Below are 144,179 nucleotides of genomic sequence, written 5' to 3'. Positions count from 1 at the left end.
CCATGTGAACTTAGTGATAGGTGCCTATGGAGAGGAAGCAAATTGACAGGGCAGGGGGAAATTGGGAAGGGAAAGCCAGCCCTGCTTTAGCTCCTACACCAAGCAATCAAATCAAATCAAATTTTATTAAACGGTCACAGACCAAATGTCAACGAAGCACACACAAGACAAACACATCGAAAAAACAGCATTTGAAATTAAGATCTTAATAAAATTAAACGTTTGCCTTTGCCTGCACATGTCAATGGATAGCTTATATTTCCTGCGTCTAATAGCAGAAACCGCAGAATTTGGCAACATTAATCGTAGTCTCGGGAGACCCTGTCTTCTACTAGGGCTCTCAAGGCGTGGGGATTCTGATTCATTTTAAACTTGTGAGAACTGGGGTAAATAAACAGTCTGTCGTAGATCCTCGTAGAAACTGCTAGTGCAGCAGTATATGCAGGTTTGTTTCCACCTCCAAGGAGCCACATGGGCAAACACGTGACTCATACGGTTTGCCTTCATACCTGACCTAGCAACAGGGCAGAGGGCAACAATTGAATCTGACCAAAGTGAAGGCATGTTCTATTACTTGGGTATTTGAGTTTGGTCAGATAGTCTGCGGGTGAAAACCCTCTCCCGAAGTCTCGTTATTGAGGTATGTTTTTCCATTTTGCTCATGTGACACTGCAGCTCCTGTGTCCCGATAATGGCGTTGGAGCACATTGACTTTTGGCTCTCTCATACCCGCTGCTATCAGAATCTGCGGCGGGAAAGTCCCAGGCCTTCTTATCTTGCCAAAAAGGGAAGCTTTCCAGTGGAATGAAAGGTGTCTACTAGTGTTAAAGGTGCCAACCCAGCCGGGAAAAAAGATGAGTTTTAACCAATAGTGTATCCTCATGATCCACATTCCGCGCATCAATAGGTAATTGTCCGACTTCAAGGCGGACAGCTGGCGTTAGATACACAGGGAGGGACTCCCAATAAAGAACGATAAAATTTTGTTTGGAATGCCTCCATAGGTGCGGGGATTTTTGAAACTGGCAGATCTGGGAGCCAGAAGTAAGTTGTGGCAGTATTTTTATGGGGCAAAAACCTGAGAGGCTGCCGGAACGTATTGGGCCCCCTTTCCCGTAGTAGAATCTTATTAGGGCTTTGTTAGTCCTACTGCGTTGGCAATGGCCATTATTCATCTGGTGAAGCCATGAGCCCCTTTCCTGAAAAGTTATTCCCAATATTTGAAAGTTGTTACTTGATCAATAGGTTGGTTGTCAAGCTCTCCAATTGTGTTTTCTTCTTCTTTTTGAAAACACAAGATTTTGGATTTGCTGTGATTTAATATAGTTGCGTTCGGCTTGACAGTAATTGAAAGTGATCTCAAAAGTTTCCTTAGGCCGACGCTGGAGAAGAGAGTAGAACGGCGTCGTCTGCATATAAAAGCACCGGGAGGGACACATCTGCCAATTTAGGTGGATGAGCATTTCTTCACCATATTTTCTACTAGAGAGTTAATGTAGAAATTAAATAAAGTTGGCGCGAGAACGCATCCTTGTTTGACTCCATTGCAAATATGAATTTCTTGGTAGATGACCTAATCTATCGCATCTACCCTGGCCCTAGTGTTTTAATATAGGCCACGAATAGAAGCATAATTTTTTATCTATATTTGTAGCGTTAGCTTTTCCCAGAGTCTTTCCCTTGGTATTAGGTCAAAAGCAGATTTGAAATCTATGAACGCTGCATATAAAGATCCTCCTTTTCTTGAGTATTTGTCCGCAGATGTTGGAGTATCAGAGCCTGGTCTATGTTGATCGGTTTGCTCTAAAACCAGCTTGTGCTTCTGACAGGATGCGTTCTCGATTCATCCACTCAACCAGTTTATCAATAAATGGGCAGCGTACAGTTTGCTAACAATACTTAATAGGTTAATTGGTCTATAATTAGCAGGCTCAGGTTCTGTTTCCTTTTTTAAATATAGGATAATGATTGCTAAACCCAATCCTCAGGAATAGTAGCTGCTTGGTCTATGCTGGTAAAGCAGGGCGGGCTAACACAGGAGCCCACCATTCAACGTTTGCCTTAAGAATTTCTGATGTGATGTTATCTGCACCCGGGGCTTTCCCAGATTTGAGTGATTGAATGCGACCAGTAACCTCTTCAATGGTTACGGGGGGGCCATTCGTCGCCGCCTTCAACCATAAGGTAGGGAGCACAGCCGGGGCCCCGTTGAGTGGTGGGGATAAAGAATGAAAATAAGCATCCCATGCTCCAGCGGAGATACAGTATTCAATTTCAATCGGGGCATCTTTCAGTTTTTTGCAATTACTTTCCAGAACGTAGCAGAATCTTTCCTTTGGGAAGCCTCTATTAAGCACTGCCATTCCTTCCTCTGGGCCTGGATCTTTTTCTTGTTGATCAAAGCTTTATAGCTGCGTTTTGTCACGAACCAGTCTATCGGCAGTGCGGGCAAGTTCGCTGTTCTATAATTCCTATATTTATCAATCAGGAGACGTTTCATAGCCACACATTCTTGGTACAACCATGGTTTAGACCTATTGCAGATGGGAATTGACGTGGGTTTTCTTGTGGGTCAGATAGGGTTGTAGGGACAATATCAGATCCGCGACATGTCCAATCTGGCCTCGGAAGATGGAGTATTAACGAGGTTGTCTTTTTAGCGAGAAAAGGTATCCGAAGTGGAGTCTTCGATATTTCGTCGCTCAGTTACTGGACCATTTGATACGTGAGTATCTTAGCTCTAAGTTTGTACACCTTGTGCTGCAAGTTTATCAAGGCAGAATAAATCTTTTTTTGCGTCCAGAATTAAGCAGAGCGGTAGGTGATCGCTATCCTGTCCTCTCTACCACTTTACATTCCCGGGCTCTATTTAAAAGATTAGGTGATGTTAGAACGTAATCAATGGTGGAGGCTCCCACATTTGATAGAAATGTAATTCCCCGCTAAGTTCACTGTTGACACGCCCGTTCATTACAATCAGGTCTAGTTTGTTGGAAAAACGTAGAAGGCATAGCCCTGCATAATTACATCTCTTATCCTTTGAAAGCCTGGGGGAATAGGGTGGATTTCTTCAGGTTTAGGGGGCGAGTCATGGAAATATGCATATAGTGCTTCATCTGATTGGCCAATTCTGGCGTTTAAATCCCCAGCCAGCAATACTGCTGCTGTAGGGACTTGATTTGTTAGCCCATCCACATATAGTTCTAGCCTATGCCAGAGGTTTTTGATTTGCTGCTTCTCTCTTTTGGGGGGGACATAAATATTAATCAATAAGAGGGTAAAATAGCTACATTTCATTAATAGTGCCATGGCTACATTGTTCAGGGGCTCCAGCTTGACAAAAGATGCTCTCAGCCTTGTAGATATTAAAATTCCGAGCCCGCCCTTAACTCGTCCCCCTTTGTTGCTTGGTGAGCCAGCAAGCGGGAATGAGACAAAACCATTTATATCTAAGGCCTCCGTTAACCACGTTTCTTGCAGAAAGACTATATCGTGCTCTAGAAGGAAGTTAACAAATGATTGGTCAGTCGCCTTGTTGCGCCAGCCAGCAATATTCCATGATAAGAATTTGAGGTTGGTGTTACCACAGTCAGAACTCAGTCATTTATTGGCTAGTGTACTTTTGGAATTTGTCAGTCGTCTGTCATCTTTGGGTAGCGGGCTGTCCAGGCTTTCTATGATTTCGATGGATGAGTGCAAAGTACTCACATTTGTGAACACCGGCCTTTTATTAAGGCTAACTTCCTTCTGTGGATGTTCTAACGGAGCTTGATTTTGGCCCATTTCCGCTTCCTCAAGGTACCTCATTTTATCCCAGGAATCTGGTGTGGTCACCTTAAGGGTTTTTTTTCCTTGGAGGGGGTGATGAAATAATCTCCTTGGAGGGAGGGATAATTTCCTTGGGAGGGAGATTAATCTCGGCTTTGACCTGGAAGTTACACTTCATGTTCTTTTTTTTTAATTTCATTTTTGGCTTCATTATTCGCAGCCCTTCGGCCAACGTATCTCTTAACCTGTCAAGTCTTTCCAAAATATCAGCTTGTATTGATGGAGGGAATGTCCAGAATTGATCGATTAAGATATTTTCTTCCAAAGAGAGGATATCCTCATCATTGGTCTTGAGATTTTTCGGATTCTGATTTTCAGGCCCGGCTTTTGGGGGTTGTTTCTCCTTATTATGGGATTCCTTTTTAAATTTTAAAATGGGGCTCAACGGTGCCTTGTTTCGAAGTACCTGCATGGTATTATCCGTGCCTTAGGAATGCAGTGCTTAGACTATATATATGCTTAGCCAGGTCTTGATCCCTAAAAGTGATCAAAGCTCTCACTGCGTGGCCATCATAATATAGATATTCCACCGAGGCAATATCGTTGGGTTTAACCCTTCCTGGTAGTATGTTGTTTAGAATGGATACAGAATTCATAATCCGGTGGTTCCTTGTAAGAAATCCCTTTGGTTTTGGGAAGTTCGTAAATACCAATTTTTGGGGATTTAACATTAAATTCCATCTTCTTTCCTGTCTAGAGGCTTGCCCAATTTGGTGGGAGGTGTCGTTTCCACTAGGTACCTCATCTCCCCCACTGTTCAAATCACTGGGTGTTTTGTTGCCCTCCTGAATATGGGTCTCTGATTCCCCGGCTGCTGGTTTGTTGAATGTTTATTATCCGAGGTCTGGGTGTTACGTTTCCCTTCTCATCTGAATCTGGACTCCGCCTTGATGGAACCTCCTTGGCCAGCTGCTGTATAGCTGTCTTTTTTTCTCTCTTTTTACCCTTCTTTTTACTGCCCCGCTTGGTCGATTTGTTAGAGTCCAGGGGAAGGAGTTTAAACAATTTCTGCCAGTATATATTTCGATTTCTGCAGGTGGACTTGGCTTTCTTCGTGGTTTTAATATTTTTGCTTTTCTTCACTTTTGCCTTTGAATTGTGTCTTTGGATGTTCTTTTTCTTTCTAGTTTATTCATCTCCACTGGTTCAATTATTCCTGCTCTTGTGGCATGTCATTTAAGTTTGTCTCTTTTTAATTGAGATGTAAAGTTTTCTACTAAGGTCAGCAGCAATCCATTTGTTATTGTTAAATAGCTTTTTATGTTGGCTAGCTCAGTGCTTATCACGAGGAAGTAATCCAAAAGTAGACCGCACTCGCTTCTGTTTGAGAGTGTTTGGAAGTGGGTGTCTGGTTTGATGAATTGGTGTGAGATCTTCCGTGAGTGACTGTTCTTTGGTAGTAGGAAATTTTCCTTCCTGGGTTTCCTCTGCTAAAGCTAGTTCTTGCGCTAGACTACATGGGGAGTTTATGTTACCGGTATGAGATGACCAATCAAGAACAGTACGGGAAAAGGGGATAGTTTCATCCAGGATTTGTTCTTTTGGTAAACTCTTGCGCTCAGCCCTCTTGGGGAAGTAATTGTAATTTTACTTTGTCTTTTGCCTGGGCCCAGAGGACTGATTGCCAAATCAGGCAATATGCCCAGCTCCTTATATGTCCTTCTAGTTAGAACCATGATATTAAAATATTAGCTTCCTTCCTCATCAACTGTGGCAAAAATAATGTTTCCAGTTAATTCATACCACGTACACGGTGGTAGTCGAGCAGGGGACTAATCAGTCTCGGGAGTTAGTTTGTGGTGGGAAAGTTTGTAGTGCAGTTTCCAACCGCTAGGGAGGGAGGGAGGATAGCAGCAAGAAGGGAGAAAAGCAGCCCTAGAGCCTGTTAATTTCTCTGTCTTTCTCTATATTCGGCAGGTCTTCTCCAGCCTGCCCTTCCCTCTGAGAGCCCAATCTCGTTAAAGCTGAAGATCTATTGGGTGGTCCCAGCATGGGGCTCAAAACGCAGCTCACAGCTCAAAGCCAGACTCGGTTTCTTTGCTGCACATTTGTATCTCTCCTTACCCTCCCTCTCCGAGTACCATTAGCCGATTCTCTCACCGCTCTCTGCACAGCGACACTCCCTTCTCTCTGATCCGATCATCTAGTACGAGAGGTAGGGGAGAGTTGGGGCCGGGTAGGGCCGAGCCGAGACACGCTGGGAAGGTGAAGTTTAACTCTTTCCTTCTTTCCTCTTTCCTTCTTCTTGGCAGCAAATGGGTCAGCCCAGGGCCTCTTCCCTTCCCTTTCCCTCACTCCAGCGATTTTACAGCTCCACAGCTCCGCAGGTCCAGATACTCAGTGGGGGAGGGAAGTACGGCCAGACGGCAAGGCTGAGGCTCAAACGGGTAGTAAAACGATAAAACAGTAAACACTAATTAAAAAAGCAGAGGCAGTGGAGATACTGCATCCCGTAAATCATTAAAATAAAAGGGGTAAAAGGCCAAAAGGGCTAACAAGCTTCTTAGAACTTAAAATTAAAGTTAAAATTATATAAGATTTAACTTGAGGGCAGACGAAGTTAACTGAGCAACTACCTTCGTCGCCATCTTGCTTCCTCTCCTACACAGCAATGGCAAATTAAAAGGCACAGGAGGAAAATTTGGCATCTAATCTTACTGATTTTACAAACTGGCCCTAGCAAAAGAGAAATGCCTGCCAGTGTAAAAAAAATTACGATAGTTAATTAGTTTAAATGAGCACTACTGTACATATTTTGAATAAATAATGCACGTGTCTTAGCTAGATGTAAGTTGCCAGAGGAAGTTGTGGTTTGACAGAAAGTTTAGATATGTGTCTCTAAGGAGCATATGTCAGGAGACAGGCCTGCTATCATAACAGGAACCAAAGCAACTCACTGTTTGCAAGTGTTGAAGCATGTTATGAGAGTGGTGGGGACACCGTGCAGGCAATACACCCCCTGACTAGAAAGCATCTTCAGTTATAATTTAGAGAGGAATTTTGGCTTCTGTTCTTAATGCATCTGACCTTCTGGATATGCTGATTTCTCCACAGATCAATGTGTTTAATTCAACAAAAGCTATTAAACATACCAGTCATTTGATAGGAACTGGATCTGATGATTGATTGATGTTAAAAGATGTGGTTCATTCATGGAAACCTTGCTACCTAATGTGGAGCTGCCCTGTCAATTCTCTGCTGTGTTGGAGAGATCTTGATGTGGCAGTCCTTTTGAGAGAGGAAGTTTGGTTAAACATGGCAGGAATAACAAAGCCCTGGTCAGTGCTTTTTCTGGGGCTATGCAGGGGTACACATACCCCTAAACATTTTGTGAATCTTTATACTTTTGTCCATTTACAGTATTTATTTTTCCCAATTTGAACTATAAAATGGTGATTTTCGTGAGTCCAAATTAGAGTTCCCCTAAAAGGTTTTTTTTAAAAAAATATTATTTAGTGGGGAAAGCACTGGCCCTGGTAATCTTTTTTTATACACTGATGAGTAAGGAACAGGTGAAGCTTTTTATACACTGATGAGTAAGGAACATGTGAAGTTTCTGAGAAGCTATGTCGTTTCATCATGTTTTAGTTTCACTTTCACTCGGCTCTCCGGGAAGATGTTTAACAAAGCACATGAAAAAAATTGCATGGAAAGTTAACATAGCAGGCTAGTCTAGTTGTTTTTCTAGCCCAGCATTTTCTATTCCAACTGACAGTGGTCTCAAAACTTTGAAACAGAAAAAAACACCCTGCACCATTACCTGATTCTCTTAATTAGTGCTGGCCCTTTGCTAAGCAATAAATGTTTTATTTTGTTCTCTCAAGTGGAGATGCCAAGCATTGACTCTGGCACCTTTTACCTACAAAAGTGCATGCACTCTCTTCTTGGTTATACTGTACTTCTTCCCTGTGTACCTTTACAGCTTCATTGTATTATCTTGGGCTGTGTACACATTGCCAATTTAAAATGAAGCCAGATCATTCTTTTTCTCCATTTGGATCAATGCTGGGTGGTTGTTGGTTTTTTTTTGGGGGGGATGCATCAAGACCCAGGTTTCTTTTATAAAAAATTACAGGATAGATACAGAATGGGTATGGATCGTGGCCAATGTTGTGTATACACTGCTTCTCAAACCAGCAGTTGACAGCACACTGGATGCAGAGCAAATGGGAGTGTGTATACCGCCACATAGCTATCCCCTCCCCATGGGGTTTATTGGCCTTTAAGCTGACATAACACACTGATTGGTGCTTCCATTGGTAGCATTGCAAGTGGAATGAGGAACCAGAGAGTGTAGCTCTAATCTTTCATTGGGGAAAGAACAGCGCAAGTCTTAAGAGTGATTGCTTCTTCCCACCACTGTGGCTTCCGAATGGTCCACTAGAGCTCACCAATGTGTTGCAGGAACCAGGGAACCAGGCAGAGGGCCTTCTCGGCAGTGGCACTCGCCCTGTGGAATGCCCTCCCATCAGAGGTTAAAGAGATAAACAACTACCTGACATTTAGAAAATACAGGTGATGCTCAAAAAATTAGCATATTGTGGAAAAGTTCATTTATTTCAGGAATTCAACTTAAAAGGTGAAACTAACATATGAAATAGACTCATGACATGCACAGCGAGAGATGTCAAGCCTTTATTTGTCATAATTGTGGTGATTGTGGTGTACAGCTGATGGAAAACCCCAAATTCACAATCTCAGAAAATTAGATTGTGGAAAGGTGCAGTAGCTACTCAATCCATAACACCTGGCAAAGGGTTCCTGAGCCTTTAAATGGTCTCCCAGTCTGGGTCAGTAGGAATCACAGTCATGGGGAAGGCTGCTGACCTGACAGCTGTGCAGAAAACCATCATTGAAACCCTCCATAAGGAGGGAAAGCCTCAAAAGGTAATTGTGGAAGAAGTTGGATGTATCAAAGCACATTAATGGAACGTTATGCGGAAGGGGAAAATGTGGAAGAAAAAGGTGCACAAGCAGCAGGGATGACCGCACCCTGGAGAGGATTGTCAGGAAAGGACCATTCAAACGTGTTGGGGACTTTCACAAGGCGTGGACTGAGGCTGGAGTTAGTGCATCCAGAGCCACCACACACAGACGGATCCTGGAGATGGGCTTCAGATGTCGTATTCCTCTTGTCAAGCCACTCCTGAACAAGAAACAACGTCAGAAGCATCTTACCTGGGCTACAGAAAAAAAGAACTGGTCTGTTGCTCAGTGGTCTCAAGTCCTCTTTTCTGATGACAGCAACTTTTGCATCTCATTTGGAAACCAAGGACCCAGAGTCTGGAGGAAGAATGGGGAGGCACACAATGCCAGATGCTTGAAGTCCAGTGTGAAGTTTCCAGTCTCTGTTGATTTGGGGAGCCATGTCATCTGCTGGTGTTGGTCCACTGTGCTTCATTAAGTCCAGGGTCAATGCAGCCATCTACCAGGAGATTTTGGAGCACTTCATGCTTCCTTCCGCAGACGAGCTTTATGAGGGTGCTGACTTCATTTACCAGCAGGACTTGGCACCCGCCCACACTGCCAAAAGTACCAAAACCTGGTTCAATGCCCATGGGATTACTGTGCTTGATTGGCCAGCAAACTCGCCTGACCTGAACCCGATAGAGAATCAATGGGGCATTGTCAAGAGAAAGATGAGAGATATGAGACCGAGCAATGCAGAAGAGCTGAAGGCTGTTATTGAAGCATCCTGGTCTTCCATAACACCTCAGCAGTGCCACAGGCTGATAGCATCCATGCCATGCAGCATTGCGGCAGTAATTGATGCAAAAGGGGCCCAAACAAAGTACTGAGTACATATGCATGCATGCTTCTACTTTTCAGAGGTCCACTATTGTTCTATTTGCAATCCTTGTTTTGATGATTTCATTTAATCTAATTTTCTGAGATTGTGAATTTGGGGTTTTCATCAGCTGTACGCCACAATCATCACAATTATGACAAATAAAGGCTTGGCAGATGGGCGGGTCTTCATTTTGGCAAGCAGCAACAATACAAAGAACAGTGGCTAGGAGTCCTTGAAAAAAAACAACATTATAATTAAACCCTTTCCAAGAGCACTCAGAAGAGGATCTTCATGTACCCCCTGCTGTGTTGAAGCATGTTATAAGAGTTGTTGGGACACCATGGAGTTTTACTGCAGGTGTTTCTCTCACACCTCTGCCTTCATCCACCCGGGGAAATACAAATGGCCTACCATGCAAGGTCACAAATGCCACAGAGAGAATAGATGTGAACACCTTAGGAACACCACCACATGAATGCTAAGTATTTATTTACATTTGGCCATTTGGTTCCTGCAAAGACCACTAAGTGAGCAACTGCTCCCCCATCACCCTCAGTTGTAAATGGTCTTTCGGAAATGCAATGCAACCAGACAGAAACGCATTCACATGGTCCGGCTCCCAGGAACTCCTGAGCCTTTTCCCACCCCCTTGCTTTGCAAATGAAGCGATGCAAAGAGAAAGTTCGTCGAAGGACAGGGAAATTCGAGTTTCTTCCCGCAGGCTATTTTTTGATGGCCTGACAGGCAAGAGGGGCTGCCTCGAGACAACGAAAGCGAAACCGAGTCCTGCTCGCTTTATATTCTGCTTCTGCTAGAGGCGTTTCTGTCAAAGCAGAGCGGGCTTGGTGGAAGCGGTCTTCCCGCCGAGCTGTGAAGGGGACCTACTTTTTCCTGAGGTGGGTAACGCACCAAGGGCGGGAGATTGGTCGCTGGAGGGAATTCGTTCGTTTCGCATCGTCTAACTACGATTGCTGCTCGCTGCTCCTCGGTTACGACGCTGGTCTTTTGGGTGGGCTCGAGGGTGGCTCTTGTCCTTCATCGCGCCAAACTCTTTGCAGGCTGTTGCTATGGAGCTCGGCTTTTTTTTCCTGGCCCTTTTTGTGGGAGCGGGGAGAACGACACCAGCAGGAGCTCCTCCAAGCGGAGGGGAGGTGGCGGGCTTTGCAATGCCGCTTACTTACGGGACAGGTAGTTGGGGTTGGGGAGTAAATTTTATTGAATTTTACAGTTTGATATTCATATAAACGAAAATAAAATAAAACAGACCTCCCCCATGACTTACCTCAAATCCCCCTTCTGGTTCTTTAACTGTTTGCTACTTCTGCTTAAATTTTGTATTATCTTCCATCTTTTGTCTTAAGTGCTCTTGTATTCTTACCGTATTTATACCAAGTTTTTTCTCTCAATTACATCTTACATTTAATTAATTTCCATATTGTTATTTCTTAACCTTTGCTCTTGTTTTCTTTGTTGTAAGTGTTTACTCAAACCCTGCTAGTGAGTCCATTTCTTTACAACGTTTCTGTAAATAAACCATAAACGATTCCCAGTCTTTCTTAAAGTCTCTATTGTCTTTATCTCTAAGTCTTCCCGTGAGTTTCGCCATTTCTGCATATTTCGTAAGTTTAACTTGCCATTCTTCTTTCGATGGTATCTTATCTTCTTTCCATTTTTTGGCTAGTAAAATCCTAGCCGCTGTTGTGACAAACACTGTACATAAATACTGTAGCTTCTTCTTTTGAAAGAGTTCTTGTGCGGTTGCTTTTCTGGGACCGGGAACTTTGTAAATAGGAATAAAGGAAGCCTCCTGATACCAAGACAGGTCATTCAATCTCAGTATATTGCCCAAACTGAGTGTCAGGCAGAGACATTCCTAGCCCTCCGCTTGGGATTGAACCTGGGATCTTCTGCCTGCAAAGCAGATACTCTGCCCCTGAGCTATGGCTGCCCCCCCCTCCAAATGGGGAAGATGGTTCCCTGTGCCGCTAGGCTTATGCTCATCCCTGCTGGGCTTATGCCACAGTAGCCCTTGGTCTTGGGAGCCAGGTGATATTGCTGAGCGCTTCAAAAACTGCATAGCATGCCCAAATTCATCAGGTGAAGCATTACCCGACCTGACATTGTGCTGGGAATGTGCCATCTGCTGACATGCTGCCTTACTGGGTGGAGAGGCTGCCTCTCTACTCATGGCAGAATTGTGAGGACTTTGCACATGAGATCAGACTTTAAAAAGAGATCTTTGGTATGAATGAATTGGTTTCTCCCTGATTAAGATAGGTATTCTCAGCTTCTCAAGAGCTGTGCATAGGCAGTGCCATAGCTGGAGGGGAGGGGAGGGGGGGGGAGAAGGGGAGCTAGCTGGGTTCTTTGCCCTGCGTGAAGCCTCCAGGGGGGCACCATTGAGGTTGCCAGCCTCTCTCTCTCTGCAAATGTGCATGCGGGGTGTGTGTGTGTGCGCGCCAAACTGGGTTTTTGACCCAGGTGAAATAAAACCTAGTTTCACCCCAAAACTTAGGTAGGTTTGTTAGAAATTACCCTAACTCAGGCATCCCCAACCTCAGCCCTCCAGATGTTTTGGGACTACAACTCCCATCATCCTTAGCTAACAGGACCAGTGGTCAGGGATGATGGGAGTTGTAATCCCAAAACATCTGGAGGGCCAAAGTTGCTGGGATATTCATTCCCTGTGTGCAGTCAGGGGGTATATTTTTTATCACATGACTGGGCATGTGTTTTGATTCCACAGAGTGGGAAGTGGGGTGTGACGTAGAGAGGATGTTTTGTCTTACCATGTTCCCTGAAGTGGGACTATTGTCCATTGCTCTTTCTCTCTGCAGACCCAGTGCCAGCGGGGCTGTTTTTGTTCCTTTTGGAGTCTCCAGTTCCAGTGTGAAGCCAGCCACCTGTTCTGAGACAAAAAGACAGCTGCTGCAGGAGGAGATTAGCTGCGCGAGTGGAGAGCCTTTGCCTGAAATCGAAAGTAAGATTTGGCACGCTGGAATGTTTATGCTTGCCAAGATGCTTGCACAGAGAGGCTGATGACTTATGACTGCTTCTGAGAAGTTCCTGGCTCAGAATAATCTCCGAAATAGAGATGAGCAGGCAGGGGCGTACCCAGGATCAAAACTAGGGGGGGGGGAGCCATGGTCGCTCAGGTCGTGACATTTCAGCACGGAAAAGGTGAATGAAACCAAAATTTTAAGAAAATTATATATAATTATAGCAGTGCTTTATTACGATAGTTATTACAATGATTTGCTTGGAAAAAAATTTTTATTCTAGTTACATGTCTTATACTAATATCATTTTTCTTGGGTTTGAAGAAAACTTGTTCAAAACTTTCATTTCAATCCAGTCCTGAGGGTAAAATCCCAACTTTACACAGCATTTAAATTGGTTTATTCCTACAGCCTTGACTGTAAAGCATGCTTAAATTCAAGTGTGCCAATTTACATGGAATATTTCTCCTTTATATAGAATTGCATTCTTCTATTTATACTGATCCAACCCCAGTGGATCAACCCCAAAATCTGATTACAAGTGACTTTAAGCCATGTGAAGGGGGGGAGATGTAAACAACATTAAGGATAGCATTGTGGTGGGTTGGACTAGATGACCCTTGGGGGTCCCTTTCAACTCTATGATTACATTCCTTTCTGCACTTTAAAGCCTATCTGCTACCCGTCTCCTTTCAACTTACTTTAGAAACAGGAGTTGTCTCCTTCAGAGAAATTCTTTACATGCAATGTGGAGATCTCTCCTCTCTCAAATAGCAAATTTAAAAACTGGAAGGTATGACGACATGGCTGCGATGTGAGCAGCCAGCTGCTCTCAGGACAGCATGAAATAGGGGGGGGGGAGTGTGCGAGGATCAATTATACGAGAGAATCTCCTAAATGGAAAGGTGGTGGCTTGCAGTGTTGGGGGGGGGGGGAGATTCCTTGCCGGCCTCGCAGTGTTAAGGAAGCGATTTGAAAAATAAAGGCGGGAGAGGAGGGCCCTGATTTTGACACCGAAGAGGACTCTTTAAAAATATTTTTAAAAATAGGGAGGGAGGGGACGCAGTTCAACTGGGGTGGGGAAGCCTGTGCCTGTGTCTGCAAGACGGGGATCCCCATGGCAAGGACTTGGGGGGGTGTCCCCCCGGGGGAAGGGTTCCCCCCCCCCCGGGTTGCCATGTGAGAGATCTCAAACTCTCTTAGAAACCAAGGCTGAGGGAGGGAAGGAGGCGGCAGCCGGCATGGCCAGGAAGCCAGCGCTGGGGGCGCTTCTTCCCCCAAGGCTGAGGCGAGCGGGTGAGACCTCCAGCAGCAGGTCTGCCGCTCTCCACCGACTCTGGTGGGGCTGAGGACTCTCTGCGCCCCCAGTGGCAGTTTCAGGAACTGCAGGGCTATTTCCTAGCTCTGTTCAGCTGTCGGCTCTTCCCTGGAGTCCCGGTCTACTCCAAACGGACGCCGATCATTTTTGCTTGTGGGGGGGTTAGCTTGCTTCTAGGGGGGGGCATCTGCCCCCCTGCCCCCCCTGCGTATGCCCATGTGAGCAGGAATAGAGTCCTTTTCCCTGAGCTTGCATGGAGGGAACTGGGAAGAGGAAGAAATCCCTTCCCCTGAGCTTTGGAAAAGGGGGAGATGCAGAATGGGAAGTCCCATTGCTTGAGACTTAGATAGTAAGTCTGTTGCTGTTATAAACAGCAGGTGCACTGAGGTGAGTTCCACTGATAACAGTGGAGGAAATGCGTCAGGTGCGCAGCTCAGGAGGAGCTACAAAGGGTGAAAGGCTCACCAGGTATGCTCAGGAGTTTACTAACACAGCTGTTGCAGATTTCGCTGTGGTTAGTGGCTTGACACAGGTCTTGAAACCCGGAGTCTTGAAAGGGGTACAGGGTTTGTCCATGAGGGTTGGGAAACCACGCCCAAAGGCTGTAGGGGTAGACACTAGGGTGATGACTTTTTTACAACCTCATTTCCCTGTATCTTAATTTGATGAGCTTTCATTAAAGATTAGATAAAATCTTACTTTCAAAGAGATTTGATAAAAAAACCTCACACACAAAATGATTTTAAAAAATTTATTTATCAGTTTTTTGACCATTTTTTGAAGTCACTGTAAGCAGGAGTCGTGCAAGTCTTGCATAACTTTGATCGCACGCTCACAGCACTGGTTGCTTCGGGCAATGCTGATTGGAGATTTATCTGTAACTTCTGGTTAGTTGTGAGAACAGTGTACAGTACTGGCCTAGGTGGGCAGGCCTCTTATGCTCAGGTGGATAAGGTCCCCAGCCTGCCCTGTCAAGCCTCATCTGAGCGTACCATTGCTTAGTAATTCATGCCCTGTTCTTTTACACGCAGGCTGAAAACATACAGGCAAGTAAAGAAGCGTGGTATTGCTGGTGCAGAGGCAGTTGATGCTTAGCTGAGGTTGGTTGCCTGATGTTGGAAGATAAAGTCCAGCACTGCAGAAGATGCTTCCTATTATTTATTTATTTATTTATTTTAATTTTTAGGCTGCTGACCACACAAGAATCTCTTCTACACATAGGAACCAGATTCCATCCTTTTATGAACTTCCTCAGTTTCTTTAGCACACCCTTTCCTGAAAGCGCAAGTCCTCCAAAGTTTGCATCATAAGGTCATGGTTATAGAATGCTCTTCCGCTTCTATGCACAGTGCTGCACCTATGTTGCTGCCCATAGCTCTGGAGAGAGTGTCAGAGAAAAAGGGCTAGATTTACTAGCATTGCCACCAGCGGCTGCTACAGGCTCAACAGCAGCTGCAGTGTTTGCTGTGACTGAGATAGCTTTGTCCATCTTTGTAAAACTAGGATTATGTGGCAGGAATTGCTTCACAGAGTAGCCATGGCTTTTTGTTTTTGTTTTGTTTATCATAATTATTTTTTAATAATATATGGTACTAGTAGAATGAAAGCATGGCACTTTACAAAGTAAAGGTAAAGGTAAAGGGACCTCTGACCGTTAAGTCCAGTCGCAGATGACTCTGGAGTTGTGGTGCTCATCTCGCTTTACTGGCTGAGGGAGCCGGCATTTGTCCGCAGACAGCTTCTGGGTCATGTGGCCAGCATGACTAAGCTGCTTCTGGCAAACCAGAGCAGCGCATGGAAATGCCGTTTACCTTCCCACTGGAGCAGTACCTATTTATCTACTTGCACTTTGACGTGCTTTCGAAGTGCTAGGTTGGCAGGAGCAGGGACCGAGCAACGGGAGCTCACCCCGTCGCAGGGATTTGAACCGCCGACCTTCTGATCGGCAAGCCCTAGGCTCTGTGGTTTAGACCACAGCGCCATCCGCGTCCCTATAACTTTAAAAGTAATATAGCTGAAATAGCAACCAGAGGAAGTGCTTTTCTGTGTCGGCACCCCGTTTATGGAATGGCTGGCCCACAGTGGCTTGCCTGGTGCCTTTTTGACCTACCCTTTTTTTTTTTGTCTTACCGTGTTCCCTGAAGTGGGACTATTGTCCTTTGCTCTTTCTCTTTGCTGCCTGATGCTAGTGAGAGAGGGAGCCATGTTGAAGTGCTCTGTGTGTATTATATGTAAATAAAGTTGGTTAGCCAACATGTTGAGTTGCTGTGGTCTGTCACGCAAGCTGGGCAAAACTCTGTGGATGCTAAGAGCGTGCTGATCACATCAGTCGCAGTGATGTTCGGGCTGAGGAAGGCTAAGAAGCTTCCAATGATCACCCAGGAAGGAGGGAACATGCCAGTTGGACATGTGTCTCTGCCAGGGTCCTATTTGTGAGTAGGCCATTTCCTGACAGAGATTGGGGATGCCTACGCTAACTGCTGTAATTAGGGATTGTAAGAAAATGCTCCTCCACCATAGTCCTGTTGGAGGGAACACGTGGATCAAACCCCAGCACTAGACTTGTCTCATAGGATTTTAAAGCATGGACTAAGGTGTCTCTGAGTTTTTTTGGCAGTCACCATTCTTGATCTGTGCAACTCAGGTGATAGTTTAAATTATGGCCTTTGCAGTCTTAGAGCCTACATACAATAATCCTGTGCTATCCTGACTATAGGATCTGTTCTAGTCACTTGAGCCCCTAAGTCTTTTAGTGTGCCTCACTGAGCCAGGCTTTTGGGCCATGAGTTGTGCACCATCTTGTGGTCAAGCAAGCCCAAGAGAGGAGATGGTCAAAGACAATATCCTTGCCTAGCCACAAGGAGGCGCATTTTCCTTTCATTTTTAATCAACCAAGGGGACTATTTGCATGCAAAGGAGCCTAAAGCAGGCAGGGAAATGTCTTAAACATTGACTCATGGGAGGATGCATTACTGTGTTACAGAAAGGAATCTTTAAAATGAAAAGAAAAAAAAAAGAAACTCTGAATGTGAAAAAAAGAAACCAGAAGCATTTGTTGTTGTTCAGTCGTTCAGTCGTGTCCGACTCTTCGTGACCCCATGGACCAGAGCACACCAGGCACCCCTATCCTCCACTGCCTCCCGCAGTTTGGCCAAACTCATGCCAGTCGCTTTGAGAACACTGTCCAACCATCTCGTCCTCTGTCGTCCCCTTCTCCTTGTGCCCTCCATCTTTCCCAACATCAGGGTCTTTTCCAGGGAGTCTTCTCTTCTCATGAGGTGGCCAAAGTATTGGAGCCTCAACTTCAGGATCAGCCCTTCCAGTGAGCACTCAGGGCTGATTTATTTAAGGATGGATATATTTGATCTTTTTGCAGTCCATGGGACTCTCAAGAGTCTCCTCCAGCACCATAATTCAAAAGCATCAATTCTTTGGCGATCAGCCTTCTTGATGGTCCAGCTCTCACTTCCGTACATTACTACTGGGAAAACCATAGCTTTAACTATACAGACCTTTGTCGGCAAGGTGATGTCTCTGCTTTTTAAGATGCTGTCTAGGTTTCTCATTGCTTTCCTTCCAAGAAGCAGGCGTCTTTTAATTTCTTGACTGCTGTCACCATCTGCAGTGATCATGGAGCCCAAGAAAGTAAAATCTCTCACTGCCTCCATTTCTTCCCCTTCTATTTGCCAGGAGGTGATAGGACCAGTGGCCATGATCTTAGTTTTTTTGATGTTGAGCTTCAGACCATATTTTGCGCTCTCCTCTTTCACCCTCATTAAAAGGTTCTTTAATTCCTCTTCACTTTCTGCCATCAAGGTTGTGTCATCTGCATATCTGAGGTTGTTGATATTTCTTCCAGCAATCTTAATTCCGGTTTGGGATTCATCCAGTCCAGCCTTTCGCATGATGAATAACCAGAAGCATACAAAGAAGCTTATGCAAAGGTATTACTCATGTAAATTTATCGAAGTAGTATTAAGTGTAATAAGAACTAATGAGTAGTGGTTTCATTTTCATTCTGGTCTGAAAGGGAAGGGAATCCACATTTGACCAAATGTAAAACTATCGAGAATGATCATATAAAATGTGTGATTTTGTGGTGTTCTTAAAGCATTCAAGTGCCACCAATATATATATAAATACAAACCCTAACATTTCCTTCCAAATTTTGCAGTGTTTAATAGTGCAATCCTGCACATGTCCTGTTCAGAACTTAGTCCCACTGAGTTCAGTGAGGTTTGCTTCTAAGTGAGTGAACATAGGAATGCAGCTTAAGGGCTAGATTCAACTATCCGATTTCACTAGCAGAAGCCAGTGCAACAAATCCCGCTAGTGCAACAGCGCTTCTTTCCATGCGCCCCCTCACACGCCCTGAAAATCTAGAAAAGAGCACAGGGGAGAAGAGGGGATATAATTTCATTAGGCAAGCAGAAATGTTTATGCTGATGGGGCAACAGCCTGAATTCTACCCTTAAGTATCAGAACGTACTTGCATCTGTCAAAACAAGCTAAGCTGACTTTTTCCTTACTGTTGCAGCCAAGTCAGTTATGAAGATGGTGTTACAGTATCTTTCCATGCCATACTGTCTAAGGACTTCAAAGGAAAGGCTGAGAAGCCTAGAGTCTTCATTAGGGCAGAAGGCATTTCTGGATATAATGATTGGGAAGACAATATCTGTGAGCTGGCTTGGACAAAGTAAGTACAGTTCTGTAGTGGCCAAAAAAAAGGGCAGCATCCACATACTGTGTTTTTAAAAATTAGGGAATTTTTTTTTTTTGTTTTGTTTCTACTGAAACTCTTAATATTTTTTATTCTGTGCCTCTATAGACTAGCATTCTAACTTCCTGTCTACCTTCTCAAAATTAAGGTTACTAAGACCGCGTGCAGATACATATAATATTTATTACGTATTAATACTGGCTTTTTATAATTTTTGGAAGGTGAGGAATATTCCTTTCCTTAAAAAATAAGATTGTATTAAAGCTTTTTTCATATTATAATAAGATAAAAGAAACTAATCTAAATAAAAACAAAAACAGTGAAAGAAAGATAAGAGAAAACAGAGTTCTCTCTCAAAGGTAGCTTGTCTCACCCAGAAAGTGGTGTACTCTTCCAGCTCTCACATGGGAGCTTTCCTTTCTCCTCCCAATCTTTCACCCTGAGAAGTCTTCCCATCCCTGCCTCTCACTCAGAGTTCTTTTACTAACCATCCACCATATTAATCTGTGTGTAATCCTGTGTGTAATGAGACAAGCTGATACATTTGATTTGAGAGAAACCTTTGCTGACATTTATTAATAACAATAATTCGAGAACCCTTTTTGGAATTTTTGTGTGAAAAGGAAAATTAATGAATTTGAAATATTTGGGTCTGAAGATTGGGAAAATATTGCTTAACAGTAGAACAGTTGGGTGTAATCTTAGAATGAATGTTTTGAGTAATTTATTTTATGAAACTGACATATAGATGCACTTTATATTAGCGATCAGCTGTCTTGTCTTCACTGCCTAAGATGTAGGGCAGAAATCTATGCCTGAATTTACTTTTTTAGCAAGGGAGTTGGAAGAAATGAGAGTGATGATCAAAAATTAACAGATCATCAGGTCTGGATTATATTTACTTGACAGTTCTTAAAGAATTCAAACATGAATTACTGACTTTCTAGCATAAATATATTACTTGGCCCTAATATTAACATCCATACCTAAGGATAGCCAAGGCAACAGCAATTTTAAAAAATGGATCCAGCTAATTATATGCCAGTTAGTTTAACTTCTGTTCTAGGTAAAATGGTGGAAAACATTATTACATATCAAATTACCAAGTTACTCACCAAATGTTTCCAAAAAAAATTAGCAGTCATGGAAAAAGTGGATAGGTCTTCTTATGGATTGGTAACTGGTAAAGGAAGATGAGGAGAAAGTAGGACTAAATGGACAGCTCTCGCAATGATAAGGGGGTCCCTTAAGTAGCTGTATTTTATTTCTAACTTGTTCATAAATGAACAGAAGAGAGGAGTGAATGAGGAGGAGGCAAAACATGGATATTATTCTGGATGATAAAAAGATTCCTGAGACAAGCATCTCCCATGCACTATTTGACAATATACATAGATGTTCCACACATTACTCAAGGGTTTGTGGCAGCTGTCATTTCAACCTTCAGATCCATCTCTCTTAGACTACTCTTTTGGAAAGTGGTGTCTCTAGTAGCCAATGTTTTAGCTAGGCATGTGTCAGAATTTTGTGCCTTGTGGGTGGCCCTAATGAAGATACTTCCTTTATACCTAGGATGCATTCCACTTTTCACAGATCCCAAGAATAGATCCTACCTTCTTTCTGCCCTCCCTCTACCCACCTAGTATTAAAACTATGACAAACCAATGTGTTGTGTGTGTTTTCCTTTTACTTCCTAAAGGTGATAAACATATGATCTGGAAGCACTATTTACTCCAGGAGATTATGCTTTGATGCAACAACTGATACTTTACATTTAGACCATTACTTTTCTGTTTGTTTGTTTTGTTGTTGAGAGAGCTTTTTTGTTTAGCTTAATATTTGTTGCTGGACCATGGATGTACTTTGCTTTTAATATAATCACAAACATGGTTTGTTTTAAAAACAGGGATGTTGGTAAACATGGACACCTATTCGAAGGTTCTGTCACCATTTCAATGGACAACACGGAAAAACAAATTGCCTATAAATATTATGTGGTATGTGGCAAGGAAGGAGAGTATGAAGTTATTCCCAAAGAGTCTCCAGAGGGAATCTATGTGAACCGCTGTTTGTTTATACAGTTAAAGTATTTAAGTGGTAGAGGTAAGGGACTGTTTCCTGTGTGTGTGTGTGCGCACGTGCGTGTGTGTGTGCACATGTGCATGTACTGGGTTTATAACACATATTTCCTCCAAGGAGCTCAAGGTGGCAGAGACGGTTCTCCTTTCTATATTTTATCTTCACAACAACCCTGTGAGGAAGGTTAGGGCGAGAGGCTGTGACAGGCCCAGGGTGACTGGTCCAAACTTCATGGAGGAATCTCAACTAAAACACCCATGACAGATGGCCATCCAACCTCTCCTTTAAATTTTGCAATGATCACCACCTACGGGAGTCTGTTCCACTGTCAAACAGCTCCTGCTGTCAGAAAATTCTTCCTGATGTTTAGTTGGAACCTCCTTTCTTGTAACTTGAAGCCATTGGTTTGAGTCCTACTCTCCAGAGCAGGAGAAAACAAGCTTGCTCAACTGTTTGTAATAAGATTTGGTTTCCAGGCCCTTCATCACCTTTGTTCAGAAATGGTATTTGCCCCCTGCTTTGCTTCTGTCTTTACCCAAAAGGAAAGCAATGCTAGGTGCATCAGGCCCTAGAGATTTGAATTCATTTAAAGAACTAGGTGTTCCCTTACCACCTCTAATCACTATGCCACATTGACTCCCACCATAGAACTGACTAGCATTCTGATTTAGCAGAGTACCTGATCCCTGCATGATGTTTTTGTGTATATGGGCTTGCTGCCATGATGGAAAACAGGAATTCCCATTTCCTAAAGGCATAATCGATATACATGGGAGAGGTGGGCCACAAAAAAAGACTTCAGGGGAAATTATTTTTTTGTTCACGTGAATGCATGCTTATATCTTTGAGACCTGAAAGTATATTATATTAAGCAACCGAGTTTCTAAAATTGAGGTCATCAGTATCTTTTTTTTGAGGGGTGGGGATAATGGCTTGTAGAATATTGAATAATGAAATTATATTACCCATATAGATAGGGGGGTGGAAAGGATTGTTTTGTATCATGAAAATTCCTTGTTGTTCAAAAAATAGGGAGAAACTTTTTTGTTTTTGTTTTATTAACAGATTGGCATCAGTTTGATGATATAATATGTAAAGAATCCTCTTCAAGCATCTGGAATTTTTTAACCAGTAAAATTGACAGTATTGTGGAAAAGAAGAAAAAGGCTTTACAAATAATGCTGGATAGTCTGTTCTCTATATTGCGTACTTGCAGTGTTGAGAACTTCTTCCAGCAATTTCAACAGTTTTACTTGGTGAATAGAAAGCTAATGGTATATGAGGGACAGCCAAAGGAATGGACAGATTTACCCTTTGATGAAAAGCAGGTATTGTAAAAGCAGGTTATCAGGAACTTGTCTTAAGGGGTCAGTGTTCATATTACTAAATTATCAGCAGCTTTTGCTTTTGATGTCCTATGTGACTGTGTTAAGCTGCTTGCTAATTTTATTGAATGAAAAGGCCTAAACTAGGTCAGATGATAGAGATTTTCAGCTATAATTGCTTTCCCTATCAACTGACATGGGATAAAATAGATGCTCTGGGACCATGTAAATGCATATTCTCATGCTTTTACATTACTCAGATTGGCTTACAGTCATTACAAGTAACAATCCATAATAAAACCCACAATACAAAACCAAACAGGAACATAATAGCAACATAAAAACTTCTACTCAGCAAAGCAAATGCTCACTGAAATATTAAAACTATTTCACTGGCTGGCAAAACATAAGCAAGCGGGCCAAGCAAATCTCATGAAGCAAGGCATCCCATAATCTGGTGGGTGCTGCTCCTGAAAAAGCTCCATCTCTTATCTTAACTAACTGGCTGATGAGCTGGATCATGACCTCCCCCACTCCTCATGGGCCTTTTTGACAGGTGATAGCTGACTGACATTGACCATGAGACCTGCCTTTTCTGTTTGCAGGCTCAGGTCAGGTTGGATTCAAGCTTGACTTGCAAACAGATTTTCTTCCTCTCTGGACCAGCAAAGTGATCTGCAAAATCAGTCTGCAGAGGAAAAATGTATTTTTGCCTGCAAACAATCAACACCAAAGGGGCTTGCTGTCAGCACCAATCACTGAGCCCCACTTGCCAAATGACAATCTGTAATGCACTTTAAGTTCCCCTCCTCCTCTACATGGTGATGATGGCAACACCTCCCCACCCCACCCCCATTACTTGTTGTTGTTCAGGTTTTTGCTGCTACTTTAGTGGCAGCTGCCACTCTCTGTACACACTCTCTGTATAAACACACTGCTTACATTTTTCATTTCTTGGTTGCTTTACCACTGGCAGTGTTGGCCAAGTACTTTCCCCCTCCTGACTTGCTCTAGGAAGGGAGAAGGTGGAGAGATTCAGCCGTTACCACTGGTTCCAAATGTGACACAGAACAGAATGGCTTCTAGAGAAAAACAGGTTATTTTTGGAGCTGAATTTATTATTATCTTTTATCTTCTTTTATTTAGGTTCAAAAGGTGATTCAAGATTACTTGAAAGATTACCAGAAGAGTGAAACTTGGGATACATCAGAATATAATAAACTAGACCTGACATTGACCATCTTTCTATTATCTGGAGATTTCTCTGTTATTCCACAGTCAAAACAAGAGTGTATCAGATTTTGCAGCCTTCTTTGCCTGAAGGAGCAACCACCGGCAAAGGCGATGTATAAAGAAGTCAAAGAAGTGTTTTCAAAGATTTCATGGTGTCCCCCAGGCTCTCAGAGTCTAGCCCATGAAAGGTATGAATGACTTCTACACTCTATATTTTTAAACAAGTTTTTAAAACCCACCTATTTTGAACATTCTTTTCTTACGTTTGCTTTTTTTGTTTCTTTGCTTGAGTGCCATCTTACAGAATATAGTTTTGCTAGTTTTCATATTAAATCTCTATTATCAATTATTAACTAGCTGTAATTGACATTTTCAATAACTGTTACTACCTTTGTCAGCTGTTTTGCTTATTTCTAGATTGTTTTTATGATACTGTGAATTGCCTTGGGATATGAAGAATTTTGTAGATAAAATAATCAATAATTTGGGGCTCAAAAGTAGAGGGATTGGTATTGAATAAGAAGTGTTGCATGATAATTGTGTTGCTACCTTTGTCCAAACAGAGGTGTGACTTTAGCAGCTGTGTGTTGGACAAAAATTAAATGGATTCAACCATCCCCATGCATAAAGCGGGGATTGGGAACCTGTGGCCTTCCAAATGTTGCTGGACTTCACCTCCCATAGTTCCTAATCAATGGCCATGCTGGTTGGGGCTGATGGGATCTGGGAGTCCACCAACATTTGGAAGGCTACAGCTTTCCCATCAATAAGATTTACATCTCTTGAATTCGCTAATAAGAGGCATATCTCCTGAATTTCTGCATGTGAGACTTTGTCAGAGAAAGGTCCCAATGTTCCTCTTCAAACATCTGATTGGCTTTTCTTTTTTTCTTTCAGGTTGGGGGAGTATTTGAAGTCGTTCTGCACTTCTTGTATTGGAGCGCAAATTTATCAGTGGCTGTGGACAATCCCAGTTCTTCATCTCTTTACTGATTTTGAATACGTCCAAGAGAATGCTCAACTTGAATCAGAACATGCATGGGCAAGGTTGAAAGGTCTTCGCTTTGTTCAATATAGGATTGATGAAGAAAAAAAAGATTATGAGAAGTAAGTTGGAATATGTTAGTTTTATTGCCTTTCTCTTGCAAAATATGATCTGTGGATTAAGCTGTCTAGAGTTCCTGTTTGATACATAGATACATACATTTCCCATATGCTACACTAGAAGAGATTTAACAGTGCATTACTATCCCTGTTAACTCAGAAATCAGTCCCACTGAGTAGAAAAGCTTGATTAGGATTGTAGCCTTTGAATGCAGTCCTAAGTCTCTGAGGTTTATGGCTGGAGAATGTTAAGATGATGCACTGTTACATCTCTGCTGGAAACTGTGCTTGCAGAAAGCCCTGAAGATGTGGTGGGGGCAACAGTAACTTTGGATTCACTGGATTCAAAACACCGCAGGTGCCCCGAAGGCCCCAATCCTTGAACTACTTGGCTGAACCAACATGGCGCAGGCATAATGCAGAAGTTAGAAGCACATTGCATTTCTCCTTTCCATCTTAGTCTGCACGAGCCAGCAGAGCTTGGGATGTTGTGGTAGATTTGCTGATCTGCTCATCCTGAACCCTACTTAGGATTGAAATTTCCATTTACAAATATTATTCCACTGTTCCTGACAATGTTCAGTTTCCTGAGAACATGGGATTCTTTTTGTATATTATATGAAGGCATTATGTATATTTAAGTTATTATTACTTGGTTTTGCAGATTCTTACTACCACAAATGAAAGAAAAGAAATATTTATTGAAAGAAAACAGAGCACTGTTCAGATCATGGTTTTCCTTGCTTCCTCAAAGAGCCTTGGCTGAATTTATCTCTGACTTTCCTGCTGAACCATTGGACTATCTTCTAGGAATTTTTCATAGACTGGAGAATATGGAAGCCACTTATCATACCTGTGAGGTATGCTTAGATTTTTTTTAAAGTAATATCCATCTAAAATGGGTGGGGAGTCTGTGGACTTCTAGATGCTGTTGGACTCCAACTCCCATCAGCCCCTACCAGCATGATCAGGGATGATGGGAGCTGTAGTCTAGCAACATCTGGAGAGCTACAAGTCCCCTATCCCTGACCTAAAAATGTAGCACAGCTTATGATAGTCAGTAAATGAGACAATTTAAAATAAAAAGTTCTACCCAACAGAATCCTGGTAGTCCGTTCTGAATTCATACAATTATTACATCTTGAAAAAGGAGGTGGTGATATGACTCCTGAAAAAGGCCGCCATGGTCTCCCTGGTATTGGATGGGGTCATAGTGTGGTGGTGCTCCTAGACTAATCACTTTCACTAAAAACCCAGGTGACCTCAGCACTGGTTAATAATACAGCTATGGCCATTTCTGAAATGTAATAGCCTGACTGCTGTTGCCCTTGCAGGGGCGTCGCTAGCCGCTGGGCTGCCGAGGGCGGCAAGCCAAGCGGCACCCCTGGGGGTGGGGCGTCGCTCCGTGCGCATGACGTCACGGAGCACAGCGGGTTTTTCTGCCGCTACGCTCACGGAGCGGAGCCGTCCCGGGGCATGGAGAAGGGTTGGGCCAGCGAGGGGGGTCCGCTCCGCCCCCTCCGCCCCTGTGCCCTTGCACTGGTAACATCCAGAGTGGACTACCATTTTGCATTGTGCGTTGCCTCCGAGATTAGCCTGGAAGCTATAGCTAGTGCAGAATGTAGCCACTGCTGAAAGAATTGCACCAAATAGCAACCAGGCTAATTTCAAGCGGCTGATATTGGTGAACAAAGCCCTGTGTAGGAACCAGGAAACCTAAACGATTGTCTTGGCCATCTGATCATTATACTCTGCAAGAAAGGACCTCTTACAGATACCATCTCATCATGAGCTCATTCTGTACAATGTAGGAACCAGATCTTTATTATGTAGTAGTAGTAGTAGTAGTAGTAATAATAATAATAATAATAATAATAATAATAATAATAATAGATTTGTATCCCACCCATCTGGCTGGGCCCCCCCAGCCACTCTGGGTGGCTTCCAACAAATATTAAAATACGTTAAAATATCACAAATTAAAAACTTCCCTAAACAGGGCTGCCTTCAGGTATTTTCTGAATGTCAGGTAGTTGTTTATCTCTTTGACCTCTGCTAGGAGGGCATTCCACAGGGTGGGCACCACTACCGAGAAGGCCCTCTGCCTGGTTCCCTGTAGCTTTGCTTCTCGCAGTGAGGGAACCGCCAGAAGGCCCTCGGCACTGGATCTCAGTGTCCGGGCTGAACGATGGGGTGGAGATGCTTCTTCAGGTATACAGGACTGAGGCCGTTTAGGGCTTTAAAGGTCAGCACCAACACTTTGAATTGTGCTCGGAAACATACTGGGAGCCAATGTAGATCTCTCAGGACTGGTGTTATGTGGTCCCAGCGGCCATTCCCAGTCACCAGTCTAGCTCCCGCATTCTGGATTAATTGCAGTTTCCATGTCACCTTCAAAGGTACTGCCCCTATTGCCCAACTTCCAGAACATGCACTCAGAAAACTCAGTCTTTCCAGTAGGACTCCTGGTGCAAACTAATGACTTCCTAAAAATCACTGCAATCCCCCCCCCCCGCCCGGATGGCCTGGGTTGCTGTGCGTAAGAGAAACCTGGTGGACAAGCAGCAGCAAGGACAGGCCCATCTGCTTCATCCAACCAAGTCTCTGTCACACATGCCAGGTCAAATCCTCCATCCACAATCAGGTCGTGGATGACAGTTGTTTTGTTCATCATTGACCTGGCATTACACAGCAACACTTTCAGGTCATGTGGGTATCCCTTGTTGATTCCAGTATCCGTCCGGTCAGGACCAGACCCGGAGGCAGGGATAGTCCTCAAACAATGACTAAGCCTGCCTCCTTGATAATAACATGGTCTGGTCTTAGCGTGACTCCTCCTCCTGCCCGTGATCACTGAGATTGGGTGTCCCAGTGCACCCCGCCCCGTGGAACTTGCCCCAGCCATTCTGTTGGCTGGGGCCCACTCCCAGGCAGCCCTGATCCCACCCCTTAAAACAAAACACAAACTATACAACAACCAAAACAAAAAACAAAAATAACAGAACAGTTATACTAAAATTAATCCCCAATGAAATATCCAACCCACCCAGCCACCCCCTAACAAAGCAAAAAGGAAAGGAGCAGAAAAAAATTGAAATGCCACCGACAGCTTAAGGACATTTTCCAGCCCCACTCTCTAGGTACTAGAGAGTCCTTCTTATAGCTGAGAGTGTGAGGGCCTGGGCCCCACCCCCCAGGCCAGCTGGAAAAAGCCTTGGAAGGGAGCAGGCCTTGCAGTCCTCACCACAGCGATGGTCCCAGGTCTCTCTGCAGCAGGAGTCCTTCTTATAGCTGAGAGAGTGAGGGCCTGGGCCCTGCCCCATAGGCCAGCTGGAAAAAGCCTTAGAAGGGAGCAGGGAGAAGCACCTAATATTTGGAATTTCCTCCTGCTACGTATCAGACACACAGCACATGCACACACTCATGCACTTCAGTTCACACACTTCACATACAGACTGCCACACGTGCATCTCTCTCTCTCTGCCCAAGTGCATTGCTCTTAATCACACACAGAGCATACTAGAGCATACACATTCAGAAAATCCCAGTATTTCCAACCCCCATATAAATACACACACAGAGGTTGGTGATCCTTGATGTAAAGTAATGTGTACTTTGGCCTTTAGACTAGATCGGGGGTAGGGAACCTGCGGCTCCGGAGCCGCATGCGGCTCTTTCGCGGCCCTGCCGCGGCTCCGGGGCGGCTGCCTGGGGCGCGGAGGTGGCGCGGAGTGGTGGGGGCACTGCGCCTGAGAACTCCTCGGCCGGAGGGAAGACGCGCCAGCCCTGCCCACGATGGAGGGGCGGTTTGCAGGGGGCAGAGAGAGAGGGAGGGAGGGGGCAGCCGGGGGGAGGCGCGGGGGCAGGGCCTGGTGCGACGGCGGCAGCGCAGTTGGCGGAGCGGAGCGGGGCCGTCCCCGCCGTGGCCCGCCACTGTGAGCGCGCAATAGGCGCTCCTCCTTTGGCTCCGGGGCGGCTGCCTGGGGCGCGGAGGTGGTGCGGAGTGGTGGGGGCACTGCGCTGCGCTCCTGGCCCGCCTGGGCTGCGCCCGCCGCGCCATCCTCCTGACCCGCCGCGCCTGCCCGCTTCCCTCCTTGGAGTGTCGGGCCTGGCGGGCGGCTGGGGTGTCCTTGTGGGGCTTGGCTCCGTTGCGCCTTCCCCGCTCCCCGGAGAGGCGGGCGGGCGGGGGACCTTCCCGGCGTCGGTCGCCGGATGGTGCTGCTGCCGCCTCCGCCTGGCTTTGCTGCTCCGCCTCGCCGTCCGGCGCCTCTTTGGCAGCGGGATCCGGGGGGCGCCCGGGGGCCCGGCCGGGACTCGGAGCCTTCCTGCGCCGCTGTGCAACAGGAAGGCCGGGCGGCGGCGGCGAAAACGTCCGGGCTGCTTCTGAAACCTCCGCCAACCGGTGCTTCGCCAGCGCTCGCTGCGGGCGGTGTACATGCTCAACGATGGCCCCAAGGGCGGCTCGGGGGCCCGGAGCCCCGAGGCCGGCGCGCTGCAGAGCCTGGCGCGATTCCCCCCCAAAAAAACCTGTTTTTTGCTTTTTGGCTTTTTGCCTTGCTCTCCCACCCCCCTCTCTTTTTTTCCTCCCCTCCTTTTTTAATCCAAGGGGAGAAATCCCATTTTTAAAACAAACAAACAAACGAAAAATAAACAAACACCCCCCACAGCTGCTGCAGCCACTCTATTTGAATTTTTATTATTACCCTTTTCTCCCTCTATCCCCCCTTTTTCTTTTCTCTTCCCCTTTTGTTTTTGTTTTCAAAAAAAGGAAAAAGAAGAAAAAGATTTTCCCCCTTTATTTTTATTTTTTAAACTACTACATATTTTTAATAGATATTCTCCCCACCCCACCCCACCCCCAATTTATATTTTTCCACCCCACTTTTCCATTCCCACCCCCCTTTTTCTTTCTTTATTAATTCGCTTGCCAACCTATCTTAGAGGGGGAAGCCCTCTCTCCCACCCACCCCACCCCCAATTTATATTTTTCCACCCCACTTTTCCATTCCCACCCCCCTTTTTCTTTCTTTCTTAGTTCGCTTGCCAACCTATCTTAGAGGGGGAAGCCCTCTCTCCCACCCACCACACCCCCAATTTATATTTTTCCACCCCACTTTTCCATTCCCACCCCCTTTTTCTTTCTTTATTAATTCGCTTGCCAACCTATCTTAGAGGGGGAAGCCCTCTCTCCCACCCACCACACCCCCAATTTATATTTTTCCACCCCCCTTTTCCATTCCCACCCCCCTTTTTCTTTCTTTCTTAGTTCGCTTGCCAAGCTATCTTAGAGGGGGAAGCCCTCTCTCCCACCCACCACACCCCCCCAAAACAACTTTGAGCTGAACCCCAAAAAACGGGGGTAGATCACTGCTGAAAGTAGATCACAGTTTCTTGGGAGTTGGCCACCCCTGGTATAAGACATGTAACTAGAATAAAAATTTTAAAAAACCAAGCAAATAATTGTAATAACTACTGTAATAAAGCACTGCTATAATTATATATAATTTCCCTAAAATTTTGGTTTCATTCGCCTTTCCGTGCTGAAATGTCACAACCTGAAGGACCATGGCTTGCCCCCCCCCCCAGTTTTGATCCTGGGTACGCCCCTGAGTCAATGCAAAAAAGTAAGAACTTATTCTTGTTGTTTTTACTAATTATACTTTGCATTGGCTCCTATACGTTATTTATTATTATTGCATTAAGGTAAGAAACAATATATGCAGCATTATATTTGTTTTAAATGTCGCAATGGTTTTGCGGCTCCCAGGTTTTTTTTTTCCTTTGGAAACGGGTCCAAGTGGCTCTTTGTGTCTTAAAGGTTGCAGACCCCTGGACTAGATGATAATGCAGCTTTCTAGTTCTTTAATTTCTGTCACTATTTCTTAGGAGGTAGAAAAATTCCTGATGAAGGTTTTGGAAGCCCTCTATAACAAACAAAATGAGTAAGTAAAAGATACGTGTATACCTTCATTATAGTGTTTAACTAGAGGAAGGTCTACTGAAGTGGGTTAATTGAACAGATTTACAACAGATTGTTTTGAAAAACATCTGCTGTATGTGTGTGTGAGAGAGGGATATTGCAAAAGATCTGCCCATGTGTGCAAGACTTCTTTTTCTAACACACGGGCAGATATTTTGCAAAATTGTGTGCACACACCCAGTGATATTTTGCTTCCTTCTAAAACCATATGATGATGACATGGCACAGATTCTGAAGTAGGGTGGAAGAGATCTGAACGCCCATTGGCTGCATTCTGAGGATATCTCTCACCAAAAGTTGAGCTGAATAGGGTGCAAAGGAAAGCCTCGCACTCTCTAGGATTGCACAAATGAAAGCTGTATTAGACACACTACAGTGATTTTGTCAGGTTTTGTTTGTTGTGCTCCTATTTTTAGACATAATCCAATCCATCCAATCCCTTGGTACAGCAAAAAATAACAAGCATTTCCCACAAATTTAGAATGTTACAGCAGGACACTTGGAACTCATATGTGACTGTCTGCCAAAGACTTCATGAGAAAATACGTAGAAAATTCCCGAAGCTTCAATATTACAAGATACCAGCTATTTCTGTCTGCATTATTTCAAGGATTCTTGAATTTGCACCTTCAGAGGTGAGCATCTCTCTGTATGCTGTTTGTTATTTGAGGCGGTTGCTGATGAACCAAATGGGTTGGGTATTGCCTCTCTTCACATGGCTAGCTTTTTTTGTATCTTAGCAGAAAGTTGCTCTTTGGTTCAACAGTTTGTAATTCTTTATTTTCTTCACAATAGGCTTCAAGAGACAAGGCTATGCAGAATACTCCAAAGACAGTATATCAAGAGCTTCGTAATACTACCAGGGCCTGGTTTCGTGGTGTTCTACCAGCACGTATGCTGAAACCTGGTTCAGATTTAAATGTAGAGCTTACTTTTTCAATGGAGCTTGAGGTTTGTAATCTGGAACTCCACACTATTTTCTTGTAGGTGTTCCTCTTCCCCAGTAGTCATTTTGGCCTTCATGGAAAGATATCAGTTGCTGCTTCTGATGTGTTAGCCCAGCGGTGGAGCATATGCCCTTGCTGTCCAGGGCGAGCATGCTCCCGAGGGGGGGCGTGCTCTCCTGAGGGGGCATGGGGCACGGAGGGTGGCCTCCCATGCACCACAGTTCAGGGTAGGAGAGGTGTGGGGAAGCTGCTGCTCACTCTCCTCCTGCTCTCCGCAGCGGGGTCTGCTATGGCTGGGTGCGCCTCACCACGGCTGAGGAGGGCTGCTCTCTGCCGTCAGGCCAGAAGAGCTGCTGCCGGCGGGTGCAAGGTATGCCGCCCACTCATCAGCCATTTTGTCACCCCCCTCAGTCATGACACCTGGGATGGACCGCACCCATCGCGCCTCCCTTCCTATGCCTCTGTGTTAGCCAACCTCACAGAGAATATTGTTTGGATTAAGATTGTGCTTATTTTGGTGTAGCTTTGCAGAAGATGTAAGGCTAATCTCGCCAAAGCTTATCTATCTAGAGGAGGAATGGCTTTCTATTGATGTTGCTAGAAGGTTGTTTTCCAGCATAATTGCTGTGTGTGGGATGGTCAGTCTTTGTGGACACTGTAGCCGGGGAGCTGGAGTTAAAATACTTTTTTCAAGCCTAATCACAGGTGAGAGGGGAGAGAATCTGAATGAGTGTGGTGTCTGTTTGCATGTGTTTTGTGTGTGTGTGTGTGTGAGAGAGAGAGAGAGAGAGAGAGAGACCCTGCCCATGCCAACCTTGGCTCAGCCCATCACTGACACATTGGCCACAGAGGGTTGTCAACAAGGATATGCATGACTTCAAAAAGGTCCCATTTTCAAGCTTAAGTCCAGCATGGGAGGCATATTTGGTGTGTGTGTCTTGGCAGGTTTTTGCCTTCCATCGCTAGCTGTATTGCACCCCTCCATAAAAAATGGCTGCACTGCAATGAGGCTTGAAAGTAGCCATCAATTGGTGTGACTACAAGGCTGATTTCAAGTGTAAATGATACATGAAGGCAGTTGGAGTGAGGAGGGGAGGCTATAGGCCTGTCCTGCTGTAGAGTCACGGTTGCCCAAATACTTTTGTCTGTCCTGGTGGTGCATGCTGTGCCTTACCTGCACATAACAAGAAACAGGCCAGTGTTGCAAAGGAGTTTGTTTTGCAGGGTGTTACTCTCGAGGGAGTGTTTCTCTCTGGGTCTCTTCCATCTTCTTGGTGGCTCTGAAGTTTTGCATAGGAGAACCTATGCATTTGCAATTCAGCCCATGGAAACTTAGAGAGCTTGGAGCACGCAGTTCTTCTTCCTTTACTATTGACTAACCTTTTGGTGGCAAGTACCTCAGCCAAGATGTAAGGGGAGTGTATCGCTTACTTGCCTCTCTTTTGATGCATGTTGTCTTTTTCTCTCTCCAGGGTTTGGAAATCCCTCCCTCCTTTGGAGTTGCTAAAGTATTGTCATTACTATTCTCTTTGTTCTTCTTTATTTATAATGCACCAAAGCTGTTCTATTTTTATTTAATATAATAAATACAACGCAATACAACAAATGTTTCCTTTCCTCTAGCTGGCTTTTATGTCACAAAGAGAACTTCATATTTGGAATGGCCAGTTTTGAATTTTTTGTCTTTGGTGTACTGATACTCAGCATCGTTACCAGTTGACTGAGGGAGATGAAGTGGCATAATATTCATAGCTTGCATGTATTCCTTTTGGGTTGGAGATTACCCATCACATGTTGCAGTCAAAGATTTATAGAGGTTGGGGAAAGACAGGGGATTTATTCTGTTCATGTCCACATGATCATAAGGGGACATTGGGAGGAAAAGTTACAGAGGTAGACCATACCAAGGGGATACCACATGATTTTGCCTAGGTAAAGGTAAAGGTACCCCCCTGACTATAAGGTCCAGTCATGGACGACTCTGGGGTTGCGGTGCTCATCTCGCTCTATAGGCCGAGGGAGCCGACGTTTGTCCGCAGAGAGCTTCCGGGTCATGTGGCCAGCATGACTAAGCCACTTCTGGTGAACCAGAGCAGCGCACGGAAATGCCATTTACCTTCCTGCCGGAGCAGTACCTATTTATCTACTTGCACTTTGACGTGCTTTCGAACTGCTAGGTTGGCAGGAGCTGGGACCAAACAACGGGAGCTCACCTCATTGCCAGGATTTGAACCACCGACCTTCTTATCGACAAGCCCTAGGCTCAGTGGTTTAGACCACAGTGCCACCCGTCTACCCTACCCCCAATTTATGGACAATTTCCATGGATGCAGGAGCCTCTTCCCTTCACAAGTTGCCCACCATATGCCCTGCCCTGCAGATGTTGAAGGCAATGGGAAGATGCCTGCATAAGGCTAGAACTGCAAACTTATGCTGCTCTGTTACCTGCATGTTTAGGGGAGAAAAGGATAAACTCTGCCCTATGGGCTGGAACTAAAGCTTTTTAAGGTGGGCTGACAGCCACATCTCCTATTCCATGATGGTGGTATCAGCAGAACCAAACAAAAGAAACCCAACCATCAAAGTCCACTGTCCCGAGAGCACTCCAATATTGCTTGTGTTTCCAGAGTGCTCCTGTTTGTTCCAGTCTTCACTTTGTGCAGCTACAGATAATAAAGCTGTTCTGGGATCTTCAACAGTGACCAGAACCTGCTCATGCAGTTCTGGAGAATTCTAAGCAGGAGGAGAGGAAAAAACCTACTCCTTCTAGTCCCATTGCTGCTTTTGTGCCTTGTGGAGCTGCACTAGGCCTCTGTTAAAAAAGATTTAAACTTCCCCACCTCTCCCAGCACTGATGGTAAGAAAAATGCTGCTACCATCCCTCTCCTTTTCTGGCCTGTATGTGTTTGCTGAAGAGTAGGGAACAATGTGTGCCTGTCTATATATGTGTGTCTGTGTTGTATGTATGTGTGAGAGAGCATGGCTGTACCCATTACTTGCTATTGGTCCCACCTATGTTTCGTACTTGCAAACATGCGCTGGATTATGGAGAAAGCTAGAGAGTTCCAGAAAAACATCTACTTCTGCTTCATTGACTACGCAAAAGCATTTGACTGTGCCGACCACAGCAAACTATGGCAAGTTCTTAAAGAAATGGGAGTGCCGGATCACCTCATTTGTCTCCTGAGAAATCTCTATGTGGGACAAGAAGCTACAGTTAGAACTGGATATGGAACAACTGATTGGTTCAAAATTGGGAAAGGAGTACGACAAGGCTGTATATTGTCTCCCTGCTTATTTAACTTATATGCAGAATTCATCATGCGAAAGGCTGGACTGGATGAATCCCAAACCGGAATTAAGATTGCCGGAAAAAATATCAACAACTCAGATATGCTGATGATACTACCTTGATGGCAGAAAGTGAGGAGGAATTAAAGAACCTTTTAATGAGGGTGAAAGAGGATAGCGCAAAATATGGTCTTGATCACTGCAGATGGTGACAGCAGTCACGAAATTAGAAGACGCCTGCTTCTTGGGAGAAAAGCAATGACAAACCTAGACAGCATCTTAAAAAGCAAAGACATCACCTTGCCGACAAAGGTCCGTATAGTTAAAGCTATGGTTTTCCCAGTAGTAATGTATGGAAGTGAGATTTGGACCATAAAGAAGACTGATCACCGAAGAATGCTTTTGAATTATGGTGCTGGAGGAGACTCTTGAGAGTCCCATGGACTGCAAGAAGATCAAACCTATCCATTCTCAAAGAAATCAGCCCTGAGTGCTCACTAGAAGGACAGATCCTGAAGTTGAGGCTCCAGTACTTTGGCCACCTCATGAGAAGAGAAGACTTCCTAGAAAAGACCCTGATGTTGGGAAAGATGGAGGGCACAAGGAGAAGGGGATGACAGAGGATGAGATGGTTGGACAGTGTTCTCGAAGCTACTAACATGAGCTTGGCCAAACTACGAGAGGCAGTGAAGGATGGGCGTGCCTGGCGTGCTCTGGTCCATGGGGTCACGAAGAGTCGGACACGACTGAACAACAGCAACAATGTTTTGTACACAGCCTATGATTTGTCACAAGACAATGTGGCCCTTGGGTCAAAAAAGTTTTGCCACCTATGCTTTAGACCTGGTGTCAGCAAACTTTTTCAGCAGGGGGCCGGTCCACTGTCCTTCAGACCTTGTGGGGGGCAGGACTATATTTTGAAAAAAACAAATGAACAAATTCTTATGCCCCACAAATAACCCAGAGATGCATTTTAAATAAAAGAACACATTCTGCTCATGCAAAAACACGCTGATTACTGGACCGTCAGCAGGCCAGATTTAGAAGACAATTGGGCTGGATCTGGCCCCTGGGCCTTAGTTTGCCTACCCATGCTTTAGACTATATCCTGTCTCTTAGTAGATTGTGATGCTGAAGGTGGGAAACTCTTGGCATATAAATTGAATAAACTTTCCAAATCCTCTTGTCTCCTTAGTGATTTGCTTTTATATTAAAGTGAATTTTCTTTTTTAGGCATGGAATGGATTTTTGAAAATTAATTTTCGTGATGCAAACCTCACAGAGGACTGGAAGGCAACTTTAATTAAAGACATGCAAAGCAGAATCAAGCAGGTACCAAGATACACAAAGATAGTATTTAAGCTCAGCTTTTCATGTGAGACTATTGATTGTAATTGAACATTTAATTTTAATGTATTTGTTATGCTGCCCCTGTTACCTTCCATTATCATATTTGGAAACTCTCTTATATAGCATTTTTGTGACACTTTTCCTTTTCCATTTTGCCACCACTATATCAAAGTAATGCTTGGTCTAATTTTCATTGCTTAGCAGAAGCCGGGACAAGGGCTTCCCCTAGCACAACAGGATTTTTCTCTCCTTTTCTTCCTGCTCCACCTGAAATTATCTCCCACAGAACAATGCTCAGGGGGAGGCAAAAGGGAATTGTTCCATCTGGCAAGTTGAAAAATAATTGCCGTAGTACTACACTGAATTCATTGCTGTATATTGTATTATGGTAACTTGTCTTGGGGCCATATGATAAAGCACAGGTAAGAAATTTAATTAATGAATGGATAGATAATTAGATAAGTTAGGGTATATATGTCTCTCAGATTTACTCCCTAGTTTGTCTTTAAACACAAGACACGATGAACTGTATCCAAAACTGCTGTTCTTTTATTGGAGCAGATTTTGGGAGGTACGTGGGGAGAAGAGAGGAAGAGGAAGCCCTCTTGCACAAATTTTATGCAGTGTTGGAGAGAATCCAATATATTCCATACATGGTTCGTAACATAAAGTGGCAGAAGTATGTTTGTTTTTGTACATAGAAATAATTTTAAATGCTAGAAAAATAACATTGATTTTCTTTTATTGCGGTACTTTTCTTCCCATCCCTTGTTTTCTCTTTCTGATCAATGCAAATATCTGGAATCAGTGATATTATTTTTTATATTCTTCCCTGACAGGTACCTCCACTTCAGCAGATTAAAGCCTACTGCTGCTTCCTTTCAGATTTTGAAAAATATGAGCCTCTGATTGGCAAATGTTTTGAAAGTTGTGCCATAGAATCTGTTAACTTAGAATACAAGGTAAGTTCAGTTTGGTCACTGCACCAAACCATGGTTAGTACTTACACAGTCTAGAATACAAACCATGATATATATTTTTCTCCCTAAGGCTAACTGTGGCTTAGATCTACCCACTACTCTCATTTCTATGGTGCAGTAGCCACTTGAAATAGAGGTTACAGAACACAGCTCTCCTGACAAAGAATAGCCCTGCTCAAGCATTTGTCTGTTGTGTTCAACCAACCGCTGAGAAGGAAATGGGAATGAACATGCTAGCTTTGAAAAGCCCCATGTCCCCACGAGTTGGAGGATGTCCAGTAGGAGCAGGGAGTTGTTTCTATTTGTGTAGTCTTCCCACACAATGCAGAACTCTGGGAAATCATTGCATGGGGACAACTATACATATGGGGTATAGTGGATTGTGACAGGGAAGCAATGTGGGGTGAGATTAAAATCGCTTTCCCAAAAGTTTCATTTGCATTTGTAAAAGAAGCCATTGGTGAGTTTTCATTGCTAAACAACTAATAAGAACAGGTTTTTGGTGGGGGCAACTTTTGTCAGACTTGCAGCAAAAGAGGGAAGGATTAAAAATTTGTTCCATTGCCATGGCCGTGAACCTAATCACTCAGGTGTTGTTGTTGTTATTGTTGTTGTTGTTGTTGTTGTTGTTGTTGTTGTTTTTAAGTGTGCAGCATGACACTATTGATTTAACATGACATATTTGGGCATTAGTTCCACTGAAATCAGTGAGGTTGGACAGAATGGAGCTGCATAATGAAATTAACACCTACCCTCTAAGAACTTAGATGATGTGACAAATTTGAGAGCTTGCATTATGATGAACTCATTGCCATTCAATTCTTTACATATTTTTATGTCTTAAAAGAGTGATCTCCTTGGTCTGATGGCCCCTTACACCTTGAGCAAGCTGGGCAAGCTTGTATCTGCTGTCATCACAAAATCATGGCCAATTGATAAAGAAGGAAAACCTCTGAGTGACCTGGAAGGTGTTTTGCGTCATCTCCTTGTTTGGCCAGACATCGAGCATCTTTTTCCCAACGGTATTCACATGTAGCACTTAATTGGGAAGGATGTTCTATGGACAGCAGGAAAAATATTCTAGTAGTACCCAATGGAGGAAAGTACATTATCAATACAGAGTCAAATAACCTTATAGTTGCCCTGCACCTTTCCCTTCCTCTAGCTTAGAGCCAAAGACAGGCAAATCAGGCAATCTGGTCACTTTTGGGAGCAGAGGAAAGCCAGTGTGCCTCCACTTCCCATTTCCAGCTTAGAGCTGGTGACAGGAGCCAGAGCCATGTCTGTTTACTCTGCCTCTGTGGCATTCTGAGCTGTACACACACGCCTCCCTCCCTCCTGCATTCTGGACACAGGGAGAACCTGTGAGGGGAGGCAGAAGTGTGTCTGCTTATGTCTTCGCCTACCAGCCTGTGTGTCTCCACTGTCCCTCTTCAATTTAGAGCTGAAGGAGGGGTGGGGAAGTAGGTTTTGTTTGGCTCTGTTTGCACCTGGCAAACAGAGTATTTTATATATGGAGTGAGGACCATGTTTGAGAAGAAATCATCAGGCTTCACAGAATATATGGAAATCGCAAAAATTACAATGAGAGTCAGACAGTAGGGGGAAGAAACATTTAGAAACGAATGGGGAAAATTTATGGACTATCTGGACAAGGTGTGTAAGACCTAAAGAATGACATATAACTCTTGGCGTTGATTATTACTATTGAAAAAATGCATATATAAGAAATAAGGAAAGATTTAAGCTTGGAAATAGGAGTATAAGAATAAGTTGAAATCCGACAAGAGAATTTTTATTTTTCATTTTTTATCTTTATTGTTTAAATTGGAGTAAGAAGAACTGATGTGCGATATATTGATTTATGAGCTAGAGAAGACATAAGAAGGAAGAAGGGAAGGGACTCAAATCTTTAAATGTAAATGATAAGAGTGATATAACTTTTTGGATATTTAAATCTAGGTTATACTTGTTTCTACATTATTTTTATTATTTTAATTGTTTGTTAAAATGCAATGGAAAAAACCAATAAAAATTATTTACAAAAAAAAGAGAAGAAATCATCAGGCTCACTGAGGAATGGCTAAGCAGTCTCCAGGGATACCATGGCAAGTGAGATTAAAAACTTGTGTGAATAAAATGGAATTGAGCTTGGTCTAAGACCAGACCATGTCATTGCCGAGGAGGCAGGTTTAGTCGTTGTCTGAGGACTATTCCTGCCTCCGGGTCTGGTCCTGACCGGACGGATACTGGATTCAGCAAGGGATACCCACATGACCTGAAGATGCTGCTGTGCAATGCCAGGTCAATGTTGAATAAAACCACTGCCATCCACGACTTGATTGTGGATGGTGGACTTGACCTGGCATGTGTAACAGAGACTTGGTTGGATGAAGCGGATGGGCCTGTCCTTGCCGCTGCTTGTCCACCAGGTTTCTCTTACGCACAGCAACCCAGGCCATCTGGGCGGGGAGGGGGGGTTGCAGTGATTTTTAGGAAGTCATTAGTTTGCACCAGGCGTCCTATTGGGAAGACCCAGTTCTCTGAGTGCATGTTCTGGAAGTTGGGCAATAGGGGCAGTACAGGATTCCTTTTGGTGTACCGACCTCCCCGCTGCACCAAGGATTCCCTGCCCGAGCTGCTTCAGGTCGTGGCGGATGTTCTCCTGGAGTCACCTAGTTTGGTCGTCCTAGGGGATTTTAACATCCATGCCGACACGACCTTACAAGGGGCCGCTCGGGACTTCGTGGAAAGCATGGCCTCCATGGGGCTGTCCCTGAATAAGTCTGGTCCAACTCATAGCCGAGGACATGCCTTAGACCTGGTATTCACCTCTATGGATGTTGGTGATCTGACATTAAAAAAAAGTGAAACTAAAGAAGTGCCATGGTCAGATCACTTCCTGGTACAACTGGACTTCTCCGCAACCCTTCCCCTCTGCAGGGAGGTGGGACCAATTCAGATGGTCCGCCCCCGCCACTTAATGGATCCAAATGGTTTCCAGAGAGTGGTAGGGGATACTTTATCCCATGTTGATGGCCTTTCAGCCGATTCCCTGGTGGCCCGCTGGAATGTGGAGCTAACCAGGGCTATTGACTGTTTGGCTCCGAAGCGCCCTCTCCGGTTGCATGGAGCCCGGACAGCCCCGTGGTTTTCCCCGGAGCTGAGGGCGATGAAACAATCGTTGAGACGGCTAGAGCGCCGGTGGCAGAAAACCCATTCTGAATCCGACCGAACACAGGTTAGAGCTCAACGTCGAGCCTACCAAGTGGCGATAGCGACGGCGAAGAAGACTTTCTTCACCGCCTCTATTACATCTGCGGAAAATAGCAGCAGGAGACTCTTTCAGGTGGTTCGGAATCTATCGGAGCCACCTTCGTCATCGGGGCCTGGTAGGGACCCCAAGATCTCCTGCAATGCGTTTGCAAAGTTTTTTGCAGATAAAATCGCTCAGATTCGGAAAGAGATAGACTCCACCGTGGGAGCAGGGCCAGGGCGGGAGAGTGCCAGAGTCCTGTCTAGTCCAGTTGCGTGGGATCAATTTCAGTCTGTTACCTCCGAGGATGTGGACAGGCTGCTTGGACGAGTGAAACCAACCACCTGTCTCCTTGATCCTTGCCCATCCTGGCTTATAAAAGCTAGCCGGGAGGGGCTGGGCGATGGGCTGCGCGGGGTGGTGAATGCTTCCCTCTGTGAGGGAGCCTTCCCAGCCCCGCTGAAAGAGGCGGTCATTAAACCGCTTCTTAAAAAAACATCTTTAGACCCGGCCAATATGGCCAACTATCGCCCAGTCTCAAATCTACCATTCTTGGGCAAGGTGATTGAGAGGGTGGTTGCTGAACAACTCCAGGCACGCCTGGAAGAAGCGGACCATTTGGATCCCTTCCAATCGGGATTCAGGCCTCACCATGGGACTGAAACCGCCTTGGTCGCGCTGGTCGATGATCTCCGGCGGGCTAGGGACAAAGGTGAGAGCTGTTTCCTAGTTCTGCTGGATCTCTCAGCGGCCTTTGACACCATCGACCATAACATCCTTCTAGACCGGCTAGAGGGGTTGGGAGCTGGAGGCACTGTTATACAGTGGTTCCGCTCCTTCCTCCTGGGCCGTGTTCAGAAAGTGGTGGTGGGGGATGAGTGTTCAGACCCCTGGGCTCTCACTTGTGGGGTGCCTCAGGGTCCTGTCCTCTCCCCCATGCTTTTTAATATCTATATGAAGCCGCTGGGAGAGATCATCAGGGGGTTTGGGCTGGGTGTTCATCAGTATGCGGATGATACCCAGCTCTACCTCTCTTTCAAATCAGAACCAGTGAAGGCCGTGAAGGTCCTGTGTGAGTGCCTGGAGGCGGTTGGAGGATGGATGGCGGCTAACAGATTGAGGTTGAATCCTGACAAGACAGAAGTACTGTTCTTGGGGGACAGGAGGAGGGCAGGTGTGGAGGATTCCCTGGTCCTGAATGGGGTAACTGTGCCCCTGAAGGACCAGGTGCGCAGCCTGGGAGTCATTTTGGACTCACAGCTGTCCATGGAAGCGCAGGTTAATTCTGTATCCAGGGCAGCTGTCTACCAGCTCCACCTGGTACGCAGGCTGAGACCCTACCTGCCCGCGGACTGTCTCACCAAAGTGGTGCATGCTCTGGTTATCTCCCGCTTGGACTACTGCAATGCGCTCTATGTGGGGCTGCCTTTGAAGGTGACCCGGAAACTGCAATTAATCCAAAATGCGGCAGCTAGACTGGTGACTGGGAGTGGCCGCCGAGACCACATAACACCGGTCCTGAGAGATCTGCATTGGCTCCCAGTACGTTTCCGAGCACAATTCAAAGTGTTGGTGCTGACCTTTAAAGCCCTAAACGGCCTCGGTCCTGTATACCTGAAGGAGCGTCTCCACCCCCATCATTCAGCCCGGACACTGAGATCCAGCGCCGAGGGCCTTCTGTCTGTTCCCTCACTGCGAGAAGCAAAACTACAGGGAACCAGGCAGAGGGCCTTCTCGGTAGTGGCGCCCGCCCTGTGGAACGCCCTCCCATCACAGGTCAGGGAAATAAACAACTACCTGACATTCAGAAAAAACCTGAAGGCAGCCCTTTTTAGGGAAGTTTTTAATGTTTGATATTGTTGTATTTGGTTTCTGTTGGAAGCCGCCCAGAGTGGCTGGGGAAATCCAGCCAGATGGGCGGGGTACAAATAATAAATATTATTATTATTATTATTACTTGACATTGTGAAAAAGGAGTATCACTTAAAAAAATTGGTTTATTGCTCTGTATAGGTTATATGTTTTATTTTATTTATTATATTTGTTACTCCCTTTATCTTGCCCAGCACAACCCAAAGTGACTTAACAACCAAACAAATAGACAGTAAACCCCACATACAGTGGTACCTTGGGTTAAGAACTTAATTTGTTCAGGAGGTCCATTCTTAACCTGAAACTGTTCTTAACCTGAGGTACCACTTTAGCTAATGGGGCCTCCCACTGCTGCTGCGCCGCCGCCGCCGCCACAACATTATTTCTGTTCTCATCCTGAGGTAAATTTCTTAACCCGAGGTACTATTTCTGGGTTAGCAGAGTCTGTAACCTGAAGCGTCTGTAACCTGAAGCGTCTGTAACCTGAGGTACCACTGTAGATACATTAAAACCAAGAAGAAAGAGAAATACATTAAAACATCCCACTCACTTTGAAAAGGCCACAGATAGTTAAAGGCCAAAGGCCTGGTTATAGAAGAAAGCATCTGCCCAGCACCTAAAGATATGTAATGGAAGGTATCAGGTGACCCTCCCTGAGGGAGAGCATCTGAGAAATGGGGAGCAACCATAGAAAAGGTCTGTTCTCATGTTGCCAGCCTCCAGGCCACTCGTGGAGGGGTTTGTGGTTTTTTATGATTTGGTTTGTTTTCACTGACAGTTTTTGTAAGTAGAGGAAAGTATTGATTTCTTCCAGATTGTTACAATTCTTTTGTGTGTGGTGGTTTATTTATTTATTTTAAAAAATATGTATAATAATAATTTAATAATTTAATAATAATAATTTATTATTTATACCCCGCCCATATAACCATTATATCTAACCAAACTGTTTCAAAACTTAAAAGGGACCTTCAATGTAGTTACTAAGTATGTACTGGTTTATAGCAGAAGAATGAAAACTGTTTATTTGCTTGTTTTTAATATCTGACCAATCTCACAGGAGGAAGTGGGGACTTCCTGAGCCAACTTACTGATGATGCCAAGGCATTAATGAAGATCACTGAGTCCGTACATAAAAAAATTTATGGCAATCTCATGACAGGCCGGATCTTAATTAGACATTTGGAATTAATTATAAAGTGCAAGGAACGATTTGTGTTCATTTGGGAATTAAGTAAGTGAGTTTTTTTTATCCCTTCACGTGTAAAATATAAATAAATCAATATGGTTTTTTTAAGATATCGCATATGTTTTTTATGTTGTCTTAATGGCTTGCATCAGAATATCAGAAATAGTGAATCCAAGTGAGAGACAAAGGCAGAAAATGAGAGAGGATTTCATGAGCATTTAGCCAGGGGTGCTCAATTAAGGTAGGCAGAACACCCCTTAGCTTCAATTGGGCTCACATTTACTTTCACCTCTCTCTTCCGAGGCAGGACGCTTGGAAAGTTCAGATCCACCTGGCTTACAGCTAGCTGGACCTCCATACCAGAAGGGTTTACTTCTGCTGTTGAGCATGAAAGTGCCTCTTTTCCATTCTGAAGAGCAGAAAAAGAGAAGAGCAGTCATGCTGCCCCTACTATTTATTATTATTATTATTATTATTATTATTATTATTATTATTATTATTATTATTATATAAATAAGTTATTAAATTTTCATACTGCCCTGAGGGTCACAGGGCAGTTTACAATACATAACATAGTAACAAATGAAAACATTACCACCCCACAGTTATTATTGCTACCATCCTTGCTTAGTAGTGTAGCTTTTCTTCTCTTGTTTGGCATAGAGGAGAAGCATCCTCCAATTTATGCTAACCAAGAGAAGGGAAGCCTTCTAAGGCACTGATCTGACCTGTTGTCAACCTGGCACCTTCTAAACAGCCAAACCTTTTTAACCTTCCTGCCCCAACCGCAGAAGTTTCCCCGCAGAAGCTTTGGGTGTGGGATGTGCAGGCAGATCACTTCATCTTTCCTCAACTAGTGTTTCCCATTATGTATGTCATAGAGCAGAAATACCCTCTTCCTTGGTATCTAGCCTAGTGATGGGTTGTGCTGACATGCTCCCCTCTTATGCCAACATCCAGTGTATGCTCACTATACAGTTGTGATTGTGGTTCCCTCCAGCACAGAAATGGAGTGCGCTGATTGAGGAGAGATGGAATGTTCTGTTCATCCTCAGATTGAGGAGAGATGGAATGTTCTGTTCATCCTCAGGCACCACACCCATTGCTCTGGCTTATGCTGCCCTACCAGGAAGCTGGTCATTATAAACAGCATCAGATGCCTTAAAATGCTCCATTGGACATCCTCTCATGGGAAGTTTCAGCGCTCAAGGCGAGGGGTGGGAATTCCTTTTTTGGGTCAAGCAGGGATTTGCTTCTGCACCATTAGGAGGGCAGGATTTTGCAGTGCTTATTGTAAATAATAATTCTGATTTCAGTGAATAAATCTCTCTCATCCATGGAGAAACCAAAGCAAATACTGAAACTAGAAGTAGTACTTAAGTTGAGGCTGCAAGAACTAACATCAGTCAAAGAGGAGCAAAAACAGTTGGGATTCTTTTTGAGCATGTTTCGGAAGGTGGAAGACATTGTAAAAGGTAATGGTTTCTAAGATAAATATAATTTTCTTTAGCACATATTTGCTGCTAATGTTGGGAATGAAAATAAGGCAAGAGTAAGTAATAAAAAGGCAGCAGAAGTTTCCAATATATGTGCAAAATTGTTACATCAAATGCCGAGGCCATTCATTTCTGTTACATACTTAGCCAGTACATCTTAAAATCTTGAAATACTTTGAAAGTGTGTGTGCCACAAACACACACATATATACAATAACATCTCAAACATATATAAAAGACATAATACATGCAACCTGGGAAGGCTTCTCCAATCCTCCATTTTGGGTTTTGGGAATCTACTCCTACCAAATAATAAAGAAAAAAGCATAAAATGCAATTAAAGAATTCTGTGTGAGCAGATAATGGAATAACCAGAGGTTTTGTGTTTCCTATTGCTTTGCTGTATCACTTTCAAATTTCTCCAGGGACGAGGAGAGGGTTGAAGAGTACAGCTAATTATGTTGTCCTTCTCATTACCTGAAAAAGTATAGGGTAGTGAAAACAGATTTTTAAATTGCACTCAGTTGAGCATGTTTCAGTGAGCTAGTGGGAGTAATCAGAAAGGGATCAGAGCCAGACAAAAAATAAAATAAATTGGAAATATATATTTAATTCAAAGCATAGAAATGACAAACCCAGGAATATCCAAAATATAAGAACAAAATGTATGAATGAAATACAAGAGAGCAATTTCTAAATGGAAAACCATAGTAAACTCTAAAATAAAGGTAATTAACGAAACAGCTATCCATAAAGCATTTCTGTTACTAAATTCTGAATTACATCCTTCTGAAACTTCAACCTTCCAAACTACCGGTAATTAAAAGTTTACTGGAGTAAAAAGGGTATACTATAGCTATGAATCAAGTAAGTATCCAAGAATCTGGCTTCTGTGGACACAGGGTGAACTGTGTATAGTATCCAGAATGGTCCAAATGAGAAGTTCAGGTAAAAAATATAGGGGAAATGTTTAAAATTGGTATTGTGAAGTGTGAGCTTCACAAGGGAATAAAGAGAAGATAAATAAAAATAGAAATCATTTTAGGGAAAAAGAAAACCTGTAAAAACCAGATCTGTTCAAAACTGTTCACAAGCTTTAAATATCCAGACACCAAAAGCCTGTGTCAGAGCAAATAGCAACTTCAATACATGGAACATGCTGAAAGTAAGAAATCCTATCTCAACTCAAAGATAGACAAAAAGACAAACTGGACTCCAAAAGCCCCAGAACAAACAAAGCTTTATTATAAAAACTTGAGAGCTAAGCAAAAATAAATTTAACAAAGAAAAAGAAGTGAATTCTAGTCACTGATTAAACTATAGCAGGCACATCCAACTCCCAAGAGGCTGCGATCAACTCACAGTTTTAAAAAAATGGGCAGTGATCTACCCAGTTGTTGAGCTTTTTTGAGGGGGGCAAGGGGATTGAAGAGGGTCGAATGATCGACCAGGGTGACTCCGCGATCGACTGGTTGGACATGCAACAACTATAGCATTTGAGTGCAATCTCTTTCTGATTCTTGTATACCTCCAAACTTTCCTTTCATCTGATTCACTCTTTTATCTTGCCCCACCCTTTATTATTAAAATTCAGTTCTGTATTGTGACAGGACAACAGGTGTTTTGTTTTAAATTAATTGTTTCTGGGGAGTGACATATTCTTGTCTCATGAAAAGTTCCTCAGAGCAACGAGTTGTATATCTTCTTCAACATGATCTTAATTCAACTTAAGCTTTGCCGAGCGCTTCTCTGCCTTTATAGTAGACATACAGCATAAACGTCTGTTTAACCATGAGCCAGAGTTTTCTTGACATAAGTTTGCTTCCATTCCATTCTACAGTTTCTAGGGTGATGACTTTCACCATGCACAAAGATTTGCTCCCAAATTGAGCTGTGTAACAGGTAGTTGCAGTGAAACTCACATGATAAAGTGTTGCCTTTTATTGCAAGTTGAATATGAGTTCTGCACTGTTAACATAAAAGCTGGACCCAATGGCTGTGTTTCATCTAGGATATAATTACTGGGTGGAGTTTCTAGGCCAATGATGCTGGAATAGTGCTTAAGTATATATGAGATTAGTTTTACTTCCCCCATCTTTTTCTCAATCACCTGATAAGCAAGTTTGTTGGTTATTGCCCCCTGCACTGAATTTTCTCATGGATACAACACAGCTCCATCCTTAGCTCAGTCCCTGGTTCTTTTATTTGATTGTAGGCAGGAATATATATTCAGCATCTGCAGAAAAGCTAGAGGGTTTTTAAAAAAAATAATTTTCCTGCCCAAACACCCTCTCCAAATCTCCTTCAGTGACTTCTTTTTATTTATATTTAACATATTGTGTTGTCATCCCACACTTCCTTCAAGCAGTTCAGATCAACATAAAAGGCTCTCCTTCTCCCATCCACTTTACCCTTCATTTTATCCTTACAACAACCAAACACTGAAAAGTAGGTAAGGCTGAGAAGTTAGTAGCCGGCCCAAGGTCAGTTACGTGTTTTTGCAACTGAATGAGGATTTGTCTTCTATGCAAGTATTAAAGATGCAGAAGCCTTGTCCTCTTTTACACCTGGACACCCTAATAACTGTCAGGTTCGCGTAGTGGTTGCTCACAAGTAAATACAAAGTCCGTCTTGTCTAAAAGACTATTTTATTGTGCAAAGTTATTTACATGCGGAGCTATCCAAAAACATGACTGCCTAGTCCCTTGAAGAGTCCGGAAGTGCCTTCTTCTGGTTGCGACCCCAACATAGGAATCACTGCATTCTGAGATGCCGCCTTCCCGGTTTTCCCACCCCTCTGCGCAACTCCGGTGACAGAAGTGGCATCTCCCCCTCAGATCTGCTCTGCTGGGCAGTGCTGGGTCTCCGAGCAGCCTCCTGGTGCCTGCCCTCCACCTGGCTGCCTGAGAATAACTCCTCCTCCCCAGAGGAGGTGCTGGACAGAAGTGGCTTAGGCTGCCGGTACCCACCAGGACCCCACCTAGCAGCGGAGGGCAGTTCCCTGACAGTAACACCACAGAATATATGGAATTTGCTTGTGTAATATTTCTGGCTTTAATTAAGGAAAGGAATGGGAAATAAACTTTGTGTTTTTCTAGTGAAGCATTCCTCCAGTTTAAATTAATAGTTGACTAGTGAAACTAGTAGTGATGTATGGAAGTGAGAACTGGACCATAAAGAAGGCTGATCGCTGAAGAATTGATGCTTTTGAATTATGGTGCTGGAGGAGACTCTTGAGAGTCCCATGGACTGCAAGAAGATCAAACCTATCCATTCCTAAGGAAATCAGCCCTGAGTGCTCAGCTGAGGCTCCAGTACTTTGGCCACCTCATGAGAAGAGAAGACTCCCTAGAAAAGATGCTGGTGCTGGGAAAGATGGAGGGCACAAGGAGAAGGGGACGACAAAGGATGAGATGGTTGGACAGTGTTCTCGAAGCTACTAACATGAGTTTGGCCAAACTGCGGGAGGCAGTGAAAGACAGGCGTGCCTGGCGTGTTCTGGTGCATGGGGTCACAAAGAGTTGGACATGACTGAACGACTGAACAACAACAACAACACTGAAACTAAATATAGGGCAAATCGATTCAAAATAGTTTCTACTGTGTTAATGCTTCACTTGCTATTTAATTTGTTACCTGCTAGGGAGCATTCTCAGGTTTCAAAATGAGCTAGATGGGAGGGCAGTGGAAAATGTTTACTAGTCTTTTAGCAAACTACCAATAAATGTGTTTGATGTTAATATAATTCATTGCCCAGGAAAGGAAAGATGTTAAACTTGGAGTGTTTCTTCAAAGTTTCTCTTTACTTTTCAGTGGATATTGCTGAAATGGAACAGAAGCACAGTGAAAACCTGGCCCCAAAAGCATTGCATGATGTTGTGAATGTGAGGCATTCAGTTTCGCAGAGTGATAATGAAATAGAGACACATTACCACCTGAGTCCAGACCAAAAGAAGATGACTGAAACTGTGAATAAATTTAAAGAAAGCAACATATTCCAGTACTGCTGGGAGTGGGCAGCCAAAAAGCTGGCAAGCAGTACTGAGGATTTGAGCAAAGAGGAGAGCATTGCCATTTTGAATCCTGAATCTTTATTTGAATCTTGTTACAATGAATTCTCCAGACTTTATGAATGCCTGAAATCTGAAGAGCTCACATTCGCTGAAGTGGACCTTCTCTTCAAGAATTTTACGAACCATTATGATGGACTGAAAAAGGATTTTCAGATTATATGCCTTCTTCAGCCTCAAGACAATGGGAAATGGGTAGAGCAACGAGTTAAGCAGATCCAGCAGTATCATAAATTACATTTGGCTTTGGGCTGTGTTAAAGTTATTGACAAGGTCAGGGAAGGTTTAAACCTCTCTGGTGACTTCAACGACCTGCAACTATTACTGAAATTTGTAAGTATATCTCTTTAAAACCCACCATCCAAAAGGCTGCCATGAAGGCTGGGTGTTCAGGCGCAAACAAGAATATGCCTTCTGCACCTTAAATTGTTGTGTAGAAAGGGGAATTTCAGTATGAAAAACTATCCCTGTTGAAATTCCTTCTTTTACACAACTATGAAAAATGGGACGGGGAGCCTCGACATGGCACACCTCTTTCCCAGACCCTACTCTGCACTCTTCTCAAGTGCTTTGGCTGGAATGTGTCTTGAACTGTGATTATGTCTCGCTTGTCTGGAGGGAGGTTTGTGTGTGTTTAAACCTACAGTAGGGGAAAAAACAATAACCCCATCCTTTGTTCTACCCATTTTATTCTTTTGCTGGCCTTGCAAACCACTGGCATGAGACACCCAGGAAGATGTCTTTGAGGCAGTGCCACCCTTGGACTATCCCTTTATTTCAAGAAAATCAGTTCTCTCTTGCATCTGGCTATTCTACAGTGAATTCAGAATTCACCTGTGTCTCTAAAGAGCTTCTAAAATTGCAGTGGTGCACTTCTTGGTAGAGCTGGGCCAAACCTTCAATGGTCTTTCCCACCCAATGGGTTGAGTAGGTAAACTGAATGTACTCTTGAAGAAGGTGGAATGGGTGTGAAGTTCATAGTGTGTTTTCCTGTGTTTTGTGATGGATAGGCATTATTATCACAGGCTCAGTTTGTATGGTAAGGTATAGGTTTCTTAAGCACTTCAGATGTTTTGAGTTCTTTGATCATTATTATTTAGACTAGATATGATTGCTACCCTGCAAATCTGAATATAATACAGATGTAATTCTTTTGGAATTTATTATTCATCATAGAAGCTGTCAGCTGTACAATAGACTTAGACTCTTGAAATTGTTTTCCAAGCATATAGCTGTGTGATTCACCAACAGTTTTCACTTGCATTAAAGTAAATATGCCCATAAGTCACTAGCCAATCTTACTGTGTGAACATGTAAACATAGGAGAATGCCTGATGGATTAGGCAAGGATCATAATGCAAACCTCCCACTCCCTCAGATCTATGTGTCAGATGTATGCTAATGCATACAATAATACTAATATGTCAGAGGCATGACAGATGTTATAGCCTGTGAAAGCAAGAGATAAGTGGACTGTCAGATTGTCAGTGGTTGCTCATGAGTAATCAGCCAGAAGCCGAACTTCTAACAACTAAGTTCTTTGTGCAAATATTTACAGTGGAGCTCAAATAAAAACGTCCATCTCATCCCTCAGCAGAGTCTGGGAATGAACGTTTCCGGTTCTTGGTCCAGCACAGAAGGCACGGGATTCTAAACCCCCGCCTCCCCCTTCCACGTCCTTCCTCCCTTCGCAATCGGAGCGCGGGAAAAGGTCCCTGTTCCCCACTTCCTGCTTGGTGTTGAGGCTCTGTGATCCTGACACAGCCCCTGTCCCGACTCCCTGCTTCCATCTCCCCCTCCCCACTGGAGGAGTGGTCTCCTCCTCCAGAGGAGGAGGATGACGAACTGCGGAGAGGGGGAGGTGGGTCCCTGTACTGCAACGGATCTGGGAAAGCTACCTGTCGGGGTGAGGGGGGTTTCCTGACATGGACAGATGCAAATGCTTGTTTATGATGGCCATTTGTAAATTCATGTGGTTAGTGAAACAAACTATTCTACAGCCAGGGCAGGTTCACACCATACATTTAAAGCAGGTACAAGCACATCTAAAGCATACAAACAGAGAGAGAGAGAGAGAGAGAGAGAGAGAGAGAGAGAGAGAGTATCCAGTTTTCATAGCACAGTTGTTGTTGTTGTTCAGTCGTTCAGTCGTGTCCGACTCTTCGTGACCCCATGGACCAGAGCACGCCAGGCACGCCTATCCTTCACTGCCTCTCGCAGTTTGGCCAAACTCATGTTAGTAGCTTCAAGAACACTGTCCAACCATCTCATTCTCTGTCGTCCCCTTCTCCTTGTGCCCTCCATCTTTCCCAACATCAGGGTCTTTTCTAGGGAGTCTTCTCTTCTCATGAGGTGGCCAAAGTACTGGAGCCTCAACTTCAGGATCTGTCCTTCTAGTGAGCATTCAGGGCTGATTTCTTTGAGAATGGATAGGTTTGATCTTCTTGCAGTCCATGGGACTCTCAAGAGTCTCCTCCCATAGCACAGTAGAAGAAGGAATATCAATAAATGTTAGCGTGCAGTTTTTATTGGGAGCAGGACTTACTTATGGGTAGTTCATGTTTGTTTGTTTGTTTAGCAATGCAGCTGCTGTGTAAAGAAGCACATAATCCTTTCCCCACATGCCATTTTCCCCACAAAAAAGTACCAATATATTTTTCCTATGGGATGAAAACAGTTGGCCGGGTTATTTTTCCCAGAAAGGTGGCACAGTAGGAAAAGGTTAGGAACTCCATTGCATGCACAGATGCACACACATTCTGCCAGTTATCTGCCACAGATTGTGGACATGGTGGCTACATGGCATAAAAAATTGCAGAATGACATATGTGTAATTATGTCATTGTTTATTCATATAATTTGCTTTTCAGGAAGATGAACTCCAGTCTTTTGAGAGAGAAAAGCTGTCCTCCATAAGCACTTCATTGATACATGCTATGAAAGTGCTGCAAGACATCACTGAACCACGTCGTAGGTGCCTTGAAGAGCTTGCATGGAGGAGGGAGTTTGTCAGCTGGGTCAAACAGGTTCTACAAGGTAAAACAGATACATATCTGTTCTTTTTTTGCTGAAGGTCATAAAAAACCTGGGAGTGATATCTATCTGTCTGTCTGTCTGTATATTTTAACTGTGCATCTAGTTCAGCCCTGAAAGTGTGTTGTTTGTTTCCCCTAGATATAAATGAGCTAAAGGTATTTGTGGACCTGGCCTCGATCTCTGCAGGAGAAAATGACATGGATGTGGATCGTGTGGCCTGTTTCCATGATGCTGTGCTTGGCTACTCTTCTCTGCTGTATGAACTGAAACAGGAGTCAGGATTTAAGGAATTTCTGGTGTGTTTGGAAAAACTGTGGAAAGCCCTGGAAAGTGATCCTAAACTCCCTGAAAAACTGGTAATTTGTTTAGCACTACCTTAGCTTGTACCTGCTCTTAGGTGCTGCGTGTCTGATAGAGAGGTTAACTTTGCTTCCTGGCTGATGTGAATTTCTAATGATGTACTACTATGTTGTATAAAATTATTGGCTCAAGTGAAGAGAGATTAAAGTTGCAGCTACTGGGCATATCTGGCTTTTAACTACTTATGTCTAAAGGCTACCCAGGAGTGAGTGCTTCCTTCTGTCACGTGCAGCACAACTCATACACAATTTATGGAAGCAACAGCATGTTACATGTATTTAATGAAATATTTTGTACAAGGCAAGCTGTATTATACTCAGACAATGGAACTTCCTATTTAAATTTAAGTTAGGGATTAACTGCACTGCTTTGTGATGGCTCCATCCCCATGAAGCCTTCAGTGTGCAGTGTTTGAGTTTATCCCTGTGCTGTTTAACTTCTACATGAAATTGCTGAGTGGGGTCACCTAGAGTTTTGAAGTGTGTTGCCAGCAATATGCTGATGATATGCAGCTCTGTTATCTCATTTACCTTTGCAAGAGTAGCAGCAGATGTGCTAGACTGAAGTCTTGCCTTGGTAATGGACTGGATGAGAGCCAGTAAACTGGTACTTAATCCAGATAAGGTGCTGTTAGTTAGTGATTGCCTAGAATGGAAGTGTGGGGTTTGTCCGCCTCTGTATGAGGTTACACTCCCTTTGAAGGAACAGGTGTGTAACTTTACAGTACTTCTGGATCCCTTCTTATCATGAGGCTGAAGTGGCCTTGGTGGTGCAATGCAGCTTTGGATGGTGGTCCAGCAATGCCCCTTTCAGACAGGGTTAGCCTGTCTTCTGATGTTTATTCTATGCTAACATTCACTTAGATTACTGCAATGCATTATATGTTTTGTAAGTAGCATTGAGCCATTTCTGTGGGGGAAAAGCAACTAGAAATATAATTAATTATAAATATTTTTCTCCAGTTTTGTCATATTGCCTAGTTTCACTCTGTGTGTTGAACTGGAATAACAGTGTGGCAGTAGTGAGACAAATCTAGTGTATTTATTCTCCTTACATACACAGTGTGATTCTGCAAGATACCTGAAGTGGTTGAAAGACATAAAAGAGACTCATGGCTCTGTGGAGCAGTCATCTTTATCACTGGCAACAACAATCAATAGCAACGGAATCTACCAAATTAGGGCACCAGAGGAAGGCCAGAAGGTGAGACATTGCTTGAAAGGGTATGGCGCATGCTGTTTTCAGTTTTTGTAGCCCTACTGCTCATATTTTTCTTGCTATCTACTTAATATCAAACAAACAACCAGCTGTAAATTGAAAGAGCTAGCAAAGGATAGTATTCATATAAAAAAGTGAGTGCTGGTATTCCAAACAATATTAATATTGACATGTTCCTTTCTGTTTGAGAGGGAAGGGGGAACAGGACTTCTCAAGTAGCAGTGCTGGTTTTATGTTCATTCAATAACTTTATTTATTTATTTTACCCAACCCACCTGACTGGGTTGCCCTTGCCACCTTGGGTGGCTTCAAAAATTATATATACATAAAGGGGGGGACACACACCAAACATTAAAAGCTTCTTGAAACAGGACTGCCCTCAGATTCTACAAAAAAATTATATAGTTGTTTAACTCTTTGATATCTGTTGGGTGTTCAGTATAGTGTAATGGGAACCGTTCTGTCAGCTTAAGCAATTCATCTTGCCAGATGAAACATCCCCCCCTTCTTCCAGCATGCTGTTCTGGGAGTTATCTCATCCCCTCTAGCCAGTTGGGGGACCACGGGGTATGTAAACTCCTGCTGGCCCCAGATTTTCAATTCTAGTTGTGGATATTTTTGGGATACAGTAATTTTGGTGGGGATTGAAGAGAGTGCAACAGAGAGGGCATTTACAGGGTGTTTAGAGGAAGAAGCTTTGTGAGCTAAATTATAAAAATCATTGTGGTGATAGAATTTTAGTGATGTATTTTGGATATTATAGTATTAAGCAGTGGTTAAGATTTGTAAATACAGAAATTGGAAACGAAAATTAGAAAATCATAAGGAAGGTTTGAAGGAAGTCATGGCCCTAAAAAGCCAAAATGTATAAGATAAGAGGAGAAAATGTAATGAAAATTATTGTTGTATTATTGTAAAATGAATAAAAATGATTTGGCAAAAAAAGGGTGTTTAGAGGGTGCTCCCCACTTTACGTGATTTCACTTATGTCACAGTGGCCAAGAAAGGATCTGCCATGTAATTAGGGGGATGCCAGTAATCAACTAACCACTGCAGCCTCCTTCCAGTATTTACATGTAATAGCAAATAATGGCTGCGTTCTAATGCTGCCATTTGCTTTATCATTGTTTCCAAGGAACTTGGAGCTTCCCATCGTAATAGTTTCTGGGTGTAGCTGATGCTTCTGTTTACTGCTGCCATTCGGTTGCCCTAGTTAGGCATAGCTAGGGACGAACGGAGCCGCTTGGCTGCCCAGAGCGGCAAATGTAGAGGCACCCCCCTGGGGGCGGGGCGTCACTCCGCAGCGTGCCTGCGTTGTAACGTCAGGACGAATTGCGGATGTGCAGGATGCTGCACATGCACAGTTCATCTGTGCTGGCGCTGCTGCTCCCATGGCAACCTTACGAGCCACCGAGTGAGCAGCAACTTGTAAGGCTACTGTGCACAAACAGCACTCAGCCAGCGTGTGCTTTTCTTCTCCTCCTGCCCTTCCTGCTGGTCCCTGGTTGGGTGGAGCCGTGGGGGTGAGGGGTGGGCCAGCGAGGGGCATCATGCCTCGCTGGCCCGCCCCTCGCCCCCACGGCTCCACCCAACCAGGGACCAGCAGGAAGGGCAGGAGGAGAAGAAAAGCGCGCGCCGGCAGAGCACCAGGCAACCGTGCTTCACCGCACCGAACAAGGTTTTCCCGGGCGGCGGAGCTTGGCCGGTCGCGGGCGCGGGGCCCCGAGTGTCACCCCTTCCAGGGTAGAACCCGGGGCAGCCCACCCCCAATGCCCCATCCCTGGGCATAGCCAGAGGGGCTTTCCTTGTATAAGGAAGTAAATCAAAGAGCAGATTTATTTGGAGTCATTATCATTTGTTGGAAGGTTTCTCTGGACACCGTCCTGTGCCTGACCATCTCAGAAAGCCACGGTGGCCAAGAAGAGATACGGCAATACTCCCTGGAAGAGCTCCAAGAACTGATGAATAAGCTGATGCTGATGTCAGGAAAGATAGAACAAAGTACAGAAGTGGATAAGTTTTCTGAGGTCCGTGTTCCATCACAATTTCCTATGTGTATCTTGAGAGGGGTGTGGTGGGAAGGACGGAGTGATAGTATTTCGGTTCCAGCCACACCACATTTGTAGACTGCATATTGAGAAATTAAAAGGAAATAATGTGCTCAAGTGTTCCCAAAATGTAATTTGAAGCTATTATGGTGCTTTGTTTTCTGATTGATAGTGGTATAGTTTTATTTTTTTAAAAAAAGAATTTATTGGCATTTTTATAACAAAACATACACCCACACCCACACCTACAATTATACAATAATAAAACAAATACAATTATAGAACAAATACAAACATTGCCAGGATTCTTCTTCTTGTTTACATGCATAAAAAAAAAATTCTATTTCCAAATCTTGACGGTTGACTTCCCCTGCCTTTTCACCTTCGGTTTTATATCCATAATCTACTTTTTTAACAACTTCCCTCTAAAGATTACACTCAGTTAAAAAGAAAACACTTATCTTAATCATCTTAGTCTACATTGACTAATAATACACCATAATAAATCATAGCAAATTATTCTTATCAAATCTATACTAACGTCTTCAATCCTTTATCCTGCTGCTAATAATATAAAATTTCAAATATCTCCTTTCCTAAAAAAAACCAAATAAAACTAACAATCTTCACCCTCCGATTTCAGAATACCATAACAGACCATTTAAATTTTACATTTAATACTTCACCCTACTCCCCCTCTATCCATTGTCCTTCTCCGTCTAACACCGGAACCAATCTTCCAATTGTCCTCTTTTCCCATATATCCACAGATCCAGGCACAGTTCACAACAGACCTTGCATCGAGCTTCAGGGTACACATCTCCTCTTCTTTCGGCTGCTCCTCTTCTTTGTACCATTCTTCTTCTTTTTGTAGATATCTTAATTCTTTGTCCCTTACTCCCGAGCTCACACCTCGGGGGCTGGATATAACAAATCTTACCGTCCCGGGGCTGCCACCCCCAAAGAACGGATCTTTTTCCTGGAGTCACCCTGTCGTTTCTCTCCATCCTTCAAACATCCCTTTCAGCTCTTTGCCAAGGTTTCCTTCCATAGTGTCAAAAATTTGAAAAGCCTCCTCTGTGGGAAGTAGATTTTTTTTCATCTCCCCACTCAAGACTTTCACTTTCCGATTAAGCAGTTCCAGCGTCAGAACAATGAGCCTTTGTTCATCCGATAGTCCAGAGTTCAAAACAAGTTCAAACACAAAGTCCAGCATATTGAGAGAGGGGGTGGATATCAAATTTCAGTTCCTGTCTCTATGTTCTTCCTTTTATAACAGTTATTTTCCACGGCAGTTCGAACTTTCCATCGCCATTTTTCCTGGAGCCAGAGCGCAAAGACCAAAACTTTAAACGGAGATATTTTCCGCAAACTTTCTCCCCGAAGGGAGATTTTAACAGCCTCATTTCTCAAAGTTCGAATACTTTGTAGCCAATTTTGTAGCAGCAGTCACTTAAACTGGTTAATTTCTTTCCCCCGAAGGGAGGGAGGCAGGCTTCCTTTCCACTTCCCCCCGGATCGTCCGAAAAGCATAAAATCTAATCCAATCGAATACTCACGACCACTGGGTTTCTTTAATTCCAAAAATCACAGGTAGAACTTTGACGCTCGTCGCGGGGGTGACCGCCGCATTTACATCCCGGTTGGGGCATGTCCCCTATAGCCCGGCTCCGTTGTCCCTTCACCCCCACTCCCCCTTTACAGGGGGAGCGAGGGAAGGGTTCGGAGCACTAATGGGCACAGCCGGGGAGCCCAGGGTGCGGGACGCTCTTCCCGCACCCCACCAGAGCCCCGCTTTGCGGTAGCGGGGCTCCAACCCCCGGGACGGACTGGGTCGCCTCGCAGCCGAGGCAACCCACGACCGCTCCGCGATGGCGTCACCGCCGGAAGTCGATAGTGGTATAGTTTTATTATCATGATATCCTTTTCACTGACAATCTTAATGTTCTTACTCACAACACTTGCATCATATTCCCCATTGTGTTTGCTTAATCTGCCCCCAGGTATTTTCCAGTGTCCGGAGGCTTGCACTGTGTTTCATCGACCTTTATTCTGCTGGAAACATGCTTTTCCGCTCTTGGGTCGCTGGTGTATATTGTTCACCCAACCATGAATTCTGCCTTAGCATGGACTTCAATTTAAATTCTAATTCTGTCCTTATTGGAAATGGAGACATCACAGAAGTTCTGCCAGTCATTTGCCGAAAGATGGAGAGTTTCCTGGAAAAGTGGAACCAGTTTATGTCGGAGAAGCGATCCCAGTACTATTATTTGAATTACTATATGGCAGAACAGCTTGTATACTTGTGCAAGGAGCTTGGCTCAGAGTGCCCCAGCGAGGCTGCCTTAACGATGCTGTCATTTATAAAGTGCAACTGCAGCAAGCAAGATATCCAGGTCATCTCCAACCAAGTAGTATCTAAAAAAGCAAAGAGGAATTTTGCCGATTTATTTGGGCTGGTGGCAAGAGGGGAACAGTTGGCTGTACAACTGGAATACATCTGGGAGTCCTACCTGGGAAGTATGGGCTCATTCCTTTACAACTGCCTGGACATTGAAACCCTTGGCATTTACTTGGCCACCCTGGCAGATCTGGAGAAGAGGAGTGTTATGCGAAAATTGCCACAAGTTCTTCATGCTGGCAGGCCTAACCTCATTCTCTGTCCTCGCTCTGAGGTGTTGGCTTCAGCATTGGCCATCTACATGAACAGTCCAGGGGAGATGCTACCCTCTTACGATGAAGTCCTGCTCTGCTCACCACAAACCAGCTATGAGCAAGTGGCACTGTTTTTGAGGCGGTGCCTCACTCCAGGCTGTAAGGGGAAGAAGATTTACACCTTGCTTTTTGCAGATGAGTTGAGCTATGATGTTGGCTACAGGTCTGAGGAACTTTTCCAGAGTCTTCACTTTAAGCATCAGGATGATTATAGGCTAGTGATTCTCTGCAACTGTGAGAGAGAGCACTGCTATGTCCCTTCTGTCTTCAGCAAGTTCAAAGTTCACATGATCCCTCAGCAGCCCCTGAAGGACATTCAGGGCTACCTTGGGAATCATTACAAAGCAACACAGCCTCCAAGTTCATCGGCTTCTGTCTTCAAGGACCAAATGTGTGTTGGGATTGTAGTTTCTGAAAGAGCTGGAGCAGGTGAGTGAACTAAGTACATCTAGTTTTCCATCTAAGTTTCAGAATGCTTAGACTAAAACTTGAGGGCATAAAACGTGGTCTGTGGTTTTTCCTTCTATGATGCACTTTCAGCTTGTGACTGGAATAATGAGGGGCAAGGGGCATATTAAACAGCAGGCTCAGTGCTTATCTAAAAGAGTAGTTTTACTTGAACAGTATTTCAGCCTGCTATTTAGTGTTTTTGTCCCAAGCTTAGACATAAATGGTGGAAGGAATAGTACCTCTTTTTACAGAGATTATTCCAAGATGAAAACCAGAGGTTACAGTGCAGGTGGCGGCAGCTGTGACTGGTACATTTTGGGATAGACAGTACAATCTAGCTGAAGACTGTATCCAAGTGTTTATTGCATCAGTTTCTCTCCCTCACCCAGATTCTTCCTACTTGTTGCTCAGCAGAAGCCCAGACTATTGAGTGCTCTCAGTTTCAAACCAATCCATTGTGTGCCTGCTGTGCCCATTAATAACTCAGATACGTTTTTATTATTAACCATAGGAAAATCTCTCTATGTAAAGAGGCTGCAAGAGAAAATGGAAGCAAAACTACATCGCTCTAAAGTGCCATTAAAAACTATTAGGTTGATAGACCCCCATGTGGATGAAGGGAAAGTGCTGAAGTCTCTTCTCCCATTCCTGGACCATCAGTACCAGAAACAGCCTATGATATTTCATTTCGATATCACTTCTTCAGTGAGTATACCATGGTTTTGGCAGAAGTTTGTCTCCTTACCCTACCCCTCAGTTAATAAATTTGGTTTTTATTGGTTGGTTGGTTGTTTTTTTTTAAATAAGCAGCTCAATGAGGAGGAAATTTTCCTTTTCCTTTTTAAAATTATTACATTTCTGTACTTTCCTAGGTTCATTATGGAATTCCAGAATTTCTGTTCAAGCTCTTAGTTTTACAGTACCTGGCAGATATACATGGGAAACTCTGGCTGCGGAAACAGTGTCATTTGTATGTTGTAGAAATTCTTCAAACATCTTCGTCACCAAAAAAACAAACTAGATCTGTAAGTACCTATGGGTATTTAACTACTATGTCCCAAATTGCTAGTACACCACTGAAAAACCCTATTGCAAAGCTCCCATTTTTAATGAGTTTAATGATTTCTAACATAATCATGTATTTATGGAATGTTGATATTAAAATTGTACGTGTGCTAAGATAACTGATTTTTTTTAATTATCCAGGAAAATAGAATGAATGAGAAGCAGTATTAACTTGTCAATTTAAAAGCTGTGGAAAAATTATCAAAACCAATAAGAAATGAATGAATAAATAAGTAGTATGAGTGACCAAGATGTGTGATCTTAGGATAACCTTTCCCTTCTTTCTCTCTCTCTCTTTAAAAAAAAAAGTATTTTCCAGGATTGAAGTACAACTTCATTGATGTGTTCCCCAAAGTAACCTGCAGATCTCCCAAGGAAGTCCTAGAAATGGACATGCAGAGGAATCTGCCCTATGATTGCTCAGACCCAGGTATAGATCAGGAAGTGTTCCGTAGCGAAGCCTTTCAGAGACCCTACCAGTACTTGAGAAGATCTAGCAGAGGAGATTGTCTTGACACTTTCCAGTATGAAGAAGGCTCTGTTGAAGGGACACCAGCAGAGTGCCTGCAGATGCTCCTGATCCATTGTGGAGTGATAGATCCTTCCTGGTCAGAACTGAGAAACTTTGCTTGGTTTTTGAACCTTCAACTGAGAAATTGTGAAACTTCGGTGTTCTGTAATGCTGCTTTTGTCCACGATGCTTTACACGGCTTCAAAAATTTCGTGGTCACATTTATGATTTTAATGGCAAAGGATTTTGCTACACCATCACTAAACATTTCTGATGAAAGCCCTGGGAATCAGTTTTTTGACATGGAAGGAGTCACAGAAGATCTTGCTCCTTTTCGTATTCGGAAGAAGTGGGAGTCAGAACCCCACCCATATATATTTTTCAATGAGGATTCTGAATCTATGACATTCATTGGCTTTCATCTCAAACCTGGTGCTAATGGTGGTATTGATGCCATCAATCCCTTGAATGGGAGTGTCATCAAGAGAAATGTAATGACAGCTCAGCTGTACCAGGAATTGTGCCTTCAGAGAGTTCCTTTCAACATTAATTTTGATGCACTGCCCAGACATGACAAAATTGAGAAACTTTGCATGGTTTTAGGAATACAGTGGCCAATTGATCCTGATGATACGTATGAGCTCACAACAGATAATATGCTAAAGATCCTTGCCATTGAAATGCGATTCAGGTGTGGTATCCCTGTTGTCCTCATGGGAGAAACTGGCTGTGGAAAAACCAGGCTAATAAAATTCCTGTGTGAACTACGTAGGAGTGGTTCCAGTGCCGATAACATGAAGCTTGTCAAGGTCCATGGAGGCACCACAGCAGATGTAATTTATGCCAAAGTCAGGGAAGCAGAAGACATTGCTATTGACAATAAACAACAATACCAGTGTGACACCATCCTGTTTTTTGATGAAGCCAACACCACTGAAGCTGTCAGCAGCATCAAAGAAGTCTTGTGTGATTGCACAGTTGAAGGACAGCCTTTGGTCCACAACTCAGGTTTGCAAATCATAGCTGCATGCAATCCTTATCGCAAGCATACAGGGGAAATGATTCAGCGCTTGGAATCGGCTGGCTTAGGCTACCGTGTCAAAGCAGAGGAGACCAAGGAAAAGCTTGGCTCCATTCCTCTTAGGCAGCTGGTATACCGTGTCCATGCACTCCCTCCTAGCATGATCCCTCTAGTGTGGGATTTTGGACAGTTGAACAACGTTACTGAAAAACTCTATATACAGCAGATTGTGCAAAGGCTTACTAGGTCAATACCAATGTCTGATGCTGAGCTCCAGTTAATAACAGATGTGCTTTTTGCATCTCAGACGTATATGAGGCGAAGGAATGATGAATGCAGCTTTATCAGCCTCAGAGATGTGGAGCGCTGCGTGGAAGTCTTCAAGTGGTTCCACAGCCACAGTGAACTACTAATGAATCATCTGGAGAAGCAAGTTGCAGAGAGGAAGGCAGCTAAAGGTTTTGTCCAGCGAGACCCAGTCATTTGGTCCTTGGTTCTTTCAGTGGGTGTTTGCTACCATGCTTCCCTGGAAAGGAAAAGGGAGTACCGAAGAGTCATCAGCACCATCCTTCCAAAGCCATATGATGATGAAAAGGGAATCCTTGAAGAAATTGGCTTAGTTCAGGATCTCTTCTTGAGTGACCTGCCTCTGAGGGAAACGATCGCCAAGAACTTGGCCCTGAAGGAAAATGTTTTTATGATGGTTATCTGCATTGAACTTAAAATCCCCTTGTTTCTCATCGGCAAGCCTGGCAGTTCCAAATCTCTTGCCAAAACGATTGTGGCTGATGCCATGCAAGGCCAAGCAGCATATACAGAGCTTTATAAAGAACTGAAGCAAATCCATTTGGTGTCCTTTCAGTGCAGCCCACACTCTACCCCTGAGGGAATCATCAACACTTTCAAGCATTGTGCTCGCTTCCAAGAAGGAAAGAACCTAAAGGAGTATGTCTCTGTGGTGGTGTTAGATGAAATTGGCTTGGCTGAAGACTCCCCCAAAATGCCTCTGAAGACCCTTCACCCGCTCTTGGAAGATGGCTGTGTTGATGACGATCCACTCCCTCATAAAAAAGTTGGCTTCATTGGGATATCTAACTGGGCTCTGGATCCAGCTAAGATGAATCGAGGCATCTTTGTATCCCGTGGAGAACCAAACAAGAAGGAACTCATAGGAAGCGCGAAGGGTATCTGCTCTTCAGAACGTGCTGTCCTGCACAAAGTTGACCGTTTCTTTCCCATCTTTGCAAGTGCTTATGAGGAAATTTGCAAGACCCAAGGCAAGGAGTTCTTTGGGTTGCGTGATTATTACAGTCTGATAAAAATGCTGTTTGCTTTAACCAAAAAACTGAAAAGAGAGCCAGCTTCCCGTGAACTAGCAGAGATAGTTCTCCGTAATTTCAGTGGTAAAGAAGGTGTTGAGGCCTTGAACATTTTTATGTCTAGGCTCTCAGAAAAGGGAGATGTCATCCCTGGGGACATTGGTACAATTGATCTAGTTCAGCAGAACATTTACAGTGACTATGAGGATGGTGAATGCCGTTACCTGCTGGTGTTGACGGAAAATTATGCAGCCCTCCAGATCCTGCAGCAGGCTTTTTTCAAAGATACACAGCAGCCAGAAATTATTTTTGGTTCCAGTTTTCCCAAAGATCAGGAATACACCCAGATCTGCAGAAACATCAACCGAGTGAAGATCTGTATGGAGACAGGACAGATGGTCATTCTTCTCAACCTGCAGAATCTGTATGAAAGCCTCTACGATGCCCTCAACCAGTATTATGTTCAACTTGCTGGTCAAAAGTATGTTGACTTGGGCTTGGGGACCCATCGAGTGAAATGCAGAGTGCACCCTGAGTTCCGTTTGATTGTCATTGAGGAGAAAGAGGTTGTCTACAAACATTTCCCCATCCCGTTGATCAACAGGCTTGAAAAGCACTACCTAGACATCAATACTGTGTTGGTCAAGAGGCAAAGAGACACTGTGGAAGAATTGAAGAAATGGGTGGACAGCTTCACAGCAGTTGAAACTGAAAAATACTTAATGGGCCAGCAGAAATATACCCCTTCTGATGTCTTTGTTGGCTACCATCCTGATACCTGTGCCTCAGTTGTCCTGCAGGTGACAGAGAAGCTGAAAAGGGATACTTCCACTCAAGATCTGATGCGAAAAGTACAAGAAGAAGCCAAATTGGTCCTGTTGAACTGTGCAACGCCCGATTCTGTAGTCCGCCTTGGTGATTCACGGCTGGGTTCCTTTCTGGCAGATGACTTGGGCAGGATATACTTTCAGCAGCAACATCACACTTCTCTTGCAGAGTTCCTTCGTGCTTGCCTTGGGACAAAGTCTAGGGGTCGCACAATCTTTACTGAGGTGAGTTGTTCCATAATATTTCTTTGTGGGTTTTTTTAAAGACACATTAAGAATCTGTACTCCTTGGGGATGCCATGAAAACTGTACAGGTGAGGCTGTATTTTGAGGAATACATGAGCATTTTGGCATATGGAAATATTTCCCACATCAAATCTCTTCATCCGTGCCATATTTTCCCTGATGCCAAATGCAGAACCTGCTAAGTCTAAATGTGTGTGATTGAATGGAACACATTTTCCCCATCTCTCCTTTTTATTTATTTTCATTAATTGCATGGCTCTCATGACAGGCACTTACCTTTTTGTAATTTGCAAAGTGCATACAGATAGTGATATAATAATAATAATAATAATAATAATAATAATAATAATAATAATGATGATGATGTACCTAGATCAGGAACTAAAGATTTGCACAGCAAACCACATGCAGTCCTCTTTAGTTGCTTGGTTGCTCATTTTTCCATTCTTGAATGAATTTATGAAAATTCATCAGCATTTTAATGTAACTTTCTCCTTATGAACACATTTTTGCATGCAGTTTTGACAAAAATATACATAGTTTTGGGAGCAATTTCCATAATATAATGGATTTTTGTGTATTATTTTCACTAATATATGCACTTAAATGCACACTTAACCCTGAGATATGCATTTGTGTACATATTTCTTTGCTTGAGAACTGCATTGCAAAATTCAGACAAATGTGATTTTTCACACAAGTCTTTCAGTTCACATACTGTTTTGGAAAGTGCAAATCAGGTAAGTCCACCTTTAAATGTGACCTGAATCATATCCTTCCCCAACCCCTGAAACTCAATTTCTTCTTTCCTGTTAGATTTCTACTTTCTCCAGGCTCCTGACAGCAGCAGATACAGAGACTTTGAAAGCAGAAGTACAAGGCGAGTTGGGCAGCCTCAAAGTTCTGTTCTTGCAACAGTTTGACACAGAATACTCATTTTTGAAAGAGATTCGGTGAGTGTCCAATGTCCTTATAGATATAGCATAGTGTTCAGCTAACTTTTATTCAGAGTATACCTGAATCTAATGGATTTAGCTTAGTCCTGTTTATTCATTTCAGTTGGTATACCCTGAGAAAAACTTGGTTGAATTCTACACGATGGGCTGCATCCAATCCTAATCCTGCTCAGAATAGACACATTCAAGTTAATAGACACCACTAATTTATAACAAAATAAAAAATAAGAAATTCCTTCCAGTAGCACCTTAGAGACCAACTAAGTTTGTTCTTGGTATGAGCTTTCGTGTGCATGCACACTTCTTCAGATACCCCTTCAAGTAGCACCTTAGAGACCAAGTGTGCATGCACACGAAAGCTCATACCAAGAACAAACTTAGTTGGTCTCTAAGGTGCTACTTGAAGGAAATTCTTATTTTTTATTTTGTTTTGACTATGGCAGACCAACATGACTACCTACCTGTAACTATCACTAATTTATGTTCATTAACTTCAGTGGGTTCATTAACTTCAGAGTAGAACTTGGTAGGCTACAACCTTTAATCGCCTGCCGTGCCAGGGGACATCTGTGTCCTCCAAGCTGCAGCCAGTAGCCTTTCCATTGGCTTACACAAATAGCCGCACTAAGAATATTCTCTTCCATAAACCCTAACAATTGAGGCAAGTATGCCCAGTCAATTAGGAACAAACAATATGAATTGTTTTGTCACGCGGATGTTTATTCAGTTTTATTGCTAACTTGTCTTCATTACATTGGACTATAATTACAAGATGACTTCTTTTATGTGTTTTTAATGGCACTGGATTTTACTTCAATTATTTTTTCCTGCTTTCTTGCTAAATAAAAAGCTTTTAAACAACACATACATCCAACCATTTTTCTGCAATCTTTGGGTTTTTCTTCCAGCAATTTTCTAGATGCTACATCTGGAAGTAAAATCCTGATTATTCAGACACACTTTGAAAATGGATCTCTCAGTGCCCAGCTCATTGCTTCAGCCAGGTATGTTGCATGTGCATGCATGGTGCATTTTTCAGAGTTTTAATTAGAGCAGTATTGAGCACAGGGCTAATAGTCATAGGTGACAAATAGTGTAAAGGGTTTTTTTCTTCAGGGTCTAGCATAAGCTCTAAGAAATATAGGGGAATGAAGACTGGGCAGAGGTCATATGAAGATGTCAACCCAATGTGTGGCAGCTGTGAAAAAGACCAGTTCCATGCTAGGGATCATTAGGAAAGGAAGTGAAAGTAAAACTGCCAATATTATAATGTCATTGCGTGGCTATATCCCTCCCTCCCAGGTGAATAAAGACACAAGACACATTGAATCGAATTAAATGGGCGTAAAGGCCACAACTTTATTGGTTACGGATGTTGAGCGGTATTGGCTTAGGCATTGGATCCTAACCACTATATCTGACCCCCAACCCGGGTGTTGGGGGTCCGTGAAGGGTTAACCACCAAGGGCCGAACCCCTGAAGCGTATCAAGGGGAACTGCCCCCGTGATCACCGTTGGGGCGTGGTTTAGGCCCTAACCTCCCTAGGCTTCGGACGGGACCACGCCCCCGGAAACCTTTTACAGGAATACCCTTCCCATGAGGGGCAGGTGATGGCGCTACCTCCCCTTTGAACCTCCATTGATGTTATCCAATGCCTAACCGCCAAAACCAAAGTTGTGACGAATTGCTACGAGGTAGGTGAAAAAACCCTCAATGGGAAAAAGTCCTACCAGGCCCCCCAGCCAAGTGAGGCGACCAACCGGAGTCCATAGCAAGGTCAAAACCTAACCTAAAGGGTGGGTGGGCGGGAGAACCGATGCAGCTGGGAGCAGGAAGAAGAGAGGGGGAAGTATTCCCGCCACCTCTGTTTAAAGGGACTGTTGGCCCCTCCCCTTAGCTGACCGGATTGGTCAGCCATCGGGGAAGGGCATAGGGAATCTACCAACCGCACAGGGGCTGAACCTCAGCCCCTGTACGCATGCTCGGGTCGTGATGTTGATCTATAGTTGATCTAAGGTTCAACTATATTTGGAATACTGTGCACAGTTCTGGCTCTGTTGATCCAAAATTGGAACCTCGGTTTTTTAACGTAATCCATTCCGGAAGTCTGTTCGACTTCCGAAATGTTTGAAAACCGAGGGTCAAAAGGCAGCTGGCAAATCTAATTGAAACAAAACGAGAAACATGCCTTGGAAGCCATTCCAAGGCATGTTCGAAAACAGAAGCAGTCACTTCTGGGTTGTCGGCGTTTGGCTTCCGAAACGTTTGGCAGCCGAGACATTGGACAACTCAGGTTTGACTGTATTGTAAAGTTGAAAAAAGTTCAGCAGATGGCTGAACTTTTCCCCATGAGCAAAAGTTGTAGCATTTCAGACATTTTTTGAAACAGTGAGTAAATGTACATACAATTACGTGTGGCATGGAGAAAATTGATAGAGAACAGCTTTTCTCCCTCTTTCATAATACTACAACTCATGGGTATCCAGTGAAGTCAGTTGTTGGGAAGATTTAGGACAGACAAAAGAATTGGTTCCCACAAGTGGCACTGGTGGCCACTAGTTTGGATGGCTTTGAAAGAGGATTGGACAAATACATGGAGGCTGAGGCTGCCAGTGGCTGGTATTCCTGATGGATACGTAGTACCTCCCCTGTGCAAGGCAATATGCCTTATGAATACCTATTTCTAGAAACCACAGAAGCACAGCTGTTGTGCTCAGTTCCTTCTTGCAGGCTACCTGTAGGCATTTGGTGGGCCACAGCAAGAACAGGATGCTGTACTAGATGGGCCATTGTCCTGATCCAGTAGGCTCTTCTTGTGTTCTTATGGTGTATGTAATATACTTAGTAGGCATCCTAATACTCTATGTTGGATGGAGTGGAAATGTAAGCTTTATGAATACTGAAATAATGATGGGAGATGTTGATTGATTGGTGGGTGGCTTTATGATGGGTATTTAACCCTGCCGCATGAAACTGATGGAAGCCATTTCCTTCCCCTTGCAGATACTCAGTTGTTAACGAAATCAACAAAACAGATCAGGGTGAAACCTCCGTGTTTGTGTTCTTCATCACTAAACTGTCACGAGCTGAAGGAGGAAGTTCCTATGTAGGATTTCAAGGAGGTAGAACTATCTGTGTTCGGAGATTTAGAATAATTAATGGTGTGCATTTTTTGTTATTAATCGCCATCATATAATATGCTAACAGTGGACTTGTGCTGAGTTATGACGGACATCTAGCCTTAATTTCCCAAGGAGCTCAAGGCTTTGGAATGGGCTGGATGACTGCTAGTCAGATGGTGTAAGTCTCAGTCCAAAAGTGACTGAGCGCTGCTGAGAGTACATAATCACACTTGCCATGTGGCGGTGGCAGCTGCAAACAAACCTTACTTCTCTGCCACCATTGCCTTGTTAAACCAGTCAGCAGAGCTCTTCTGGATGATGAACAGTTAACCACTTTGAGGAGTGCTGTAATTGATTTACAAAGCACGTTGTGAATAAAAGGCACCACAGATAGGGCAGGTCCTGTAGAGGTGCACAGAGCAACATCAGATTGAGATTTGTGGGATCCGTTTCAGTTACTGCAGCTTGACAATGTAAAGAGGTCCGGCAACCAAGAAATGCTCTTGTTTTCTGTTGCTAGGGTTGTGGCAGTCTGTGCATATTGATGACCTGAGGAAATCCAAGGATATTACCTCTGATATAACTGCCCTGAGAAATGTCACCATCAGCCAGCTCTTTTCTGCAGAGCCTCCTGAAAGTAAGAATGTGAATAAATGCATGTTGAGAGACAAGTGAGAAAACATCTAGGCATATCTGTATGTCTTGTGTTTTATATATGTATGCAGCATCAAATTTTGACAGAATAATTGGAACTTTCACTGTTGAACCAAGGTCCCACTGGAAAGAGCCTAGACTCTGTTATATATAGTGAATTGTTAGAACTGTCCATTGTACCCTTTAAAGGCCTTAAAACTCTGGGAAACAGATATGGGTGTTACTATATCAGATGGTAAATGCAGCGGTATATGGTTTTCTAAACTATAGAAGTCTATTTTTCATATATTTGGGAATCCTCATTGAAAATTCCATGTTGGTGACATTGTACACTGACACAGTTGTTCTATATGACTTCAAGAGTGACACAGTTTTGCTGGTGGGGATGTGAAGTGCGAGGAACATTATTTCAATTATAGTGAAAAAGTTCTGGCCTAAACTGTATCAGGAAGTATCCACTATCTTAAAGACTACTGTACAAATGACCCCATATCTTTTACTTCTAAATATATGGGATGGTCATACTCAAAACTGCAATCTAAAGAACTGGAAATGTGACTACTGGTGGCAGCTATGATATCCATAGCACAAAAAGAGGAAACCTTTGCAGGGCCTGAAAATTTATTGGTGATATAAAAATGTATGGAACCTGTTTGTTATGTACTGAGCTGAATCCTAGAACAATAGGATCCAGAGTGCAGCAGTCTGATTGGTCTGCAGGAACCACCTAATCCAGCTCCAGGTGGAAGTGAATCAGCGACCTGATTGGCCTGCAAGAGCAGCTAATCAGGCTCCTGGATGAAGTGAATCAGCAACCTGATTGGCCTGCAGGAGCAGTCAATCAGGCTTCAGGAGCCTGGGGACAGATTCATTCACTGGCAACGAGGATGTGATCCTACTGAGCTGACCGCCACACACAGCACTGCAGCACTGCCACCTGCTGCACCGCTGCCTCGCACCATGTATCCAGACGTCAGCTCCAGGACCCAAGGAACTCAGAATGGCAACCAACAGCAGCTTCTCACTGTGTAGGGGCTCCGCTACCGCCGCCTTATGGGGAAGGAAGGTGAAATATACTCGGAGTCAAGTGTGAATTTCATGCTCTTTATTCAGCTCATAGTAGTGAGGAATGCAGTAGTGAGGATACTCCTGTATGCCAATCGGAGTGCGGATTCACTTCCACCTGGAGCTGGATTGGGTGGCTCCTGTGGACCAATCAGACTGCTGCAATCTCAATCCTATTGTTCTGGGACCAATCAGACTGCTGCAATCTCAATCCTATTGTTCTGGGACCAGTCAGACTGCTGCAATCTCAATCCTATTGCAATCTCAATCCAATCAGACTGCTGCATTTTGGATCCTATTCAACTCAGTACATAACAGAAGGCATGGTAAAAGTTCAATAGTTCAAGGTGACTAGGAGTACCACCTTGCCACATTCCTTCTAGCACAGCACAGCACCCCCAGCATGACTGGCCGGAGCCCAGCTGAACTACTAATGGGCTGGTGCCTCGCAACTAGACTGGACCGCCTTCACCCCGACAGAGCTCAGGATGAGGTAGTGGCGGGGAAAGGCAGGAACCCCCGGACCTTCGTGGCCCAGGACCCAGTGTATGCAAAGAATTTTGGGGCAGGCCCGGCATGGGTACCCGCCACAGTCACCAGGGTGACTGGCCCTGTGTTGTACGAGGTGCTAACATAGGGGGGCAATGCTGGTGGTGCCACTGCGACCAGCTACGCCAACGATTCCCGGGAGAAAACCGGGAGGAGGGTGGGACAGGAGTCCCAAGGGGACAGCTGAACAGTGAGGCCTGAAGAGTTTTTTGATTGTTGGAAACACTTCAAACCAACCTTAGCACAACTGGAGCCCGGCACGCTTCCGCTGCGCGTACCTGCCTGAAGCGTTTTTCCTTGTTGCCGTCTCCTGTGCTATTCAGCAGAGTTTTCTTTTCTTATCTTCTCTCACGCAACGGGTTGTGTGCATGCCAGCATATTACAGACAACAGAGTCCGGCTTCTTTCTAATCTAGAAGCTTTATTTTACAAGGCATAAATCATTACATTCCGGGAGAGTCGCAAGCCATGTTGGTGGCTTCTCCCTTCTCTCTTCTCCGGAAAAAGAAAAGAAACAGAAAGTATCACATTACACAGTACAACAGTACACAGAGCATCCGGTGACGCTCTTCCTCCTGTGGGTGGGACAATCTGGTTGAGCTTGTTAACTCTAAAAGCTCCAAACCTCTACACCCCCTCTTGTCCCGCACACAGGGGCGTTGTAAGCTTGCAGCTTACCTCACACAAACCCTCACAGAACTCCCCATGACGTTGGAAGCTCAGGGGCTTCGTGAACCCAACCTTCTGGTTCACCTGACCAGGACAGTACTTCAGCTTCTCCAAGCCGGTCTGAACGCACACGTCTCGAAAGAGAACGTCTAGGTGTTTGGGTCTGGCCTTGACTTGTCCAGACTCTGCCACCAACAAACAGAGTTGGTTGTCCTCCCAAACCATCACGGGCAGGCAACTCTGAACGCAGATCTCTTGGACCAAACACCTATCGAACTCCAGTTCCCTGCAAAGCACTGACAACGCACTGTACCTGGCTTCTGCACGAGAACGAGCAATGAGGCTCTGGCACCGGGACTTCAGCCCGCCTAGAGCTCCTCCACACTGTACAACCATTTCAGACACAGATTTCCTGTCCTTGGAATTTGCCCAACCGCCGTCGCACCAGCGCGTGAGCTGGGGCTCACCGGTAGCTGACAACTCCGGGCAAAACTCCTTAGTCTCCTGCAAACTCTGGAGCACTCTCACCATGCCATTCCAGGCATGCATACTGGGATTTGCAGCCTCCTTGCTGAACAGATCCACAGCAACTGCTATGTCAGTTTTGCTCAACTAGGAAGGAAACAACAGCCTCCCAGGAGCTGACCTAAACACCTCGGGGCTCTCGAACTCAGAGCGTTCCCCGGTCTGACTGTCCTCACCTAGACACGTCTCCATGGGTGTTCTGACACTAGCACATTCAGACACTCTGAACTTCTCCAACAACTGCACTACCTTGCCAGTCTGATTGAGCAAGACACTACCGTCTTCGGCTCTGTCTACCTGCACACCTAGGTAAACACCAACAGGGCTTAGGTTCCTGAGCTGGAAAGACTGACCAAGCTCCTCTGCGAACCGTTGCACCTGTCCCCTGGTCTCCACCAGGTAAAGCATGTCCGCACCGGATTGCCGAACTAGCTCCTGCTCTGGGCTTACTCCTGCCAGAAACAGGCAGCTATCAGCACAACTCTGGCTGACACCTAGCTTTCTCAAAGCTTCTTGCACGCCTGAGGACCAATCTCTGGCTGACTCCTTCAAGCCAGTGATTGCCTCGTGCAAACTCCACACCTGATTTGGCCCGTTGTCCTCGAACCCTGGCGGAGGTACCTCGTACCTCTCCTCATCCAGGTCGGAATCCAAACAGGCATCCAAACCAAAGTGGCTTACCTCAAAGCTGCTTTGAGTCGCAACCGCTAAAAGCATGCACGTGGTTTCGCTTCTGAGAGAGGACGCGTCCAGTACCTCGTAACAATGGACCCCCTCCTCCTGAGTGAAACCTCTGGCTACTGACCTAGCCTTGCACTGCAACTCACCAGTTGCTACCGTCTTGAGTCTGCACACCCAACGACCTTCTGACAGCGTCGTGGTTGTGCACACACCCAAAGACCTCATTGAGCTTACCTGCTCTACCATGGCATCCTGCCATTTCTGGGCCTCACCTTGAGATACCCATTGAACCTCCACAAGGCTCTCCGGTTCACACTGAACCAAACAAGCACTCACGCTAGTGGCCGTGAACCTTTCGGGCAGAATCCCTTCAGTGGATCGTGCATACTGCTGTGATACCACTTCAGATTCTCCCTCTGCTCCAGTTGCACTGGACTCCACCTGCACATCCTTGACGTCAGGCATCTCACCTACAGACTTGCTGCGCCTGTGCATCCTAACTGAACCACCCAAGGATGACGTTGGCGCGCCTTTGGGCTCCTGCTTCACTGCCAAAGAACCCCCCTCTTGCTCCGGGACGAGACCTGCGCCAGGCTCTCCTGGAGAAGAGTTGCCACACAAAGAGTCGCCAAGCGTGGCCTGCCTCCTAGTCCATGACATAGGAGTTGCGGGTGCACTCCCAGGCTGCTGCCTTGGAGTTGCCCCTAGCTGCGCTGCACCCTGGTGATGGCCGGGAACTCGGCCCGAGCCACTAGCAGGTGCCAAAGCCACAGCAATACCCCCTCTTGGGGCTGATCCACCTGGACCATTGCCACCCAGTTCCACCCAGAACCCTTGTGGAAGCTCTGCATCCAAGAGCATGTCTTCAGTGGCAGCATGCAGCATCCTTTGCTGCCTCTCTGCAAGACCACATACCTGTGAAGAAAGCAGGTTAGTCACACTGTGCTTACTCCCCCTCTCACTGAGGACCTGGGAACAGCCTACTCCAGTAGAAACCTGCTGTTCCACCAGTGGTACTCCCTCAGTTGGCTCCTTGAGCAACGCAGACCACATGTGGTGAGAGAAAGCATCAGCCAAACACTCAGAACAGCACGCTCCCCCCAGGCTAGCATCTGGCTTCCCTTCAGAAACAGCCACATGAACCAGGGAAAAGGGACGCGTGGTTTCCCTTTCAGACGCGGGGTAGCAGGATGTCGACTCCTCGACCTTGCAAACCCTGCAATCAAGAAAGCAGTTACATGCCCTTAACTTGCACCCTTCAGAGAACTCAGGCTGCTTCAGCACACTGTCCCAGTGGCGACTTGCCAGCCTTTTGTACCACTGACACAAACATAAGTGGTGCACGGGCACACTGGTGCACCGAGCAAACATTCCATCAGTGCCACCTTCGTCTGTTCTTGCTTGAGGCCCCTCGACAGCAAACAGCCCGTCCTGGCTGCCTTTCACGCGTAGAAGCAACTTCTGACCCCTGCAAGCAGAACAGGTGATAATCACAAAACAAACAGCAAAAACATTGGACAGAAGGTTTGACATTAACAAACAATACACAGTTATGTCAACAGCCAAAGAAAACGCCAGTTCTGTCCCTTTAAATCCTGCAGAGACTGTCTCAAAGACGACAAACTGTCTCTTGCTTCCAACAGTCACAAACTGCCTCTCGACTGCAGCAGCCAATACGTTGAACTGCTCTGTAGAAGGAGACTCGCAGTTCCTCACAAGTCCACCAGGAGGAACGACGACGATGCAAAGAGACGCTGCACAGGCACTCATCATTCGCAGCCCACCAGGGTTGGCCTTCATTGCCACGGTAACTGCACGACAACAGTAGGCATCCTCTTCCGCCTGGGCTGTGGTAGAGCTGTTGCGATTCTCATGGCCAGTACCACACGTCATGTCCTTGGCCTTATCTTCAGCCATGCACGTCAACAAAAGACCAGGTGCAGGCGACGTGACAAAACACAGCTCCACAGTCAAAACTTTTTACACTGGCTTCAGACTTGGAAACAGCCCCTCCCTTTCTGGGAGCAAAGCCCACGGCGATCTGGCCCCCCTCCTGCTTTCCATGGCACTGTTGCTTCACAACAGCCATAAGCCGAGCTGGGGGCAAGCCTTCCAAAGCCACTTCAGCCAGTCCCTCAGCCCCTTGAAACTGGGCTAGGGTCTTCTTCCAGGCTTCACAAGCACTGGCCAGACCTTCCTCCTCACAGGCGTTGGCCAAAACATCAACGCTCTCAGGGAACAGCCCTCTGCATTGAAGCTGTGAGGCTGGAGGTGCTTGCAAACAAAAGCTTCCCTCCTCCTTGCTGGGAATGCTATGGCTCCCTCCATCTTGCCCAGGGGTAGCGTACTCACGAATCTGTAGCTTCTCACCCGGCTCCACAGATGGGGGTTTCACCAGAGAGGTACAACTGCTTTTGCAGCCCTCGATCTGGGCTTCCCTGCTGCCTTCCAACCTCTGGCAGCAGGTTTTAGGCTCCTGAGCCATTCAGCAGACTGCTGAATGCTCCTGCTGGCAAAGCAAACTTCCCTGGATGCTCCATCACAGTCCAAACCAGGGAGGCACTTCTCAGCTTGGCACACACGTTCTGGATCCTTGGAACTGCTCCAGAATCAATCCAGAATGGGGAAAAGCTTGGATCCATAACCTGAAGAGTTTTTTGATTGTTGGAAACACTTCAAACCAACCTTAGCACAACTGGAGCCCGGCACGCTTCCGCTGCGCGTACCTGCCTGAAGCGTTTTTCCTTGTTGCCGTCTCCTGTGCTATTCAGCAGAGTTTTCTTTTCTTATCTTCTCTCACGCAACGGGTTGTGTGCATGCCAGCATATTACAGACAACAGAGTCCGGCTTCTTTCTAATCTAGAAGCTTTATTTTACAAGGCATAAATCATTACATTCCGGGAGAGTCGCAAGCCATGTTGGTGGCTTCTCCCTTCTCTCTTCTCCGGAAAAAGAAAAGAAACAGAAAGTATCACATTACACAGTACAACAGTACACAGAGCATCCGGTGACGCTCTTCCTCCTGTGGGTGGGACAATCTGGTTGAGCTTGTTAACTCTAAAAGCTCCAAACCTCTACAAGGCCCGTAGAGCAGGAGGGGTGGGCAGGGGAGGCAGAATCAGTAAGTACAGAGGGGACCCCCGAGGCCGAAAGGACACCGGACCCAGAGCCGTGACTGAGTGAGCTGGTTGCGCCAGACCAAAGCTCGTGACAGCCCTATCACAGCCAGCAGCCTCAGAACACGAGCCAGAACCAGAACCCATGACCAAGGAACACCCCAGGCTGCAACGCATACGTAGGCGGCTGGTGTACCTTGAGGACTACAAATGCAACCTCCTGGGCAGGACTGGAACTTAGAGGGGATGGGTGTTATGTACTGAGCTGAATCCTAGAACAATAGGATCCAGAATGCAGCAGTCTGATTGGTCCGCAGGAGCCACCCAATCCAGCTCCAGGTGGAAGTGAATCAGCAACCTGATTGGCCTGCAAGAGCAGCCAATCAGGCTCCTGAATGAAGTGAATCAGCAACCTGATTGGCCTGCAGGAGTAGCCTGGAATTAGCCAATCACATGGGCCATTGTGTAAATAATGTATATATAGCAGACGTTTTGGGGAAATATTCATTCACTGCTACCATGAACTGAATAAAGAGCATGAAATTCACACTTGACTCCGAGTATATTTCACTGTTGATCACAGAAACGATAAGCCATAATATAAAGGTTTCCAAAGGCTTAGAAGATCCAGAACATTTTTTATACTGAGTGCTTGGACTTGCATTTGTACCAATACAACTAACCTCCAGGACTCTTTAGTGCCACCAGTGCAGAAAATAAGGACCTCTTAACATTCCTGCTAACTGGTGTCTCCATCACATCTTCTGGTTTTGTTGACAAATTAAGAGAGTGGATACATTGCCGTACCTGTCATTTCTGATATTGCTGTATTTTAAAATTTGTTATTGCTTGTTTTGTGTATCTCATGTATAATGGAATAAAGTAAACAAAAAAACTAAAGCTGTTCCTGGAAACACCCAAGGCTTGGACACCACCATTCTTCTACGGAGCTGTGTGCAAAGAGCTGTGTGCATGCTAAGGGATCAGAACGAGGACGCCAGCCGCAGTACCAAGAGAATTGAAATCCTCCTTAGCCTTCTGTCTCAGGAAGATGACTTTAAAGGTATGAAGGTCTAGAAGCACTTGGAAGTAGAAAGTATTTTATAGGAATGTGCAGGCCTCCTCCTCAATCCGATTTTGGTTGGGCCCCAGTTTGGGCCAGATTGATCTGTTCCACAGATCCGGATCGCAATTTGTGATTTTGGATCTCCTTGTCCCGCCGGAGGGACGGGGGACTTGCAGAGCTGATGTGTGGGGAAGTGACGTTAGCTGCTGTTCTAGCCCACACACCAGCTGTTAGGCAGGAGGCCTCAGCAAAGCCCCTCTGCGCCTCAAGTTTGTGAGGGGACCCTAGAGCCCAAAGAGGATATCTTCTTCAGGCTCTGGGGAGGGTGTCCTTGCAGTCCAGGAGGACTCTCCAGTAGGACTTTGTTGAACCACTTGGCTGGGGGGGGGGGAGCCTCCTGCCCCCCAGCTGAGCAAGCTCCGATGCCTCTCAGGTTCACGCAAGGTGGGTTGGGGGCTTCATTAAACTGCTCCGCTGAGATGCAGGCAGTCAAGCGTCCGCCTGCCCCACATTGTGAAGCAGTTTACCCTCCCCACCTTTAGCTTCTGGGAGTATAATAATTTCCAGCTGTATAATAATCTCCGACTGCAAATTGTTTTCCCCTCAGCACGCCAGGCACTGGTGACAGAGGGACTTAGAATAGCGATGATTTCCCTCACAATATACCACTGGGTGAAGACGGCATTGCGCTATGGCCTTCAAACCGGTCCTGGGTGATACAGTGGCACCTCGTGTAACGCGCTATGGCCCCCCCAAAAAAACCAAAAACCCAGAGGTAGCGCAATTTGAGTGCTTCTGCGCATGCACAAAGTTTTCATAAGCGTTCTGCGCATCTGGGGGTCGTGCGCGCTCCAGAAACGCTTCCGAGTTGCAGGCGTTCTTAACTCGAACGTACGCAACACAGAGTGTGCGCAACCCGGGGTATGACTGTATACATCACCCAGGCCTACTCTCCAGAGTGCTCCCAATATATGTGATTTCAGTTACATGCACAGAAGCCTGGAACATAACCCCCATGTAAATTGGGAATTGTCTGTATGTTCATGGGCGTACCTGGGGGGGCAGGAGGGGCAGATGCCCCCCCTAGAAGCAAGCTCCCCCCCCCCCAAGAAGCAAAAATGATTGGCGTCCGTTTGGAGTAGACCGGGACTCCAGGGAAGAGCCGACAGCTGAACAGAGCTAGGAAATAGCCCTGCAGTTCCTGAAACTGCCACTGGGGGCGCAGAGAGTCCTCAGCCCCACCAGAGTCGGTGGAGAGCGGCAGACCTGCTGCTGGAGGTCTCACCCGCTCGCCTCAGCCTTGGGGGAAGAAGCGCCCCCAGCGCTGGCTTCCTGGCCATGCCGGCTGCCGCCTCTTTCCCTCCCTCAGCCTTGGTTTCTAAGAGAGTTTGAGATCTCTCACTCGGCAACCCGGGGGGGGGGGAACCCTTCCCCCGGGGGGACACCCCCCCAAGTCCTTGCCATGGGGATCCCCGTCTTGCAGACACAGGCACAGGCTTCCCAACCCCAGTTGAACTGCGTCCCCTCCCTCCCTATTTTTAAAAATATTTTTAAAGAGTCCTCTTTGGTGTTAAAATCAGTGCCCTCCTCTCCCGCCTTTATTTTTCAAATCGCTTCCTTAACACTGCAAAGCCGGCAAGGAATCTCCCCCCCCCCCCACCCCAACACTGCAAGCCACCACCTTTCCATTTAGGAGATTCTCTTGTATAATTGATCCTCGCACACTTTTTTTTTCTTATTTCATGCTGTCCTGAGAGCAGCTGGCTGCTCACATCGCAGCCATGTCGTCATACCTTCCAGTTTTTAAATTTGCTATTTGAGAGAGGAGAGATCTCCACATTGCATGTAAAGAATTTCTCTGAAGGAGACAACTCCTGTTTCTAAAGTAAGTTGCAAGGAGAAGGGTAGCAGATAGGCTTTAAAGTGCAGAGACTGAAGGAATGTAATCATAGAGTTGAAAGGGACCCCCAAGGGTCATCTAGTCCAACCCGCCACAATGCTATCCTTAATGTTGTTTACATCTCCCCCCCTTCACATGGCTTAAAGTCACTTGTAATCAGATTTTGGGGTTGATCCACTGGGGTTGGATCAGTATAAATAGAAGAATGCAATTCTATATAAAGGAGAAATATTCCATGTAAATTGGCACACTTGAATTTAAGCATGCTTTACCGTCAAGGCTGTAGGAATAAACCAATTTAAATGCTTCTATACTGTGTAAAGTTGGGATTTTACCCTCAGGACTGGATTGAAACGAAAGTTTTGAACAAGTTTTCTTCAAACCCAAGAAAAATGATATTAGTATAAGACATGTAACTAGAATAAAAAAAAAATTCCAAGCAAATCATTGTAATAACTATCGTAATAAAGCACTGCTATAATTATATATAATTTTCTTAAAATTTTGGTTTCATTCACCTTTTCCATGCTGAAATGTCACAACCTGAGCGACCATGGCTTGCCCCCCCCCCCCAGTTTTGATCCTGGGTACGCCCCTGTGTATGTTTTGTAATATTTGCTCATTTGTGGGGTTTTTTTTTTAAGTATTTTAAAACTGTAAATTACCTTGTGTGCCTTAACAGAATGATGGGATATAAATGCAATAAATAAATATATTTATGTCCTAAATAGATTTTCCATATTTTGTAATTGAATATTGATAAAGGTAGCTGCTTAATAATATGGCCGTTCCTGCAGCTCTATAAAGTATAATTTCATAGGGAACATTCATAACAGAAGAAGGGGGAAACTAAAATTAATTTGCACTGTGCAGAGATTTTGCTTCAGAATTTGAAATTTAACCATAAGTAGTGTCAGTTGGCAAATTTGATGCTGTCTTTTCCCTCAGCCTCCTTCCTGAAGAATACAAAGACTCGCCTGTTAAGTCTTTTGGGGAAGCAAGAAGAACATGGTTACACCCTGAAAGAGTGGGTACGCCGAGAGGCATTAAACCTTGATGCCCTCCAAGAAGTAGGAACTTTCAGGTATACGCAGTAGTTAAATTACTACACTTTCCCCAGCTCTAAAAAAGATAAGTCATTATCCAGGAAGCTCTTTGTACATACACATTTAGGATATTTTAAGTGCACATGGAGGGGATGCTTATTTTACTTACGGTACTTGCAACTGTATCAGGCGCTGCTTCAGAGGGGTCACCAATCTGTAGGTGTGTTTGCAGGAGCCTAAAAGCTGTGTTCTTCTCATAGCTCTTTAGATATCAGCTGTTAGGTCCATTTAACTGATTCCAGAATTGCAACTAACAACCCCACTGTTTTCAGTACATTACAGTGAGTGTAACTGGGTACAATACTGAAATCAAAAGCGTTCACTGGAAGCTGTGTGTGTTAATATTCGGCTGTCTTTCAAAGGATTTGATTCCATTTTTGCTGGTACCATTAATCCTGGAAGTAAAATATGTATTTACTTTGCTTCAAAGACACAATTTGACAGGTTGTAGGAATAGTTGAAATGCAGAATTAGGTATATATATATATATATATATATATATATATATATATATATATATTGTGTGTGTGTGTGTGTGTGTGTATTATATACCACCCTTCATCAACAGATCTCAAGGCAGTTCACAAGATAAAAATACAAGATAAAAGCACAAATAAACATAAACAACAACAAAAATGCCCCCCAGCCAAACACATTTAAAAGGCTGTAGAATGTTAATCAGCCAAAGGCCTGATTGAAGAGGAACATTTTTGCTGGGCGCCTCAAAACATATAATGAAAATGCCAGATGAACGTCCCTAGGGAGAGCATTCCACAAGCACTTTTCTCCATAACATTCTCCCTTGAGATGTTCAGTCAGAATGTTCCTGAAGGAGTGTGTGCCTTTCTTAATATTGGGTATTGCCTTTTTGTTTCCTTTACCTCTCTTGACACTTGCAGAGACACCCTGTGGAGGCGGGTCCAGACTGTGGTGACTCCATTTATGGCCTATATGTTGTCTGTCCTAGACATAGACTGCAACCTGGACCTATTGGTCAGTCCAACAACAGAAAAGTGTGTGAAAGCTCTGTGGATATTCATTTTCAAGGAACTGCTGGACATCCCTTACAAGTAAGTGGCATAAAGAAGGCATGAATGGTTGCCAGTGAATAGATGGCTGGCAAAAATGTGAATGGTGAATGTGATTTTGATTCCATGTGAGGGACTTATCTTGAAAGCTGTTTATTCAGTTAGCCCCAAAAAACAAAAAACAAAAAAACCATGTGCCAGTTGTATGCCATGATGTTTTGGCATCACATTTCTCAGTGGGCATGACTTACGAGCCAGATCTAGCTGCTGTTTTCCTCTGCATAAAGGAATTCTTGTGGGTACCAATTTATGAGTGCCTTTGTCCATGCATGTCCAATAAGGTGGAATCTGTTACTCACATTCTTCTATTTTGTGAACTTTATAGTGAAGAGCGATCTCGACTTATACTACCCCCTTTTATCACAATTTATACCCTTGCAATATTATTTGGAATTCTCTCCCGAAATTTTACGTAAATTCCTTTTGGAAGATTCCTTGAGCTCAGTATCCTATGCTGTGGCCAAATTTTGCACCCTGGCTATTAGAAAACGTAAATCTCTTCTATTGAATAATATACTATAAATTCTTTTAGTGCTACTTTCTCTCTGGCCTTTTGGATTTTGCCCTCCTGTGATGATGTTGCTGGTCTTTTGTTTGGAGTTGTGTTGTTTTGTATTGCTGGCGCTTGCTGTAATAAAACTGAACTGAAAGGAATAATGTTGTGGTTATCAAATGCTTTTTTGAGAGCTCAAAACTCAAGGATTGGTAAACAGAATTCTTTCCCTCCTTCTTTCTAAGTGCTGAAACAAAACATTGAGCTTCCTACTTATTAATGGGATACCTCAAGCTTGCTAACTTAGTTTTCCTGTGTCTTGCCCAGCTCCCCAACTGAGACTATTCTGGTGCCGAGCTACTTTAAGAAATCAACAGGTGCTGGCAATGAAATGCCCTTCAGCTGGAAGATAAAAGATTATTTGGAAGATCTTTGGGTTCAAGCTCAATACATCCCTGGTAATGAAGGTGAGAATCCAGAGCGAACACACAGAGAATTACCTTTAGGAAGGATCCCGGATTGGCTTGTGTCTCTCCTCATGTGTAGATGAGCTTTCTACACATGCATCTATAACCTGGGAAAACTCTCTCTGACAAACATTTGTGAGGGGAGTATGGGGGTGGTGTGAGAGAATTGCAGTATGTGAGGCTAGCCTCCACATCTCTTTGGACCCCCTCAACACTTTCATTCATTGAGGGGTTATTTGTCCCCTCCGATATGGAAATAGCCAGAAGCAGCTTGTTACGGCTTGAGGGGTCTTGCTAAAAATAATTTGGGGGTACTGATGACTACTAAAAACATGGCTAAAATGAGACAGTTCTGCCCCCTGCCCACATCTTTGCCCAAACTTGCCAGGTTTTACATTAAAATAGATAGTTTAAAAAGTCTAGGGGATTTAGCAGGGAATATTGACCAGCCACTGTAAACAACAAAGCAGTCATCAGTGTTGTGGGAAACTGATAAGAAAATTATACAGCAACATGCTTTAATAAAGTAGCACCATTGAGATGCTATAGTAATTAAAATTCTCATATAACTTAAATATTCCCATTCTACTGTTGTCCTACAGACAGATTTGTAAGCATCTTTCGGAAGGAATCCCTGGGGCAATATATAGCTGATCTCCCTGAGGAAGAGAGGGAGCACCTTTTTCACTGTTACGTCAGAGACTTCATCCTCCTGACAATGGGTGTTTCTTCTCATAAGGAGCTAAAGGTAAGTACAGCAACACAAGACATCAAGATGCTTAGAACATTCTGTGTGCCAATTGTAATGCCCAGGAGGTGTGTGCTGTAGTGTTTGACTGAAATACATACTTCAGCAGCATATGGCTGGCATTTGATTATCACTAAAGTAGAAGAATATCACACAGATATGGAATGTGATGGTGGTTGCACACATTTGTTTAATCTGAATGAAGAAAATTCCAGACTGCTTGAAAGCTCACGTTGTTAGATCTCAACAAGTAGGATTTTGTCCCCACTTCCCTGTCCTAGCTGTTCCCTATTCAGTATTTTCTCAGCTGGGGGATCTTGAGGGTGTGGTAGAAGTTTCTGACTGAAGTTGTTTCTCCAGTCAGGTGGTTCTTGGAATGACAGTAGCCCAAGCAAGGCATTTGTATCTAGAGAGGTTTAATGTCTGTCTTCTGTGTTCAGATGAGCTCACCAAAAACTCAGCTTTGAAATATGTTTTCAGGTGAACTAGTTCCAAAGTGTACACACCCAACTGCTGTGAACTGAAGTAAGAAAAAGTCCTGTAGGTACCTGTGGAGTGAGATACATTTTATCCCAGTAATATAAGCATTTGTGATTGGAACAGCTTTCCTGAATGTGTTATACTTCTAAAGATAAAAGTCTCACCTACATAAGAATCTGTAGATCAGGCACCCCCAAACTTCGGCCCTCCAGATGTTTTGGACTACAATTCCCATCATCCCTGACCACTGGTCCTGCTAGCTAGGGATCATGGGAGTTGTAGGCCAAAACATCTGGAGGGCCGCAGTTTGGGGATGGCGGCTGTAGATATTACCGCACAAGATTTGCTTCCAGTGACATTGTTTTTCCATTTCTAGTTGCTGCAGACAGCTCTCTTATCATGTTTGGAGGAAATGAAGGCGGCTTCTTCCAATGCAGAAGAGAAGGTGCTGCCCCTCCCCTGTATCCATCTTTGTTACAATCAGTTTAGGAGTCGTCTGCAAAACCTTTCCAGGATTCTTGCTGTGTATCCTGATGTGTCCAATGCTCTCACTGAACATGTTGAGAAAGGAGACAGCTTCTTGCATCGCCAAATGGTAGGAATCATATTGGGTGGGTGGTAACATTTTAGTCCTACTAGAAAAAGTGTGTTTTTAAAATGTTGGGGGAAATGCTAATATCTTTTAAGGGCGATTGCTAAAAGTCACACAAGGTTTTAACATTTATGTGTCTTATTTGTTCTTTGATGCTCTGATAATTAGTCTCTTGTGTAAATACATACAATCAGCACAAACCACAGTCTCCTTATAAGTGCAGGAATAAGATTGATCCATGATAGGGAAAGCTTACAAATGAAGTAGGATTCGAATGAAAATTCCTTGCTAAACAAGGTGTAAAAAGTTTAATGTAAATTTAGCAAGTGGGGAATAAAATACACATCTTAAAAAGAAAGACTAAAGGAATGTGTCTGTTCTGTTTTGCAAAAAAACAAAAAACAAAAAACAAACAAAGCAAAAAAAAACCATAACAGAAAACAAAGTGGAAATGTTTTTCACCTTTTCTATTGATATAATCTATTGATATAAGTCAGCTATGAACATTGAGGTTAATACAGAAGAGTCATGATCTGCTTATTGAGTTAGGAATATAGATAGTCATAGTTCAGCTTGAGAGCAGGTTCTCACATTTGCGTGTTTCAACCTTTAACCTTCCCCAAATAAATTCACACATGATTAAGATATTTGGTTTGGTTTTTGGCAGAATTTAGGCCACAACTTTATTGATTACAACCAAGTGAGTGGTTGCATAGGTTCTGGTTCGACTATCTCCCTGCACCCGTGCAGGCAGCCCTATCCCAGAGCCACGTTCGTGGGACAGCCAAGGATGAACACCAGGGACAGCTGATGGAAGGTTCACCAATCAGCCGTTCTGATGTCCCCGGGACTCGGCCACTGGCCGGACCCCTTTCGGGGACCGACAAACCATTGAGTGCCTGGATTCCTGTACTGGAATATCCTGCATTTTCATAGGCGTGACCACCTCACGTGCCACACCTATCACCTGAACCAGAGCCTATCCGCAACTTCCAAGTTGTGACTAGTTGCTACGTGGCAGGCAAAACCCAAATGGCACCAACCAATCAGCCAAGTGGGGGAAATTCCTACCGTGCCCCTGTCCCAATGACAGACGACACACGGCGGCATAGCAAGGTCAATTCAAGCCCTAAATATAGGGAGCAGTGGGTGGGTGTTCCGATGCGTTAGGCCCCAAAGAGGAAGCTCAGCAGCCTCGCATGGGCTTAAATAGGTCCCTCATTGCTGCATTTTATGACTCCCCATTGGCCAGATTTCACCCCAGCAACACGGGACTGACCTATCAGGGGTTGTGGCCTTTCTTTCCAATTACCCCCACAACACTGGGTCGGGTTGCTGGTCACACCGCAACACATGCCCTCCTTTAATGGAGGATCCGATTTTCCAGATTGGCAGTTGAATTATTTATTCTGCTTAATGAAAGGAGAAGAGTCATAATTCAGATTTTTTACACCTGATTTTTTTTAGTGAAATAAATGTTACTATTAGTTATTGTCCATGTCTGTATTAAAGCTCTGTTCATGCCTGATTGCTTAGGTTCTGGATGTGCTTGCTGCAATTGCTTGCACTGAGATGTTGGAAGAAAAACTGTTGAACTGCAGATCTCAAACGTGGCTGCAGCAGGTGAAGAAGCTTCAAATGCCGATTGAACTTGTGTGTTCAGCAAACTACATTCAAAGCAATGGGAGCCAATGTGACCAGCTGCTCCAGGAACTCAGGTAGGTCACATGGACCAAACTGGAGGTAGAGGAAACACTGGAGAGTTGGACTCAGGTGCCATCACCAAAGACAGGCTGCCATCTGCGTTGAGGCAAACAGACTCAGCCACCCCATCCCCTGTAGTTGTGTATACTTGCAAACACAGTATCCTTGTTTGGAATGAGCAACGTGTGAATGTTCATGTGTTTACTACAGTATTTCATGTTTTTATCTTGTATTTTTATGCTGTGAACTGCCCTGAGATCTTCAGATGAAGGGCGGCATAAATAATAAATAAATAAATAAATAAATAAATAAATAAATAAATAAGCTCCCCCCAAAACAAGGAGTTTATTTGGATTTTACTAGAGGACCTTAAATTAATTCAGCATGGATTTCTGAGGCAGGAAGATGTTTTGGGAATGTTAGAGGACAGGACATGCAGAGAAATATTTTATCCAACATTCTGTATCATCTTTCTACTCTGGTTTTCTTAGCTAAAGTATGAGATGCTATATATGTTATAGGTGACTGGAAAGAGTGGTACCTTGGTTCTCAAACTTAATCCGTTCCGGAAGTCTGTTCTGATACCAAAGCGTTTCAAAACCAAGGCACGCTTTCCGTAGAAAGTAATGCAAAATGGATTAATCTGTTCCAGACTTTTAAAAACAACCCCTAAAACAGCAATTTAACATGCATTTTACTATCTAACAAGACCATTTCTGGGTTAGGGTTAATTTTAGGACTGGGTTAGGGTTATGGTAAGGATTAGAATTAGGGTTAGGGTCAGGGTTAGTGTTGTTTTATGTTTTCTTGTGGTTTTGATTCATTTGTGGTTGGTTTTCTGGGGAGTGCCTGGCTGCCTTCAGGTGGTGCTGGGGCTCTCAGATGCAGCTTCTGAGGTGCCTCCACCTTCCCCGACCCCAGCAACTATTCAGCCTGGCTGCCTTCAAGTGATGCAGGGGCCCTCAACCTGTTGCTGCTTGTATAGGAGCAGGAGCTGGATGGGGCTGCTCGGCTGGGGAGGTGCAGGCTCTGTCACACTTTCCATTGTGGGGTTTGTGGCTTCACTCCCCTCAAGGGAGAAGTTTAAAGGAGCCCCCACCTCAGCATCAGAGCCCCTGCCCCACCTGAAGGCAGCCAGGCACTCCCCAGCTGAGCTGCCTGATCCCACTCCTACTTGCGTGCCAGCAGGAGCGGGGTGGGGATCTCTCAGCTGGGAAGGGAGGCTTTGCGCTGCCTATCGGAGCAGCCCTGCTCCCGCTCCTACTTGCCTGCAAGCAGGAGCAGGTTGTGTGGTGGTGGTGGTGGTGGTGGTGGTGGCAATGACATCCCTTACCTGCTCGCTTGCTACCTGACCCAGCCATCCCTCACTCAGCGCACACTGGCGACTCCCAGAGCTGGAGGAGTGGGTGGTTGCTGTGGCAGCAGCGGCTGCCTGCTCACTTGCCGGAAAACGGAAGTGTGGCACTCAAAACGGAAGTTATACTCAGAATGGAGCATGTTTGGCTTCTGAAAAAGTTTGAAAACCGGAGCATGTTTGGCTTCCGAAAAAAGTGTTCTGGTTCCAAGTAGTTCGAGAACTAAGCTGTTCGAAAACCGAGGTACCACTGTATAGACCATTAATTCCCAATATTAAACCAGCAATTTGGGAGATGACTGGCCAAAGCCTTTTGCTTTATTTCCTTACAAACTCTTGATAGAAAATCTTATTTAAGGAATTCTAATGGGTAGAACTATGTGAGATTGCCAGCAACCTTGATTAATATTCAAGTTTATTTTTTGATTTCCTGTGCCTCATTTAGTTTTTATGCCTCCTTTGTCAGAAAGCCTTTCCTGATATACTAAATGGTTATTACGTTGCTCTGCCTCTCTACTCAATAAATCTCACTCACAACCTGTAGATTCCACCTGTTTCAGTAGCAGAATTTATTTCCTGTTGAATTGTAGGTGAACTATAATTCCACCTCATCCACCTGCAATTTCTATCCAGGCTCCATATTCCTCAAAAATGGTCACACGTTTTCTCAAGTTGCTGTTTTTGCGCAAGCATTCTTCTGAAGAGCTGGGCAGGTTGTCTAATTCTGGACTTCCTCCTCAACACAGGAGCCAATGGAATAGGATTTTCTCACTGTCCCTCTTCGTGGAACATGTGCTCCTTGTAGTAGAAATGCAGATTCCAGAGGTGAAGAACCTGGTAAAAAAGTTCACCTCACGCCTTGGAAAAGTAAGAACTCTATTCTCACTTGGTGCAAAGCATCTCTTTATTGTACTAAGAAAGTAAGCGACATCCTTTTTATTTTTACTTTTTTAACACAAAGCATCAACATCATCAAAAATTCAAGAAGGCAAATAACATAAAACCGGAGAATTGTTGTATCGAAACCAGTATTAAAAGCATTCAACACAAAGACCACAACGGAGCAGTGTTATTGTAGTAATTGTGGTGAGAAGTGTTTAGAACCTAGTGGAACAGGATAGTTTTATCTGTATGTTCCTATACATTTTAAAGTTCACTTTTAGAATGTGATACTATTGCTTTTGTTCTTTTTAGTGTTTTCAAGGGGATTCAGACATTAAAACCCATAACACTTTCAATGCAGTCATGGAGATCCTCTGTCAGTGCAAGGAGGATGCCAGTTCAGTGTTTTGCAGGTAATGCCTTTGGGATGAGCCCATTCCATTTTATGAGAGTGCCTTTTGGGTTCTCCTTGGATCCTGGAATTGGTGGCAGGCTATGTAATCCTGTACTCATTATGATTAGGAAGAGAGAAATGCCGCTACCAAGCCCAAATGACCTCACTAGTGCAAATTCTCAGGCATCCCTGCAAGCAGGGGCGTTTCTAGCTCCTTGGTTGCCCGGGGCAGCAAGCCAAGAGGCACCCCTGGGGGCGGGGCATTGCGGCATGTGCATGCGTCATGACGTCATGACGCACGTGCACAGCGCGATGCCACGCCCCTGGGGATGCCCCCGCAGGGGGGGGGAGGAAAGCAAAGCGGGCGCTTGAACGCGCCCGCTTTGCTTCCTTTCCTCTCCCTTTTGGCGCTGGCTGGGCTGCGGCTCCGCAGCCCAGCCAGCGCCGAAAGGGGCGGCTGAAAGGGGGGGGGGAGAAGCAAACAGGCGTGTTTAAGCGGCCAAAAGGGGGGGAAGCGCCCGTTTGCTCCCCCCTTTCCCTTTTGCCGCCGTTTGTTCCGTCGCCCCGGGAGCAGCAGCACCACACACACTGTGCGCTGCTGCTCCCACGGCGACGGAGTGAGTGGCGGTGCATGGGGGTGGTGAGCGGCGGTGCGTGGGGGTGACAAGCGGCGGCCCCTCCCACCACTCCCCACGCACCACCGGTCACCCCGTCTGTGAACAGCAATGGAACAGTCAAATGACTTCATGTAGCTCCTAAGCCAGTTTCATTATTGCTGACCTGGGCAGTGAGCTATAATTAAATATACATTAAACCCACATACATGTTTGTATTGTATTCACAGTTATGGTTTGAGGCCATGTCCAATTTGTTTGGAAGATCCTAGGGAGCCAGTCCACCTTCCTTGTGATCATGTGTATTGTCATCATTGCATAAAACAACGGCTGGTACCAGGAGAGATGTGCTGCCCATTTTGCAAAGTTGAACTACCAGATGACTATTCTCCCAAAGTATCTGAGGAGATCCGGTAATGCCTTATTGATTGATTGCATTTATATCCCACAGCAGTTGGTAGTTCTGGTGATAATTTCAGCTTCTGGCCCTTAATTTCTAAGGATTTAATCATTCCCTCTATTATCAATGTTTGTTGGGGTGGGGACGATCTTTTGGTAGCAAAAATGGCATAATTCACACACAACAAGGTGAAATTTACAGGTTCAGGTTTGCAAAAGTACATAAAACCTTTAGAAAAATGCCTTAAGGAGCAATCCTTCAAAACATACCAATGTGTAATGAAATGGTGTATCCTGCAAGAAGGCATGGCTAGTTGGATTGACCCCTAAACTGGACCTTATTTGTAGGTCCAACTTATAACACTCTGTTGGCCATGCATTTTTTTAGCATTGCCCACAAACTATGTGATGCAAGTTCTGCAGTCAACTGGATAAGTAATTCTCCCCAATTCTCTTCCACCACCACAGTGTTGCCATTAAAAAAATGACCCAGTTCCGCAAGTGTTGCAACAGTTTTTTCATAGAGTTGGTTTCTACTATGTGCTTCAAAGACAATGAGCCCCCAGAAAAAGCTGTGATCCAGGAGCTTCTGAACCTCCTGTTTGTTCACAGGCCACCTTTGAAAGGTATGTTCGTGTGATCCCAGCAATTTGCCCTACCCTGAACGTATTGACTTCTTCATGTCTCTGTACCATGTTTCATTATTTCTTTAGGTTCAAATAACTACAGTGTGTACACAAAAACTCTATCCCCCTTTAATGACGTGGTGGATAAAACCCCTGTGATCCGTTCTGTGGTGCTAAAGTTGCTTCTAAAATACAGGTAAGGAACTTTTCTCTGGGACGTGCAAGTTGGGGGGGCAATATACCCTGCTTCTCCTTCAGTGTTCACCCCACTGATACCTGCTCTGATTTCCTTGATGTCTTAGTGGTCCTCATATGAGTTCAGCCATTGCTTTTCTGAAACTCTGAAGGCTCTCCCCTTTAGCCCTGTTGTACAACTTCATCTGAATGTATACTTCTGACAGTGGAGGTCTCCTTTCATTTTTAGAATAGAGAAGCATGTGCCTTGTTCATTAATAAGGGGAGGTTTCTCTTTTTCTATAGTTTCAATGATGTGAAAGTCCATGGTCAGAAATACTTATCAGAAGCAGAATCAATATGCAACCTAGACAAAGAAGACAAGACAGTACTGTACATGCTGTTTGCCAGCTGCCTTGAGGTAAGTATATTTTTCCCATAACTTTTCAAGGTACCTCCAGATGTTTTGAACTCCCATCAGCCTCAGCCAGCATGACCCAATTGTCAGGGACAAAGGGAGTTGTCTGAAAGTTTACAGATTGAGGAAGGTTTCTGTAAGACCTGTGCTGTGCTACCTGTGTACTTTCAGTTTCTTTTTGCTTTGCCAAAGTCTCAGGTTGTGTGGCTTTTCAGAAACAGAGATGCAGTATCTATAAAGCCAGCTCTGCCTGTATGCATGTACAGGAGAGCAACTGATTAGACTTGATTTTTTTGATATCTGGTCTAATAAATTGCACCAGTCCATTGTCTTCTGTGGAAAAACAAGCAGCAGCTACAGTAAGAAAAACAGAGTGAACAGGCTCATGTGCCTCATTGTGACCAAGTGAATTCTCCTTGAGGAATATTTAGAAATATGTGGCATGCTTCTTAGTACTTAAGCCTCATGTGGTCCTTTCGCCCACTTAAGTGAAACTTGAATAAAGAACAATTAGGGAAAAACTGAAGATATGGAGGTCTCATACACCCCAGGTAATGTGGTTGCTGACCTTGAGCCAGACATCCTGGAGAGTGAAGTCAAATGGGCCTTAGAAAGCCTCACTAACAACAAGGCCAGTGGAAGTGATGATATTCCAGCTGAACTATTTAAAATTTTAAAAGATGATGCTGTTGAGGTGCTACACTCAATATGCCAGCAAGTTTGGAAAACTCAGCAGTGGCCAGAGGATTGGAGAAGATCAGTCTACATCCCAATCCCAAAGAAGGGCAGTGCCAAAGAATGCTCCAACTACCACACAATTGCACTCATTTCACACACTAGCAAGGTTATGCTTTAAATTCTACAAGGCAGGCTTAAGCAGTATGTGGACCGAGAACTCCCAGAAGTGCAAGCTGGATTTCAAAGGGGCAGAGGAACCAGAGACCAAATTGCAAACATGCGCTGGATTATGGAGAAAGCTAGAGAGTTCCAGAAAAACATCTACTTCTGCTTCATTGACTACGCAAAAGCATTTGACTGTGTCGACCACAGCAAACTATGGCAAGTTCTTAAAGAAATGGGAGTGCCGGATCACCTCATTTGTCTCCTGAGAAATCTCTATGTGGGACAAGAAGCTACAGTTAGAACTGGATATGGAACAACTGATTGGTTCAAAATTGGGAAAGGAGTACGATAAGCCTGTATATTGTCTCCTGCTTATTTAACTTATATGCAGAATTCATCATGCGAAAGGCTGGACTGGATGAATCCCAAACCGGAATTAAGATTGCCGGAAAAAATATCAACAACCTCAGATATGCTGATGATACTACCTTGATAGCAGAAAGTGAGGAGGAATTAAAGAACCTTTTAATGAGGGTGAAAGAGGAAAGCGCAAAATATGGTCTGAAGCTCAACATCAAAAAAACTAAGAACATGGCCACTGGTCCCATCACCTCCTGGCAAATAGAACGGGAAGAAATGGAGGCAGTGAGAGATTTCACTTTCTTGGGTTCCATGATCACTGCAGATGGTGACAGCAGTCACGAAATTAGAAGACGCCTGCTTCTTGGGAGAAAAGCAATGAGAAACCTAGACAGCATCTTAAAAAGCAAAGACATCACCTTGCCGACAAAGGTCTGTATAGTTAAAGCTATGGTTTTCCCAGTAGTAATGTACGGAAGTGAGAGCTGGACCATCAAGAAGGCTGATCGCCGAAGAATTGTTGCTTTTGAATTATGGTGCTGGAGGAGACTCTTGAGAGTCCCATGGACTGCAAGAAGATCAAACTTATGCATCCTTAAAGAAATCAGCCCTGAGTGCTCACTAGAAGGACAGATCCTGAAGTTGAGGCTCCAGTACTTTGGCCACCTCATGAGAAGAGAAGACTCCCTAGAAAAGACCCTGATGATGGGAAAGATGGAGGGCACAAGGTGAAGGGGACGACAGAGGATGAGATGGTTGGACAGTGTTCTCGAAGCTACTAACATGAGTTTGGCCAAACTGCGAGAGGCAGTGAAGGATAGGCGTGCCTGGCGTGCTCTGGTCCATGGGGTCACGAAGAGTCGGACACGACTGAACAACAACAACAAGGAAAAACTGTCCCTGCCTAATTTAACCAAACTGGTTAAAGAAGGGTAAAAGCAAAGTCTCTGAAAGGGAAGCCATTCCTTAGAGCCTTCACTATAGGCATGGCAAAATCAAATAATTATGTCCTCCCACCAGAGGTTTCAAATGCCTCTGCAAGTTCTGCCTTCTGAAGTGGATAAATAGGGTCTCTTAAGATTCTCCCCACAATACTAAGGGCTCATCCACACCTCCACTTGCCACTTTCCCCTAGGAAAACCAACAGTTTAGCATTGAATCAGAACCAACAGCAACTGGGTTTTCTGCAGATTGTTGTTTGTTCAGATTCAGCGCTAAAGAGCTGGTTTTCCATGGCAAGGCAAAGGGAAAACCTCTCAGTTTTGTGCCTACAAAGCATGGGACAAACAGAAAACTGTTTGGACCTGTACTTTCTAGGCATGGGACAAGGGGAAATGTGGAAAAGCCCTGAGCGGACTCCCGGTTGGGAGAGGAGCTGAAAGAAGACGGGATTCTGCCCTCCGGGCAGAATCCAGTTTTAGACGGAAAAAGGGGGAGATTGCAGGGCGCCGCAACTCCCCATAAAGCCTCAGAAGGATTATTTTGAGGACTAAGAACCCAGCGGTATCGAAGAGTCTCTCTGCCACCGAGAGGGTCCCCAGTTTTTTTTGTTTTTTTCGGGGGCTGTACGGCGGCGAGATTGAGACACCGATACGGGTAGCCATTTTTTTTCCGACCCGTCTAAAACGAAGCCTCAGGTCTTCCCAGCTTCACGACCCGGCTCCAAAGGAGAAAAGAAACCCGAATCTGAAACTAAAAGGTTGGTAACCGAATCGGATTTGGCAATAAAAATTCGGAGGACAGCGGGAATATAAATAAGAGATCAACCCCGACTGTGGGGGACTTTATATATATCAGAAAGCGCAAAGGGTGAGAAAAGTTAAAAACCGAAGCCTAAAAACGGGAATAAATAAGAAAAATCAGGCAAACCTTGGAAAAATCCGAAGGACTTTATAAAATCTTCGTGATTGATAGCCTAGAAACAGCAATCTTTAACAGAAAGCGGAGCTCGCTGGAGAAAGAGCTCCCTGAACACTTTCACTTTTGTTAAGACTCCGTTATGGTAACAAGTTTAAAGTTACAAAAGTAACAAAATAGACACAGATTACCAATGGACACTTTCTAACAGTTTGGTCTTCGAAATAAGTAGTAGCCTAATATAATTTGTTTGAAACAAAATAAAAACTGTGCAAGAAAATCTAAGGGGGAAAAAAAGCGACTAAGTTGTGCAGAGACGGGAGGTGCCTACGTGACGACCGACCAGCCTTCTGCCCTGAACTTCGCCATAGCGGAGTGGGGGGGGGGCAGACAAAGAAACAGAAGATTATACTCCCGTTCCTTTTCCCCTTGGCGAAGCTATTAGAATTGGAGGACCCAGTCGGCCGACTGGCAGGGACCTAGCTGCTCAACTAATTAAGGATTTTTAACAGAATAACGGAGGAGCCTGTTGGATGGGCTGGAGGGCTTGAGAAATAGCGAGTTACGTTCTCTCTAGAGGGAGGGAGAATTCCCCCCCCCCTTTCTTTTTCACTTGCTACACTCCTGGATTTTCCCTGTATTGCGGAGGTATTATTATATTGTCCACCAGCACTAAGAACTAATTCCCTTTGTTGGCCCCTAAAGATACACATTGCGGATTAGCCATACAAGTGGCAGAAGAAACAAAGTAAAATACGGGATATCTGGATTAATTTAAAGGAGCCAAGTGGAAGGGGAAAAAAAAAAAACTGAAAGTGAACAACTACTATTTTTTATGGTCCCTTTTTTCTTTTTTTCTGTTTTTTTTCTCTTTTTTCTTTTTTTCTGTACTTATCTCCCTACCTGTCGGGATTTAGCCAACCAAGTGGCAGAAGGCAAAGACTATATATTCATAAAGGAACATAACTGAAAAGAAAATAAACAAGGGGAAAGGGGTATAGACAATATAAAATATTACACATTTAATACTCAGCATCTCTAAACCCCACCTACATACTATTTTTTTTTCTCCCATTGAATCCTTTCAACATCTGAAGGTCATCCCTACCCCATGTGGATTTAGCCATTCAAGTGGCGGAAAAAAGAAGATCAAGCACTAACATTATAAAAACTCTAATGCCTCAATTTTTGTATTTTGTTTTATAATACGTATATGTTCTAAGATATTGATATTAAAGATTAACATATCAAGGGGGAGGGGGAGGGGGAAATAAGACCTTTAAATATACCTCTGGCAGCATATATTCAAATATTTCACAACCTAGACCTGGAGGACAAAAAAGTGGCTATAGGGTAAAGAACAATATTACGCTTTAATAGAACAATAGCAATAACAATAATAATAACAATAACAAAATAGAGAAAAGAGAGGAAATGGCGGAAAAAAAGAATGGACTAAAAGGGTCTGCAACACCAGGAGACAGAAGAGGTTCGAAACAAGAGGATTCTAAGGAAATAATAAAAATGTTAGCAGAATTAAAAAAGGACATAAAAGAAACAAAACAAAGTGTGGAAGATAAATTAGAAAAAATGGAACAGAAGTGGGACATGACAGTTAAAGAATTGAAATCGCAAATACAAGAGGTGGATAAGAAAACGCAAAAGGTGGAAGAAGGAGTTAAGCGAGCACAAAAAGATATTAAAGACCTGAAAAGAGAGGATGACAAATTAGGTAACGCAATACTAGAGGTAAGCAGAACACAAGAAGATATGCTGGATATGATCGCGATGCAAGACATGAGGTTAAGAGAAAAAAACCTGAGATTGAGATCAATCCCGGAAACAACAGGAGAAAACATTGCGGAAAAAATCATCACCGAATTAGTGGCATGGCTGGAGATGGAAAAAGAGGAATTTGCAGAAAGTGTAGTGAATGTCTTTAGAATAAGAACAAAAAGTAGAAAGGGGAAAAAATTTCCAGGTGACTGCCTAATAATATTCAAAGACAGAGGAATGAGAGATTTGATACTAATGAAGAATAGAGAAAAGAAAATCTACATAGACAATACAATGACAATCGTGTTTAAGGACATTCCTATGCACCTGTTGAAAAAGAGAGAGAAATATAAACGATTGACACAGATTCTGAGAAGAAATAGAATTGATTTTAAATGGGAATTCCCGGAAGGGATCTCATTTTATTATAAAGAAAAAAAACACAAACTGAACGGATTACCGGAGGTGACCAAATTTCTGAGAAGATACAAAGAATTAGAGAAAAAGGAAGAAATACTAGAGGGAGCAACTGCAGCGCCGCTAAGAGGTGAAGAAGAAGAAGAAGGAGACAGCATCAGGGAAGAAGAAGAAGAAGAAGAAGAGGAAGGAAAAGAAGAAAAGGAAGAGCAGTAAAAAGTAAAGACAAAAGACTAAAACAGCAACAAACAGGATGGCATTACGGATTTGGACGTGGAATGTAAACGGAATAAACCAGAAAGCGAAACGTAACAAGATTGAACACATACTACAGAAAAGAAAACTGGACATTATTTGCTTACAAGAAACACATATCGCAAAAAAACACAGAAAGATTCTAATCAAAAGAAAATTAGGAAATGAATTCATATCATCGGACAAAACTAAGAAGCGTGGAGTAGTCATATATGTAAAACAACATCTAGAGGCCAACCAATTATTCAAAGACGAAGAAGGCAGAATAATAGCAATACAGGTCAAAATGCAAGGAGAAACAATAATTCTAGTTGGAATTTATGCACCCAATGAAAATAAATCAAAATTCTATGAAGGATTGGAAGAAAAACTTCTTGAGTATATGGATCAAAAAATCATAATATTAGGAGATATGAACGGCGTAATCTCATTGGAAATGGATAGATGTAGGAAGAGAATGGAAGCAAAAGATGGGAAACTACCTAAGAATTTCTTCTCAATGATGAAGAACTGCAATCTGGTTGATGCATGGAGAATAAGACACCCATTAGAAAAAGAATTTACTTATTTTTCAGAATCAAAACAATCAAATGCAAGAATTGACTATGTAATAACTTCAAATGAGATGATACCAAGAATAAAAAAAATAGAAATATTGCCAAAGATGATATCGGATCATAACCCAATATACTGTGAAATAAAAGGAATCGAAGAAAAATCTTTTAGATGGAGACTGAATGAAAGTTTGCTGGACGACCAAAAAATAGAAGAAGAAGCAAATGAGAAATTAAAAGAATTCTTCGAATTAAATAGGAACAAGGGAACAAAAGAACATATCGTATGGGACGCCAGCAAAGCAGTTATGAGGGGATTCTTCATACAGAAGAATAGTATAAAGAAAAAGCTTAAAGAGAAGAAAAAAGAAGAAATCCTGAAACAAATAATGGATAATGAGAAAAAACTGGCGTCCAAACCAAATGATCTGAAAGCAAGCCAAAATATAAAAATACTACAGAGTCAATTCGCAATGATTATAAACCAAGAGGTAGAATGGAAAATAAAGTGGATGAGGCAGAGGAATTTCGAGCATGCGAACAAACCCGGAAAATGGTTATCTTGGCAGATAAAGAAAAGGAAAGAACAAAGTACTATAAATAAAATAAGAATTGAAGAAAAAGAGATTGAAAACCCAGTAGAAATAAGACAAGGATTTGAAAAATTTTATAGACAATTATATAGGAAAAAAGAGAAACCAAAAATAGATAAAATGGAAGAATTTATAAACAGGAATGGAGTACAAAAAATTCCAGCAGAAATAAAAACACATCTGAATGAAAAGATTGAGAAAGAGGAAATACTAAAGGCAATAAAGAATATGAAAAGTGGAAAATCACCAGGACCTGATGGATTTACGGCAAAATTCTATAAAAAAAACAAGTGGCACCCTGTTAGAACCATTTAAAGAGGTATTGAATAACATATGGGAAAAAGCGGAAATACCACAAACCTGGAAAGAAGCATACATCACACTAATTCCCAAACCAGATTCGGATATCTCCCAAATTAAAAATTATAGACCTATATCATTATTAAATACAGATTATAAAATATTCGCAAGTATCATAGCTAACCGTATGAAGAAAGTCTTGAACATGATCATTAATGAGGACCAGACCGGCTTCTTACCCGGCAGACAGCTAAAGGACAATGTGAGGAATATAGTGAATATAATAGAATACCTGTCGGTTAGAAACGAAAAAAAAGCTGCGATGATTTTCATAGACGCAGAGAAAGCGTTTGATAACGTGGATTGGGATTTTATGATAAAAAATTTGGAAACAATGGACTTTGGAGAAAAAATATTAAGAAGTATCAAAGCAATCTATAAAGAACAAAAAGCTAAATTAATAGTAAATAATGTGGTATCGAATAGTATAGAAATAACTAAAGGGACAAGACAGGGATGCCCACTTTCACCACTACTATTCATATCAGTCCTGGAAATCTTATTAAAAAGAATAAGAGAATCAGATAAAATCAGAGGAATAACAATCGGAAAGAAGCAACACAAAGTAAAAGCATTCGCAGACGACCTAGTATTAACATTGGAAGACCCAGTAGAAAGTGCAAAAGTGGCATTACAAGAAATCGAAGAATTTGGCCAATTCGCAGGACTCAAATTAAATAAGAAAAAAACGAAAATATTGGTTAAAAATATGGACAATGATGAAATTAAAAAATTAGAAGAAATAACAGAAATAGAAGTAGTTAAAAAAGTCAAATATCTAGGAATATGGCTGACAAACAAGAACATCGATCTATTCCAAAATAACTATGATCCGGTATGGAACAAAATAAAGGAAGACCTGGAAATATGGGACAGACTAAAATTATCACTCCTAGGTAGAATTGCGACAATCAAAATGAGCGTGCTGCCGAGAATGACGTTTCTCTTTCAGACAATCCCCATACTCAAAGGAACAGCAATATTTAAAGATTGGCAAAGAAAAATTTCCAGATTTATTTGGCAAGGGAAAAAGCCCAGAATTCGATTTAAATTATTGACGGACACTAAAGACAGAGGAGGATTCGCATTACCAGATTTGAAATTGTATTACGAGGCAGCATGCCTCTGCTGGATAAAAGAGTGGATGATATTAAAAAATACGAACCTATTAGATTTAGAGGGCCACGACAATAGATTCGGGTGGCACGCTTACTTATGGCAAGGTAAAACCAAAGTCCACAAAGGATTCGGAAATCATATATTCAGGAAAGCCCTTTATGATGTGTGGGAAAGGTATAGGAACTTACTAGAAAGAAAAACTCCGTGGTGGCTCTCACCATTAGAAGCTATGTCCCTCAAAAAAACAAATATGAATGAGAAATGGCCAACATATGAAGTATTGCTTAAAAAAGATGGAGAAAAATGGAAAATCAGACCATATGAAGAAGTAAAAGAATATGTAAACGACTGGCTACACTATCACCAAATAAATGAAATGTTCAGAAATGATCTAAAGAAGAATGGTTTTGACGAGGCTAAATCTAAATTCGAAAGGGAAATACTAAATAATAATCATAAAACATTATCAAAAATGTATAAGATATTATTGGAGTGGGAATTAAAGGATGAGGAGGTTAAGTCAGTTATGGTAAGCTGGGCAAAAGATTTTGGCTACAATATTATGATGACGGATTGGGAAAAGTTGTGGCGAGAAGGGATGAAATTCACGGCATGTAATGCGTTAAAAGAAAATATATATAAAATGATATACAGATGGTATATAACCCCAGCAAAATTGGCAAAAATGCATAAGGGAGACAATAAATGCTGGAAATGTAAAGAAAGTGTAGGAACTTTCTATCATGCGTGGTGGGAGTGCAAAAAAGTTAAAAATTATTGGAATGAAATATATAATGAAATGAAAAAAATATTAGGATATAATTTTGTTAAAAAGCCAGAATCTCTATTATTAGGCATCATTAATACAGGAATCAAAAAAGAAGACAAAAAACTTTTCCAATATATGGCTACAGCAGCCAGAACATTAATGGCTCAAAAATGGAAACAGGACATATTACCAACTAAAGAAGAATGGATTTTGAAAATGGCAGACTATGCGGAGTTAGACAAAATGACAGGGAGAGTCAGAGAACAGCGGGATCAGAAATTTATTGAGGATTGGAAAAAATTTGCTAATTATTTGAGAAAATATACACAAGTAAATACGTTAGTAGGATTACAAGAAGCTTTGTAGGAAAAAATGAATATTGTTGTATGATGAAATAACAGATATGATATCAATTATGAAAATTAAAACAATAATATTTGGAATAAATATAAAAACAAAGAAACGATATTGTGAAAACCAGAACGAAGGGTTGAGGGAAGTCTAGACCTTGAGAGGTCAAGATATAGAAATGTTTAATAGAAAAGAAGTGTAAATATAAGATATGTTTATATAATGTAAATGTTTGTATGTACGTTTGTAAACTCTGAATAAAAAGATTATGAAAAAAAAAAGGAAAAGCCCTGAGCATTTTATTTTCTAGCAGTGTCAATGCACACAGTAATAATAAATGCTTCGTTCAATAGATTTAACAAAGATTGGTATGGTGAGCAATGGTGAGCAATAACTGGAAAACACCCTGTTTCCTTTTCCAGGATTCTATGTATGAGAAATTGGGAGCCTCCTCAGAGAAAAGCAAGGCAAACTGCCTGAGAGAAGATGGACGCTTCCTAACAAGCTACATAAAGCAAAGCAGGAGCAGGCATGAAACATCTCAAGAAGTCACCATTGAGTACTTGCAGGGAGTGGCCCACACCCGCCTGTGTTTGGATAGGGCTGCACAGCTGCTCTTTGAACTTCATGAAACTTCAGGCAAGTGGGATTCTGTTAAACAGGAATAAAAATGTACTAAATAACTGGTGTATGAAAGAGTTCCTGCTGCTAGATGAATTACAGGATGGGTTTTTCCTTTGTGTCCATATTTAACAGAAAAATGAAATACCAGTTCTGTGCTTCTGTAGATGTCTTTTTCTTGCCAGTAGATTTCTCTCTTTTGAATGCAAAGCTTTGTGTGACATTTGTTATTCTCAGTGCTTCTGAAAGTGTTGGATCAAGGTAAAGGACCCCTGGATGGTTGAGTCCAGTCAAATACGACTACGGGGTGCAGCGCTCTTCTCTGCTTTCAGGTCAAGGGAGCCACCGTTTTTCTGCAGACAGCTTTCTGGGTCCTGTAGCCAGCATGACTAAACTGAGAGCCAGTGTGGTGTAGTGGTTAAGAGCGGTAGACTCGTTATCTGGGGAACCGGGTTCGTGTCTCCACTCCTCCACATGCAGCTGCTGGGTGGCCTTGGGCTAGTCACACTTCTTTGAAGTCTCTCAGCCCCACTCACCTCACAGAGTGTTTGTTGTGGGGGAGGAAGGGAAAGGAGAATGTTAGCCGCTTTGAGACTCCTTCGGGTAGTGAAAAGCGGGATATCAAATCCAAACTCTTCTTCTTCTTCTTCTGCTTCTGACGCAACGGAGCACTGTGATGGAAGCCAGAGCACACAGAAACATGTTGGGTATTAATAGCTTAGCATAATTCAGAAGCATTTCCCTTTTTCCTTTCTCTCTCCAGCTAGTAGTCAAGAAACAGAGGAGCAACGCTACCTGAAAAAAGTGGAGCAGTTCTGCAGTCAGATTCAAAATGACTGGTACCGAGTTTACCTTATCCGCACACTTACTAAACAACATGGGATGCAGTTCACACAGAGACTTTCTAATGAATCCAAGTTTAACTGGATATTTCCAGCAGAAATAATTCGACAGGTAGTACAGCTCTATCTTGAGCACTTACCATCTTATTAAATATTGGGCAGTAGTTTGGAAAAAGTAGAAATGGTCAAATGATGCGTATGTTAAGAGGGATTTATTTTTTAAAATGAATGTGTTTTGCTTAGGCTGAGAATGTGATAACTTGTCCAGAGAGGGCAGTGATTAAATGGAATCAAGGTATGACAAGGGCATCTTTCAGTGATGCTTTTAAGTATAGTGAATCCTGCTTTGTACCAAGGAGTTCATACCCATTGATCCTATCATAGTGATATGATAGTCATACAATTTGCTTTGATGTTTGCATATTTCTTATCTATGGTTTATTAGGGTTTTTACACATTGCTATAATAGAACAGCAGAGTCCCTTTCCCTCCTCTCAGCTTTCTTCCACCCCCCCAACCTCTTGCCCTCTTTTATTTTTTTTTAAGCAACAGTGTTTTCATGTCTGATATTCAGTTGTATCACCTGCTATACAGTGTTTAGGCTATAAACAACTGATTTTTTGTGCTCTGTGTCTCAGAAATCTAAGTCCAGTCAGATTGATCAGTTCCTGGTACATGGCAAGAACTACAAAGTGGTGCGTGATGCTTTGGGAAAAGCAGCGATAGGATGCCCGGCAGATTGCATTGCAGCAACCTTGAAGGTACAGCTATTTAATTCTGGCCAGCACAGCTCTTTCATATTGAGCTAAATAGGTCTGTCTCTGATTTTATAGCATTTAGGATTTCATGTGCTTCTGGTGATTTTCCATTCCTTCCTTCCTTCCTTCCTTCTAGATCTGGGCTGTACTAAAGTGATTTTCGTGCTTATCTTTAAATTGTTCCAAGCTGTATTCTGATACTCTCTCCTAGGGCTTATCAGATTGCAAACCTTTATTGCATTGACTGGAATGTTAAGGCTAGCAAATAGGATCTGAGCTTCAGTGTACTGCATGTCATATTGGAAACATTGACTCTACTATAAGATCATTATTAGTGGCTGATTTTCTTCACAGTGACATTTCATAGTGTGCTTTTATATATTGTGTTCCATATTGGGGTGGGGCCACCTACAGGGAGAAATTTGGCAAACTGAAATATGTTTGCTATAGCTGATAGCACCTTATTGACTACCAAATTGGAAGTGTCAGGAAACCTTTTACAAAAGGTGTGCCTTTTGTTTCTTTTTTGGCTACACATATATCTTCTGCAGATATATTTGGACCAGTGCACTTTAAAAAATATTTGTGATGTTTCTGTTTTACTTAATATGTGTAGGGTTTGGTATCAGCGTTGTCTGTGCAGGTTCTCTGTTGTTCGCTTGTGCTCCATCTCCCCATCCCACCCACCTCTCTCCCCCTTCTCTCCCTAATGTCTCAACAACCGATTTGTAAAAATGTTATATGGAAAAATACGAGAGAGACATTGCATTACCTTTGTAAATCAAGAAAATCTTTAATTAAAATATTTTAATAAAATATTTGTGATCTAGTACTTTTTTGTTTTCTGCAATGCCCAGCACTCATTTTTTTAAAGGAATTTATTAAATTTTGATAATACAACAAACATAAAATACAACAAAACATTACAAAAAAGACAAAAATACAAATACAAAAATACAAAAAAACTAAAAATCTTAACAAACACTTATTTTAACTATCCTTATAATATTACTAACATTGTAAGGGGACCTCCTCACATCCTCTCTTTCTGCGTTCATTGCAAATCCTCTTCAGTAATTTCATAACATTATATAATCATCATTCTCATCTAATCTTAATCCTTATAAACATAAAATACTAATATATAATTCTTATATCCTATCTTAAACTAACTAATTTCATAACTGTAACCTTATATGTCCTCCGATTTCATTCTCAAATGTCAATCTTTTCACGCTGTTTCAAATAGTCTTTAAATTTCTTTCAATCTTCCTGCACCGCTTCCTCCCTCTGGTCTCGGAGTTTCCCGGTCAGTTCCGCGAGTTCCATATATTCAATCATCTTCATCTGCCAATCTTTCACTGTTGGTAATTCTTCAATTTTCCAGTTTTTAGCTAATAAAATCCTAGCAGCTGTTGTGGCATACATAAAAAATGTTCTGTCCTTGTTGGGGATTTCATAGTTAGTCATGCCCAGCAGAAAGGCCTCTGGTTTCTTACTAAATGTGTTTTTCAACACCTTTTTAAGCTCATTATATATCTTCTCCCAGAAGTCCTTTACCTTTGGGCATGTCCACCACATATGAAAGAAGGTACCTTCTACTTGTTTACATTTCCAGCATGGTACATTTTAGCTAACTTAACTGGGGTTAGATACCATCTGTAAATCATTTTCATGATATTTTCCCTTAACATATTGCATGCAGTGCTACTAGCTAAAGATGTAAGTTTTACTATTGGTAATCTCTCTTTCTTGCCCTCCTCTCCTCTCCACATTCTGATTTCAGGAAAGTAATGGCTCCAAGTCTTCCCAGGCTGTTCATTTTCTCTTGGCTGTCTTCAGAGAGTTCACATCTCTGTATGGATGCAAGGAGCCAAGTCTTCATCCAAAGAAGGAGGTAAATGCCTTCGCCTTGGTGCTAGTTTGCATGTTGCCTTGTGCACAAGTGCTGCTTCCTTAAGAGAGAGGAAGATTTAGGATATTGATTATAGAACTGAGCAAAGGCTGTCATTTCCCCCAACTTTCATTTGAAAATCCATTGAAGTGAGTCTAGTTGACAAATCTCACCTTACTTTTTGTAAAACAATTTTCTTCTTATTTCAGCAACGTGATGTTATCAAGGAGTTCATCCAGAGCTCCAACGTTCTTCCTTCTCCAGAGCTGAAGAGATTTGCAGAATCTCTGATGGATAACCATCTCCCCTCACTGACACTGAGCCCCCAAGATTCCAGCCACAAGAGGGTAGTGATTGAAATGGCAATTCACACTGCTGCTGTCTTGCTGTCTGGCCAGAATAGAATCCTTGAACCTCTAAGGAATCTGGCATTCTCACCTCATACCATGCAGGTAAAGTAGTGAATTTTCCATTTTCCTTTGCAATTTCCATCAGTTCCTGCACTCGTTACTGTTTTACTTGCATTTCCTGTCTGTCTGCCATCACACAGAAACAGTCCTCTCCTGCATGCAAGCATAACACACTTTAGCATTTGGTGAAAGACTGAAGATCTTAATGCATGAGCAGGAGGACACTGCTTATTATTCTAGTTCCACTTTGATATTCTCCTTCTCCCCCTCCAGGTTGCTTTTCTGCCAACAATGCCAGAAGACATGCTGGCTCAGGCTGTGAGATGGGCAGCAGCAGCAGGACTTCATTGGTATAGTAAGTACCATGCTCAAGCTTGGGAGCAGTCTAGAGAGCTGTTTCCCCCCCAGTGGTGTCTTGTCCCCCGAAAACAGTGGAAATAATCCAGGGTATGATGGGGATTTAATGTTGCTGCTTCCATGCATTATTCTCCTGTCAAATTACTGTATAGTATCTATCCATTTAGGCACAAAGACTTATAGTTAAGTGTCACTGGATGGTACCCAATTCAGTCATTCTTTTAGTGCAAGGATTTCCACTTCCCCAGCAGATTCCCCCCCCCCGTCTTCCCTCCCCATGCACCCCAGTGACCTCTTCAGAACAGCTTCAGGGGGTTGAGGGAACCCCAGAACACCCCACAGTCATTTTGCTGACAGGATGAGCTTGTTGAATACCACCCAGTGTGGACTTTTTAAAAAAGAATCTTGATAGTAGTGTTAACTTCTCAGAAATGTGAAGTAGTTATTTTTAAAAAAACAACTTTAAATGTACTTTGTCCAAGTGAAATAAACAGACCTGAAACATTCCAAGATATTTTTATGTGTACCATGGGAACAAGTAGCAGATTGATAGAAATATCCTATTTGTTTCTGAAAGCATCCAGAGGTGTTTTGAGATCAAATTCTGTAATGAGACTCTGCTAGCAGTTGGTTGTCGGAATTAGCAGAAATTTGTTCATATTTGCCCCATCGCTTATCAATTTGCACTAGTTTACAATTTATTGTATTTGCCATTTTACTGCCCCCAGTAACTTAGCTTGAAGAGGTTCTTCTGGAGCTCTTTGCAATCTCTTTTTAACAACCCTGAACAATTTATTAGCAAAAGTAGCAACCTCACTTCTCAGCCCTAACTAGATAACTTACAAACAAGCACAGCTTGCAGTACCAATATTTGGAGGACTCTCCTACTTCTCTTCATTCAGAGAACTGTCCATTTATTCCTACTCTACTTCCTGCTACGTAGCCAATTCCTGATTCACAAGAGGAGCTTTCCTCTTACTCCTTGAGTGCTAAGCTTACTCAGGAGTCCTTTGTGAGGTACCTTGTCAAAAGCTTTTTGAAAGTCCAGGTCCCCCGTGTCAACCATATCATCTCTATATGCTTCTTCACACTCTTAAATAGCATTAATATGTTTGTGACATAGGACTTGCTCTTGCAGAAGACATGCTGACTCTGATTCCAATTGCCTTCTAAATCCGGCCCGTGGACGGTCTGGGAATCAGTGTGTTTTTTACATGAGTAGAATGTGTCCTTTTATTTAAAATGCATCTTTGGGTTATTTGTGAAGCATAGGAATTCATTCTTTTTTTTTTAAAGAATTTTATTGGTTTTATTCAAAACAAAGAACAACAAAACACATACGACAACACAAACATAACAATCAAAACATAATGAAAAACAAATACAAACCACCACTAAAACACCAATAATTCTTTTTCTTGTTTAGAACAAAAAAAAAATTCTTGTTTGAATCTGTACTGGGTGACTTCCCCCATTTTCTCTCCTTTGGTTCCACTTCTAATTTACTTTAATAACTTCTAATTTACTTTAATTTTACTTCAAACTAACCTATTACTTCTTATCTCACATCATACATCTTATTTCACTTAAACTGCTGCTAATAAAAAAAAACATATCTCTTCACTAGTTCGAAATCTTAAATTCTTAACACACTGACTTTAGGGTACCATAATAAACCATCCTAGTTATATTTTAAATATTTCACCCTATCCCTTTTCTGACCATTTTCCTTTGCCCTCTCGGGGTCTCCCCCCAGACATTTCTCCATCTCACTCCAACACCATTGTCCAGAATGTCCTCTTTTTCTATAAATCCACAGTTCCAGACGCAGTCCATAAATGTCCTTGCAGGGAGCTTCAGGATACACAAATCATCACCTTCCAGCATCTCCATTTCAAAGTTCCAATCATCTTCTGATCGTAGATTCACAAATCTCCCCATCATTTCTGGGCTCTCACCCCAGAAATTGGATATAAATTGTCTTCTAATCCTGGGTCTCTCACCCCAACAGGATTTTCCATCTTCTCGGAGTTGCATAGACACTGTACTTTGCATTTCAAAAATTTCCTTAAGTTCCCTACCAAGGTTTTCTTCCAGTTTAACAAGATTCTCAAGAGTCTTTCCTGTGGGATATAACTTTTCTTCGACATCCTGGTTTCAACAGGTTTAATTTCTGATTTAGCAATTCTAAGTTCAAAAGAATAATCCTTTGTTCGTGAGTCAGTCCTGAGTCTAAAGCCAGTTTGAAAACGAAACCCAACATGGTAGAAGTGGGCATAGGGTATCAGGTTTCAGTATTTTTCCATCTTTAATCATAAGTTTCCGCAGCCATTTTCCCTGGAATCAGGGTGAAAAGATTGCATTCCAACAACTTCAAGAAGAAATATTTCCACCAACTTAGCTCCCTTAAAAGGGATTCAGCCAGTCTCATTTATCAAAAAAAAACACTGCATCGAAACTTTGTATCCACTACTGCAGCAGCAGTCACAGTCAGAAACAGTTATTTCTTCTTTAAACAAAGGGAGGAACGGGCTTCCTTTTTAACGTACCTCCCAGAGCGCCAAATGTCAGAAAATTTAGGTCCAATTATTCCAGTACTCACAGCCTCCAGTTCCTTCTTTTTTTTCTCCAGAACAGGTAGAACGACACGCTCAGTGCGGCGGCAGCCGCCGCTTCACCAGCCCAGTTGGGACATGCCTCCACAGCCCGGCGCTGTTGTCCCTTCACTCCCGCGCCCCTTTTACAAGGGGCACGGGAGAAGGGTTCAGCGCCATAGTGGGCTCGCTGGAGAGCCCATGCCGCGGGACGCTCAACCCGCGGTTTAGCGGAGCCCCGCTGTGCGGTAGCGGGGCTCCTACCCCCGGGCCAGCCTGAGTCGTTTCGCTGCCGAAACGACCCACAACCGCCCGCAATGGCGTCCTCGCCGGAAGTCTCATTCTCTCCCCTCCCCCCAAAATATAGTCCGGCCCACCACATGGTCTGAGAGATGGTGGACCGGCCCATGGCTGAAAAAGTTTGCTGACCCCTGGTCTAAATTGTTGAGCTTTTTTTAGGCAAGACAGCGACAAAAGTAGATAAACAATAAGTCATCCCGCCAGCGGAAACTCCCGTCTTCCACACTTGAAATCATGCGTGGATAAAGGAAAGAGGGAGGGGGTGGGGCCAGATGTTCCTTTTCACCCACAGACAAAAATGAGCCTGCGATCGACTTCTAACAACCGGAGGTCGACCTGTTGGACATCGCTGTTCTATAGGTTTGGTTATTTTATATTTAACTCCATCAGGTATAGGGCAGGGGATGAGTTCTCGATAGGTTAGAATTTCCTGTGTTCCATTGATAGTACCATTGTACTGAGACCCTGCTTCGTGTGCCTCCTCCATGAGAGGTCTGGAGGGTGGCAGCACAAGCATAGGCCTTTTTTGCAGTGGCTCCCCGTTTGTAGAATGCTCTCCCCAGGGAGGTTCGCCTGGCACCATCATTATACACATTTAGGCACCTGCCAAAAACTTTCCACTTTAAACAGGCCTTTTGTTGATTGACATCCATTGCCCTTTAAAAATATGTTTGGGGGGGTTATTGGGTTGTTTTTGTTTTTATTTTGATATGTATTTTCTGTTTTTATATTGTGATTTTATATTGTGAACTGCCCTGAGACCTGCGGGTATAGGACAAACGAACGAACGAATAAGTAAATAAATAAATCCGTTCTTTTCTTTTTTTCCAAATCAGCATGTCCAAATGGTCATCTCTGCACTATTGGAGAGGTAAGAGATTTCACAGATGGTGTGTGTATTCTAGTTTATTTCTTTAAAAGCAATCTGTGCTGCAGTTTGTGTAGCACTTCATTCTCCTTCAACATTCTGTCATGTTTTCAAGGGCTGCCTTGCAAAGCAAACTAAATCAGAACTTTGCTGTGTGTGTGGCTTTTGTTTGCATGTATGTATGTGTAAGGTTCTCGGTTAGTTGCTCATGAGTGAGCAGCCGACTCCGTTGCTTCTTTTTTAAATAGATTTATTGTGCAAGCTATTTACAGTGCAGAGCTCAAAAGTTCACGTCTGTCTCATCCATCAGCAGAATCCGGGAATGCCCCCTTCCGGTTCTTACCCCAACATAAGAGTCTTGGGATCCGGAACCCCCTTCTTCCCACTCTCCCTTTGACCGCTTTGCGCAATTGGGGAGACGGAACTGGCTTGCCTCCCTCTGCGCCAGGAGGGTGTGATGGCTCTCTGACACTCTTAGAGCCCTGACCCTCAGTTCCCTGCGCTGCCTCCCCTTCCCCACTTGAGGCCTCGCTGCTGCTCCCGCTGGACAAGGAGGTGCTGCTGGTCAGGTGTTGTTGAGGCTCTCTGTATCTCGAGAGCCCCTCCACCACCCTGCGCTGAGCTGGGGTCAGTTCCCTGACAGTATGTATGTATGTATGTATGTATGTATAGTTTAGTTTAGCAATTGCTTAACATTTTGAAAAATAGTTGAACCTTAGCGTAAGCTGTACCAAGCAGAATTACTTCAGTTTTCTGCTTCTAATATTCCATCCCTCTCTCCTTTCAGTGTGGCCGCCCCACGCAACGTGGTACCTGTGTTGATTGTGGTGCTGTAATAGGAGGCGAAAACCACAGAGCAGTGCCAGGCTTTCGTGAAGCACAGTATGTTTTTATGATAGCTTTTTGGAATGTGGAATGGCATATACTTTAAATTTAGAGTGTTCCCTAAAGATTGGGAGGTGGGATCTATGCAGCTATTTAAGGTGAACCTCTTCAAGAACAGGGCTCTGCCCCATCAAGTTATAACAACTTTAGAGGCAGAAAAAACTAATTTACCTTCCTAGAATACTGCAGTGATTTCCAGTTCACCTGTTTCAATGGCCATGTTCAGAAGAACACCCAAGGCTTCAAAACCTACTATTTAGGAAGTTGTGGCTGTCCCCTCCCCTATCCTTTCCCCCCTCCTTCCTATCATGTTCCACCTTTGACCCAAAGATCCGGGCTTGTATTGAGCTTGCACTCCCTTTTTTATGTCCAAAGTAGAGAACTTTGACTTAACGCTGCTCACAGTTATCTGAGAGTAATTCTCAGTTGGACTTACTTCTGAGCACGCATCTATAGAACAGGCATTAACAAACAAGGAAAAAGCTAGGATCGTACTATGGCTTTCCTAATTTCTTAACTTTGAGCCACCATCCCTCATTTTTATTTATTTATTAGAAGTATTTCTACATTTCTTTATATAAGGCATGTCAAGGCAATTTACAGGATAAACAGTTCACTAAAAATGCAACAACGGCATTTAAAACAAATAATTAAAGCAGTGTATACAAGTCAATGGATTATTCTAAGTGGAAACATATATAACAGCAAATAATGGTAATTTAACATTTTATATACTACGTATGTAATATGTTTGTATCTATTGTTTTAGTGTGATGATAATTATTGTCTGGATGTCTAGGAATCATAGAATTTTTAAGCGTGGAAAAGTACTGTTTTGTAGCAAGTGTGTACACACTGTATATATTATTCTATACAGAAATATTCAGGACAGGTCACAAACTGGCCACGTGCTTGGACATCCTGGAAAAAGAGAGGCTGTGGTTGCATCTGAGAGGGAGATGTCTCCAGCTGTCCTAATTCTGATTCGCTTGCTCACTCATTTGTCGCTGCTTTTGGGAGCCACAAAAGATCGCCAGGTATTTTCAAATAAAACTAGGAACCACACAATTCTGTCTGAAAAGCATTGCTGCGTGGAAACTAAAGAAAGCATATCTGAAATGGAGCTCTATTTTTTTTAAAAAAAGGTTTACTCACAGTATCATGTGAAGGAGATGATTGGGTGCCAGCAGAACTGGCCTGGGATGTGTTTCCACTTGAGGCAAGGTGCCCCACTGGTGTTTTTTTTTAAAGTATTTTTTAAAATGTGGCTGTTAACGATTCATGCAGAAATGTTTTGTTACATTTCAATAATACATGGAGGATTATTTATACTCCAGAACTGAAGGGAAAGTAAGACTGTTAGCAAGCTTCGTATATGGATAAATGTTTCCTAGAAGCTGGAAAGGTACCTTGGTGTATGTGTATGAACTTAATCCATTCTGGAAGTCCGTTCTTAAACTGAAACTGTTCTTAAACCGGGGGGGGGGGGCGCTTTCCCTAATGAGACCTCCTGCCGCCAGTGTCCTTTCACCATTTGGCTTGCGTTCTTAGGCTGAGGTGAAGTTTGCAAACCAGGACACTACTTCCAGTTTAGCGGAGTTCATAAACCAAATAGTTTGTAAACAGGGCTGTTCTTAAACCAAGGTGCCACTGTACTCTGTTTCTCATACTATAGTGGACACTTTTGGTAGACAGTTCAATAGACTTTTGACTTCCTCAAGGGTGAAATCATTTAGCACAGTTGTCCAACCTTTTGGCATCAGGTGGCATTGACATCACACAGGTGGCTTCACTATACTCTTTCCAGCACCTCCTAAAAACATTTTTGTTTAGACAAGCCTTCTCAGGTATTTAGAATGATGAGTTTTAAAAAAACCCAAAATGTATTGCTGGTTTTTAATTTTTATAAATGTTTTGATTATTTTTACTAATAATCTTTCTGTTTTATTCTTTTTGTAAACACTTTGAGATTTTTCAATAATCAAGCAGCATATAAATTTTATGAAATAAATTAATGACTGACTGTTACTCTGCATGCCTTGCAATAGAACTGCACATTGTTCGCTCTGAACCTTGCATTCTGTTCTTGAAGTCCCTACTACAGATCATAAAGCCACCAGTTCAGGATCCAGTGAGCTTTCTCATGCAGCATATTCATAAGGACTTGGAGCAACTGATGAAAACTCTTGGGAAGAGTGCTGATGAAACCACCAATGTTATCCATCTCATTCTTTGTAGCCTTCTCAAGGAACCTCACCAACAGACAGGCCAATGTAAGGAGAGCAGCTTGCAAAATGTGGATGCTTACATAAATCAGCGATAAAACCCGCAGCATAGACTTCGGCATTGCATTTCAAATGTTGTAGTGGCGCCAGCACTCAGCTTTCCAAAACGGCCCAGTTTGTGTTATTTGTTGTTCTATAATTTGTTGCAAAAGTCCCTTTCAGAGCTATGTAGGGTTGAATTGCAATATTGATTATGATAAAGCAAACAATTATAGGATGTAGTAGTGATGAATGGTCATATAGATACATTGCTTTTAAAAGCACCTTGTTTTTAAGACTGTATTGTAGGAAGTGCTGCAAATAATCTTAAATGACTGCCACTTTACATAGTTGCCCCTTCCAAAATTCAATATGATCACATCTTGTGCAGGGGTTACGTTCTGGGGATGGTGTGTATATGCAAAAAGTGTATACAGTACTTGAATCACCCCCATGCGACCATCCTTGCCTTCTGGAGCTGGCATGCTGAGTGGCCCTTACCCCTTGTAAGCTCTCCGTCTTGCTCTCCGGGCTCTGGGATTATCATCATCATCATCATCATCATCATCATCATCATGTTGCTGCCATCCAGACCTCTTGTGGAGGAGGCACATGAAGAAGGGCCTCAGATAATGATAGCAGCTCAGTTTGTATGGCAAGAGGCAGTCGCTGAGGTATTGCAGTCCTTTAAGACCTTATAGGTCAAAACCAGCACTTTGAATTAAGCCCGGAAACTAATTGGCAGCCACTGCAGTTGGACCAGGATCAGTGTAATATGCTCAAACTGTCTTGCCTTGGTGCGCAACATGGCTGCTGAATTCTGCAGTTTCCAAACCATCTTCAAAGGCAGCCCTACATATAATATGTTGCAGTAATCAACCTAGAGGTTGCCAGAGCATAGAGTCCAGAAGTTAAGCTATCCCTGTCCAGATAGGGGCGCAGCTGGGCCACCAGCCAAAGTTGAAGGGAGGCACTCCATACCACTGAGGCCACCTGAGCCTCAAGCGACAGCAAAGGATCCAGAAATACTCCCAAGCTACATGCCCGCACCTTCAGAGGAAGTGTAACCACAACAAGAGCAGGCAACTTCCCATCCATCTGGTCTAAGGAACAGCCCACTAACAGTGCCTCAGTCTTAATCTGGATTGAGCTTCAGTTTGTTGGCTCTAATTCGGTCTGTTACCAAGGCAACTCAATGGTCCAGCTCATCCACTGCCACACTTGCACATGTAAAGGAGTAGAGCTATGTGGCATCAGCATCTTGCTGACAATATACTCCAAACCTCTGAATAACCCCACTCAGTGGTTTCATGTAGATGTTAAACACCCAAAAGGACTAAATTGAACCCCGAGGAACCTCACATTGAATGCTCTACTTCCCTCCCCTCATGAGATCTCAGAGGCCATCCAACTTCCTGTGAAATCTCATGAGAGCATCTTTAAAGCTTGCACTAGAGCATCCCAGAGCCTGATCAGCAAGGCAGAGAGCTTAAAAGCTCTTTCAGGTCCAGGAAAACCAAGCACAAAAGGAGGTTTTAAGTTCTCTGCCTTACGTGCAGTTATTTTGCACAAATTCAGCTGGCTGGCTTTCAGCTGCAGAAGGATGAAATTACACAAGTTTTGCATGAAGGTACGATTGTACTGTAACTTCATGCTGGGAGAGAGGGGGGAATGACACACAACAAATGTTATTTTGCAGGGAGATTTGACAGTCTACTCTCTACGAAGCAGTACAGAAATGATTGGGAAGGAAGTGTTGCTCAAAATGTTGTTCTTCCAGAACTAAAGGTAAATAAAATTAAGTGCATCACTAACAGTACACTGATTTAATTATTAATCAGTGGATCATATGTATTCCATTGCTAAGCCATGTAACAGGTATATAATGATATATGCCTATGACTATAGTGAAACACTGAGCATGTATTTTACCTGTTTATGCAGAAGCATATCTGAATATGTAGACAAGAAATATTGTGAGTGCTGAGTGTGATATGATTTGGACCTACATCTCAAGGGAGACCATAACATTCAGCCAATGAAGTGCAAATAGGCATAATCTTTTGGAAGAGATTACCATGCATGTTAGCAACACGAGAACCTCATTTAAAAAAAATTTTTTTAATGAAAATATGCAGGACAAATGTAAGTGAAACAGTATGCCCCTACTATTAGTTGCACATGTAAAATTCCATGGCAATATTGTCCTTGTCATGTTCCCCTTAAATTTCAAAATAGACAGGGATCAAGGAGCTGTAAAGACCACCCCCCCTGCAGATCTAATAATGAGCAGCCACTAACAATAATTAAGTCTCCCCCTCTTAAAATCTGTTCCTCATAGGTGTACTTTTTGGGAGAAATATACACCTCCCAAGATAGATGCCCCAATTGTGGTTTTGATTTTCAGGGCTCTTCTGCCCTCTGAGACCAAGCTACGTGTTGGAGAGCATAATCTACTTTCAAGGTGATTTTGATACCTCTTTCATGGCACTCATCCATTGGCTCTGCCATCACTAGAGCTCTCTTCACTTAGTACAATAAATTACTTTAACATGAGCACTCGGATAAGGACTTCAGCTACACTTCCAATAAAACCTCTCTGTATTCCTCCTTGCCTTCTTAAATGTCTTTCAAATGGAAGCTAGATTGTTGTTGTTCAGTCGTTCAGTCGTGTCCGACTCTTTGTGACCCCATGGACCAGAGCACGCCAGGCACGCCTATCCTCCACTGCCTCCCGCAGTTTGGCCAAACTCATGCCAGTCGCTTCGAGAACACTGTCCAACCATCTCATCCTCTGTCGTCCCCTTCTCCTTGTGCCCTCCATCTTTCCCAGCATCAGGGTCTTTTCTAGGGAGTCTTCTCTTCTCATGAGGTGGCCAAAGTACTGGAGCCTCAACTTCAGGATCTGTCCTTCTAGTGAGCACTCAGGGCTGATTTCTTTAAGGATGCATAAGTTTGATCTTCTTGCAGTCCATGGGACTCTCAAGAGTCTCCTCCAGCACCATAATTCAAAAGCAACAATTCTTCGGCGATCAGCCTTCTTGATGGTCCAGCTCTCACTTCCGTACATTACTACTGGGAAAACCATAGCTTTAACTATACAGACCTTTGTCGGCAAGGTGATGTCTTTGCTTTTTAAGATGCTGTCTAGGTTTGTCATTGCTTTTCTCCCAAGAAGCAGGCGTCTTCTAATTTCGTGACTGCTGTCACCATCTGCAGTGATCATGGAACCCAAGAAAGTGAAATCTCTCACTGCCTCCATTTCTTCCCCTTCTATTTGCCAGGAGGTGATGGGACCAGTGGCCATGATCTTAGTTTTTTTGATGTTGAGCTTCAGACCATATTTTGCGCTCTCCTCTTTCACCCTCATTAAAAGGTTCTTTAATTCCTCCTCACTTTCTGCCATCAAGGTAGTATCATCAGTGTATCTGAGGTTGTTGATATTTTTTCCAGCAATCTTAATTCCGGTTTGGGATTCATCCAGTCCAGCCTTTCGCATGATGAATTCTGCATATAAGTTAAATAAGCAGGGAGACAATGTACTCCTTTCCCAATTTTGAACCAATCAGTTGTTCCATATCCAGTTCTAACTGTAGCTTCTTGTCCCACATAGAGATTTCTCAGGAGACAAATGAGGTGATCCGGCACTCCCATTTCTTTAAGAACTTGCCATAGTTTGCTGTGGTCGACACAGTCAAATGCTTTGGGGTAGTCAATGAAGCAGAAGTAGATGTTTTTCTGGAACTCTCTAGCTTTCTCCATAATCCAGCGCATGTTTGCAATTTGGTCTCTGGTTCCTCTGCCCCTTCGAAATCCAGCTTGCACTTCTGGGAGTTCTCGGTCCACATACTGCTTAAGCCTGCCTTGTAGAATTTTAAGCATAACCTTGCTAGCGTGTGAAATGAGTGCAATTGTGTGGTAGTTGGAGCATTCTTTGGCACTGCCCCTCTTTGGGATTGGGATGTAGACTGATCTTCTCCAATCCTCTGGCCACTGCTGAGTTTTCCAAACTTGCTGGCATATTGAGTGTAGCACCTTAACAGCATCATCTTTTAAAATTTTAAATAGTTCAGCTGGAATATCATCACTTCCACTGGCCTTGTTGTTAGCAAGGCTTTCTGAGGCCCATTTGACTTCACTCTCCAGGATGTCTGGCTCAAGGTCAGCAACCACATTACCTGGTATGTATGAGACCTCCATATCTTTCTGGTATAATTCCTCTGTGTATTCTTGCCACCTCTTCTTGATGTCTTCTGCTTCTGTTAGGTCCTTTCCACTTTTGTCCTTAATTGTGGTAATCTTTGTACGAAATGTTCCTTTCATATCTCCAATTTTCTTGAACAAATCTCTGGTTTTTCCCATTCTGTTATTTTCCTCTATTTCTTTGCATTGCTCATTTAGAAAGGCCCTCTTGTCTCTCCTTGCTATTCTTTGGAAATCTGCATTCAATTTCCTGTATCTTTCACGATCTCCCTCGCATTTTGCTTGCTTTCTCTCCCCCGCTATTTGTAAGGCCTCATTGGACAGCCACTTTGCTTTCTTGCATTTCTTTTTCATTGGGATGGTTTTTGTTGCTGTCTCCTGTATAATGTTACGAGCCTCCATCCACAGTTCTTCAGGCACTCTATCCACCAAATCTAAATCCTTAAACCTGTTCTTCACTTCAACTGTGTATTCATAAGGAATTTGATTTAGATTGTATCTTACTGGCCCAGTGGTTTTTCCTACTTTCTTCAGTTTAAGCTGGAATTTTGCTATAAGAAGCTGATGATCTGAGCCACAGTCAGCTCCAGGTCTTGTTTTTGCTGAGTGTATAGAGCTTCTCCATCTTTGGCTGCAGAGAATATAATCAATCTGATTTCGATGTTGCCCATCTGGTGATGTCCACGTGTAGAGTCGTCTCTTGTGTTGTTGGAAAAGAGTGTTTGTGATGACTAGCTTGTTCTCTTGACAGAACTCTATTAGCCTTTGCCCTGCTTCATTTTGAACTCCAAGGCCAAACTTGCCAGTTGTTCCTTTTATCTCTTGACTCCCTACTTTAGCATTCCAATCCCCTATAATGAGAAGAACATCCTTCTTTGGTGTCATTTCTATAAGGTGTTGTAAGTCTTCATAGAATTGATCAATTTCAGTTTCTTCAGCACTGGTAGTTGGCGCATAAACTTGGATTACTGTGATGTTAAAAGGTCTGCCTTGGATTCGTATCGAGATCATTCTATCATTTTTGAAATTGCATCCCAGTACAGCTTTCGCCACTCTTTTGTTGACTATGAGGGCCACTCCATTTCTTTTACGGGATTCCTGCCCACAGTAGTAGATATGATAGTCATCCGAACTGAATTCGCCCATTCCTGTCCATTTTAGTTCACTGATGCCTAGGATGTCAATGTTTATTCTTGCCATCTCATTTTTTACCACATCCAGCTTTCCGAGGTTCATGGTTCTTACATTCCAGGTTCCTATGCAATACTTTTCTTTACAGCATTGGACTTTCCTTTCGCTTCCAGGCATATCCGCAACTGAACATCCTTTCGGCTTTGGCCCAGCCGCTTCATCAGCTCTGGATCTACTTGTACTTGTCCTCCGCTCTTCCCCAGTAGCATGTTGGACGCCTTCCGACCTGAGGGACTCATCTTCCAGCGTCATATCTTTTATATGCCTGTTGTCTTTGTCCATGGAGTTTTCTTGGCAGGGATACTGGAGTGGCTTGCCAGTTCCTACTCCAGGTGGATCACGTTTGGTCCAAACTCTCCACTATGACCTGTCCATCTTGACCTGTCCATAGTTTCCCTGAGTAATTCAAGCCCCTTCGCCACGACAAGGCAGTGATCCATGAAGGGGGGAAGCTAGATTAGTGAATGCTAACACAGTTGCCAAACATACAGTAATTGCAGGTTATGGAACTGAGGCATTGATGCTAAATCTGCTCCAACCTAGCCAGTATTCTGTTTACTGGCAAACATATTTTTGGTGACCTTTAGAGAGTTGTATTGTTGGAGACAGACACAGAAAGGGCTTTCTCAAAGCCTTCCAAAAATAAGGAAAAGAAGGTCAGGACTTTTCATTGCTCCAGTAGAATCAGAAGTGACACCATTTCATCTTAGGAAGGAGCCTGCTCACTTGGTTCAAGTAGGTTCTGCTTGTATATTTCTAAATAAAGTGAAACACAAAATCTCCTTGGAGAAATCGGGCATTTTAAACAATTGAGCAATACCTTTGTTGGGACTAACCAAAGTGTCACAAAAGAGTGACAAACTTTTCCCAAAAATTATGAGGAGTTCTGGAGAACTGTTGACATTTTGGTGGGTCTCAAGAAAGGTATTGTTTAACTGTTGATTTTGGAATATATTCATAGTTAATGTTCTTCCAAGTGGACACCTGTAAACTGGAAGCTCTTTCTCCTTCAGAAATTCCACTATCACATAAAGAAGACCATTTTATAGATTGATTGATTGATTGATTGATTGCACCAAGTTTTACTTGTGCTATTCTGTTCTTTTTCACGGTATCCTCGGCAGGGGGTACATTAACAATGTTTAATTTTACTATTTGCTTATTGCATATATATCTAAGGAATGCTCAGTGAACTACCATATTTTATTTACTTAAGAATATTTGTAAAACACAAAGCCCTATTTATCAGAATGCCTGACATGGTGGGAGTTTTTTGTTTGTTTTATTTTTAATAAAGAGGCCACTTCTTATGGTGACTCGCTTTCTCTTACACCCATGCAGTTTCTGGATAAAACACTTCTGGAGGTGAATCAACAGATCAGTGAAGATAAGTCAATGGCTTCAAACTTAATAGCAAAAATTATATACGGAGACCCTGCAGACTTCCTGTCTGAACTACCCAGCAACAGCACTGTACACTGTTCCAAGATGTGGAGCTGCAGGAAAAGGATTTCAGTTGAGCACCTGAAGCATGTTGTCCAGCAGAAAGATGGCAAGGAAACGGTGCCTATCTTGTGGAAATTTTTGCAGAAGGTAAGCATGTCCAGTTCTCTACCAGTGGCCCTTTCATGGGATATGAGAGTCAGAAACCATAGTGCAGGCACTAAAGTCCAGGCTGCTCTTCATAATGAATGTGAGCTAATCTTCATAAATAAAGGAAGTAATACAATACACAGCCTTGCATCTTCCTTTCACTTTGATTTTAAGAACAGATGCTCTCCTGTCAACTACTTGTCAAAAGCTGATAAACTTAAAGCAGTGCAGGTGGTGTGACCATTTTAAAATCACAGATAATTAATCTGTACTATTATTCTCATTCAAATACATAATTCTTAGTCTGGAGGCTCTTACTGAGCACATTCTCCAAAGGTTTAACTATTTAAATGATACATAAAAATAGGATTCTGGGGAGTTAGGAAAGGAATTGTATGGTAGTGCATTATTACCTAATCAAAACTTCTCATAGTTTATTTACAACTAATGAGTAGAAAAACAATAATATGAGGGGGATAAAGGTTGTCAAATTTTAATAGCCCTCAGATAAAAATGACTCCTTTCAAAAATTAATGTGATTTTGATCAATCCCAGTTTCACCATTAAAATATAAATCACAATGGGGAAATTAATTAATTTAACAACCCTTGGGCATTCTTTTTGCTCAGTATAAAAGCTTCTATTTCATTTAACACTACTACTAACTAAAGTTTGTGTAAAATGTTCTATATATGTTCTTCAATCCTTATTACATAAGAAAATGTATGGCCTACTCCATAACATATCTTGGAAATGTCTTTTCAAATCAGCAAACTTCATGCTTATCAAGTGGAAATGCAATCCTATTAAAACATTGGCAGAAAGTAGAAAAAGTAATTCAGTAAGTGTAGAGGAGAAGGTTTAATTCAGGTATCTTCAACCTTTGCAATCTGACTTGCCTTACTCTGCTTCATTTCTAGGAAGCTGAATTGAAGCTAGTGAAGTTTTTGCCAGAAATTCTGGCCCTGCAGAAAGACTTGGTGAAGAGGTTCCAGAACATTTCAGAGCTGGAATACCAAACAATTAGAGATTTCCTCAACAAGGTTTCACCAGTTAAAGGTGGGTAGCCGTGTTGGTCTGCCATAGTCAAAACAAAATAGAAAATTCTTTCCAGTAGCACCTTAGAGACCAACTGAGTTTGTTCTTGGTATGAGCTTTCATGTGCATGCACACTTCTTCAGGTGAGACTGCCATGCCATAGATCAAGTTAGCAAAGCATAAATAGCATTAAGGCAAGTGATTCACAACAAGTTTTAAACTTACAAAACAGCCCCAATGACAGGAGAGTTTGTTAACTTGGGTAGGCCTACAGTATATCTATCACTCTATACCCATTGCATGCTTAAAAGAGAAAGTCAAATAGATTCCTGGGGGAAAGCATCACTTTTCTGATTCTGTACAATGATATAGGCATAATGGACACAACAGAAGTACGATTAAGGATGCTGAACTGGGTGACCCCCCTCCAGCAGGGCTGCTTTTACACTCTAATTCTTTGTAACAGATCTAACTGCGCTTGAGGCACTCTTAGAAAGAGCTACAGAACTTCACGATCTTGACTTGCAGTTTGTTTCCTTATGCTTTCTGCAGAATTCAAGAATCTTATGAAAGACAGAGTGAATACATTTCTGGATGTATGGAACAAGCTGAGATCATCCTTGGAAACCCACGGTAAATTGGCATTGTTAAATTTAATGTACTAAATGCATTCTGTTAGAGGGAAATATGTTAGGGAAATGTGCATAATTTTTATGCAGACTTTTGCTTATAAAACTTCACAAATGTAAATAGAAACAGGGCAAACTGAACTTTCACCTGCCCCTATCACCCAAATGAAGATCTGATTTATTCATGGCAGGCCAAACTTTCCCTTTTATTTATTTTTAACTTTTTAACATAGAGAGATTAATTGGTAGGATGTAACATGATCCACTTGTTCATCCAGAATGCCCAGGACTTGCTTTTTACTTCTGGCTTTCAGAAAGTTTTGGAGTCAACAAATGATGATTTTTTAAAAGCCAGAAATGATAAAAAAGAAAAGGGGAGCACCCACCAGTGGTCTGAGGCTGTTGCTCACTGATGTCACCTTGCTCCATTGCAGGTGAAATTAAACTTCCCGAAGGCTATTGTGATGCTGACTTAACCCTGGAGAGTGAGTTCGAGATCCTTTTGCCTCGCCGACGTGGTCTAGGCCTTTGTTCCACTGCCTTGGCCAGTTATCTCATTGGCCTACACAATGACTTTGTCTACACCGTAGAAAAAAATACAACAGATGCCAAAAGGTATGCCTGTGTATGCATCTGCTAGAATCCACACTTCTTGCAATGTGACAGGATAGCCTTATCTGTTGCTAAATCAGCAGCGGAGCAAGATTTCTCATTCTTGTGCTCTCCCTCCCCTTCTAAACAGATACTCCGTCAGCCCTGCTGAGGTGACAGATCTACATGTGATTGCTTACAATGTGGAGAGGGACTTGATCCCATTGATCCTGTCCAACTGCCAATATAGCATGAAGAAAGGAGGGGAGGCCCTCCAGGAATTCGATCTGGAAAAAATTGAGCAGCAACTTGCTAGTAGATTCCTACAGGGGAAGCCCTTAATCACATTGAAAGTATGTATAAAAGGATCGTGATGCTGCCACTTAGCTTTCTTGGTGCCTGTAGGATCAATCTCTCATCCCAGAGAATGTTATTGCAAAGCTCTGCTCACTGGCATATTTTCTGCTCTCTTTCCTAACAGGGCATACCAACCCTGGTGTACAGACATGAGCAAAATTATGAGCATCTCTTCAATTATATCAACAATAAGCTGAGCCAGGTAAGCTTCTGAGATGAGATTCATGGTAAAGAGTTAAGGGAGACGCTGGATTTGAACCTGTGTCTTCCTGATCCTAGTCCAACACTATACTGTATTTGCTCTCTGTGGAGATTGAACATGAAGTTATGACAGCCTATGCTGCATTTGGCTGTGTTTTATAATTGTTTATATCCTGTAGGATTGCCTGCATTGCATGCTCATCTTTAAAGCAAAAGGAAGCAGTGATGAATGTATTCTGGTGTTTTTTTCTTCCCTTGAATTACAGATTTCTCTTCCAAATTCCACAATTGGCATGATCAGAGGGAAGTTGCTTTCCTACAGTGACATCTGTGAAGCGCTGTCTGTCACTGAAATAACCTTGGGATTCCTGGCTAAGGCTGGAGGAGACTCAAAGATGACTTTGACTGAATATGTTGAAGATACCCTGCAAATGGGCAGTCAGACAAATGACCACGTGCTGAAGGTGAGTGCAGAGGATCAGGGCCTTAACTTGTCTCTATGGGGTGAGGGTAAACTAGGCTAGACTAAAATAATAAATATATCACTTGCCCCCAGTTCAAGGAAGGCAGCTACCTTTCTCCCTGCCCCATATTCTTCATAATTTATCTTTGCTCCTCAGGTAGGTGTGACTGCAGGCACATGTTCTCAGTCCTTTGCAGTCCTCTAGAATAGCTTAATGCAGCCAGTGTTGAGACACACTTAATTAAAAGAGGCTTACAGTATGGCAAGAGTTGGGAATATGCCTAGCCCTTCTTGCCATTCTTAGAAGGATGTGCGTTGGGGATAGTGATGAGCAATGGTCGACTTTCAGTACGAGTTCTGCATTCAGTCCCTACTCTTGCACAAGTGATGCAGGAGAGTGCACTGCAAGTGATGGGACTTATTGAATTGTTCTTGTTGTTTAGTTGTTGTTTTTCTCATCAAGATTGCTTCAGTTACCTGGTTCTTGCCAGACTCCCTGCTTATAGTTACGGCGGGTTAGTTGTGTTAGTCTGCTACAGTGGAAAAACGCATAAAATCAAGAGCCCCGTGACAGCCTAAAGACTAATGTACTGAATTTGTAAATCAGGTGCCACAAAACTTGTTTTTGCTCAAGTTCTTATATATGGGTTCTTTTAAGCTTCCCCATCCCAGTTCTAAATTTGTCTTTTTTAGCTTTTGTAAAACTAGTTCTGACTTGTAACTCTCTCTCAAAAAACAGATGTTTGTGTGTTTCTTTCAGGCACTGAGCCAGTGTCACCTCGAGCACACCATTGCACTGTGGCAGCTCCTTTCGTGCTATAAATCCGAACAGCTGCTGCATCTGAAAAGGGTAGGAAGGAAAAAGTGGGGTAAAGTGTGTGATAACTTGATGATTCATTTCTCGGTTTCCCCCTCTGCGTCTGACAGTGCTGTTGTGTCTCTCTTCTTTACCATCTACCTTCCAGGATCCCTTCGCAGAGGTTGGTGCAGCCTATAAAGAAGAGCTCTCTGCAGAGAACACAGAACTCCTCAATGCCTTCCTTATGCAGGCTGGGCTGGCGTCCTTCCTCCAAGAGTTGCACGAAATGATCATCCTGAAGCTGAAACATGCCAAAGCTCAGGAAGAATTCAATCCCAAGTGGAGGTAAGAGCCTGTCAAGTCCCAATCTAAGTCCCTTATCCATTTGCATATTCTCTTAATCACCTGGATGTGGCTCTTTTGTGCTAGTGAACAATACAACAGAATAGCTGATTATAATTGTGCTCACTCTCTTTATCTCTCTATTTCCCAGCCTTAAGGACACACTTGTTTCATACCTCGACAGGAAACGGAGCAGCAACATATTAGAAGAACTAGAGGATACATTCCCAAAAGAGATCCTGCTCTCCCAGTGTATCGCTGTCTGGAAAGTGGCTGCCACTCTTAAACGAGAACGAAGACTTGGTTAATGCAGCAGAACCAATGGCAGACAGTGCATCCTCTCTTCTTGCCCAACCAACTTAAAAAAAAAAAAAACCACTGAAGAGCAAAGTACTGGATTTTTAGGTGCTGCTTTCCTTGCACTGAGCAAAAAACAAAAACAAAAAACATAACTAAATGAGATCCTAACTGAAAGTGTAATTGCACAATATTAGGAATAATTACTGCCTCAGAAGCTGAAGGATACACCCACCCTCCATACAACTAACTATACATTTTCCCCATATAAAATGCAAGTTAGTGATTCAATCGCATTCAAAGAAAGGGGTAGAAAAAGCAAAGGGACTCAATAGCCAGAGCTAGATGTGTAGTGTCACAGGCCGCTGGGTCAGAGGCAGTGAACTAATTCTCCTTCTCTCAGGTCTTTTACTCTATGCAATGGTGTTCACACTTTGCCAAGAAATGAATTAGCAACGGCTTAAGTACCGTGTTTCTCCTAAAATAAGACATAGTCATAAAATAAGCCATAGCAGGATTTCAGCTTGGAGAGGCGTGGCTATGCAGCGTACTGATGCGACGCGGTTAAAATAAGACATCCCCTGAAAATAAGCCATACTGTGTTTTGTTGAGGAAAAAAAATAAAAGACGGTGTCTTATTTTAGGAGAAACACGGTACATGGATGGGTGTGAAGCTGATTTCAGAGAGGATGCATCAAACAGTAGTTTTTTCTATAAGCATTTTATAAAGAAGTACAGGATACATATTTTGGGTAACATGTGAACACATTAGAAGCCCAGCACTGGAAACTATAAGTACACAGTAAATGAGTGTGAACACAGCCCTAAGCTATGTCAGTGCTTAGTCAAGGAAATAATTTCAGGTAACTGCCTTAAAAGCAATTCAGTTAAAAAGCATACACCCAGGTGTGACCTAAGTTGCCTTTAGCCTATCTCCCCCCCCCCCTTTTGCCCTTATGAAAGAACTTTTATTTCTGTTGGATAAAAACGTAGATATTAACTGGTATTTTTTAACATGCATGCAAAAATGTGTATCTGATTTTCATTGCACTAAATTATGATTGTGTTTAATATGACATTTGAATTGAGTGACTGAGCTGTGAATCTGATGTGAAGACAACATACCTCACACTTCTTCTACACATCTTTAATGAGTAAGCAATACTCATGGTCTGCTTTGGAGTTGTGCTTACATAATGCATTGGCTAAAGTGTTGTCATTAGCAGTGGTGTTCCAACTCATTGTGCCAACAGAGCAGTAGACTCGGAATCCTACTATGGATGAACCCATGGTCAGTTTTCACCAATGTATAAGAGCTCTATTGCTGCTCACTCCATTCAATAAACCAAATGTTTGCAACAAAAAGGCGTCCATTGCATTAACAGTGATTTGTATTTATGTGCTACAGTAGGGAAATGCTGGATACTTTAAATTCTGTTTGAAAAAATAATCTTTCAGCCAAACTATTTGGGGATGGGGGTTGAATTGTTTCAACCATAAATTAGCTCAACTCAATAGGTGCTGGCATCCTTTTCAGTTAATAATAATAATTTTTTTAAAAAAAACCCAGTCCTGCAGAAAATTGTTTCTTGATACAGAAGTACCTCTATGTACACCAGGGGTCAGCAAACTTTTTCAGCAGGGGGCTGGTCCACTGTCCCTCAGACCTTGTGTGGGGCCGGACTATATTTTGAAAGAGGAAAAAAATGAATGAATTCCTATGCCCCACAAATAACCCAGAGATGCATTTTAAATAAAAGGACACATTCTACTCATGTAAAAACATGCTTATTCCTGGATTGTCCGCGGGCCGGATTTAGAAGGCGATTGCTCTGGATCCGGCCCCTGGGCCTTAGTTTGCCTACCCATGATGTACACACATAATTCTTCCTGGAACTGAAAGAACCATTCAGCAGACATTTCTTTTTAAATGATCACAAGTGAAGGTTTACTGCAAGGCATTCAACAAAGGGGTAGGTGTGCAATGTCCCACATTAAGTGACTGCTTGCTCTCTGTTCAACATTAAAAGGCCAACACGTGGACCGTGGTTCCATAAACAGGTTTTTCTTTTTTGGAGAGTGTTATTAAGGCAACGTGAGTGTTACATAAATCCATAGGACACAATTATTAAGCTCCATTCTTCTTAAAATGTCCATCTCAAGCACAATAATGCACTAGAGCAGGCATGTTTAATAGGTAGATCGTGATCTACCAGTAGATCACTGGACCTCTGCGGTAGATCACTGGAAGATAATTGGCTCCCCCCAAAGAAGCTGAACAACTGTGGCTCCCCTAAAAAAAGCTCAACATTTTACCTCCTCCCTGGAAAAACTCAACTTTGACCCGAACCCCCCCAATGGGCCTTCCTCTTTCCTAAAAAAAAACTCAACAACTTTGACCTGAACCCCAAAAAAGGGGGTAGATCACTGCCAGTTTTTAACTCTGCGAGTAGATTGCAGTCTCTTGGGAGTTGGCCACCCCTGCACTAGAGAAGCCAGACCTCCAGCCACCCTGTGTATGTGCATAAATATGCATTTAAATAGTACTCATTTTAAGTATAGCTCTAGAAATGTAAACATTTGCAAGAAGACTCAACCCATACTCCTAATGTATTTGAACACTTGCGGAACAAAGCATTAATTTTGCTTTCTATTCTGGTAGGCCTGTCTTTTAAAATCATGCCTCCCAGACACACAGAGCTCTAGATTTTTCTTAAAACCACAACTTCCCCTGACAATTTGTACTTCTTTTAAAATCAGATTTATTATTCATTCTTGATCACAAGAGTTGTAATTTAAACCTGGCAGCTCTTGTCTTTTGCCTGTTATTAACAGCATCACAGTAAAAAAAAACAATAATGCTCAGGCCATCTCTTGCATACAATAAATAAATTAGGGTAGCCAGGTTGCAACCTAAAGATTCCCGGTTGCAAACAGATCAAAAGCACTTACAGCTGCACCTTAAAAAAAAAAAAAAGACTGCCCAGCTTATGCCGAATAACGATTTTCATGAACAGGTTCACAGGGGGATTATGGGTTCGAACCCTAAGTTGGGTGAAAGATTCCTGCATTGCTGGGGGTTGGACTAGATGAGCCTCATGGACGTCATGGTCCCTTCCAATTCTGTTGGCTGGTGGTGCAACTCAGCCAATGTGGCTGATGGTGCAACGCAGGTTTGACATCTAGCCTGAACCCTCCTAAGAAAGTCAAAGGTTGCATGAATAGTTACTCTCCTAATTAAGAACCAAAGGCCTGGCTATATAATAATATTTTTGTCCGCCACCTAGAAACAGGTTAAGGATGGCTGCAGGGGGGGGGGGGGAAGATAACGATGTTTTGACTCGAAGCACAATACGTACAGTATTATGATGCCTCTGCATACCGGATCTTGGGAATCGCGTTGCGAGAGGAGGCTTCCCACGGGCAGCTGTGAAAACAAGGTGCTGGACCACATGAGCCTTCGGCCAGAATCCGGCAGGCCCCTTTCTTCGGTAGCTCGCTCTGGGCTGCGTCAAAATGTGTTTGCCGATGGATGGGGATATTTGAGAATGGAGGTGACCCGTTGTCCCTTCCCCCGTTCTGCCTGTTTGGAACGAAGCCAAGCCCTGCCCTTGGATGTCTCGCGGCCATCGGGAATTCCCCGTTTCCGGCTACAGCCGGGAGGGAGGGACGGACGGAGCAAGCGGCGAGGCTGAGCGGTGGTGGGTGGGGTGGCGCTCGGAAACGAAACTATGCGCATCCTCCAATAAGAAGAAACCGAGCGATAAGGGGGAAAGCGAAACTTTGCCGGCTTGCCTTGCCTAAGTTGCCTTGCTCAGCTGTAGGTGCGTCAGAGAGAAGCGGGCTTGGCAGAAGCGGGGAAGCCTCCTTTCTGCTGAGCTGCGGGTTAGCCATTGCGGAGTTAAGCCGTGGTGAGTAACACGAAGGTGGCAGATGCCCCCTATGGAAGCAACCTGGCCGGCTTCGCGGCGTGACGCGTTAAAACCTTTTGCAGGCACCTACGATAGAAACCGCTGCTCGCCTGGGACGCTGATCTCCAAGCGGGGAAAGGGGGGGGGAGGGTTTTGCTGTCACTTCTGCTAAACTTATTGCAATCTCGGGGGGGGGGGGAGAGGGCTGGGACACGTTTTTGTGTTCTTTTGCCCCTTTGCTTTTCCCCCCGGCGTGGGTGGCGGCGGCACCTGCGTGGATATTAAACGGAGTTGAACTGCAAAGGGGAGTGGGGCACGGTTTGTTACATCGCTTATATATAGCTCACAACATAAAAATAAAATAGAAAAATTCCTTCCAGTAGCACCTTAGAGACCAAGTTTGTTATTGGTATGAGCGTTCGTGTGCATGCACACTTCTTCAGAAGTGTATAGGACAGTTTGCAAATTTGGGCGAGGAGGGGCGGGTAGCTTTCCCGGGTCTCCGCTATTGCCCTCGCTATTGAGGCGTGTTGTTGGTTTTGCTGCGGTGGGAAGACGAAGAGGTTCCCACCTTTGTCTTGATGATATTGTGAATTTAAGCAAAGCGGCAAACCCGCTTCGTTGCTTTTGGGCTGCTCGTCGACTTTCTGTTTCACTTCCGTGAGCAGACGCTGGGCCTTTTGAACTTTGCTTTTAAAAAAAAGAGGGGGAAAAAAGAGAAGGAGGAATGTTTATGGCATGCTCTTGCCGGAGATAATCTGGTGGACATGCTTGGGAAGGGAGGTGAGTGAAGGTCTAGGAAGATGAATTCTTTATTGTACGAGAAGGGTCTCTCGTATACAGTATATAGGACCTAAGTATGGGCTGTAAAGGTAAGAAAGGAAGTGGTTGTGTACCAGGGGGCAAATAGGTGGGCCCCCTCCCTCAACTGGCTGTGGTAGTTAAGCGAAAGCCCTAGGTTTTTTTTTTTTTTGAAAGGGTGAAATTGGATTTTTTCTAATTTCACCCTTTGTTCCAATTTGTGTGGTAAAAATCATATTGCTGGAAACAAGCGAATAATGCGTTGCAAACCTAGAAAGAAGGTAACCTCAATGAATTCTGGGGTTTGTAGTGCAGGACCAGCTGCATCTACCAGTTGTAGGTGGGGTGGAGAGACAGAGGAGACTGATCACCCGTTATATTTGCATAGTGGCTGCTGATTGGGCTGTGTTGCACCATCTGGCCCGGCCTGGAGTCCAGGGGTTGTGTGTGCTGAAGTGAAAGCTTTCATCTCTCTCTCTCTCTCTCTCTCTCTCTCTCACACACACACACACACTCCCCCCCCTTACAGTATTAGATATTGGGAAGAGCTAAGGCAAAATTTACAGACCTTTTGCATTCTTCTCTTTCCTATTTCAGTTAGTAGTGTCCAAGCTATTTCAACATGTATGTTGCCAAGATGTCATTTTGACCCCAATATTCTAGTTTTATAAAATGGCAGCCGTCTCCACATGAACACCCCAAGCGCCTAGTGTAGGGATAGACCTTGTGCCTTGCCACCCTTCAGTGGGTTTTCCTGACACGTTTCCCAATCCTTTAACAGTTGCATGTCATGGGCAGAAGTTAAGTGGGTGTAAGTACTGCTTGTCTCTGCTGAGGAAGGACGGCTTCTGCCAAGAGATTTTGAGGTGTGATCCTTTTGGGAAGCCGTATAAATAAACAGTATCAGAGATGTTGTGAGGTGACGAGGTCTTCCTTTTCTTCAGCACCTTGTCTCAAGTGGAGGAGTCTGAGGAATGGAGCCAGCTTTGTCTTTTCCCATCACCAGCGTAGGTGGAATCGTGAGGCAGCAATTTATATTTGGCCTCCTCAGAATACATACATACATACATATACTACACACATATGTTCCTTTGCTGTTAAGGGCTTATAAGCCAAACTGCTGTAACCTTAATGCACATAAGTAGCTGTGCAAATAAGCTGCATTTTATTTAGCAAAATATCAGGCAGTGAAAGAGAAAACTGATGAGATTTACACTTGAATTGGGCCTTGCTGATTCAATGAGACCATTGTGGGTTGGTAGTTCAATACAAAAGCACTCTCCTGGTCAGGGATAAATTGTGGATAATGGAGTACTGACATAACGTTTAGCAGCACAGTAATGCAGTATAAGCTTTGAAATCTTCATAACTGCATTGTGTTATTTCACAATGTTTGTGAAGTGGACAGGAGAAATGGTGCTTAATCTTTAAAAGGTGAATGGCATTTCTTGTGTAATTTAAGACAGACTGCAGTTTCTCTGGTTAGTTACTTATAGGTGAAGGGGAAAGTGTCTTTGTACAGTCTATGTTCAAAGAAACCTTTTTCTTACCCAGTTTCTAAATGTAAATACTGTAATTATGACCAGAGATAGTTGGGGGTGATGCTAAATGGGCACACTAAAAAGAATAGGGATGGGCCTACAAGAAGAATAGTACCTGCAAGGGAGACTTTAAATCACTGCTCCTGCTAACCAGTTTTGAAGAAGAGACAGCATGGGTGAGAAGACCACTTATGGCTAGCTTTGATTAGTTGCATACTTTGTAGTATTAAAGTATAGGTAAACTGAAGGCAGAAACTGAGTGAGAGATGTGGTAAATGCCCTTCACCACTATGCCCACACTTAAATCAATATACATATACCATACTGCACGGCCACTCCCAAAATAAATGTTTAGCTCAAAATATTGACATGCTTAGACACCAAACTACCTGAAGGAGCGTCTCCACCCCAGTCATTCAGCCCAGACACCAGGGTGGATTTGATTTAAATCAAATCAATTTAAATCATGATTTAAATCACTAGTCAGTAAGACTTGATTTAAATATTCTGTTTTATAGAAAGACACATTCTTGCTGGTATAATCTTAATATTTACAACCAGAGGAAGGTTTCATTTTTGGAATAATAAATTTTCAGAGTAGTTTTTACAGTTATATCAAAAATTACTGATTTGGTTATACAGTACTATTAGAAATAGATATAGATAATTATGAAATTATTGTGAGCCTTAATGAGTTAACTTTATATTTGGACAACTTTTATGCTGTACTTTATTGGAAGGAGAAAAATAATCATTTTCTTAATAACAATTTAAACAATTTATTTAACTAAAGCAATAACATCATAGCATATGTATCCATGTTTGTTAACTGATGTGGTTAAACGTTGTTGTTTTGCAAAAAAGCATAGACTGAGCTTTAGCAACATGAAAAACTTAAAACAAATCCTTATTTCCCGATGAACAGCCTTTGGACTATAATGTAACTTAAATAGAAAACTATCTTTAGAAAGATTTTTCTTCCAAAAGCATTTTATTTTAAAAATCTGATTTAAATTTAAAAGAATCTGTGTTTTTTTTTAAATAAAAAGAACTTTGATTTTTATCCACCCTGCCGGACACTGAGTTCCATCTCCGAGGGCCTTCTGGCAGTTCCCTCACTGTGAGAAGTGAGGTTACAGGCAACCATGCAGAGGGCGTTCTCGGTAGTGGCACCCACCCTGTCAAACACCCTCCTATCAGGTGCCAAGGAAATAAACAACTCTCTGACTTTTAGAAGACATCTGAAGGCAGTCCTGTTTAGGGGAAATATTTAATGTTTAATGTTTTATTGTGTTTTTAATATTCTGTTGGGAGCAGCCCAAAGTGGCTAAGGAGGCCCAGCCAGATGAGAGGGGTATAAGTAATAAATTATTTTTATTATTGCTTATTAGAATATCTTGCGACAGATTTGACGCATTGACTTAAGTTTATGTCTGTTCTTGGTTAGTTTTACAAGAATTCATTAGGGTTCATGAGGCAAAATACTTTGTATTAGAAGTAGTATTGTTATTGTTATATTTACACTGAACTTTTCAGCCAAGTTCATTTAAGCCAAAGCATCTTAAAACTATTAAAATTCACTAAAAAGATACAAGTTATAAATTTGATTACGTTTTGATGTCTGATGTTAATTTTAAAATTATTGTAATTAAAACCTATCTATGCATTTTTGTGAGGTGGGTTCCTGTGTTTATAACATACTTTTAAGATACAGAACTAGTGAACTTATCCAAATCTGATTAATCATTAAGAAGAACTACATTTATTAATTCTCTATGAATATATGAAATGCTACTCCAGTTTGTTTTGTTTCACTGAGTGAAACAATATGCAATCAAGTTGTATGACTAATGTCACCCCACCCCATTTGTCTTACGTTTTCTTGCTTTCCAACAGGCTGGGGGGAAAACTTCACCCTGGATCAGCAATTGCATGAAAAGGGCTTTAAATGCCCTGAATGTGGCAGTGCTCAACCTGCATCTCACAAATTCTGCAGTGACTGTGGGAAGAAGTTAGCTGAGGCTTCTTCTACCGGCACACAAAGTAAGTGATTTACAGCCTAAACGAAGGATCACTAAATGGTGTACAACTGCTTTCCAGTATGAATTAGGGACACAATGAAAATACGTAAAAGACAGGGGAAGTTCTAGAATTATTGGTGTCTGTCTGGTTTATTGCCCCCCCCCCCTTGCCTATGAATGTTCCGGACATTGCAGAGTTGTTGCTGGCTAGTCAATGTCCTTACCTCTTCTTGTCTTTTTGTGTTCCTGTAACTCTGTATCGGAGAGTAAGAATAGTAAGTGTAAAATTCAAGTGGTACTACAGTGATACCTTGGTTTCAGAACAGTCCTGTTTAAGAACGATTCAGTTTATGAACTCCGCAAAACCGGAAGTAGTGTCCCGGTTTGCTAACTTTACCTCGGTCTAAGAACGGAATCCAAACGATGGAAGGGCACTGGCGGCGGGAGGCCTCATTAGGGAAAGCGCGCCTCGGTTTAAGAACGGACTTCCGGAATGGATTAAGTTTGTAAACTAGGTAACACTGTAATTTAATCGATAATAGCATGATATGTATATAAATTCCAGTTTGTGCATATGTTATTTCTGTCTCTGTCTCCACTCTTTTCTCCCATACCATGTTTTCATTCTCTTTTGGAGCATTAGTTGTAAAGTTAAATGCACTGTTTTAAAAACCACCAAACCCATGCCCCCAAACCTTAACTGGGTAAATATGTTGGGGTATGTGTGCGTGTAAGTCCAAAGAAGTGATTAAATTTCTCCAACAGCAAGACATAGGCTTAGAAGTATTTTACTGATTATATTGCCTCCATTCATTGCACACATATGACAAGTTCTCCAAGCTTCTAAACACTAGCAATTCCAACTTACTCAAATTTTACAGAAAGCAATTGTGCAAACGCCTGACTCTTGCAATTTCCCACAGTTCTCTGTTCTCCGAACTGCCCTCTTCTCTTCCTCAGGAGTGTGATTGTGGGAGAATATCTCATATACAACAGTACGTGATAAGTCACCCAGCAATTAGATAAGAAAACCACAAGCCCCTTACAGCTGCACTTTGGGGGGGGGGAATGAATGTCCAGCTTTCCCCCCTCCAGCTTTTTGTCCTTCACTTGCCCAGCTTCTGCACACTCCTAACACTTACTTTACCTCATGATTCCTATTACACATCTACTATGCTATAAAGTGAAGAATGCTAAGGCACTCTGCAATCCATGTGAACAAAGCATACAAAAACCAAAAATGCCTCTCTGTCCTTTATCTGAGAGATACCATCTTAAGAATATAACGGTGGTAACAAGAGGCTGCTCTTCCTCCTCACCATGTCATCTGTAGTGGGGAAAAAAGTTTGACAAGCATAATTATGGCCAAAAAATGCTCAAATGACACCACTGGAGAAAACCAGCTGTTAGAAGGCTTGTTATGTGACCTATTTATTTATTAAAACATACTGCCTTCCTTAGACAAAATGCCAAATGCGACTTACATTTTAAAAAAATCAAATAGGCACAGCCAAATGGGTTGGTAGACATTAGTCATACAGCTTGCATATGTGTTGTTAACACTCTGTGTGAAAAGAAACTGAAATATTTATATACAGCAACAGATTTAAAAAAACACTGCAGACAAAATTGGCAATGGTGCAATAGCCACAGAGAAAGAGTAACTTATTTTGCTGTTGTAAATTAATGAAAATTTCTGCAGTATGATGAATGGGATTCGCTAATAACATGACATGTGAATTAAAGAGACAGTATCTGAGATGTGTTGTTGCATCTGAAGACTGTCCGGAAAGACAAGCATATGCACTTCAATTTCTTCATTGAACCTGGGGTTCACGCCTGGGAATTAAATTAAATTAAATAATTAAATAATGCTGTTTGTGGGCCTGACAGAAAATTTACTGACTTCTGTGTCTTAAAATGTTGGTTCCTGTTCACTGAGATCCCCAGCCCTGCCTCTGAACCAGTGCCAGGCTTCTCCTTGGATAACTTTCTGCAATACTTCTGTTTCAGTTGCAGAAAACAGAGATGCAAAACTGACATCAGTGCTGGAGATGGAGCCTGGGGGCGAACTAAGGGTGGAAAGCTCCCCTGCCTTGGGATCTTCCGTTGATAAGCAACCACTAACTGGGGAAGCACAAGGGGAGCCAGAAAAATCTTTGTCTGAGAGCCCTGGGAGTCAGGCTTCTCACACACAGAAAAAAGTGAGTACATTTGGGCACAGGTTGGGCATAGTGCAGAGATTTCAGAAATACAAGCTTTTGCTTCCTGCTGTCTGTTATAGCCGAGCTGTTAAGTGTGCTTTGCTGGGTGTACTTACTGATGCTTCTTGAAATGGCCGATTGGTTTAAAGTTGCTGCATTAATAGGCAAGCAATTACATTTTGCTTGCAAATGCTAAGCTCTCTGAAAGCAAGGCTATTTTTCAACAGGCAGTAAAAGTTGAGAACGATGTTGACTGGAATGAGTTGAATGAGGATGATAACCCTCCTTCCAGAAAAAGGAAAAAGGAGAAACCAGACCTATATGAGGGCAGCAGCCCATGCTCAAGCCCGCAGCAGGTAGTTTTTCCTATGTGCAGTGAGTAATTAAGTAAGTAAGTGAATTGGTCTGAAGTATCAGTTGCTAGTCAATTGCTGCTGTGAATTGCTGATTGGAAAAATGCATTTTTGTCAGAATCCTTGACTACCATAGTTCTTGCAAACAGAAAACCCTGCCCAAAATCCTGGAGAGCTGCTGCCAGTCAGTGCAGACAGCACTGAGCTGGATGGTCCAATGGCCTGATTCAGTCTAAGGCAGCTTCCTATGAAAGCTAGGTTTTCTCACCCATGGAAAATGGCAGCTATGGCTGCATTATGTTTCAGATTCAGATTCAGGTCCAGTTTCAAGGGAAGCCCCACAAATAGCATATTACAGTCATCCAGTCTTGAGTTCACCAATGCATGAGTCAATAGCAGAAAGTTATTCCTGTCCAGGAAAGTGCATAATTGCATACCAACCAGTTGATAGGAGGTGCTCCTTGCCATGGATTGAAGGACAAGTAATTAGTACAGTCATACCTCGGTTCCCGAACGCCTTGGGAGTTGAACGTTCCGACTCCCGAATGATCGAAAACCGGAAGTGAGTGTTTGGTTTTTGAATGCTTTTTTGGAAGCCTGAACATCTGGCACAGCTTCCGCTATTGTTTCTGGCGTGCCTGCGCAATTGAAAACCAATCGAAAACCGCCCCTTGGTTTCTGAACGTTTCGGAAGTTGAATGGACTTCCAGAACAGATTATGTTTGACTTCAAAAGAACAGCTGTAATAATAATGGATGTGCCTAGGTCTCTTCCAGTTCTGATTTTGATAGCTTAGAGTGGAAGCATATGCTGGGAAGGTTAATATTGAGAGGATGTAGGGTGAATGATCTATTCTTGCTTTACCTCTGAACCTTTAAAAGCAGGGTTTCTCCATTTTAAGAGGTGGATGATGTTGTTTTTTGTTTTCCATCATGCAGAAAAAGAAAAAGAAGAAGAAAAAGAAAAGGAGTCCCTCAGATGCTGAAGTTCAGGACTCTTCGATGACATCCTTGACAAGTTGTATTAGTTCAGCACCACCCAGTCTTGATTATCTTAGCCCTGAAGTGACAGATTCAAAAAACCAACCAAAGGAAAGTCAAAGCCCAGAAGATAAATTGACCAAATCAGACAAGGAGTCGGCTGGTGACAGTGGAGGTCAGATTAAAAGTAGCCCCTTAGACATAGATCAGAATCTAGCAGTTGTTGCAGAAAAAGATGTTGGTGATAATGATTCCAAGAGTCAGGATAGTAATAATGGTGCAGCAGACCAGCATATTGGTGCTGCAGTTGCAGAAGAGAAGATGGAGGAGGAAAGCTCTGAAAAGAATGATGTAATTGGTGAACAGACAGGTTCTAGTAAAGGACAAAGTAAGACAAGTTCTACTGCAACTGGTCTGTCTCAGGGAAATATATCAGATACTCAGACTTCGGTTGCCACACAACCTAATTCTGATGAAAATGCAGAGAACGTATCTTTGGACCCTCGCTGCAGTGGTGAATCTTCCGAAAATAAATTTGCAAAATCAAGTACAGAAGATCAAAATCGGGAAATTAAGACAACTTCGTCTGAATCGGAAGTGAGCCCGGGTCGTAAGAAAAAAGTTGAAGAGACCAAGCAACAGACAAGTGCTTCGGTTTCAAAGGTATGTTGCCTGCAGTCCAATTGGCTGTCTTGTGTGGGCATGTGTCTGCCTCTATTGCCTTCTTGGGTGTTGTCCTGAATAGGAGAGTTTGAGCTGCATGTCATCCATCTGCTTATTAATGAAAGTAGACATTGCATCTCTAGATGGCCTCCCCTAGTTGTTTCATGCAGTTGTTGAAGAGAGTAGAAGGCAGTATCGAGTCCTGCAGGCAGTAGTGGACTTTGTGGTGTGCTGACGCCACTTACCTAATCTCCTGACAGCTGTGCCGCTGCTGCTTACTGGGGAAAGAAGGGCGAGGCAGCATGGATGTTGGCATGGAGCAAATCCACCAGCACAGCTAGTCCTAGCACCATCTTCTGCAGTCTACAATCCAGGATGGGCTAGAACCACTGCAGAACTGTTACCTGTTAACTTCATCCTAGAATGGTACTACCAAAAGGTGCTGTGCTTGGTATCAAAAGTTGTCGAGAAATTCAAATAGGACTTACAGACAGAATCAGCTCCAGGTTTCAGGGGGCCCCAAGCAAAGTAATTCTGCCCCTGTTGAATTTATCAGGCATGGGGCAAGAAGCAGCACTGAGAGGAGCGCTTGGTTGCAGTAAACAAATCATCCTTGTCATCCTTCCCCAATGTCCTTGGTGATAAAAGGTGGGTTAGTCCCTTGTTTGCTGAAGCTTCTTTAGGGGCCAGGATTGATATTTTGTTTTTAAAAGGAGTCCATTTAGCCTAATGGAGACAAGCTCCCTGCTCTGGACTGGATGGTTCCCTTTCAGAATCTTTCCTTTGTTGCCCACTGCTGTAAAATTTACTGAGGGATTGAAAAAGAAGCTGTCCTTTTCTGTCCTCCCAATTCCCCTGATTTTGTGTTGCATAAGTGCATTGGGGAGGGGCTTAAGGGATCACATGCTAGCTTGTCTGATCTAGTTGCATAGCGCACAGTGCCACAATGGAGGAAGATACTTAAAGGCAGCCCATCTAACCTGACCCAGTGAAGAGCCAGGTGTTACCACCAGGATTCAACAGAGGCTGCTGACGAAGAGATTCATTTGTGTGAAAACAAAATATTGTGGGGGAGATATCCCCCACCCACCCGCCCGGTCCATGGCTTCTAAAATAACCCCTTCTGATGACCTGGCTCAAGCATAGTTTTTTCATTGGGAGCCGGGCACAGGATTAAGCTCGCCCCCAACACATTTTTTCCCCAAATTAATTTTATAATACCAAAAACAAGCATCACAGTCAAAATCATACATCTTAATTGACTTCCCTCCACTCCCCCTCCTGGTTCCATTATTTTATACTTCTTCATAAATGTCCACAAAACCTTATATTCTTAACTATCCCAATTTTAAAACCTTATTCATGTTGTTACAAGTGACCTTAAAAAGTTCAACTAATGTAAAAGCCTATACACAAAGCTTGCTAAATATGCATTGAACTCCCCCCCCTTTTTAAACAAAACAATGTCCTTTTTCTTTCTAGTATTTCAAATTTGTCGAGTATGTCCTGCATAGTTCATTAGTTTGTTTTGCCAATCTCCTTCATCTTCTTTGGCGGTGGCTTCTTCTCTAGGGATGGGCTGGTTTTGGCCTGGCGTCCATTCTCAGATGCAGGAACAAAGTCTTTTGCATGGTAATTCCGTTAGGTCCTGTATTTTTCATAATCATAGCTTCTGGTTTTTTTAAAAACAAAAGTCATTTTCAACATTCTCTTAAAATCTTTATATATCACTTCCCAAGCCTTAATAATTTTACATTGCCACCACATATGGTAGCCTCTCATACCTTTTACCCACCCTTCCTACTTCATCTCCATCAACCGTCAAAGCTTCCCAAATCAATTCACACAAGGTGTCATTTTTGTCATAGACCACCCTTACTTTCCCTTGCATTTTCCTCAGACCTCGTACCTCAGCCTTTCCCATGTTAGTGGTGTGTGCATTCACTTCTTTAAATTGTCCCACAGCCTCTGAAAGTAAATTAGTATTTTCCCAAACTTGAGAGGCTGCCTTATCAGCATTTTGCTTTATTTCTTTTGTCTCATCAAACAATTCTCTTTTAAATTCTAAAAGCAAGTAAAATAATTCATATTTCTCTTGTATTACGGCTTTGCTGGTTTGTTTCAGCATTAAGATTTTTTCTTCTGCCATTTCTAATTTGAGATTGGGGGGTGGGGGGTGGGGAGAGTTCTCTCACTGTTTCCCATATTCCCTTCTAAGATTAAATTCCAAAACAAAAAGTCCTTTCCCACCAGGGAAAGTGTTATTTTGGCTTTATCAGTACTTTGTCAAGGCCATTTCACTAGACTCAATAAAATAACCCAGTACTTTCAGCCTCCCCCCTCCCCCCTTCTACTTTGCTCACAAAAACAAATTTTAGCAGATTTAACAATTGTATATCCCCTTCTTTACATCCGTTCACATGAGAGTAATTTTTAATTGCCAATATAAATAAAACTGAATTATTTTAAAATCTGATTTGGGCCAATATTAGCAATGAATATTATAGTCCTTTTTATAATCTTGATTTTAAACCAGCTGTTACCTTTTAATAAAATAAGTCCACAGTTATAATTCCGTTAGGTTAGATGTCTTCAGCACTCTGGAAGCTCAAAAACTTCTTTCTCACAAGTAGTGTAAATTCAGAAGGTCAGTCCAATCTTTCTTCCTTAGAGGAAATTTGTGATATTCTTCCATACAATAACAGTGCAGTCCTTCTCTGGTTTAGCCTCCATTTAAAGTCAAGTTCAATCGCAACATAGGATGAATTCAAGTTCAATGTGTTGGTTTTTTTTAAAAGAAAATCTAGAGATTGGTATAAGTAAGAGATTGGTGAAATCTTTTAATCCTTATTATTCATTAGCTAATTCATCTTCCAAAGTGAAGTTCTCAACACTTCACTTGTATGTATTTCGTGCTCATAGACCCAGGAACGGGAGCGGAGTTGGGTTTTTTTTTTTTGCTAAATCAGTCAAATTAAGCACTCCTCACCTTTGCAGTCTGCTTCAGTCTTTTGGAAAGGTAAACTGCTCATGGCTGGATCGGAGGCTTTGCTCTCTGTGAAGCCGTGTTGGTGCCTAGCTCACTGGCACACTCAGCTTCCTTCCCACTCTCCCCGCCTGCAGGGACCGGTAGTACCGAGCGGTCGTTAGTGAGCCGCAGGACCCTGAGACACCTCAATGTCCTCTTGGGGCTTTTTTGGGAGGTGCATCGCCTTTGCGCTCTTCCCCTTTGGCTCCATAGGGCCAAATCTGACAGGAGCTGTCAGATTCGCGGTCCGCTCACCATCTTGCAGAAACTTCTAAAATAACCCATTCTGATTACCTGTCTCAAGCATAATTTTCTCCTTGGGAGCCGGGCACAAGATTAAGCTCCCCCCCCCCTTCAAGCCACAAGGGACTAGTACATTTTTCAAGAATTTTGAATCACATATGCCTATGTTATAGAAAGTCAAGTTGGATGAACAGACTAAATCAGAAAATGTCTGTGAAAAACCAGAAGAAGCAACAACTCCAGCAGAAGGATCTGAGAAGGGAAAGACTTCTGCTGCTGTGAATCAGAAGAAGCAACAGAAAGATCAAAAGACTAAGAAGCAGCAGACAAACCAGGAAGTCAAGCAGAGGTATAGCACATTTCTGTTTATTTCAAAAGTGGTGTTATATTGGAATTGGCCAGTAGCAGTTGTTGCATAATTCGGATCCAAAAGGTTAGAAACATTACCACAAATACTCATTGAACACCCTTCACTATGTAGTGTTCATAGATCTTTCCAGTGCCACCAACATTTCATTAGTACCATTTCTAAAATACTATGATTTCTGTAAAGCATTTTTTAAAAGACTGCAATGGATAAGCTAACTGTTGGAGCAATCATTTTTACCCACACATTATTTGTGTATTGATCAGTACATTTTATTTTTTAGGAAGAAGTAGGAAGATAATAAACATTACACCTTTTAACATACCTGCTTGTTTTCTCTTTTGACATAAGACACTTAAGGGTAGAGCAATCCAGATTACAGGAAGCCAGTTTAATTTACCTTGGGATAAATTATGCCAGTGTGACTTATCCCTATTCCAAACTCCACACAGAAGCCTAATGGAGGGAAAGAAGTCTTTAAAGTTGAGTTTGACTTATCCTACCCTTTTTGCCAGTGTAACTCTCACTGGGTTGCTAGGTCATATGACTGAGGTGGACAGAATTTGGAATAAGGTTAAATCTGCCTCTCCACACCCCCAACATGCCCTGGAACTCCCCCCCTCCCCCCAGGACTAAAAGCCTCAGTTCAGCTGGCTGAGCCAGGATGGAGGACTTGCCTAGAATATCTCTGGCTAAGCCAGCATGAAAGCCTTCAGTAGGAGATTGCCTATTCCAAACATTACTCATCCTAGTGGATCTTGGGTTTGGATTGCTCCCTTAAATTGGTGACAGCCACAGCTTCTCTTGAGGTTGTACCATGGCAGCCCAGATGTAGCTCCACCCTTGCTGGTGTAAAGTCTTTGCATCTTATTTGGGCAGAAGTCTGCCTGCTTATGTACTGTTACACATATGGACTTGCTATGTCTTTTCCAACACAGAATTGATGTAATATACTGTAGTCTTGGCATAGGTACTGCCAAACTTTGGAGACTAAGATGCAACTGTTCTTACCCTTGGCAGAGACAATATCCATTCAGCTTGGAACTGAAGTTGGGAGGGTGGAGGCTTCTTAATGGCTCTGCACTTAACACTTAGAGCCAAAACAAATATCCAGCTGAACTTTTCGGCTTGGGGGGCATGGTGGGCAAAGGTATGAAGGAAACATATAGTTTATTTCATTTGCCAAACCCTGACACCCTCATCACCCTGGCAAATGGGGTGAAAGTATTAGTGAACCCTGTATATATTGGTCAACTGTTAATTTCAACGGGTCTACTCAGAGTAAAACTTAAGGAGAATGGCTAAATTAGGTCTATTAATTTAGATGGTTCTGCTCTGAGTAATGCCTATTGATTTTCGTTCCCAGCAATTGCATATTTTGGATTCTTTGAGCATTTGTTTGCATTTTCTGACCATAGGAACTATCTTGTATAGAATAAGATGCATAGTTTGAACTGAGTTGTGAACCTGGATCATACTGTTTGGTATAATGAATATTAGCTGAAATTTATAGGAAAAAACTTGAGTTTTGATATCTCATCATCTGTTCCTTGAAGCTTCTGAAAGAGTTCTCTAATTTTATTCATACAGTGATACTTTGTGTTTCTTCTTGGGAGTTTTCTCCCCCTCTCCTCTCCTCTAATATATAGAGTTGTGGTGTGTGGACTCTTGAATGCCATGGAACCGTTTTCTGTTCTGATACATTGTGGTGCCCTTCTCCATAAATTCACCAAAACATCGTTATACTGACTATTGTCTTCTTCACTGTTGCAGCCATGTGAGTTCTGATGAAGGCGTTACAGTATATTTTCATGCTATACTTTCCAAGGACTTCAAGTTGGATCCTGGGAAGCACAAAATTTTTATCAGGGCACAAGGCATATCTGGCTATCTTAACTTCAGCGACAATGTCTGTGAGATGACTTGCACAAAGTGAGTACAATTTTGTGCATTCATGCAAACTTTGGAATGGATTCATAGGCCAGAAAGAATATTGGTATATGTAGAAGTGCTAAATGATGGTAACAAATAATAAGATCTGTCAAGGTATTTAGTCTCCCCTTTGACTTTTTCAATGCCTCAGTCTAGCATTCTTGCTTTATCTTTTTCCAACTCTGGAGTTACTAATTCCCTCCCGGTTCAGATAAGGCAGTTTTCATTAACCAAAATGTGATTGGGCCACACTGATTCAGAACAGATGCCTCCTTTTAAACCTGCCTCCAATAAAACATGATGACCAGAGGAGAAATATATTACAGAAAGAACAAAATTATCTCATGAGCAATGTGAAAGTGTAAAACTCCCTTGCTTTTTTTACTATTGCCAGGAGGTATGATGTTACATTTATAGAATTGAAATGTGGTTTTTTTAAAATAAATGCAGCAACATACAAATGTTGTTATCCTTGTTACTGTGAAGTTGTAGCTGTGACTCATGCTATGTAGGGTACAGAAGTATTGCACTCTGGCTACTAAGGCTGCTTGTCCTCACATTGCAATAATGATTATTTTTTTGTTGATTGTTCCACTGTTAACCTCTTGAGAGTAGGATACCATGTATAAATAGGGGCCAGTGTTTAGAATAGTATCTATCGTTCAACATGGGGGGAAAGTGGTGAGTTGTGTGTGTGTCTTCTGTGTGCATATCTGATCCAGCAACACTTTATTCTGATCCAGCAACACTTTATTCCAGGCCATTAAGTTTTAATGCATGTAACTATATATTAAATGGCAAATATTTGGAGACCTCTCCTTCCATAAAGGTTAGTTGAAAAAGTTTTGTCTGTTGTACTGCTTTACTGCTAAGATGTGCATTTGTGTTGTGTGTTTTTTTTAATGCTAGGGATCTTGGTGAGCATGGTCACCTAATGGAAGGCTATACAACTATTCATAAGGATAATATGCATAAACCAATTCCCTATAAATACTATATTGCACGTGGGAAGGACGGAGATTGGGAATTAATTTACAAGCCTATTCAGAAAGGAGTTGTAAATCGTTGTTTGTATATAAACTCAGCATTACTATGTGGCACAGGTAAGAAACTATTTTTGTATGATTGTGGTTTTGATAATACTTGAGAAACAGGGTTTGTGTAGTTCCCAAGAAAGCAGAAATGGTATATAAAACCATTTCTCCATGGAAGTTTTTGAAGTTCTGGAACGAGTGCTAGACGTAGAACATAGTCGAAGTAGCTAGAAGGAAGGCATAGATGACAGTTATAGTTGAGAGAAGTGATTTCTCAGAAGCTTCCTTTCTCAGGCCAGCTGTTGAATGCCTCTGTTCAGCATCTGGGGTAACATACCATCATTTAGAAGCCTAATAGGAGCTAGTGACTGCTATACTACTGTGTTGCCCAGCCTGTAGCCCTTCAGATGCTATTGGACTACAGTTCCCATCCGTCCCACCAAACATCCGTGGTCAGGGATGATAGGAGTTGTAACCCAAAGTATTCAGATGCTACTAAGTTGGGCTGCTATAGTAGGATCTAGCCCCCTGACTTGGCAGCAGACATAATTTTTCTCTTGGGGGGGGTTATATTTCCTGCCAAACTGATATATAAAACTCCCAATTTGTTCAGGGCAGAACTTTCCAGTGAATATGGCTTTTAATTACATGCACATAGAAGCAGTGAAATTCAGAAAGCACTTCTGTGGAAGTCAATGGAAATTTAGGAAGTATGTATGCATTTGTTCATGCTGTTTAGCAGTTGCTGAAATCATTATCTGAGGGCAATGTCCTGCAGAAAATAGCTCTTTAGAGTAATATAAAATAGCAAACAAACATTCCTATTTATTGAATATTTAGGGAGAAGAAAGCAAAGTTATAATTGGGCTAGCTGTTAGGATTACACAGTAATGAAAGGGGGCTCAGTACATACATTGTAAAAGTCTACAGCTTCATAATTTGGGTAATTGTTTCTCCATTACTTCAGTTATCAAGAAACTCCTTTTACTTTATTTAGTGTCTTTACATCATGATCCTATGTATGTTTACTCAGAGAAGCTATAAGCTATGCTGTGCAGGGCCACACAAGATGGACAGGTCATAGTGGAGAGTTTTGACTAAACGTGATCCACCTGGAGCAGGAACTGGCAAGCCACTCCAGTATCCCTGACAAGAAAACTCCATGGACAAAAACAACAGGCATATAAAAGTTATGATGCTGGAAGATGAGCCCCTCAGGTTGGAAGGCGTCCAACATGCTACTGAGGAAGAGTGGAGGACAAGTACAAGTAGATTCAGAGCTGATGAAACAGCTGGGCCAACGCCAAAACTCAGTTGCTGATGTGCCTGGAAGTGAAAGGAAAGTCCAATGCTGTAAAGAAAAGTTTTGTATAGGAACCTGGAATGTAAGAGCCATGTACAATGGTAAGCTGGATGTGGTCAAAAATGAGATGGCAAGAATAAATATTGACATCCTGGGCATCAGTGAACTAAAATGGACGGGAATGGGCAAATTCAGTTCAGATGATCATCATATCTACTACTGTGGGCAAGATTCCCATAGAAGAAATGGAGCGGCCCTCATAGTCAACAAAAGAGTGGCAAAAGCTATAGTGGGATGCAATCTCAAAAATGATAGAATGATCTCGATACAAATCCAAGGCAGACCTTTTAACATCACAGTAATCCGAGTTTATACACCAACTACCAGTGCTGAAGAAACTGAAATTGGCCAATTCTATGAAGACTTACAATACCTTCTAGAAATGACATCAAAGAAGGATGTTTTTCTCATAGGGGATTTGAATGCTAAAGTAGGAAGTCAAGAGATAAAAAGAACAACTGGCAAGTTTGGACTTGGAGTTCAAAACGAAGCAGGGCAAAGGCTAATAGAGTTCTGTCAAGAAACAAGCCGGTCATCACAAACACTCTTTTCCAACACAAGAGATGACTCTACACATGAACATCACGATAGGTAGCATCGAAGTCACATTGATTATATTCTCTGCTGCCAAAGATGGAGAAGCTCTATACAGTCAGCAAAAACAAGACCTGGAGCTGACTGTGGCTGAGATCATCATAGAATCATAGAGTTGGAAGAGAGCACAAGGGCCATCCAGTCCAACCCCCTGCCAAGCAGGAAGCACCATCAAAGCATTGCTGACAAGATGGCTGTCAAGCCTCTGCTTAAAGACCTCTAAAGAAGGAGACTCCACCACACTCCTTGGCAGCAAATTCCACTGTTGAACAGCTCTTATTGTCAGGAAGTTCTTCCTAATGTTTAGGTGGAATCTTCTTTCTTGTAGTTTGAATCCATTGCTCCGTGTCCGCTTCTCTGGAGCAGCAGAAAACAACCTTTCTCTCTCCTCTATATGACATCCTTTTATATATTTGAACATGGCTATCATATCACCTCTTCTCTAGGCTAAACATACCCAGCTCCCTAAGTCGTTCCTCATAAGGCATCGTTTCCAGGCCTTTGACCATTTCGCTTGCCCTCCTCTGGACACGTTCCAGCTTGTCAGTATCCTTCTTGAACTGTGGTGCCCAGAGCTGGACACAGTATTCCAGGTGAGGTCTGACCAGAGTGGAATACAGTGGTACTATTACTTCCCTTGATCTAGATGCTATACTCCTATTGATGCAGGCCAGAACTGCATTGACTTTTTAAGCTGCTGCATCACACTGTTGACTCATGTCAAGTTTATGGTCTACCAAGACTCCTAGATCCTTTTCACATGTACTGCTCTCAAGCCAGGTGTCACCCATCCTGTATTTGTGCCTTTCATTTTTGTTGCCCAAGTGTAGTACTTTACATTTCTCCCTGTTAAAATTCATCTTGTTTGCTTTGGCCCAGTTGTCTAATCTGTTAAGGTCATTTTGAA

General features: G+C 43.0%; 2 protein-coding genes across 2 annotated transcripts; both read left to right on the top strand.

Moving 5' to 3' along the window:
• The first annotated feature begins 25,067 nt into the window (after positions 1-25,067).
• LOC117038954 (E3 ubiquitin-protein ligase RNF213-like) lies at positions 25,068-122,699 on the top strand. Its single transcript, XM_033135959.1, has 56 exons — positions 25,068-25,257; positions 30,284-30,339; positions 30,859-31,012; positions 31,173-31,328; positions 35,849-35,947; positions 36,805-36,927; positions 37,793-37,967; positions 43,113-43,307; positions 44,573-44,737; positions 48,572-49,161; positions 51,699-51,864; positions 52,003-52,220; positions 53,287-53,427; positions 55,308-55,469; positions 57,494-58,634; positions 59,167-59,360; positions 59,528-59,680; positions 60,030-63,623; positions 64,461-64,597; positions 65,509-65,604; positions 67,605-67,723; positions 68,244-68,360; positions 75,865-76,044; positions 78,896-79,031; positions 79,953-80,123; positions 80,962-81,101; positions 81,704-81,849; positions 82,706-82,924; positions 84,458-84,639; positions 86,726-86,846; positions 87,174-87,274; positions 88,100-88,282; positions 88,737-88,894; positions 88,982-89,090; positions 89,375-89,489; positions 99,163-99,379; positions 100,125-100,335; positions 100,750-100,756; positions 100,842-100,964; positions 102,748-102,858; positions 103,065-103,307; positions 103,539-103,583; positions 108,172-108,266; positions 109,147-109,306; positions 110,362-110,542; positions 112,233-112,321; positions 117,269-117,520; positions 118,441-118,573; positions 119,111-119,191; positions 119,622-119,802; positions 119,930-120,131; positions 120,260-120,337; positions 120,603-120,800; positions 121,560-121,649; positions 121,765-121,943; positions 122,092-122,699. Exons 1-56 carry the CDS (start codon positions 25,078-25,080, stop codon positions 122,246-122,248), a joined length of 13,125 nt encoding a protein of 4,374 aa, XP_032991850.1. The 5' UTR covers positions 25,068-25,077; the 3' UTR covers positions 122,249-122,699.
• A 3,349-nt stretch (positions 122,700-126,048) lies between these two features.
• Positions 126,049-140,285, top strand: LOC117038949 (E3 ubiquitin-protein ligase RNF213-like). The gene is made up of 6 exons (XM_033135945.1): positions 126,049-126,148; positions 130,387-130,533; positions 132,525-132,715; positions 134,007-134,711; positions 138,156-138,331; positions 140,123-140,285. Exons 3-6 carry the CDS (start codon positions 132,566-132,568, stop codon positions 140,283-140,285), a joined length of 1,194 nt encoding a protein of 397 aa, XP_032991836.1. The 5' UTR covers positions 126,049-126,148; positions 130,387-130,533; positions 132,525-132,565.
• Positions 140,286-144,179: the final 3,894 nt, after the last annotated feature.

This window comes from Lacerta agilis, chromosome 2 (genome assembly GCF_009819535.1).
Source record: "Lacerta agilis isolate rLacAgi1 chromosome 2, rLacAgi1.pri, whole genome shotgun sequence".
Taxonomy (NCBI): domain Eukaryota; kingdom Metazoa; phylum Chordata; class Lepidosauria; order Squamata; family Lacertidae; genus Lacerta; species Lacerta agilis.
The sequence above is the reverse complement of the archived record's forward strand: the minus strand, read 5'-3'. Positions and strand labels throughout refer to the sequence as shown.

Coding starts and splice junctions, on each gene's coding strand:
- LOC117038954 (XM_033135959.1), top strand. CDS start 25,078: ATGAAAGAAAAGAAATATTTATTGAAAGAAAACAGAGCACTGTTCAGA. Junction 51,865..52,002: donor GGTCAAACAGGTTCTACAAG/GTAAAACAGATA, acceptor TGTTTCCCCTAG/ATATAAATGAGCTAAAGGTA. Junction 103,584..108,171: donor AAGACATGCTGGCTCAGGCT/GTGAGATGGGCA, acceptor CTCTCCTTTCAG/TGTGGCCGCCCCACGCAACG.
- LOC117038949 (XM_033135945.1), top strand. CDS start 132,566: ATGGAGCCTGGGGGCGAACTAAGGGTGGAAAGCTCCCCTGCCTTGGGA. Junction 132,716..134,006: donor CTTCTCACACACAGAAAAAA/GTGAGTACATTT, acceptor TCCATCATGCAG/AAAAAGAAAAAGAAGAAGAA. Junction 138,332..140,122: donor AACCAGGAAGTCAAGCAGAG/GTATAGCACATT, acceptor TCACTGTTGCAG/CCATGTGAGTTCTGATGAAG.